The following is a 143169-nucleotide window of genomic DNA, read 5'->3' as shown; positions in this document are numbered from 1 at the left end:
TGGAAGTTGTACATAAGCATCGTGACTAGTAGCCACTGATAACTTGAATCTTCACAAATATGTGTAACCACCTTCTAAATCTAAAGCCATCTGGATTGATGGCTATCATTATATCCTGCGATAGTGAAATCTGAAGTTCTATTATGCTTTGTGTAGATAAAATTTGGAGAAAAGTCTGCAAAGTGGCCCTTAGAGCGGGGAGTGGTAAAGAAATAAAAATATCAGACTTTTTCTCAGAAAAATGTCTTTGAGAAATTTCAGCCCAGCTCAAGTTTGTAGCATGGGAGGGTGAAACACAGAGCAATCGCAGTGCTGTATTGCCTGATTCTGTGATGATCTTTGCCTTGAACAGACATAACTGAGAAAACAATGCCCTGTGGCCAAGATCAATAGCTTATATTTATTATTGAGAAGGAGGGCCAATAATCCCATGTTTATTAATGAGGAGGAGGTGCTTACAGGCATTTCAACATCAGTCAAGGGGCCTATATTTTGGTGCGCTCACTGGGTTTGCTTGCATTCAATATAAATTCTGTATTTTGAATCCTGTCTGTTAACTTCATGCATTTATTTTATGCTGCAATGCTAGGGAGCCAATGAAACCTAGCAACGGTAATGTAAATTGGAAAAAGCTGCAGCCCCCTACACTACCAAAATCTCTTAAGACTTGAATTATTCATCATTAGCAGAACTTGCATAATTATAGGTTATAATATCACTTAGGGGCTTAATATTCATCTTCTCCAGCGCCACGCTTTATCTCATCAACTGTATTTGGAGCTCCAGTCTGCTAAATTAAAGGATAGCACCTCCGATTAGCCAAAATTTAACATTTAAGAAATATGTCTTTAGCCGAAACTCCTGTGGGTCCACAAGCTGGCAGCTAATTTCAATCATGCATCTGAAACAGCAGTAAAATGATAGTGTGAAATTTGATTATTTTTTCATCATGGGGAATAAAACAGAAAGACAACACTACTGTGGAGCAGGAGATAAATAATTTTGCAAGTGAACATCCTGGCTGACTATTTCACTCCAAACTACAGTCACACAGGGCCAACATAATCATAGTTCCTGGCTCTCAAACTTGTAGGCACAGAACTCAGACACTTGGCTCAATTATTACCGAAGGGTTTATTCAAAAAATCCCTATGCAGCATAAACATAGATTAGGTTACAGGTTACACCAGGGGTCAGCAACCTTTTTCAGCCGTGGGCCGGTCCACCGTCCCTCAGACCATGTGGTGGGCCAGACTATATTATTTTTTTGGGGGGGAGGAATGAACGAATTCCTATGCCCCACAAATAACCCAGAAATTCATTTTATATAAAAGCACACCTTCTACTCATGTAAAAAAACCCAGGCAGGCCCCACAAATAACCCAGAGATGCATTTTAAATAAAAGGACACATTCAACTCACGTAAAAACACACTGATTCCCAGACCGTCCACGGGCCAGATTTAGAAGGCGATTGGGCCAGATCCGGCCCCCGGGCCTTAGTTTGCCTACACCTGGGTTACATGTTTCAGTGGTTCAAAGCAGAGCTCTGGGAGACATGGCTAGGCACAAACCAAGAAGTCTTCTCTACACCTGACATGCCCACTTTGCCTTCCTCTTGAAGAGCGAGGCAGGCATAGTCATTTGCATGATTTGGTTCATCAGTGACAGAACTCAGCAAGCAAATGGATGCAACCTTGGAAACAGGGGCAGGGTCTGCCCAACCAGTTCATTATCCAGTCCAGGTCCTGGCGCCTCCCCAATTGCTGGTTGTTCTGATGCATTGACCAAAAGAGGAAGCTCTGAGTCACGTGCATGGGCATATATAGGTCCCTTGATCGGTTTGGCTAGCGTTCCATTGGCCTGATTCAACCCAGCATCAAGGGACCTACCAATTGTGGTTATCCAATCGTACCCACCCACAACACAGGGTTCGGTTGCCAGGTTGCACCGCAACACGTGCCCTCATTGAGGGAGAACACGATTTCCTGGAAATCCAATAATGTCCTTGACTGGGGTTTCCTGTTAAGTGCAGAAGGCAGGAATGTTCCCTACAGTGTGCATGGGCTTGTTAAATTAATGTATTTTTATTTTTAAAGAAATCAATACAATTTTTTTAAAAGGTAAAAAGCAAGACTTCCCTCAAAAACAAAATCAGCAAGCACACCAATATCAGGCAATTAGTAGCCACCTTCCCTGGCTTCCTACATTTAATTAAAACCTTGGAGAAGGTATCATGATGTAGCTCCTGCCATGGGACTTTTTAAGATCAGGAAGTGCAAGCAGCTCAGGAGGTTGCAGAGCAGTGAATAAATGACTTTTAAGGGGGGAAATGTGAAAATGCGCCCTCGCAGTGATAAAGAAAGCTCAGTCTTGCACCTACTGAAATTCTAAAGGATCTTGCAAGAAAAACACAAGGAAACTTTTGAGAAATTGGAGGGCAGTTTTCCACACAGCGCTAGTCCGAACTGTTCTTGGTTCTGCGTGTCTATCAATAGCTATCTCAACTGCACTAGAGTTACCCCGAAGAACAAAAAACAAGCTTAAAATGAAGCTTGCTGTATTATGATCAGTGGTACCAAATACATAGTGAAGCTAAAATTGGCATAGTTAAGGTACTCTAGTAATAACAGAAATCCAAGCATCTGTTAAGTGGGCTCTGAGTCACAATTAGCGGAAGTGTCAACAGATGAAATGTACAAGTCAAGCTATAATCTCTAAGCTATCAGATAAGAATGCAAGCCTAATCAGAAAAAAAAAAGTTGGTTCCACAATGGTGACTTAGTGAGAAAGTAGTGACACAAGAAGTTTTTGGGCAGCAGGGGAGGGGGAGTTGAGTGGTGTTAGTAGCCTGCATTTCCTTATTTGGAACTGAGGGCCCTAAGAATGATGATCCTCCCCATCCCTGTGGGATAAGAAGCATCATATAACCAACATGCTTAAATCTAGTTACAGGTAGGTAGCCGTGTTGGTCTGAGTCGAAGCAAAATAAAAAAATTCCTTCAGTAGCACCTTAAAGACCAACTAAGTTTATATTTTGGTATGAGCTTTCGTGTGCATGCACACTTCTTCAGATACACTAGAAACAGAAGTGTCAGACCCTATATATATATACAGAGGGTGGAGGGTGCTACTCAAACATCTTATCGGCGTTCTTTATTCAAAACAGAAGCTTATAAAGGAGGAACTCTCTGCACTGGACAACTCTATCAGGAATCACCCAGCCTGGCAGGAGTTCCACAAGGAAAAACAAACCATTTACCACTCTCGACTGGAGTTACTGAAGAACCGGAAAAATAAAAAACTCTGCAACCTTTCCAACCTACAAGCCACTAATCAAAACAAGATCAACAACATTGTCAATCTTTCACAGCAAACACTCAGCCCAGCTGAGGAATCCGTCCTCTCACGGGGTCTATCATTCTGCCCTGCTAAATCCCCACACATGATTTAGCAACACAACACCTCTCAACTTACTGGGGAACAACCATCACCCTCCAAACGCATTAATGAACAGAACATCGACCACCAACCACCACCGAAAAGATGTTACACAAAAAGGGACTCCACGTGGACCCCTCCTGATGGACGCAATACCACACTAGATTTGTACATCGACTGCTTCCGCCACAGAATCCAAACGGATGTGACCAGAAAACACCATCACTTACAACAAAATCTAAACCATGCTGAAAGGAGAGCCATAGAAAATCTCAGGAACAACCCAGACATTATAATTAAAGAGGCAGACAAGGGTGGAGCTGTCGTCATCATGAACAAAACTGATTACATCCAAGAGGCCCACAGACAACTTTCCAATACTGCCTTTTACATGAAATTGGACTCAGACCCCACACAAGCATACAAAAAAGAACTGAACAAGATTGTCAAGGAGCTACCCCTACACATCCAAGAACAGATCCTCACAAACACACCAGCGGAACCTCGACCAGGAACTTTCTACCTTCTACCTAAAATACACAAACCAGGAAATCCAGGACGCCCCATCATCTCAGGTATTGGCACCATTACAGTGGGTGTTTCCGGCTATATGGACTCTGTTCTGAAACCATATGCTATCAGTGCTCCCAGCTACGTACGTGACACCACAGATTTTCTGAGGAAAATACAATCTTTGAACAATCTTCCTAACAATACTATACTAGCCACTATGGATGTGGAATCTCTATATACCAACATCCCACACAATGATGGTTTACAAGCCATAAGGAACACCATTTCAGATAAAACCACAGCGGACTTTGCTACCAAACTCTGCCACTTTGTCCTTACCCACAACCACTTCAAATTTGGTGATGACCTGTTCCTCCAGATCAGCGGCACAGCCATGGGCACCCGCATGGCCCCACAGTATGCCAACATCTTCATGGCAGATTTAGAACATCGTTTCCTAGACTCCTACCCACTCAAACCTCTCTTGTACCTACGATACATTGACGATATTTTTATTATCTGGACACATGGACAACAGACCCTGGAAACCTTCCACCAGACATTCAATGACTTTCACCCCACCATCAACCTAACAATGAACCAATCTATGCAAGAAATACATTTTTTGGACACTACTATAAAAATACAGGATGGACGTATAGACACCACCTTATACAGAAAACCAACTGACCGACAAACATATCTACATGCTTCTAGCTACCATCCCAAACATACCAAACAATCCATCGTATACAGCCAGGCCCTACGTTACAACCGTATCTGTTCCAACTCTACAGACAGAGAATCTCACCTAAGAGATCTACAGCAAACCTTTTTAGAACTAAAATATCCACCTGATGAAGTTAAACAACAGATCAACAGAGCCAGACTGATACCTAGGGAGAACCTGCTGCAAGACAGACCCAAAAAAGAAAATAACAGAACACCACTAGTCATCACATACAGCTCCCAAGTTAAAACAGTACAACGCATCATCAGAGATCTACAGCCTCTCCTGGACAATGACAGCTCCCTTTCTCAAGCTCTGGGAGGAAGACCTTTCATTGCCTACAGACAGCCACCCAATCTTAAACAACTCCTCACCCACAATAATACAACCACCAGACTTAACATGGACACTGGTACCAGAGCCTGCAATAAACCCAGATGCCAACTTTGCTGCCACATACACCCGGACAACATCATTACTGGCCCCAACAACATCCAACATACCATCTCAGGACTATTTAATTGCTCATCTTCTAACATTGTGTATGCCATCAAATGCCAACGGTGCCCTTCAGCTCTCTATATTGGACAAACAGGCCAAACCCTACGCCAAAGGATAAATGGACATAAATCTGACATCAGGAACCATAAGACTGAAAAACCAGTAGGAGAACACTTCAATCTCCCAGGACATTCTATACAAGATCTCAAAGCAGCTGTTTTATTACAGAGAAATTTCAGGAACAGACTGGAAAGGGAAGTTGCTGAATTGGAAATCATTACCAAGCTTAAAACCATGGAAGCACCTGGGATGAATAGAGACATCGGATTCTTATCTCATTATGCATGATCAAGCTTTCTTTAGCACCTCAGCCCAGGACTAATTGCAGCCATCAGCAGCCATTAACATCCATCTACAGGTTTACCACTCCCATCAGCCCATCTCCCATTCCCACCCACCCCCACCACCCTCTGTATATATATAGGGTCTGACACTTCTGTCTCTAGTGTATCTGAAGAAGTGTGCATGCACACGAAAGCTCATACCAAAATATAAACTTAGTTGGTCTTTAAGGTGCTACTGAAGGAATTTTTTTATTATGCTTAAATCTAATTAATGCATGAAGGGGTTAATGTCATAGAGTAAGCTGTCCTGCCAGGCTTAGCTAAGTCATTCCTTGTCAGCTTGGGAGGAAGGGTCAAGCCTTAGTTCTCCTATTCCACCATGTGAACCCTATCAGTAAGGAGGTGGGAGCTGCATGGCTTAGACTGCATGGCTTAAGCAAGCCATCTTTGTTTGTATACAAATAATGCTCCAGAGAAGCGGACACGGAGCAATGGATTCAAACTACAAGAAAGAAGATTCCACCTAAACATTAGGAAGAACTTCCTGATAGTAAGAGCTGTTCGGCAGTGGAATTTGCTACCAAGGAGTGTGGTGGAGTCTCCTTCTTTGGAGGTCTTTAAGCAAAGGCTTGACAGGCATATGTCAAGAATGCTTTGATGGTGTTTCCTGCTTGGCAGGGGGTTGGACTGGATGGCTCTTGTGGTCTCTTCCAACTCTATGATTCTATGATTCTAATTTAGAAACATTTACCACTTTGAAACCTAGGTTTTACTGCCTGTGTTTTCTTACCGCTGTGTGGAAATGCACATGAATTTGACCTTTGAAGAGTTTGTAAGTAAACCATTTTAACTTACCAAACATAAAGTCTCTTTCTGTGCTAAGGGAGGAGGGGAACTTTGGAAGCAACTGAGAATGGGATGTTTTAAATGGCTAACAGCCTGTATTTCCATGCTTTACTTTGCTGCATACAGTGGTACCTCGGGTTAAGAACTTAATTCGTTCTGGAGGTCTGTTCTTAACCTGAAACTGTTTTTAGCCTGAGGTACCACTTTAGCTAATGGGGCCTCCCGCTGCCGCTGCACCGCCACTGTGCAATTTCTGTTCTCATCCTGAAGCAAAGTTCTTAACACAAGGTACTATTTCTGGGTTAGCGGAGTCTGTAACCTGAAGTGTCTGTAACCTGAAGCGTCTGTAACCCGAGGTACCACTGTATTTTGTTGTTTTAAATCTCTGCTGAAGCTCTCTAATCAAAGAGTACTTGCCCCAAACCTGGATCTTGCCATCCAGAGAATTCTCTTTTTTATCACATACCAGTGTATTTTTTCTTTAACCAAAAATACAAAAACCAACAACCTCCACTTCTTAACATTTTATCCCCAGCATCATATTAAAATGTTTTAGGCACAAGCAGATGCAAGGAAGAAAAAGCTGATTATGTGAAGAGTATTATTATTTTTTGCATTTGTAATATGCTCTGTTTTGTGTGCAGTAGAAAAGAAAGGCATTATCCCTGTAATCCCCTGTTTCTCTTTGTCTTCACTAAAATCTAGGCTTTGCATGAAGCTCTGCCCTAGGAAAGCCATGAGCAAGCATGGAACAATTTGTGTTTCTTTGTTAGCCTTTCAATAACCCATTTCCATTTAGTGCCTGCCTGCCTCTCTCGCTCTCTCTGATACAAAACCATTCTAAATAGCATAATGAAACCCATCAACCCACTGCCAAAGGCTTTCCTAGGGAGATTAATAGTAATATTATAATTGTTGTTAATTGTATTATTTATAAAACTATTTCAACAGCAAGGGCATAGTGTGTATCTCCTTTTCTTAAAAAAAAAATTAAGTGACAAAGCTTATTTAAATTTTACTGGATTCTTTTTACACTATTGATAACACACTGTAGGGTTTTTCTTTAATTGCAATACATAAATTATGACTCTGGGTAGTATGACAAAGTTAAGTACCTTGAGTTCCACTGAAATCAATGAGATTCATAAACAAGATATACCTTTGAGTTCAGTAGGGCTCAATCCCAGAAATGTGCAGCCTTAGAACAGCACCATAAATAAATCCCACCAGTTTCAATGATAAGGTTAAACTCGCATTTGAACAGCTCACACTCAAATCATAGGGACTTAAAGGGGTTTAACTTTAGCCAGGTTATATTTAAAATTATTTGGCCCAGGACAGAACAAAACAAATGGCATTCTAAACACAGGCAACTGTTTCACACCAAATCAGGCAATTGGACAATCTAGCTCTGTTTCCAGCACATCGTGTCCTCCCTCAAAGAAGGCATGTGTTGCGGTGCGACCTGGCAACCAAACCCTGTGTTGTGGGTGGGCACGATTGGATAGCCACAACACCCTATTGCTAGGTCCCTTGATGCTGGGTTGAATCAGGCCAACGGGACGCTAGCCAAACCAATCAAGGGACCTATATATGCCCATGCACGTGGCTCAGAGCTTCCTCTTCTGGTCAGTGCATCGGAACACCCGCCCACCTCTCCCTGCTTTTAAGGCTTGTGTGCTTGACCTTGCTATGCCATCGTGTGTCGTCTGTCATTGGGACAGGGGCATGGCAGGAATTTCCCCCACTTGGCTAATTGGCTGGTGCCACTTGGGTTTCGCCTGCCGCGTAGCAAATCATCACAACTTGTAAGGTTGCAGATAGGCTCTGGTTCAGGTGATAGGAATGGGGGAACGCTCCATCCCTATGTGAAGGGTATTCCGTTAAAGAAATTCAGGGACTCAATGGTTTGGTCAACCCTGAGAGGGGTTGTGCCCGTGCCTGAGTCCAGGGGGACACCTGGGTGGTGGACATAGCATGTCCCCGGCTTTCCGCCATTCCAGATGTTCACCCTTGGCTGACCTATGTTGGTGCCCTGGGTCAGCGCTACCTGCAATGATGCAGGGAGCTAGTCAAACCAGAGCCTATGCAACCACTCACTTGATGTAATCAATAAAGTTGTGGCCTAAATTCTGCCAAAAACCAAACCAAAATTTGAGTCTTGTCTGAATTTATTCATAGGGGGAGGTTTAAAGGTCTAAACACGCAAGCATCAGTTTCTGAAAATGCTAAGGAGTGCAGACTACTGGAGACATTGTTATTTGGATTTATTCGTAACTTGTTACCTGAAAGGTATTCAAGTGACTTACAATTAAAAACATAAGCATATACCCATTATACAATGGGGGGGGCAGTAACCATATAAATTATAAACATTTTCATACAAAACCTACAATTCATATATATGCACATAAATCTTCTTCTTTGGCGATCACTCGTAGCCGAGTAAGATTGTCTTCCATGAACACAGTCTTAACAGTGAGTCCGTAAGTGACTGTGGAGGCCAATTCTGGATCCACACGTCCTTCCACAGTGAGGACATAGATTTCTGGGCGGGAGTTGATCACGGTGAGCGTTTGCCAAGTGTGCCTTCCTCTTAGCACGTTTCTCCCTTTTGTCCTGAGTTCTAGTATCTTCAAAGCCCACGACACCTTGGGTAAAGGCTGTTCTCCAATTGGAGTGCTCTCAGGCAAGTGTTTCCCAGTTGTCTTATATTTTGGAAATGTACATCTAGTTTTTTTTCCTTTTACATTTTTTTGCCCCCCCCCCCCGAGAGTGGGGCCCTAAACTATAGCTTGTTTAGCTTATACATAAATCTGGCACTGCCCCGGGAGACTGTCCCAAGTGTCATAGGATACATCAGATCTCTCTCTGCCTCTCTGACATTGAAGAGGGAGCTCCTGGGTTGGATCCCACCTCCCTATCACTGACTCAGACCTCAGATCCTACCAAGAGTGCAGTGCCAATTATCTTCAGAGGGGGCCTTGATGGCCGTATAAGCAGGTGGCAGATTATCGCCTCCTGATACCACAAAAAGCAGGTCTTATCTGTGGTGGCACTACGACTCATGAAAGGTTGCTTGTTCTGCCAAGCTCTTAATTTTCTGATCAAATGTTCCGTATTTCTGCTTTAATGTTTTGTTGCATTTTGATATCTTGCAGTTAGTTTTTGGCTTGTGATTTTATTACAGCAGTTTGTGTCAGCTGCCTAGGAACACTGTTACCAAACCACTGCCACCCAGGTCAGAAAAGAATGGCGGTATGTAAGAGCTGTGTGTACTTGAAATGTATGGTTTTGTGTCTATCTTCCTGAAGCGATTAAAATATTTACTTTACTTAAGAAAACTGCTTTCTCCATTAGGATTGCCACCGCTTTCTTCTGGCATTCAACATCCTAATGGCAAGCTGAAACTGAACAAGTACAGCTTTTCCAGCATGTTTGGACATTCTGTCCCTCACACAATTATTAAATTACCCAGGATATCTACCGGAAGGAAAGGAGTAAAGACCCTTTTCAGAAAAGAAAGTTGGAATTTTAATTATTTTAACAACACGCATGTGCAGCTTCCTACCTGCCTGCATGGAGTCACCCGCTTTTCAGATTAAAAATAAAATAAAATCTATCACATTGTTAGTTCTGCAATCTGCATGCATTGCTTATTTAAAGTCCATTTTGCTAGGCTACTGTGGGACAAAGCAACATATATCAATCGGTATTACAGTGGGACAATTCCCTCCTTTTTTGTGCCCATGAGTTCTTGCCACCATAGCAGAAATACTTTTCTCTCTCCCTCCCTCTCCTACCCGTCTCATAAAGAGACAGAGGGATATGTTTTGTAATTTTCAATAATACATCTTTTTCATAATAACCTATTTCTCTGGATTTCACTGCAACAGAAGCTTCTAAAACAGCAACCACACAAGATTAGAGCAACAGCTATTTGAGAACAGCTTGAATCTTATAAAAAAAAAGGTTTATAAAGGCACAGGGCACTAACAGTGCATATCAACCCACAGCATTCATTTCCACTAGTCGAATATTTGTCCATCCAACCAACAAAGGATGCATACACTGACCCCTTAGATAATAGTCATTTAATGGTGCTTGTTTCATTATTTTTTCTTGCTTTTCTTCCTGGAAACCACATTTTGATTATATTAGCATTAACATTTGGAAATGTTAGTTGCCAAGATCAAAGGTGTATAATATATAGATAGATAGATAGATAGATAGATATTGTTGATTTACATTTCATTTGGGTTTAATTTTAATTGGGCATCCATTAATTTTTGCTATTGTGTAAAACAGGAAAAACTGCTCCCTATTTTCTTTTCTTTTCGGATTATAAGCCTGACGAACCTGCACAATATAATACATCTGAAGTGTGATAATTACTGTAATTAGAATATGAAACTCAGGGTGTATGACACAGATAATAATTATAGTAATGATCATTATTACTACTTTTGTCATGAATACCCTTAGTCCCATGTTCTATGGTCTCTGAATCTTTTCAGCTTACCGATATTTGAGTACAGTAGGCATTGTCTGTATACCACATTATTTTTAATAATTCATAGTTTTTATCTTTGGAAATGAAAGTGTATTCCCACATCTATAATTGTCACACTTTTTGCTCTTTGGTAGATCAGAACATAATTAATTGTAATGTCGAAAGTATTCTTATTTAACTGTATGCATACCACCATTAGACTTGAAAAGCCTTATTATATTATGGAATGAATTTTTATATAAATGTTTGATTTTATAATCCAATGGAGATGTTGTTTATAGAAACTGTGGTGTTCAATAAATCATCCCTATCCCCAATAAGGAGCTGTATATGTCATTAAAATATTTCTGGTATAATTCCTCTGTGTATTCTTGCCACCTCTTCTTGATATCTTCTGCTTCTGTTAGGTCCTTTTCACTTTTGTCCTTTGTTATGGTAATCTTTGTACGAAATGTTCCTTTCATATCTCTAATTTTCTTGAACAGATCTCTGGTTTTTCCCATTCTGTTGTTTTCCTCTATTTCTTTGCATCTCTCCCTCGCTATTTGTAAGGCCTCATTGGACAGCCACTTTGCTTTCTTGCATTTCCTTTTCATTGGGAACGTTTTCATTGCTGCCTCCTGTATAATGTTACGAGCCTCCATCCATAGTTCTTCAGGCACTCTGTCCACCAAATCTAAATCCTTAAACCTCTTCCTCACTTCCACTGTGTATTCATAAGGGATTTGATTTGGATTGTGTCTTACTAGCATCATATAACTAGCACAATAACTAGGTTGTTGGTTCCTTCAGTAGCACCTTAAAGACCAACTAAGTTTATATTTTGGTATGAGCTTTCGTGTGCGTGCACACTTCTTCAGATACACACATTTTTTAATTTTGCTTCGACTCAGACCAACACGGCTACCTACCTGTAACTAGGTTGTTGGTGAAAGAGGAGAGAACATTAAGCGTTCTCCAATATCACTTTGACACGTTGCTAATCACAGCAGTATTTTTTCCTTTTCATTCTGCATAGCAGTGGAAATTGCTGCAATTAATTAAATGCAATTAAAAGTTAGAATGTATAGGTGATTTAGTAAAGGCATGATCCGATAGTCTTTGGATCGCTACACTCATTCAAAATATGCAAATATAAAAAGCAGCGGACAGTGGAGGCCATGACCGCAGCACACATTGATGGCAAGGGGGCAGGGCTGTGGTGGCGGGGGAAAACGTAGCCCTGCCAGCCCCCGCTGTCCTAAAAATTTGTCCAACACACAGAGGGGTGTCTGTGAGAATCTCACTAATGCTGATATTGAAAGGCCTTCCTCAGTAGAATAAATAGGAAAGCATAGGGGAAATTAGGTGAAATTAGCCTGTATGCAGTATGTTGAAATGTTTTATTATTCGTTTATTCCTATACCGCCTACTACCTTTGTCCTGAGATGGTGTGCAAAAATTTAAACAACACCAATATTAAAACCACCACACTGAATAAAATACAGCTAATAACCCGATCAGAGTTAAAAGGAAAGGAAATGTTTCTTTATGAAATGGTGCAAACATCATTCAGTTCTCCATATGGCACATATCTATCTATATATTACATTTATCAGTTTATTAATACCCCGCCTTTCTCTTCAAGGCCGGATACATGGTTCTCCCTGTCCCACAAACTTTTATCTTCACAACAGTCCTGTGGCGGTGGTTAGCCTAAGAAGATATGACTAGCCACCCAGTGAGCAACATGGCTGAACTTAGATCTGAACATGGGCCTCCCCAGTCTATGTATTGCTGAATGTCAAGAGGCAGGAAAAGGAAAGGTCAACTTAGCCTTTTGTACATGATTATGCTACATTATAGATAAGGCAAAGATCCATTCAAAGTGAGGGAAATGTTATAACTGTTGATCATTAATTTCATATCCTGTAACAATGAAACTTGCAGCTGAAGATAACCACATGCCTGAGTAAGAAAATAAAGTATTTGTTTATCTAAAGGTAAAGGGACCCTGACCATTAGGTCCAGTCGCGGATGACTCTGGGGTTGTGTTCAAACAAAATAAAATTGTTTTGTTCCATCAGGCTAAGCCCTGCATAGTCTTGAATTGTCAGGGGAAAGCATAATTGTTGGAAAGGTGTATCTCTGAGTTAAAATAGAGTTCATAATGGGAAGAAGCATATAAGTGAGTTCCTGTAACAATGCAACATCTCCAGGACTAAGTCAGAAAACACTCCATGAGAACTAGGAAAAGGAAGCTGCAGTATACTGTTTATATTTATTTTATTCTCCAACCTTTCCAACAACACATATATGCACAGTTGTCCTCACAGCACCCCTGTAAATTGGAAACAAATTATTCCCATTTTACAGGTGAGGAACATGACACCTGAGACCACCCTGTTAACAGGTGGCCCACTGGACTACACTACGTTCCTGGGGATATCACCTTTTGACCCAGAATGAAACTCCCTCATTTCAACTTCAGATTTAGTTACATTGTGAAATGGTAAATCAAAGGTTGCAGCCTCCTTGCCGTATGTCATTGGGTCAGGTTGCCCAACCTGCCAGCATTCTGACACAATTTTGAGGTGGTATTATTGTCTTGATGAAATAGTAGGCCACACATTGTAGTCAAGCTCCGTTGAGAGGAAGAGCAGGATTTGAGTTGTTGAAAAATACATATTCCAGAAGAACTGGATTTAATCTTACCCAATCAACACAGCGGGGTGAGGTTGCTAGAGATTCAGGGAAGGGAATGAATGTCAGGTAACCTATTAAGATCAAAATTATGTAACCTTGACAGTGTTGCATCAATTATTGAAGGAAAAATGTTGGGCTGGTTCAAACTCAAATTTTACTGTTGACCTCTGCTTCCTGAGCTGAATTTTAGTATGGCTCCTCTTTCTCATTTCACTGCTGTGAAAATTTGCAGGGAAAGATGACCAGTCCTCAGAAAAACAGATTTTTACCAAGGAAAGATCTGTGAATACAAAGCCACCAACTGTCCCACCAGATAATTATCTCAAGTTGGGGTCATATCAGAAGAAATGGCATGAGATACATGGTAGCAACTGGATCCTGAAAGTCTGAAGTCCTATTTGGATATTATAATGCCCCATATTGTTAGAAGTGCATGAGGATGAATATGCTAGCTTCACCCCTCCAGAGCCAGCTCAAGACATTTTACAGCCTGAGTTGAAGGACAATATGGCTTCCCACCATATGGATGGCAACCCTACCTGTATTGCTAAGCTAGCCTCCATTATTTCCCCACCAGCACAATGCGCCAGTGCAGGGTTTCTCAGAAGTCATTCTGTTCCACCTAACTAGTGTGACTTGAGGATGGGATCACTATGTTAATTGTTTGTTTATCTGCCCAAGAAAGAAAAGAAAACTGCGGGAGCATCACTCATTTTGAGAGGAACATTGACATTCTAAGTCTCAGATTTGCATCTACCGACCACTTCCCTACATGTGTGTTGGGAGAATGAGTGGTAGAAGTGACTTTTATCTTCAATTAGTATCCAGCTTCTTTCAAATATTACAGGCAGTACCTAGATTAGATGAAAAAGAGAAACAGAACTGACTTTTGTAAGTGTACATATCCTGGTTGCACAGAAAGAAATGTGCTTTCCTGTTATAGTGGGTGGCAAGCTTAGCTTTCCCCCCCCCCCCCAATGCTTTTCAGTGCCCACAGAAAATAATAACAAAACCTTGCTTGTTCCAGTTCCCAAAGGTGGGTTAAAATTAGACTCTGGCCAAACTGAGCTCTGAAGAACGTTAGCTTCTTGTGAGTACAGGATTTGCTGCTGATACAAAGCCATACCACTGAGTAAAATCAATAGTTTGTTCCTAGAAGAAACAGTGATCTCCAAAAGCACATCACAGTCTTTACTGTCTTGGAGAGTAAAGACAGTGAAACAAAAATCTCACAGTGTCTTAGCTTTTTCACTGCAGAATAGTGTGCCAAGCAGCATTTGACATATTTCTTTTAATAAACTAGTTGGCTCAATTATGCAGAACTTGGAATGGGTGAATCTGTCAATTTTGGTTTCTGTGCATTTCTCATTCTTCCAATCTTAAGTTCAGTTCCACATCACTGTGCAATATCATTTCATTTTTATAAAAAGAAAACTCACCAGCATTTTTGTGTGAATTTCTGCAAGTACCTATACACTTCTGCAAGTATATATTTTGCATAATATGCCCATGTTTGAAAAACAAATTTCCCCTAAGATGATGAAGTTTGGTATGTTATCTTCACTGTTATGTGCATTTTTATACACACTTTGGTCCAGTGCATGCATTTCTATACAAACTACTTAGCTGGAGAACAGCACTGCAAAATTCAGAGCAGTGAAATGTCAAAGGATGGCTGTGTTTCGGCTCACGTATAGTTTAACAAAATGCAAATTAGTTAGGGCTGCCTTTGAATGTGAACTGAATTTAATTTCTCCCCCTTCCTTCTGCACAATCAGTTCTCTTTTGCACCTTTCAGTGAGGCATTGAGCTCTCTACAGCAGAGTTCTGGGCAAATAAGCTGTCCTAAATTTGTGTGAAATATCCATCTTCATGCCACTCTTCTGATGCTAAATGAATATGCCTACCCAACACTGAAAGTGAATCATATGCTAAGACTTTGGCTTGCTGCTCCCATTCTGACTGTAGGAGGGTGGCTGGCTGCATGTCTGAATGCTCTAACGTTTGTGGCGGGCAGAGAGGAGCACACACACCATCTTTGTAAAGGCTGCTTCTGGCTGCGAGGTTCCTAGTGCTAATGATAATTGCTCTTCCACAAGTGGAATTGCAAAGGACTTTCTACACTGTTGGAGATACTGTACTTTTTCCATATGTAAGTTCCCACTACGTTTAACCCAGTGGGTGTGACATATATAGCCACTGTCCTTGGGGAAGGAGAAGCTCCATTTCACTTAAGCCGTCTGAAGCTCAACATGCATGTATGGTGGGGACCATTTCATCACGTGCGCCCCCCACTTACTTTTAAACAAATTTATACTTAAAGTCAGGGGTAGTTAATCTGTGACCCTCCAGATGTTTCTGAATGACAGCTCTCATCCTCCTCTCATCATTCCTGACTTGGGCCATGCTGACTGGAACTGATGGAAGCCCAACGGCACCTGCAGGGTGTGTCACATTTTAGGTAGTGCTAAAATGTGCTTCTGGCAATAATATTTAAAATAAAAGAATGTTGTAGCACTATAACCGTATGTGTTAATTTTTTTTGGGGGGGGGGACTGTTGGAAGCAAACCCATCCCAGTCATGGCCCTTAACCACATTGTTAAAATGACAGTGATCAAAATGATTTGAGTGTGATGTCATCCCTACTCTTTCTGTGGTATGGGAAAAGAGGAGAACCACAGAGAAAATACAAATGACAGTAACTCGATGACAGTGTCATGCAGATGATCCATGAAACGTGAAGGAATGGAACAATTCACAATCCAACTGAAATATACTCAGAGTCGAGAGTGAATTTCATGCTGTTTATTTAGCTTGTAGTAGCCTTGTCGCAATAGAGGAAGAAGAGAAGAACCGCTCTTTCCCGAAAAACGTCTGCTTATATACATTATTTACACAATGGGCCTTGCGTGATTGGCTACTCCAACCTGTGGGCCAATCAGGTTGCGGATTGACTTCTGCCAGCAGCCTGATTGGCTGCTCCTGTAGGCCAATCAGGTTGCGGATTGACTTCTGCCAGCAGCCTGATTGGTTGCTCCTGCATTGGCTCAGACTGCTGCATTCTGGATCCTATTGTTCTAGGATTCAGCTCAGTACATAACACCAACACGTTTCATCTGGGAGCACCTTCAAGTTCTTTTCTTGGTTTTTTTAAATGTGCAGTAAAGTGGGGTTTGTTTCTTTGTTTTTGTATGGGGAAGCACCCAAGTCTTGAACCCCCAGCATTAGCAGCCTAAACCAGAGATGGAATTTGGGCTCTCAAATTTCTGTGGCTTCCTATGTGATGCTAAAATTTGGTGCCCCCCCAACCTCTCGTGCTCTGTTCTTCAGCTTTGTTTTGGCTCCCCAAACCGCTACCCTAAAACCGCCCCTGACTAAACCTCTGCAGTTCAAGAACATAGGGAGCTGCCTGGCTCAGTAGCGCCTACAATGACCGACAGCACTTTTCCAGCTTGGAGATTCTGGCAATTGAACCTGAGACCTTTTGCATGCAAAGCAACATATCTACCTACATGCAATTATCTATCTACATGTAATTTGCATTTCATTTAAACTAGCTGTATTTCTTGCAGGCACTCATTGTGTTGAATGCAGTACTAGCCCTTAGCACAAAATTATACAAAGCAATCTCTATTAGTAAAACAACAGGAACAATAAAATCTGGTTCGGTTGCCTGTTTTCCTTTGTCCCTTGCCTGTTTTCCAGCCTTGATGAATGCTTCTCATGTCCTCAATAAATGTTCCCAGCAACATTTTCTGAAACGGTCTTGAGTATAGCGTTTCTCCTTTTCTGGAATGTTTATCTTGGGTAACCAGGCTGGGGTGATTTTCACAGATGCCAAGTATTCTTAACTCCGTCGAATGAGACAAATGCATTTATTAAGTTCTGAGGCAGAGTGCCAGGCAAAAGGAAGCTGGGGAAGATGCTAAGGCAAGGACGGTCTACCCTGCACTGAAGCAGAAAGAAATAATAAATAGGAGAATGGAGAGAGGCCGTATACCAAGCCATGTTTGGTAGAGACTGTTGTAACTTGATGCGAGTTGCTCCTGTTCATGCACTGTTTACATGAGCATTTGCTGGTCACAATTATAAAATGGTACTTGTTACTGATGTTAAGTATGTGCTGAGATTCCATACCATGTTGCATTGCAAATGCGGTCTCTTCAGAAGACACCTTTTTCTTGACAGACCCCTACAACCCTTTGCATTTCGTGGTCTTTTGGCCTTACTGCTCAGAAACCCTTCCCCTTCCCTCTCCCAGGGAAGGGTGTATAAAAGGAGTGGGGGGACCATTTTCAGTTGGAGGACTGAGTCTCCTTCCTTGCAACCTTCAGAGGACCACATGCCCCGGGTGGGTGGGTTGTAAGGCCAGAGGCAAAAGAGCAAAGACCGTAAAGCAAGCCATATAAAGCAATGGCCTTCAAGTTTAGGGTAATGTGTACAACGTTTACAATGTATAGCCCTATATATTTACTAGAGAAGCTTTAAAAATGTTTAATCCATTAAGCGGCTTTCCTGTGGCCCACATTTAGAGGTCACATATTACAGCCTACAATATGATCAGGGGTCCTCTGCATTTTTCAGAAGCAGCACACAGCTCTTCTCCATACCTGAAGTTGCACACTCTCCTGTGAAAGGTTCCAGAAGCAGAATCTGGGTAAGGATTCCTTCAGATGAGAGAACAACATGGAATATTTATACTATTTCTTTTATTTGCATCGTTAAGAGGCTAACAGCCACTCCTACAAAGCAGGATCCTTCAGAGAACAACTTTAGCCAGGCTGTAGCCCAGTTTTAGCTAGTTTCAACTAGAAGGATCTGCTTTCTCACATCTGTCTGCCTGTGTCGCTTTCAAAAGTGTTAAGCCCTCTCTCTTTCTTCTGCCCCAACCTCTTTTACACACATGCTTGCCTTCTTCCGTCCCTTTAGCAGAGAGTTACTACTTTCATTGAACTCTGACGAGTAGCTCATTTTAAAAACACAGAAAGATTCTCCACAACCAGGAGATCTCTGCTACCAGGAATTAAGTATTAGCATCTATCAACGAAGGACAGCCAGCCATTAATTTGGGATAATTACCCAGCGATCTGCCTCACAAATAAATAGTCACTCAGCTCCCACAAAATTATAGAGCTTTTTGACCCTAGAGCAAAGTATAGCTCCTGTTGAACTCAGAAAAGCAATACACTGTACCACAGGTATCAAAACTCAAAAACATTGCTCCAAACGGTTGTAGCTCAGCACCTGAGACTGATCTTAATCAGAAGCAGCCCAATACATTTTGCTGCCTGAGATGAAGGACAAGTTCATGCCTCTCTATTCCATGTACAGTAGCTAACCAGACTGGCTGTGGAACCTTCCTTAAATGTTGGGGAAGAGTTCACACCACTACACCTGGGGGAAGTAGGATCTCTTAAGGGCTGGTCATCAAACACAGAGATCTTTCCTCCTCCACCATGCTACTGCCTCAACCTCCTTTTACCTAATGCCCGAGGCTACTGCCAGATTATAGGGCAGGCCTTGAAATAGTTCCCTTTTTATAGGGCAATTCAGTTTTGCTCAGGAAGGAGAGCTGCCTACTCTTGTCCTTGAGCCCTTCTGATCTAAAGGGCAGGAACTAATTCTGTATGGAAGTGAGAGCTGGACCATAAAGAAGGCTGATCACCGAAGAATTGATGCTTTTGAATTATGGTGCTGGAGGAGACTCTTGAGAGTCCCATGGACTGCTAGAAGATCAAACCTATCCATTCTTAAGGAAATCAGCCCTGAGTGCTCCCTGGAAGGACAGATCGTGAAGCTGAGGCTCCAATACTTTGGCCACCTCATGAGAAGAGAAGAATCCTTGGAAAAGACCCTGATGTTGGGAAAGATTGAGGGCACTAGGAGAAGGGGACGACAGAGGACAAGATGGTTGGACAGTGTTCTCGAAGCTACGAACATGAGTTTGACCAAACTGCGGGAGGCAGTGCAAGACAGGAGTGCCTGGCGTGCTATGGTCCATGGGGTCACGAAGAGTCGGACATGACTAAACGACTAAACAACAACAACAAATAACCAAGGCTGAAATTGCCAGGTTTTTGTGGGAGAGGGCTTAGTGATGGCATGGCTGGAAGATGGCAGCACACCATAGAAACTAAGAGAATATCTCAGAGAAAACCATACTGGGTTTTCTGACACCTGTGGCACAAAAGGGGTTCAACATATCAGAAACTGTTCACCTGGCCTCTTACTAGACAAGGGCCTGTGTCAAATACAAAACAAAATGGAGGCACTAGTTCTCATCAACAGGACCCGGCAGCTGATCTGGGCCCCGACATGTGCATGAGATTACCTGAAATTTTCAGCCAAGTTCTATGCTATACTTGGGTAGCAAACCCCCAAATATGCAGAGCTCAAACAAGCATGGGCATAAGGACTCCTGCCTAACAGGGGCTTCCAACCTTAATGTTATATTATCCAGCCAATGATACAACATATTTGTTCTTTTCATGCTGCCGGCAGATCCATGCAATATCATATTGCTATCAATCTCCATTGTGCAGTCTGACAAAAAAACAGAGCAGGTTCCAAAGCCAACCTGTATTTCTTTTTTTCATAGCATCTGCAGCTTGTTCATATGCCTCAGGGTTATATCGTGCTACCATTTCTCACAATGAGTAATAACTGACTTCATATATTGTGCCACTGAAATCAATAAGCATAGTAAGGTAGGAAATTAATGGTAGGAGAATCTGAGCATTAACACTCAGGCCTTTATTTATTGTTGGCATCCTGCACATTGCAAAACAGGGTTGTAATGGCATGTGCTGCTTCGTGAGAAAAGCAAGGCTAGATTTTGTAGGGAGTGGGTAAGTGGTGAGAGACTGGGGAGAGTCAAATAGGGGTACCCTTGAGTAGGAGTGAGTAAACCTTTCAATGTCAGTTTCTCTCGGTTTCTCATTTTTCCAAATTTAAGTTCAGTTCTCCACCTTTCCACAGCAGTTTGAGATGAACTTTTATGAAGTCTTTTAATTAATTAATACATCAGTTCATCAGCAATTTTTTCCTAATATATCGAGACAATTTTGCACAATATACACATTTTAAGCTATTTCCCTAATACGGTGTATTTTAATGTTGTTTTTATTAATATATTATGAACAGCTTACCTTAGTATATGCATGTTTATACAGACTGGCTGGAGAACTGCATTGCAAAATTCAAAGAAGTGTGAATTTTGATGGATAGATGTCTTTTGGTTCATGCATTATTTCAGAAAGTGGAAATTGGACTGGTTCACCTTTAAAGGTGAACTGAATCAAATTTCTCCCCTATCCTGAAGCTTGAGGCATGAACCAGCATCATTCAGCATTTAGCCCATACAGATAATGTTGCCTCCAAACTGACTCAGAAGTCAGTTAACCTGGGTGAGCCACAGGGCCAGCCCAAAACATTTTTCTGTCTGAGGCAAAGCATAAGATGCCCCCTGCCCCCTCATTCCACACACTGTATCCAACCGGAGTGGATCCAACTGGCAATGGACAACATCTGCCACTGCACCTGAGTCAACAAGGTAGCTTAGGAGGAGCAGGGCAGTGTAGCTTGGGTGGGAAAGATTGAGGGACTGTAGCTGTTATCCGCCTCCCCACCCCCAAACATCTTCAGTCTGAGGCAGCTGCCTCACTCTGTCTAATAGTAGGGCCAGCCCTGGTGAACTATAGGCATTAAGATCACACTAATTTTGAAGTGTAATTTTGATTGTAATTATTCCGGAACCTAAGTGCTTGAATCAGAAAAGCTGTCCAACTGGTTCCTCATTGTGAGTGCAGGGATTTCCTGGGAGTGGCGGGAGCATCCCTACATATTTTTCCCTTTCCAATTTGTCATCTCCTCCCACCATGGTAGCTGAATGGCAGTGCGGAAAAACCTTTAGGCGTGCCCCATTCCATAGTACGGTTCTATAGCAAGCAAAGGATCCTGTTGCAAACCGAGAGCAGCCAGACCAAAGTTGCAGCTGTTTGAAAGCAACTTATATCTTTGGATAGGGTGACTTGGGGTTAGAGGATGCCATCGGATGAGCCACTAGCTCCACTTTTCTTAGAGGTGATAACAGTGAGGCTGTTGGGGAAGGCCTTTGGGGCAGGAGGCCCATTCAGCAGATTGAGCAGGAAGGCTGCCAAATGCAGTAGGGGATACACATTACCATCTAAAAGCTGCCCTGCCAAGCCAGAGTCTAAAATTGCCTCATTGCGCAAATGGGTCGTGCAGGTTGTCATGAGCATGACCATGCTGGATATTATTGTTATTCTGCTAGCCTACAGGTCTCTTAAAGATAAGCAGTGGATTTCTATGCATCTGCATGCAGCAGCCACTCAACGGCTCCTGGTCTGAATGCTGAATGTACTCAGCAAGAAATTGTTTTTTCAAAGTTGATGGCAAGTTGAAAGTCATGTATGTTTTCCATCTAACCTTTTGAAGTGATTCATTCTCTGGTCCATTTGATCCCAATGAGAAAATATAATCCTTAGGGGTTTTTTCTTTTTTCTTTTGTTACGCTGTTCAGATTTTGGGGAGCTGGACCTTGGATGATTGATTTTATTAGAACAATAAATGAAGAGAAAGCACCAAGTCATTTCTCTTTCAGCAATGTTTCTTCTTGAGGTGACAGGACAGCAGATTACAGGCATATGGTAAATTCCTAAACGCAACCAGCCAGCTTCGTATACTTGGAACATAGCACTGTTTCAGAGGTTGCTAATAAACTAAAGGCATACTTGCTTGGAAGAAAGCTTCGTGAAAATCACCCCAAAATGTCTTAAGTTCAAGGTGGTAATCAATGAAGGTGTGTGTATGTGGAAAGTTTAGCTATTCCTGATACAGTGGGCGCAGATCCATTAACACAAATGGAACACTATTCCAATTTCAGGCAGCCTTTAACCAGAAGCATGCACACAAAAAGCTGCCCTTCTTGCTCACAACCAGTTTAGGGGGTGCCATTGGTTGCAATCTTCCTACTCCTTAGCCTCGGTAGAACTTCAACAGGGAGGAGGATGGAGACAAAATGAGAACTGGTTGGTTCTACTTGCCATTCCCACTGGCTCCGCCTACCATTTGTCTCCTGCCTTCTGCCCAATGAGTACCGGCCACCCCTGTCCTGATACCAGAATTGTTGTTGTTTAGTCGTTTAGTCGTGTCCAACTAAACCATAGCTTTAACTATACGGACCTTTGTCGGCAAGGTGATGTCTCTGCTTTTTAAGATGCTGTCTAGGTTTGTCATTGCTTTTCTCCCAAGAAGCAGGCGTCTTTTAATTTCGTGACTGATGTCACCATCTGCAGTGATCAAGGAGCCCAAGAAAGTAAAATCTCTCACTGCCTCCATTTCTTCCCCTTCTATTTGCCAGGAGGTGATGGGACCAGTGGCCATGATCTTGGTTTTTTTGATGTTGAGCTTCAGACCATATTTTGCGCTCTCCTCTTTCACCCTCATTAAAAGGTTCTTTAATTCCTCCTCACTTTCTGCCATCAAGGTTGTGTCATCTGCATATCTGAGGTTGTTGATATTTCTTCCGGCAATCTTAATTCCAGTTTGGGATTCATCTAGTCCAGCCTTTCGCATGATGAATTCTGCATATAAGTTAAATAAGCAGGGAGACAATATACAACCTTGTCGTACTTGTCGTACTCCTTATTTAGTGTCGTACTCCTTATTTAACTCCTTATTTAGTGTCGTACTCCTTATTTAGTGAAGGCTCAAAAACTGGACATGGGGATTTTTTGGGGCATATGATAGCTGTGATGATCCTGCTATACTGGTAGATCCTGCCCTAAAATTTGGATCAGCACTGGCAACCTCCAGGTGGCTTTCAAATTTGACAGTGTTTCCCGATAGGTGTTTATTATGGGATGGGTACACTTCATGCATGCCAGCTTTTTTTCAGCATCCATGATGTCCTTCTGGATCTTTGAGTAGCATCCACGAGATGTCAAAATGACAGCCCATATTTCCCCCATCCTGGCTCTCCGCATCTGGTGAGGAATGGAACTCACAACTCAGCTTCTGGCAGAAGCTTTTGTTTTAAGATTAGTGTGGTATATAAGACAAGTCAGAGGTTGCAAGGTTCAGAGGCTACATGAGCTAAGCATGAGCTAAGACATAGCAACATGCTCCCTGCACGTTCCTTTTGAAGGATGGGAGTAGGCACACTATTAAGCATGGCAAATGGCTGGAGTCCTGAGACTGGGCATGCAAACAAGCACTCCTTCTGGTGGGCTGGCTGTCCACTAGTGCTGGTGTCCACATGGCTTAGGAGGTAGGACTCAGCATCACATCTACTCCCAGCTGCCTCCCCTGAACAGGGAGGATATTGTGCAGCAAGGGAGGGCACCAGAGGTACCTCCTAGATTGGAGATGAAGAGAGTACCATGTCTGGAAGGGAGGTAGCAGGAGGCACATCTTAGAGTTTTCCTGAGCATGAAGCTGCTTTAATGGAAGGGAGAAGAATACAAAGAGCAACGTAACAGCTGCTCACTTTGCCCTCCAAGTAAAGAAAAGCCTAGAAAGCTATTTCAAAGTTTGAAGGCATATTGAAACTCTAAATATTGCTGGTTATTAACAGGTGCCACTTATTCTTTTCTCAGCCAGCGCTGGAACAAAGAGTGCTTTTCTTTAATCCCCTGACAAATATTTAGATTCATGCTCGATATGTTTGAGAACTTCCTCATTTGTCTCAGCTGAAGTGTTTCCTGGAGAACTCAGCTTTGGCATTCAAATTAACACCACGTTTATAGCAAACCAAAATGGGGGCCTCCAGATAAGCACTTTACATTGTAGGCTGCTCATGGGCTACAGTTTTCTTTTCAGTTCATCAGATTTCCCCTGGGTCATGTAAATCCAGATTAAATGGTGCTGGGGGATGGAATACAGGCTGACATTTTGATGTCGGTGTTGTTGCATGTATGCTGCAGAAATCTTGGATGCATCTAGAGCCCCAATCCCACAGCACACACCAACCTGGGAAACATACAGTGATGATTCATTTTTTGTTTATGGTAGAGGCCTCTGTACAGCTGCAGGACAGGCAGGTATTCAGTAAGGGCAGACACTTCTCAGCATTTATTGTTTATTATATCTATATCTGTCTGTCTATCTATCTTCATATATAAATTTGCCTTGTTTGGATATTACTCTTGCAAGGCACCTTACAGCAATGAATAAATGCAATATACAAAAACAACAAAAACTTCAAAATCAAGCCAGTAAACCAAACAACTTTTATTTATTTAATTTAATTTAATGTAATTATTACATTTCTAAGCTGCTCATCCTCCAAGCAGCTCAGGGTGGGTAACATGGCCCTCCCCATGACAGAGACCCTGTAAAGTAGGCTGAGCAACAGTGACGGGCCCAAGGTCACCCAGTTTTGTCTGAGAAGGGAACTAAAATAGTAGTGACTCAAACATGAAGCCAGCATAAAACCACCAATACAATGGAAAGAGGAAGAAAAAAAGTTTTCGAAAGCTACCAATGGGGTGTGTGTGTTTGTGTGTGTGTGTGTGTGTGTGTGTGTGAATACTTATTTCCTGAGGAAGCAAATTTAAAATATGTGGGACTACTACTGACAAGGTGTGGAACCTGTCTGCATTTCTCAGCGAAAACCTGTTGGAGTTTTCGCTGCCCATCATTCCATTTATCTCTTCCCCTTCAAGTCTTCCCCACTTTTTTACTTTCTCCCCTTCCCTGCCTTTTTATACTACCTTCCTCCTTCTCCCCCCACCCCCAGTTGAACTTCCAGTGCCTAGTGAAGACCTTTTCATTTCAACAGGCATTTTAAGGCATTTCTGATTTTTTCGTTGATTTAACCTCTATTGTATTTATTAAGCTCATTGTGCACTGCTTAGAGACAATTTGACAACATGAATTGCCAAAATAACAAATGAATGAGCAAAAAACTGCTTGACTGTAGTTTCTCCCACCTATGAGTTTGCAACCCGGTCTTATGAGTGATGATCCTGATGTCATCACGGTTTCCCACTTCCTTTGGAAATGGTAAGGATTTGTCAAGCACCGAAACCATCGGCCTTTGCTTGAGCTGTGTCTTTCTGGTGCCCTGTGGCTGTCCACAAGCTGCTGTGTTACTTGAGGTTCAATGTCTCATGGAACGAGCAATGAATTATTAAGCATTTCTGTACCACTGTCTCCCAAGACAATAGGTAAAGTAATCTCGGGTGTTTATCTCGGTCACAGAGCACTGCCCCTCCCAACACAACAGCAGCAGAACCACTGGAGCACAGCGTTTCCCTGTAGTATCATGCCAGCTGTGCCATAGCAGCACTTAACTTGGGATTGAGACATTGCATATCAAGGACCTATGAGCAATGCACTGTTTTCTACTATGGAAGGCTGGGTCAACTCAAGGCAAAAGGGAAGAAGGCACAGACCTCGCCCATCCCCATTCCACATACCAAAGCCGACCAAACAGGAAGTTAAACTTCCTTCAACACTGATAGCATCTTCCTACTGAATCTGTGGCTAACAGACTAGCTTAGGGGGGCAGGTCAGGACAGGGATGGTGAACTTTTCTCAGCCCGAGGGCCATCTTCCCTAAACGTCTTCAATTAAACATCAGGAAGAACTTTATGATGGTAAGAGCTGTTCAACAGTGGAACAGACTCCCTCAGGACTCTCCTTCAATGGAGGGATTTAAGCAGAGGTTGGATGACCATCTGTCACGGGTGTTTTAGTTGAGGTTCCTGCACTGCAGGGGGTTGGACCAGTTGATCCTCAGGATCCCTTCCAACTCTACGATTCTGTGATTCTATGATTCCATTCTGGAGATCCTTACAAAGGCCAGAGGTGTGCAGGACCAGAAGCGAAAGTGGGCAGATCAATAACTGTGAATTTTCTGGTTGCAGAATCTGTGCTAAATTTTCTGCAGAATTCTTGACCAACTGATGTATAAACGGTGTAATTAACTGACCAACACCAGCATATATAACATTCTATCTATTACACCCTCTCCCATATTCCACCCCTCATCTGTCTTATTTCAGGTCAATAAATAAAAAAAAAGGAGCTCAGCTTTCATATTGGCTTATTGGCATATTGGCTTGCTCCCAAGACTTTTCTGTTGAGACAAAAGATAAGAAGTGTAAATTTGGATTATGACAAAGGTGTGATCCACTGAACAAGCAACAAGGGCCCTGCAGTCCATTTTCCTCCCTGTGCGACAACCTTGTCTCAGAGCAAAGAGAGAACATTTTGTTCTTGCTTTTCATGATGGAAATAGAACATTAACGAGCTGGAGGCAAGCTGCCATGGATGAGCGCTTGAGTTCTAATTGTTTCTGTGTCCATCTTTGAAGGACCATTTCCATTTTACTCCCCTTACATCAACCTTATGAACCATTTGATGTATTCTATCCCATTAGCATTATAAAGAGCCATCAGATCAATCCCAGAGTGCCAGAAGTACTAAGGGATTTAGAATGCTGGAGACATGCAAGTTTCTCCAGGTTCTTGCAGATGTTGACTACTTGTGATGTTTCCAGATGTGAGTGATTTAGCTGCAACTCTTGCAAACTTACCTTCCAAGTTCCGGACTGCAGAATCCGGGACCGGCAGCCATTTGACACCGGAAGTTGCGTCGATGTAACTTCCGGTGTCGCTTTGCCCTTCTATGGGCACCCAAAATGGCCGCCGCCAGCTTCGAAAATCGCTTGTGTGCATGTCAGGAAGTGCTCCAACGCAACTTCCGGTGTCGCTCCGCCCATCTATGGGCACCAAAATGGCCGCCGCCAACACCAGAAGTGATGTCTATGCACTTCCGGACATGCGTAGATGCGGCTTTTGAAGTTGGCGGTGGCCATTTTGGGTGCCCATAGAAGGGCAAATCGGGGGGGAAAAATGGCCGCCAGCAGGAGAAAATAACGGAGAAAAACGGGAGACGAATTGATACGGGGGACCACCGGGAAAAGGTAAGTAAAAAAGGGGTTTTCCCGGGGAAAACGGGAGACTTGGCAGCTATGCTTGCAAATCAAGTTGCCTTGCACCCACAGCTGGCCAACCTTTATCTCCTTAGGAGTAAAAATGCAACAAGAATGCATTTAAAATAACACATTAACACTTTGCTAACCTTTCATGACGCCATTAACCAACTGCCTGAACAGCCACCTCACTTTAACTCATGGGTTGGGAACCCCTGGCTAGCAGGCAACATCCTCAGGGAAGCAAAAGGTTTTGGATATTGTGAAATATGTTCAGTTTCAGAACTTTTCTTTGCCAGATGGATCTCTTGGAAGAAGATTAGAGCCGAGGGGGAAATGTCTCGGTAGAGTTGTGTTCCTTGCAAATATGCAACAAATACTTAGTCTGCATTTTTGCAGAGGTGTGCATGAAACTTTCGGGATGCTTTGCGTTTTGAAGCTTTAAATAGTTTGTAAAGCAAGGTTTGCAGTTCCAACTGTGCATTGATCTCATTTGCATTCTTCTGCTGGGATCACTCGGTTCTTTTTGCCTGTTGCACAGTCAAGACAGATAAAGGATGTAGGAGAGGATTATTATTATTATTATTATTATTAGTAGTAGTAGTAGTAGTACCGGTAATTGTCCAGTTTTTCACATCAATCAGTGTCACAAAATAGGTACTGGTGCTGCAGTTTAGGTAATTTTAGACTCTGGACTTAATGGTATTAAGTGGGTGGGAGCATCAAGGTAATGTAAATTCCCTTCAGCTATTTTAAAATGTGGTAAGCCAGCCCTGCTGTGCTGTGGGCCATTCTGCTTATTTTGCTATGTGGGCCACTGGACATTTGTCCTAAAGTCTTGCCCTGATGACATAGCTGAACTAGAGTGGTCATATGCCACTCTAGGAAATGTATAACCATGAAAGCAAACACTAGGTAGTATGCAACTAAGTTTTACACAGAATGCACCCACTGAAATCAATAAACATGACTAAGTTATGTTTATCCTTTTTACTGCATTTATAAATTTGTAAAACTGCAAATTTAGACATACTATAATTCAAATAAATGTCTGCAGACCACAAGGAAAGAGCTGAACCCAGAGCTGAAGACAACTGTCTCAATTCATGCTAAAAGCATTTCAGTTGAGTATATTTTATATGAAATATAACCATATCACTTGTAATTTTTGCCACATGCTTTCCTTAAGTTCTCTCTGCTTTATAGCAGCAAGGAGCAACCAATGGCCCTTCAAATAGTGTTGGATTACAACTCCCATTGGGACCCAGGTGGTGCTGTGGTTAAACCACTGAGCCTAGGGCTTGCTGATCAGAAGGTCGGGGGTTCGAATCCCTGTGACGGGGTGAGCTCCCGTTGCTTGGTCCCAGCTCCTGCCAACCTAGCAGTTCAAAAGCACGTCAAAATGCAAGTAGATAAATAGGAACCGCTACAGCGGGAAGGTAAACGGCGTTTCCATGTGCTGCTCTGGTTTGCCAGAAGCGGCTTTGTCATGCTGGCCACATGACCTGGAAGCTATATGCCGGCTCCCTCGGCCAATAATGCGAGATGAGCGCGCAACCCCAGAGTCGGTCACGACTGGACCTAATGGTCAGGGGTCCCTTTACCTTTACCTTTACAACTCCCATCATCCCTCACTGTTGGCCATTATGACCAGGGCTGTTGGGAGTCCAATAACAGCTGGAGGTCATCACATGTTCCCCATCTCTTTTCACAAGTAAGTTTACTGCAGTAATCCTCTGCACACTTGACTGAGAGAATAAGCCCCATTGAACATGGTGAGAATTAATTCACAGTTAACACAGAAAGTTTGTGCTGTTAGTATCTCTTGGCTGCCATCAAACCCAGGGCCACTCCAGTTGTATATTGAGATCAGGTGGCTGCCCAAGGCCTCACAGTTTCAGAACTGCCTTCTCCTTCCCCTCTCACAAATTACCCAGCAGACAAAGCTTTCAGGACCAATTCTAGGGCCTTTGTATTTATTTAGTCTATTTGGGGCATCTGGAGCACCATATTGTAGATCAGCTAACATTAATTAGACGCCTTTCTGAAGCCTGCAAAAAGGTGTGCACTCAATAATTCACCCAGGGCAGCAAAATCAGAAAACCTTGAGCTGACCCTGATTAAACCAAATCTTTCTCTCCCCACTGACCAGTGGATCACTCACAAAATATCTAGCCCTAGTCAGCTCAGTGCCTTTTAAATTTGATCCAATTAGAAGAGATCACCAGAAAGGAATTAACACTTTAAAGCTTTGCAGAGAAGCTCAGATAGTAATTAGTTTTCCATTCTTCTTGCTTTTCTTTAGCAGCAAGAGATGTAGAGGCTGGTGGTCCCTGGAGAATGAATGAATGATTCCCCATTTCTGTGGAAGAGGTGAATCACTGTGTGTTCTCCCTCCTTCATATTGATAGGGCAGGTGCTTTAGGTTCACTGACTAAGCAAGGTGTCCCAGGCTTTGCGGATGAGCAAAACCTGCAATTTATGTTGGGGAGTGCACAGTTTTGTAAGCATTTAAATTGAAATGTTGCATGTGGGGGGTGCACTAAGGGAAGGATAGGGAAGCTGTGGCCCTTCAGATGCTGTTGGACTCCAACTCTGATCAGTCCCAGGAAGCACTGTGATGGTCTTCATGGGACATAGCTACAAATTATCATTGCTCTATGCAGCATTCCTAAGAATTAGTGTTTGAGGGGGAGACTTGGAATCCTCTGTTAAAAGGCCCCAAACACCCCTTATTATTATTATTATTATTATTATTATTATTATTATTATTATTGGTGTACACAGGGAGGGGCAGGGGGGGCAGCTGCCCCCCAGAAGCAAATAATAATAATACTGTATTTTACGTACCATAACCCACACTTTTCCCCTCCAAAAACTGAAGGGGGAAAGTAGCTGTGGGTTATGGAAATTGGGCTGTTTCCGCCCCCTCCGCGGCTGCAGCCAGAGACAAGAATGTGGGAGGGGGGAGGAGCAGCCTGAGCTGGGGGGGGGGCGGCGGACGGGAGCTCCATCCTTCCATCCATCCTTCCTTCCACCCTCTTTCTTTCTTCCTTTTTCTCTCTCCCTTCCCCTCCCTTCTCTCTCTCTCTCTCTCCCCCTCCCTCCCTCCCTTCTCTCTCTCTCTCACCCCTTCCTTCCCTCTCTCTTGCCTCCCCCTAGTTTTGATGCTGGGTTTGATGCTGATTATTAATAATAATAATAATAATAATAATAATAATAATAATAATAATAATTTTATTGGCCAAGTACCAACATACTTGGAATATTGCTGCGGCTACATTGCAATGGAAATGTACCTTATACAAACACTTTCCCACATACAATACAATAGCACAGCAAAGGAACCCGCCCATAACTGGCTTACCCTTCTGCTACACAACTACAAATCTAATAATTTGAAGGCACAAGGGAAAAAACTGTTCCTGTGCCTAGCCGTTTTTGTGTATAGAGTCCTATAGCAACATTCAGATGGAAGTAAATCAAACAGATGATGACCGGGATGCAAAGGATCTGCGACAATTCGCTCTGCTCTCTTTCTAGCTCGGATAGCATAAAGTGTCTCTATGGAATGCAAACTAGCACCAGTTACCCTTTCTGCAATTCTTACTGCTCATTGGAGCCTTTTCTTGTCCATCTTTGAGGCTGTGCCATACCAGGCAGTAATAGAATTACAGAGAACAGTTTCAATGATACTTCTATAAAATTGAATCAACATTTCCTGGGGCAAATTAAATTTTCTTAGTTGATGCAAGAAATACAACCTCTGGTGGGCCTTTTTAATAATACTATTGATGTTGCCTGACTAATTTAAGTTTAGAGAATATAGTTTTCAAGGTTCCCTTGGGGGAGGGAATTACTCTTAAGCCGGTTTCAGATCAGAGTGGAAAAAGATGAGCAAAAGATATGGCTGGCCCTATCATTAGAAAGCATGAGGTGGTTGACCCCAGTAGGAAATGGATAGTTCATTTTGTTGTTGTTGTCATCATTTTATCTTCTCTCTCAAGGAGAGGCACTGTGAGCATTTTTGCCACATGTGGCTACTCTTAGATACTATGTGCCTTCTAACACCTATCAGACACAGGAATTTAGGGGAATCTGGCACTCACAACTCATAATATTTTTTGGTTGGAGTTACCGCACCACAAAACTCAGAGAAGTGCTGATTTCAAAAAAACTGTGTTCCAGTTCATGTGGAGTTTTTTTGTTTCCTCCCAGAGGTGCAAATTTCTTCCTCGGTCTCCTTTGGGAGGTTATGGACTCTCCTTCCTTGGAGGTATTTAAGCAGAGGTTGGATGGCCATTTGAAATTCCTGCATTGTGGGGGGTTGGACTAGGTGACCCTTGGGATCCCTTCTACGGTTTTCTCCTATCCCAAGCAATAGAAGCAACTACAAAGAAGGGACGAATATGAAACTGTGGTGAATCTGCTTTGTAATCCTTCTTTAATTACACCACCTGCCACAAAGAAGGCATGAATGCTGACATAGTTCTTTGTTGCGATCTGCCTCAGCCCCCTCTGTGAGGGAAATGGCAGCAACTGATGATGAAATGGCAGTGTACTGTGGTCCAGGGAAAACATTATGCTGAGGTAGCAGTAGAGGAGGCACTTCCATTTTGTACGCCAAGCTCCCTTACCAGAGCAGCTGTCAGGTTCAACTGACAGCATTTACATCAGCTGTAGTCCGCTTGTAATTACTATCATTTTTATTATTGATTTCCCTGTCTTCTCTCTCCCTGGTGCGCTTCGGAGTGTGTGCAGCGAGGCAATCTCTTGGCACTGTAGAGAATTAAATTCATCTTTCACTTGCTCCACCAAGTCCTAGCCTCAGAGTCTGCCCATTCTGTAGCCATCGCACTCAGCCGCACACAATTGCTTTTTTCTTTTTTTTAACCCAAGGGCACAGCCATTGCACACAGCCTGAGAGCGTTCCTCATATGTTCCTTTTTTTAAAAAAGAGGGAAATGGAAAAACAAACAAACAATGTGGCAAGGGATTAAATCTGAAAGAGAACTGCCTGACCCAACTCGCAATAGTTCCTGGTTATTTCTGCGTTACCTTTTAAAGCTGAAAACAATAACTTTCGAAAGGAATCCATAACTCCCTGAAAAGCATTTGGCGGATAAAAATTGTGCAAGTGAGCAAATTCAGATTTTTATTTTTAAACTAGCTGACCCGGCCACGCGTTGCTGTGGTTCTTTTCTGTGATCCCCCCCACCCTGTCCCGATCATAGCTGCCAAGTTTTCCCTTTTCTCGTGAGGAAGCCTATTCAGCATAAGGGAAAATCCCTTTAAAAAAGGGATAACTTGGCAGCTATGGTCCCGATCCATGATGTATCCTGCCCCTCCTCCCTCCACCCCGGCTCATCCCTGTGTTTCGGTAGGATACCCTTTCCTCTGTTGTCCCTGGGGAGTGTTGGCCCCTCCCCCCTGTATCTCCATACCTTGGCCCCCACCCTTCGAGAAGGAACTGTCAGATTCTAGGTTCTATTTCTCAGCATGCACTTTTGTCTGAGCCTTCTGTTGTCCCTGGGGAGTGTTGGCCCCTCCCCCATGTATCTCCATACCTTGGCCCCCACCCTTGGAGAAGGAACTGTTAGGTTCTGGGTTCTATTTCCCAGCATGCACTTTTGTCTGAGCCCTCTGTTGTCCCTGGGGAGTGTTGGCTCCTACCCCTGGCAGATCATTAAGCAAACAGTCTGTGAGCACCTAGAAAGAAACTCTGTGATCACTAAAAGTCAGCATGGGTTCCTGAAAAATAAGTCATGTCAGACTAATCTGATCTCATTTTTTGACAGAATTACAAGCCTGGTAGATGAAGGGAACGCTGTGGATGTAGCCTATCTTGATTTCAGCAAGGCCTTTGACAAGGTGCCCCATGATATTCTTGTAAAGAAGCTGGTAAAATGTGGGCTAGACAATGCTACCATTCAGTGGATTTGTAGCTGGATTACTGACCGAACCCAAAGGGTGCTCATCAATGGCTCCTCCTCATCCTGGAGAGTAGTGACTAGTGGGGTGCCACAGGGTTCTGTCTTGGGCCCAGTCTTGTTCAACATCTTTATCAATGACTTGGATGATGGGCTTGAGGGAATCCTGAGCAAGTTTGCAGATGACACCAAGTTGGGAGGGGTGGCTAACACCCCAGAGGACAGGATCACACTTCAGAATGACCTTAACAGATTAGACAACTGGGCCAAAGCAAACAAGATGAATTTTAACAAGGAGAAATGTAAAGTACTACATTTGGGCAAAAAAAATGAAAGGCACAAATACAGGATGGGAGACACCTGGCTTGAGAGTAGTACATGTGAAAAGGATCTAGGAGTTTTGGTTGACCACAAACTTGACATGAGTCAGCAGTGTGATGCAGCAGCTAAAAAAGCCAATGCAATTCTGGGCTGCATCAATAGGAGTATAGCATCTAGATCAAGGGAAGTAATAGTACCACTGTATTCTGCTCTGGTCAGACCTCACCTGGAGTATTGTGTCCAGTTCTGGGCACCACAGTTCAAGAAGGATACTGATAAGCTGGAACGTGTCCAGAAGAGGGCAACCAAAATGGTCAAAGGCCTGGAAACGATGCCTTATGAGGAACGGCTTAGGGAGCTGGGTATGTTTAGCCTGGAGAAGAGAAGGTTAAGGGGTGATATGATAACCATGTTCAAATATATAAAAGGATGTCATATAAAGGAGGGAGAAAGGTTGTTTTCTGCTGCTCCAGAGAAGCGGACACGGAGCAACGGATTCAAACTACAAGAAAGAAGATTCCACCTAAACATTAGGAAGAACTTCCTGACAGTAAGAGCTGTTCGGCAGTGGAATTTGCTGCCAAGGAGTGTGGTGGAGTCTCCTTCTTTGGAGGTCTTTAAGCAGAAGCTTGACAGCCATCTGTCAGGAATGCTTTGATGGTGTTTCCTGCTTGGCAGGGGGTTGGACTGGATGGCCCTTGTGGTCTCTTCCAACTCTATGATTCTATGATTCTATGATTCTATGATCTTCCTACATTGGCCCCCATCCTTGGAGAAGGAGCTGTCAGTTTCTGGGTTCCATTTCCCAGTATTTACTTTTGTCTGAGCCCTCTGTTGTCCCCTCTCCCCTGTATCTCCATTCATTGGCCCCTGCGCATGCATCGTGAACATTTCTATATATTTAGATTAAGGATCGGGGGTGATGATGTGCCCTGGGACCCAGAGAACTAGTTAAAGAATCCCAACCCGGGGAGGGGGGGGGTCAAATAGCGAAGCCCCGTAGCAACAGACAGGCCCAGACAGAAGGAGGGGGGTCATATGGGGCACTTGGCGCGGGCCTCCGAATCTAAAGGGGGCCTCGGTCAGCATATTCACAATCATGAAAATGAAAAAAAGTAGCAAAAGGGTTAAAAACAGGGCCACATTATCTACCTGGCCCGGGCCCTGTAAGGGCCTGGCAACAGAAGGCGCATTCTGAAGTACCTGAGTTGTTCAGTTCCATAAAAAACCCAGGAAGTGGCAAGGGGAAGGTAGGGAATTGTAATTGGGGTGGGGGGTGTGCACTGCAAATATCTGAGGACTTAAACTGGGGAGAGAAAGTGAATGGTTGTTGTTTTTTATAAAAAAAAAGACACAGAGGCTTACAATCAGTTGTTTCTCCTAAAATAAGACATACCCATAAAATAAGACATATTTATTTTTGTCTTGTGGATTTTTTGGGGGTAGTGGTGCTAAATTGTAAAGTAAAAACCCCTTGCAGTGTAGGGGCCTACATAAATCAATGGCCGTGCTGTGTCCTGTGGCACCCCCCCCCCCCCGGGGCAGGCCCCGACCTCCACTTGGCAATGTTGGTTTTTTGGTGGGGGTTTTTTTGGGTAGGGGTAGTGTTGCTAAATGGTAAAGTAAAACCCCTTGCCGTGCAGGGGCCTACATAAATCAAAGGCTGTGCTGCGGCCTGTGGCAACCCCCCCCCCAGGCAGGTCCCAACCTCCACTTGGCAATGTTGGTTCTTTGGTGGGGTTTTTTTTGGGGGTAGTGGTGCTAAATGGTAAAGTAAAAACCCCTTGCCGTGCCCCAAGTGCGTTGCTGTGGGTCGTCCCCCCCCCCGGGGCTGTCAGGAGCCTAAAACAAAGGCCTAGAACATGGCCGCCTTGGTGTGTTTAAGTTGCTTGGTTGATGATGATGTCATTTGGTTTGTGGGTGTGGCTTAGATTTCACAGGAAGGGATGGGGTGTACTGTGGGAGGAATTCCACTTGAGGGCGCTGTTTGAGTTGGTGGAAAACCAGGTCTGTACCTGCGCAGGTGTGCGATTTGAGGGATTTTTGCCCCCAACAACGCACGGGGAATGGCCTGGATCGTTGTGTCAAAATTTCAGGACGATCGGTCAAGCGGTTATGGAGAAAAGTGGAACCTGGATTTTCACGATTTTTACATTTTTATATATATAGATGGTTTAAGTGATTTGCCTAAGGCCATGTCTCCAAAATGGTGTCTGTGAGCACAACAGATCCCTCAGGTGCTTACATAAGCAAGGAAATGTCCAGAGATTCCTCCTGGAATGGAGCATGTTTTGATTCCCGGCAGATTATGTCATCCAACTGTGTTTGTGATTGCTCTCAGAAAGAAAATCTGAGGGTGTTTCCCAAGAAATATATTGGGAAGTAAACAAATATGGGGTACCTGTTGGAGCTAACCTGCCCTTTCATCTGTGCTCAATCTGAATCCCATCAAACCACTTTAGCAGGATTTGAAAGATGGCATCACATAAACCAGGTGGAGCACACCACCAGCGTCTTGCCCCTGATATTGGGGTGGAGAGACTGCCTGCATGATCCTGCTGGTGACATGTGTTTTCATCCCTCTGCCAGACTTTATTGGAACAGCATGAAATCCAGCCTCAGGGAAGTCACATGGCAGTCATGCCACTCGTAGGGCACGTGTTTTGAACGCAGAAGGGCATAGGTTCAATCCTTGGCAAGGCTGGGATTCAGGAAAGACCCATGCTTGGAATCTTGAAGAGCTGCTGCCTGTCAGTGTGGACAAAAGCGACCTAGGGGGGGGGGGCTGATTCGGTTTCAGCTGTGTTTTAAAATGTGCATGTCTGAATGGTTTAGAAAGGACTCTTGTGTCTTTAAGTGCAGCTTTGCCAGCTAGCAGGTGCTAATGCTTATCTCCATGTCATGAAAAGCAACACTGCTTTTGTGGATCAGACTTTTGCTGAGGGCGCAGAAGGTTAGGAGAGGCTGGTGTATTGTCATCCCCCCTGGTCTCCCCTGGGCAATTTCTATCCTTAGCCATGGCCACTTCTTCAGAATTTTGTCAATTTGTAACCGAACAGCACAGTCCTAACCATGTCTATTCAGATCAGAGGAAAATCCTATTGGATTCAATGGGACTTATTCACAGGTAAGTGGGGTTAAGATTGCAGCCTCATTCAGGGCCCCTCCTTTCCCCTTTGGGGGTCAGCTTGTGACCACAGTTAGCTGCGCCCATAAACACAGGATGAACCTTTTAAGGCTGATCTGCCAGCAAGACTGCGCATTTCAAGAGAACACAGGTTACTATTGCAGTTTTGATGAAAAAGGCATTAAAACCGCAACTAGCTCGTCTGTTTTCTCTCCCATGAACTCTAACACTGGAGTACCGAAAATGTCTAAGTAAGGGTAGAGGGCTGAAAAATCTTTGTGCGATGATTAAAGTGCTGGTTCATAGAAGCTGACGTCAGCACATGCTCCTAGGGTGACAGAAGGCTTCATCCATCCTCTCCTTCTTTGTGTTCCATCTGGATGTATTCCAGGCAGGAGGGAGGGAGGGAGGGAGGAGAGGAGAGGAGCTAATGCCTTTCCAATAGCTTTTGGACACCCCTGGCTTTATGCAAGCAAACAGTCCAGAGTGACCTAACTTTCAATTACCCGGTTCAATTTTGAAAAGGGAACTAAAGGCAGCCTGCGCTTGCAGTCAAGCTAAACTATAATTAGAATCTCATAATGAATGGGAATAGTGGTACAGCTCCAGAAAATGACTGCATGAAAGGACTCTGGCTCATAAGGGAAGCGTGACGATTTAATAATTTACACAAGTAGCGATGGCTCCGGTGATCTAGATCCCACGTGACCAATGAAGCACAGCAGGTGACTCTTCCCCTCCAGAAGAGTATTTTCTGTTAAGTATTTGGTTTCTACAAGTAGGGGCCTGCAACAAAATGTTGCAGTGTGATTTGCAGCCATTCAAGGTTCCAGGAAACTACGGTCCATTCTCCCTGCCCCACAACAGTTTTCGAGATCTCCCCATACCCCTCAATTTATTCATTTTAAACTTGCTAAAGGGTTCCCTCCCCCCTGTATATTTGTAAAAGTTGCAGCTTGCCAATTCTGATGGGTGATGCTGTTTTGGCCCCATAAGGACCCACTTGGAGAATGAGTTCACTGTCAGTATATAGACTGAAGCATACTGCTGGCGGGATATTAGAGGATGCAGAGGCAGGAGTCCTAACTAAATCTCAGCCAGAGGTCAAAGGACACCTTGGGTCAGCAATGATAGGAAGTGACTTTTCCCCAATGCAGCAAGTAGTTAAAGTTTCTGGCATCCTTGCAGGATGAGGGATTATCTTCCGGTGACACCTCTAAGTAGGTCATCTCAAGCAGCTTTTCAGTAGAGCTCAGAGTGCCTAATAAGATACGGATAGGCTGGATGTGGGACATGTAGGGCTATAATTCTATACACATTTGCCCCTGAGAAAGTCCCGCTGAACTTGGTGAAACTTACTTTTGAGTAGACATGTATAGGATTACGCTCTTCAGTGTCCTTTGGTGCTGCTGAGAAATCCAAATTTTCCAGCATTATAGGTACACCCTTCCAGTCTCTCTGTTCATGGCAGATTAGAAGTGTCAATTCCATGGTACACTTCCACTAGGATGGCAACTCAGTTATTCAAATATTAATCCATCCATCATTCAAGGTTTAATCAATTAATATTGTGATTAAATTTGCATCAACGTGTATAAAAACAATGTTTCTGAAGCAAGATAATGCACACATATGTCATAGCAGGCATCTTTTGAATTGGTGCGCCGTCTTTGTATTTTAGACACGGTAATGCTGCTATAAGAATTTGCATTTCATTATGTATTCCCTATAATTACTGAATTTATATAATTGTTTTGATTTTTTAAATATTGTATAGATGTATCACGTCACAACCTTTGTATTGTATGTTGCAAACTGCTCTGTGGTCTTCTGGTGAAGGGATGTCATATAAATTTAATAAATCACCGTTTTCTTCTTAGAAGAGGCATTCCAGAGAGAGAGAGAGGAAGGGAGGGAAGACAGAATCCCAAAATAAACTGGAAGTCAGGGACGAAAACCGCCAACAGCCACCTGCAGTTTTTATAAGTGCAATCACAATGCATTCAAACAGCAACTTTATATATATATATAAAACCTTCACTACACCTTTTTAATTGATGAAAAGTGTAAAATTAATTAACTGAACTGAGTAATTGATTAAACATTGTAGCCCTGATTTCCACAAGTGATGCTAGCAATTTAACGTCTGAAGTGGCAACACGTCTTGGTTTCACGGCGTTTCTTACACTTGGTGAGAAGACTGAAGCCATGACTAGCAGCAGCGTCCTGGAGGGCAAGTTGCTTGCAGTGAAGCAGATGTTTGTGCAACTCTGACGTCGCATGTACCGTGCACACAATACTCAAGCATTTGATCAAATCCCCTCTGTTCTGCCGCACTGTGAGGCTGCTGCGTTGAGAGTCTCTCAAGGCTTTGAGAGCTTTGATGGCTTGGCGAGGGAAATGGTACTGGCAAAGGAACTGCTTGGATGTGTGTGTGTGTGTGTGTGTGTGTGTGTGTGTGTGTGTGTGATACAATTGAGGCTGTCAACAGGTGGCTGCTATCCCCTCACCCTGCTTAGTGATCATTGCAGTGGATCTGGATCCAAACCAGACCATGATCAGATGACAAGTTTCTGGCAGTGTGGCAGGAACATTAGCAGCAGCAGGAGGTTCTGTGGGCAGTATGGTTGACTACACTGGGGTCACCCCCAAAGGATGTCATCACTTTGAGTTGTCGCTTGGGCAGAGGTACCTCTCACTCAATATATGGAATTGTAGGCCAGGCACTGTGGAAGACAGGCCTGTGACCTTCACCTGGGGGGAAAGCCTGGTAGAGGGGAAATTTGGTTTGTGGGGTCCCCCCTAAGTGAGTGGCAGGGAAGAGAAGAGTTTAAGTGGACTCACCATCTTTCTCATGACATGTGAGATGTCCCTACCACTGGGCATTAGCATATTATCTCTGGCCCTAATCCCCTCGCTGTATATGGTGATACCGGGTATTGTTGCTAAAATGTGTCTGGCTGGGCAGATAGCACGGATTTGCAAAGGGTCTGTCCCAATTTCATTTGTGGTGGGCAGGGGAAGTTACTGTTGTTGACCACCATCTGAAGCGGAGGCCTAGATGTTTGATCTCTGTTCCTTGTTCCAGTCGTTCCATTTCTCTAGAAGGAACCAGTAGCAATTCTTCCCTATCCTCTCGTTTGGTGGCACTGTTATTGAAGGCATCTGTCCATAATAAGACCATGCTTATCCATGACTTATCCATGACTTGATCATGGGTGAACAAGCTGATCCGGCTTTCATTACTGAGACCTGCAAGAACCAAAACCTATGCCATAGGCCTTGCCAGTGCAGTTTGGCCATTTAGCTGTTCTCCCAGCCATCTGAGATTTACTCAGGCAAACACCACCTCATGGCTGAGAGAAAGGACACTTCACACACAAAACAAAAGCAGCCATGGTCTGCTATACTCTGTGGATGTTGATAGGAACATTGCTCTTTCCTTGCCATCTAAGCTTGGCATTAGCATTTAGAAAGGTGGCCAGTTCAATTCAGTAGCAGAAATGTCAATAGGGACTTCATTGGGACTGTATTTCCTTGGGTGTCTCTGTCCTGCTCAACGCAGAAGGAATTCATTCATCTTTAGAGCAGAGGAGGACTGTGGTATATCATCTCATGATTAAGTAGGGTATGTGTTCTAGCCACATAAACAGTCCGTGAACTATAAAGGAGTGAAGCATGTCCACCCAAACATTCCCTTTCCTTCTGAAGAGTATTGTGCCATTTGTTTTGCTTAGGTTAGGGATCATCAACATGGTGCCCACTGGCACCAGTGCACCCACAAATACCTTCTATGACACCCATGGAAAGTCTCCATAACAAAGAGCCACAATACCCGAGAGATTGTTTACTCTTCCTGCGCAGTTCCTGTTGTACTGGCTCGGCTTCTCCTAAATCAAACACACACCCTTAAACACGCCTAGATCTCATTGAATGTCAGGGGTAGACACCTGCCCTCTGTTCCATTCTGGACAGATGGAAGGTAGAAATAGTTTCTTCTCTGTACAATGGTGGCTTATGTGGGCGCCTTTTTTCCATTGATGAGGGGCATGCTTGCACCGTGTTGTGTTCCTATCTCTTTTTCTACTCTTTTAGATGCGACAGCCATTTTTGGTTTTGCCACCCTCCCGCGGCAGCCATTTTGTGTTCTGGCAACCATTTTGTGGTGCCCCCACAGCATTTCCTCAAAACTCCAAGTGTGCTTACTGGCCCGTAATGGTTTGCGACACTGGGCTTAGGAGAACTTAGCTTCTGTATTAGAGTAAATTCCATAGTGATTCCACAGCAGGCAGTAAGGGTTTTAAACTGCCACAGATTCCTCAGCGCATCCCTTTGCCTTTGTTTGAATGCAACAGACAATGCCAATCCACTCTGTAGGGTGTTGAGAAATGTCAGGGAAATGTCAACAACATTTGCAAAGTGTTTTTGAGATTCTCTCGACAAAGGCTGGAAAGAAGAGCAAAGTGTTATTACATTGTTAATTGTTTAATGTAAACAAGAGGCAGCCTAAGGAATGTGGCTCAGCTACACAGCCTAATTGCCAGGCTGACTCATTTCATTATTTTGCAAGAACGATTACTGCCAGCCTCACAGAGGGAGGGTATCGCACGTGGCTTTGAACTAATAGGGGAAAGCAGCTCGGTGGCCACAGTAGGGAGAGCAGCAACAATTCAGCTCGTGCCACAGAGGTTGGGAAAATTGGATGTTAACTGGATCTTGCTAGAGGCTGATAGGCTCCTGGAGGAGAGCCATATGGTATGGCCTGGCTGGACAGCTGAGCCTGTCGCCTGAGGAGAGCATCACTAGCGGCCCTTGTGATCAGCTGAATTGTGCGTTCTGCTGTCTCACACTAAACCAAAAGACAAAGGAAAATATCAACGGCACTGTTTTTAACTCGTGCCATTTGAGGGCAATCGTGGGGTTTGAACATTCATCCTTTTGTGCTAGAGCTGTCAACCAGGCATAATTTTATAGGCCTGGTCAGAGTCAGGGCTTCCTGGATGGTTGGACAGAGTTGGAGACTGCAGAACCAGTGGTGTGTGGAATCCCAATGGACTGTTTTTGTTGCTATTGCTCAGGCATGAATGCATACGGATGGCATCACACTGGAGAACTGCATTTGTAATGTAGCGCACATATCTATGCTACGAATGAAAAGGGCCGGCATTCTTGTACAGCACATTTGCATGCAAAATGTACCAAGTTCTTCCATTGCTAGTACCACCAGGTAGGAAAGTTGGGAAAGGTTATTGTCTGTAGCCTTGGAGAGCTGCAGGGGTGGGGAACCTCTTTGCCCTGCTGGGCCAGATCTTCATCTCCCCCACCCCAGGAAACCAACCATGACAGGTGGGCAGGAACACCTGCTAGCCATCTGACATCATAATGGCCATCTTCAGAAATCTGATCTGTAGGTTCCCCGCCAGTTCCCTGTACTAAGCAGGACTGAACTCCCTGCACACCGGCAGATGCATTGAGAGTTCAACTCTGCTTCCTGCAGCTCTCTATCTGCTCAACGTCCTTTTGGTGCCAGTGTGCACATTTGGAATTTGAGAAAGTGCAATGGGAGCCAGTCACAAAATGGCTGCCATGGAGTGTGTGTAAGAGAAGGTGACCCAGTGCAAAGAACTGAGTAGTGAGAGCAGAGAGTCTTTTGGGCTTTGTGGATTTTTGAGGGGTTATTTACTGAGATCTTTTGCCAGCACCATAGCAAGGTACTGGTGGGTGGACTGTTGCCCATTGGAATCATGGTGGCAACTGCTGATTGGTTGGATTCAGGCCTTGACACGGTCCCCTCTAGGGGCTCTCTCCTGTCCCCCTCCCCATGGTGCTACTTGGAACATGCTAGGTAACTGCCCCTCCTGTTGGCTCCAGGTAGCCACCATTTAAAAATCCCTTCAGAGCCCTTGTTGCTGCAGAGCATTGTGGGAAATTGTAAACATGGTTTGCAGCTGCCTGCGAAAGGGAACCAAGGGTGGGTCCACTACCAATGGGTCCACTACCAATGGGTCCTGCTGGACTACTAAGGCCCAAGCGGCTGCTTGAGGGTGTCTGCTGCTGATCCTGGTACTGATATAGGCTGCGTACAAACCACATTTTATTTAAAAAGCAATGAAGTTTTTCCCCCCTCTGTAGTTCACACACAATCTAGAACAGGCATCCCCAAACTGCAGCCCTCCAGATGTTTTGGCCTACAACTCCCATGATCCCTAGCTAACAGGACCAGTGGTCAGGGATGATGGGAATTGTAGGCCAAAACATCTGGAGGGCCGAAGTTTGGGGATGCCTGATCTAGAACTATTGCAGTTTTTTTTTGCCCCTAAAAAGCCCTTCTTAAGAAACTGGTTTCATTTCAAGAATAAAAGTTCATTGCAGATTGATTCTGCATTATGCCACAGTGTATTCATCTGAAAACAAATGTAGGTAGTCCTAGCTATTGTGTGTGTGTGCACCTGCCCATTGATGTTGTGGGTGGGCATACAGCAAGATTGCAATCACCATTTCTTTCTCCATTCATGGGGTGGGGAGTCTGTGCAGAGAACAAAAACCTAATTAAGGGGAGGGTTTTCAAATGTGTAACAAGTAACCACACACACCTTCATGGATGGCAGGATCTAGAATCATTCTGGATTAAAAAGCAGCATGTTGAGGACAAGCATGAATAATTCTGGGTTGATGAAACTACATTTTTGTGTGATAGAAGCAGATTACTGCACATGCAGCCTTAGAGCCTCAAGCTGGGCATGTGCTGATGCAATCCCGTGTCTATGCTGAACACTGCACATATCAATTCAATCCATTCTCTCATCATATCAAAACAGACATATTAATTGGCTTAACCTTTTTATCTTCCTCTTGGAAGCTAGCTCTCCTATATATTTTCCTGTGAGAATTTTAACCTAAGACATTCTATCTCCGCCTATACAAATAAACAGGCAAAAGTTGGCTTCTTGAAAGGCTTTTATTTGGCTCACTCTTCAGCCAGGATGGCAGCTCTAGAATTGATAGCTCTTCATTTGTAACACTGTTGATTATTGTATTCACTAAATGCTCCCAGATGCCATTTAAGAGGCCAGGATTAAGAGAGCAAACCTGACATTTGCGGATGAATCTTCAGTGGGAATGCAAAATGCACCGTATAGAAGCATTCTTTATCTTGGCGTTTCCATTACAATAACAAATATCCTATTTAAAATCAGGGAAGGCTGATATATTTGGGATGCATTTGCTTTAATAAGCTCTCCCTATGTATCTCATCTTCTAAGCCCTGGTCTGCAAACAGTTACCATGATGTCTGAGCCGGTATTTCTTCTCCCACTTTTAGATGGAAATTTTTTTGGTTTAAAAATAGTATGTGAAAAGCTGCTGCTAAGCTCCCATACTGCTTTCCTCATGTTACTGGAGGTAGATGTTGTGTTAGATCTCCTTGGTGCAGGTGCAAATTCAAAATGTTGTTACTTTCTCTCCAGTCACTGTGTTTCCTGAACATGGGCGTTTGCTGGCTCTCTGAGTGGTGATCAGCCAGGCAATGAGGGATCCTGCCAAGATTCCAGCTGTTGCTGCCACAATCGCAGCCCAGTAGGGCACCTTGCCTCCATTGTTCTCTGCATCGATCTCTGAACTCTGCGCTTTGCTGTTGCTTGAGGTGAAAATAAAGGGATTTTCCTGCAGCAGAAAGGCACAGTTTACAGAACAGTAGTCAGTCCTTACACCACCTAAAGATGTGGTGTAAGGACCGCCCATGAAATACAGAAGCAACAAAATAATATTTTCTCATCTGCTATAGCAGAAAGATTTACCATCTTAACCTTTTCCTGAACTATAAACTAACATGTTCTCTTGAAGCCTCTGCATTGGGCCTCCGGTGGATCAACACTGCTTTTAGCACATTTATTTTAAACCTCCAGCTGGGGATATGCAACTCTAACAAACCCTGGTGAAATAAAACTTCTTCTTATTTTTAATGAAGAGGCTGAAAAGTTTAGGGATTAAATCCAGGTTAACATATTTTTTCCTAAATGCACCTACTATTTCAGTTTAATAAACCCATTTAGGAACAAGAGCTCTATTTGTCACCTGTCTTATAAATAACAGCAGCAGGTTTCAGGGCTTGTCACACACTTAAAAAGCATGGGTCCAAGTGGTTTCCCACTTGTTCTGCAACTTCTAGGCTTGGGTCTGAGTAGTTTTGCCCTTGTCCCACCACTTTCTCCCTAGGGAAGGGGCTCTTTTGCAATAAAGCGGAACAAATGTTTGTCTGGAGAAAGCCCGACTGATGTTTGCTCCGATTCAGCAGGAAAGATTGAGTTTCCCCAAGGGAAAGTAGCAGGGCAAAAGCAAGTCCTCCCTCTTTCTTTTCACCCATCTGGCCTGATTTGTGTTCTGCTTACAAGCAAAATCCACCGCAAGCTCTAATTGCCAGGCTCTTTAATCCTTGGTATAGCTGGGAAAGAGCTGGGTCTTGCTTCCGACCAGTGTTAACAAGACTGAGTTAGAAGGACCAGTGGCACAATGAGGTAGCTTCCTAAATTCCTCCACACTTGCCCAGGGGTGGGTTAACCATTAAGCAAAAAAGCATGGGCTTAGGGCATCAAGGGAAGAGGGGCACCACAGAATGTTTCATTGCCAGATTTACCATGGACCATATGGCGCTGGCTCCCACAATAAAAGAAAAAAAATACATGGATATATATGTAATAATAATAATAATAATAATAATAATAATAATAATAATTGTAATAATAACATAGTAATAATAGAGATTAATAATACACAGTTAATCATTGTTTATATTTTGAATTAGATATATATGAGGGCACCAAAACACTTAGGGCCTCTAAAAGTCTTAATCTAGCCATTAGCATCCTTAGCAGCAGCATCAGGACTGGTGCAATTCTGAATCCCAAAGAATCTCACTTCACTCTTGCCTGAATCCCAAAGAATCTCACTTCACTCTTGCCTCTTTTACTATCTAGTTCTGTTTGGGCAACCAGATTGCTTTCATGCTCCATAAAGCCTGTACCTTTCCACAAGGTTACCTTTCCACAATCGTCTTCCAAAGCAACTACTCTATTCCGAACTTAAAAATGGAAAGCGTAATGCTGGTGGTCAACAAAAGAGGTTTAAAGACTGTCTCGAGGCAAATCTTTAAAAATGTAGTATAAACACTGACAACTGGGAAACCCTGGCCTGCGAGTGCTCCAGTTGGAGAACAGCCCTTACCAAAGGTGTCATGGGCTTTGAAGACACTCAATCTCAGGACGGAAGGGAGAAACGTGCTAAGAGGAAGGCACGCTTGGCAAATCCACACCGTGATCAACTCCCGCCCGGAAACCAATGTCCCCACTGTGGAAGCATGTGTGGATCCAGAATTGGCCTCCACAGTCACTTACGGACCCATTGTTAAAACAGTGTTTATGGATGACAATCTTACTCGGCTACGAGTGATCGCCAAAGAAGAAGAAAAGCCTGTAAAGGGGGAAGGCACATTTAAAGCCATTTTAAAGTTATTTCAGAAGGAGTGCAATGAATCAAAAGTGAGAAGAGCTTATTTTGTTGTGGGGAAACCAGATGTGGGATTGCATAGGCCTTGTCTCTTCCTATGTCAGTGCTATGGGGCTAGGTGTTTCTGCAGACCTTTGTTACTTACCGAGGTTGGGCACTTGAGTTTCAGCCTTTCATATGTGAAGTTATTGTATGACTGTTTATGACCAACTGGCTCCAGCTGAAAGAATGGAGGACAAATAACTCGCCCTTGAATCGTAATTCTATATTTTCATGGAACTGGGTATGTTATAATACACCACAAAAACCACACTAATAAAATATCACCATTAAATTGCAGTGCTCAATCATTATACCTACTTCATTATTATAGTATTGTATATATTACTGCTCTGTATTCTGCTATATTATACAATTATAGCTTGGAAAGTGTCAGCTTCTTTCTACAGGTACAGAATAAGATTTTTTTTAATGTTAAGCATTCTGTCTTAAGGTCATGACAGCAGGCTATAAAAACCCTGTGGAAATGTAATCTATGTCTTACGTTCCAATGCATAAAAGCAGCCTTTTATAGCTTCTATAGAGTTCAAGGGAAGTGGCAAATTAATAGGATGAAATATCAAATGTATAGTGAAGGGCCTCAATATGTGGAGTCCTCTGGAAGGGAATTTTATGCAGGTGAAACCTAATGGACTCCAGAGGGATGAGAACAGATTAGATCTGTGCAACCTGATTCTCATTTCAATGGGATTTGCTTCCAGGCAAGGATTGTAGTGTTATTCCTAGCCTTTCAGAGCTGACTAGAAATGTGTGTGGGGGTGTGCTGGCTGTTATCCAGAAGGTTATTCTGGATAGATCTGTGATCCAGAAGTTACACACTTATGCTGTGTGCAAGCCATAATGTTTGGATAGCCTGTCCAACAGGGTTGCAGTGTAAATGGGAGATTAAATTAACCATGCCAAGCAGGCGATATAGCCAGCTTTATCTGCCCTTTTTAGGGTGCAGTTCTAGTTGCCTGAACACACAGAGTACTCCCAGGCACATAGGAAATGCATTGCAAGAACCCTAGTCGGGAGGCCAGCTTCCCACCCACCTATTTGCTTCTTCCTCTCCAAGAACCATTTAGCACGTTTTCATTGGAGCCCTGTGGACTTGACTTGAAGCCTGGCTGCACTGTACTATAAGAAGTTGCACAGCAGGGTAGAGTTTTTGCTCCTCTTCCAAGTTGCTCTACCTCTGGGATGGACAACCAGTGGTCCCTAAGATATTGTTGGACTCCAACTCCCATCAGCCCTATCTAGCCCCGTGAGTCAGAGATGATGATAGTTGTAGTCCAGCAATGCCTGGAGGGCCCACTCAAGTTGCCCACCCTTGCTCTAGACCAATAGGTCTAGACTACTCAGTGATTTCTTAGGTGAACAGAGACTTGGTCACTTACAGGCAACACACATCCGTACTGATTTCTTTGGAGGATTTATTGCACAGCATTGCATCAAGCAATTGTTGTCACTCATTTCCCTATCGCTTTCCATATTTAAAAAACCCACTTTTTTAAAAAGCAGCTTTGTCAAGTGAGAGTGCCAAATCCACATTAATTGCACAACCTGAATTTTCCAGTATGTGATTTGATCCCACCTGCAAAATAGTGGCAGTTTGAAAGTGCCTTAGCTCAATAGTTCAGTACAGTTGTACCTTGGAAGTCGAACGGAATCCATTCCAAAAGTCTGTTCGACATCCAAAATGTTCAAAAACCAAAATGCGGCTTCTGATTGGCTGCAGGAAGCTCCTGCAGCCAACCAGAAGCTGCTGAAGCCCCATCAGATGTTTGGCTTCCAAAAATAGTTCGCAAACCAGAACACTCACTTCTGGGTTTGCGACATTCAGGAGCCAGAACGTTCGGGAACTAAGCTGTTCAACTTCCAAGGTATGACTATATAGAATTCATGCTTTGCACGGGAAAATGTCCATGGCCAATCTACGAGATCTCCAGGCAGAACTAGGATGATGCCCGTTTGAAACTCCGGAGAGCTGCTTCCAGTCACTGTATAAAATACTGAGCTAATATATTGAAACAAATGGACCAATATCCTGACTCAATATAAAGTAGCTTCCTACTTCAGATTTCCCTGCCTCTGCATCCATTAGATCACAGTAGGTCTCATCTTTATTTTGAACGTTGCTGAGCAAAACAGACTGGCATGCACACCCTGTGTTTTTTTGGCATAGAGGACTCCTGCAGGCACAAACCCTTCCCAGGAGAGACGACGTGGTACATTGACAGAGAACAGAACAGCTTAAAAATCCTGGGAAGGCCAGAAAAGTGGCTGGCTGGAGCAGCTGAGAATGCGCTGATTTGGCACTCTCCCTTTGCAGCCTTTGCTGGCAGGGCGATGGCAAGAATTCCACTGGAGACTCCAACATTCTCTGACCCAGAAAAACCTCAGGCGAGAAGGCCGATAAATTAAAAACGCTCTGAGCTCTCATTCCTCTACTCCATCAAAGAAAAAGGTCGTCGCTAGTCTAGGAAAGTGAACCACGCTGGTAAATCAAGAAAGTTAAAAAACAAGAACCCTGAAACAGGAAGGAGATCAGCACAACTCTTCTGACCTAAGGTCAGAACTTTATGAGATTGCTAGGCGTGAGGCAATTCTAAAACCCAGGAACTAGGAATATGACTTTGCTATTCCACATCTGGTTGGAAAACACACTCCGTTTCTGGTAGGCGGCTTCCTCAAAAAGCAAATAAAAAAATTCTGCTTATAGATCTTTTTTACAGCAGGGGTGGGGAACCTGCGGTCATCCAGAAGGTGTTGGATCCCAGCTTCCACCCGCCCCAGCCAGCATGGCCAAAAGGCAGGGATGGTGGGAGTTGTAGTCCAACAACATCTGGAAGGAACAAGTTTGGCAAAGGCCGAGGTGACATAACAACCAGATTTGCTTGAGGGGCAATTTGTCCTCAAGTGCTGGTTAAAGGGGCCACTCACCATTCTCCTCCTGTTCAAGGTAACACTTTCCACTAGTCATGCTTGGAATGAAGCTTGCTGGAGAGTCATGACATTGCTCTTGCTATGGTCTTCTGCTAGGCCATCTCTTAATTTAAAAAAATGAGGGTAACGCTCTGGCCGCTTCTTTATAGGCAATGGAGGAAATAACTTGCCAGGGGCTATCGCTCTGTCATATGACATTCCTAGACTAAGGTACTCTGGTCCCAAGTTGTTTGGGGTTTGTAGGAGAAAAACAGCACCGTTACCTCATCCCTAAGGACCATTTATAGGGATTTGTAACTGCAAAACCATTGCAAGCGTTCGGTTTAGCCTTACTGCATTTTGCCACCTAGTGGCAGGTAAGGAGAATGGGTGTCTTTCCTGGGACCACCTTCATCTCCAAAGCCCCACCTCCTAAGCTGAATAAGTATTTTGGATATTATGGGTGGTGGGGAGCTGTTCACGAGTACCAGAAGAAACTGCAGCAAAAACCTCCAGGAAGTCATGGAGCAGGCTGGGTTATGATGTTGGATGTGAGTTTGGGCTGATCTCTCTCTCTCTCTCTGTCTCGGGTTCAGCATTGTAGAGCAGGCTTTCCCTAACTCGGTTCTCCAGTTGGATTACAACTCCCATCACCCCTGACCACTGGGTCCTGCTAGCTAGGGATGATGGGAGTTGTAGTCCAAAACCAGTTGGGGAGCCAAGTTTGGGAAACCCTGTTCTAGAGTAACGTTTGTTATTGCTGCTATTGTTGTTGTAGTGGAGTAAGTGCCAAGGAGGGTGTAAGTGTTGGGAATTAGACTCCTCCCACGCTGCAGATATGTGGGATTGCTACATGTCACATGTCTGTTTACATTCCAGCACAGATTGCTGGAGTCCTGTGAGCGGAACATCCGCTCTGTATTGCTTTTGTCTTTCTCTCTCTCTGAGAAGGAGAGAGACCATGTTTTTCTTTGTCCTGATCTATGTATAATAAATGTGCAGCTTAGTATAGTATCCACGCCTTGAGCCTGATCTGTTGTGTGTTTACACTGCTGAAGAAAGGTGTGCTCCTGCTAAATCGCTAAATAGCAGATGCAAGTCGGAGGAGGATGACTGATAGATCTCTGCAGCGGCAAGTCTGAGAAGGGAGATGCTCCGGCTGGGGCCAGGCCAGCTGGCTTTCCATCTGACAGCAAGGTGTTGCCACCTCCTGGAGAGGCTGAGGGTCAAACCATACCTGCTCCCCCTCCAACCTGAAATAGGCCATGTTGGCTGGAGCTGGTGGCAGTAGCAGTTCAAAACATCTGGAGGCACCAGGCTGGGGAAGCCTCAGCTACACACTGTGCTTATTGTATAGTGTGCAGCTCCATCTATACAGCTGCTGTTACTGGGATCGCAGCAAGCACAGAAACAACAAACCAACCCTGGGATGGAACTGCTTCAGGTTCTAGTAGGCTAGAACTCATAGGGAAACATGAAGAGGACTTCTAAACATTACATCACCTCAGCAAGAAGGCATCAACATTCTATTTCCAGGATTATGAATGGTGCCTTGAGACAAATCACACAGGAAAGTGGGTGCTTGTTGACGAAGCAACAGTGATAAGTGTTTTATAAATGTTAAAGGATGAATGTGAGCTGAACAGCAGCCACTGAACTTGTTCCGAATAATAAACTTGATTATAAAATCATAATAATCTTTAAACTCTGCACAATCCTGCAAGCATGTGCAGAATGTATTCTGTTATCAGTCAGTAACTACAGCTAATTGCCATCTCTAGGATAGAGGAGAAATTAATCCAGACTGCTTTTTAAAGCAAACTGCTGCCCTTGGAGGTTCTGGGACCTTTTTGGTTCCACAAAACGTGGACAAAAAATTGCATTGTAAGGGAAAATGCATTGAGGAAAATACACAAATGTGTATTTTAGGAAGGAAAATGCTTGCAAGTGTGGCTGGGGCAACTCAGCCAGATGGGCGTGGTATAAATAATAAAATTATTATTGTTGTTATTACAAAATCTGCATAATTTACATGCAGTTTTTCCCATGTGTGTTTTTAAATCTTTAGTAAAACAGGACAGAATGGTCCTATGACTATGAGCCCGTGTGAAACTGATTGGGAAAGGAAATAGGCTGTTCGTCCATCCACACCCCCATATATGAGGTTTCTGTACCATCTAGTATGTTTGAATTTACACAGCCACCCTCTTACCATATTATTCCAGAGTGCTATGGCCATCTCTGCATGGCCTCTCTCCGAGAAATGAAAGCAATCCACTGCAAAGAAACTCAGGTCTGGCTTCCCATCCTGTGATTTAGTACAAAATACAATTATTAATCTTCAGAATAGATTTTATCGCTCACTAGTTAGGCTCTGGCATTTCATATGTATTTTTTGGCCCATTGTCTCCTGGCGCTGAGCCAATCAACAGTCAAATCCTGCCTCTCAAAAGAAGTCACATGGTTTGTTTTTGTGTTTAATACACTCCTGCAGCAACCACCAGCTAGGTATAGATTATTATTATTTTTGGCATAATGTGTAAAAATCGACTAAGTCAACTATCAACAGGGATGTTGGTGCATGCTTTCTACAACTTTAAATGCTGTTAGATTGAAAGGGCAGTATAATAAGCCTTTTCCCAAGTGGTATTTATGATAAATGGTTACTTTTATTCCTCATATAAGCAGCAATCAGCAATATCAACGGAGCATCTCGCCTCCAGGTCCCTTCAACATACTGATGCCCTTGGGAGGAGGACACAGTGACTCTGATGCAAGGACATAATTCTCCAACCTGCAAATAAGCTATTTGTTTTAGTGAATGGGCATAATCCTTTGCTGCAAACAGAGAGGCGTGCAAAAGCAGTAATTACAGTACATGGACTGAGCGCACTGTGACATACACAAGAGTTCTAGACTGGAGAGTGAAGGAGCCTCTTCCTTAGAATGGGAAACATTATCAAATGATGTTATAGATTTTTTGGAAGCACAAGCCATAACGGTTAGTTCACACGTACATGTGACCAAAGAAGAGATGGAGGAAAGGCACCTATACAGAAATGAAAAGATGGAGAGACTTCAGGGGTGTACATATAGAAACCAGTTAAGCAGCGCTCAATGCTTTTCAAGCCCATGGTTTCTTCTGCAGGAGAAGCTAAACCAGTTTCTTCAGACAAACTGCTTAGTCTTATATGCTTCTTCAGAAGTGGACTCTGATGGTGGACTCCAGTCTACAGAAGCTTATACAGTAAATATAGTAATATTTATTGGGCCACACGACTCTTCATTGTTTTATCTGGTTAAGTATCCTCGGGCCCCAATAAACTGGTGCGTGTGCACTTTTGAAATCTCCTTTCCCCCTTCATCTCTCAATGCTTGCAGCCTCGAGCGAAGACTAGCATGCAAAATGGTGTGCGGAATCACAGATTAATCACCAAAGCAGAGCTTTCATAACATTTGCTGTCTCCTCAAATTTTAGAGGCTGTTCACATTTTCAGCTCTGATTCATCGGTTGATAGATTATGCGGCAAGGAGATGTGGAGATAGAGATGCATATAGGAAGCAGTCCTAAGACAATGTCAGTGCTGCAACAATTTCAAAAGGTTACTTTAGGTACGTGCCCACCTATCATTTCTCTGGACTTGGCACCAACCTTTTACACAGGTCTCCTTTCCCTTTCCCCCTAAAGGCCTTTTCTGTTTTGAACAATTAGAGCAGGGGTCAGCAAACATTTTCAGCAGGGGGCTGGTCCACTGTCCCTCAGACCTTATGGGGGCCTGGACTATATTTTTGGGGGGAAGGAATAAATGAATTCCTATGCCCCACAAATAACCCAGAGATGCATTTTGAGTATAAGGACACATTCTACTCATGAAAAACACTCTGACTCCCTGACCGTCTCCAGGCCGGATTTAGAAGGCAATTGGGTTGGATCTGGCCCGTGGGCCTTGATTTGCCTACCCATGAATTAGAGGAAAGGTTTATTTGTTTCTGCTTGCCTGCCTGATTTGTATGAATAGTCAGATGTGGACGTGTGGCATGTATCATATCAGTTACCTGTATATGGGAGTGACAAATGTCCTTTAGACACCCGGGGGCCTGGATCTGGTGCCAGTTCTTGTATGCATTTTGAAAACCAGAAGTGGTCCAATTCATTTATTGATATATGTTCTGGGGGCCTGTAATCCTATCAACAGCATTGGCTCCCAGTTGCCTCTAGGATCATACACAGAGCCAGAACGGTGGGAACTGACTGTTCTATCTCTCTGTCTATTTTTCAGTTTCCCTTGCAACGCTACATGGTTGTAAGGATGATGTAATCCTCAGCCTGTATATCTTGTCATCTAGAAGAAATCCTGGAACATTGCTTTGAATGCTTCAGGTAGCAAGCAGTGACTCACACTGTCTAGTGGCATGATGGTGTTTCGGAAAAACGGCTGCACAACGACGGCAAAATCCTCCCGCTCTGCATAGCGACCGCAGTTGACCATCCTTGCGCTTCTCTCCTGTTTGGGAAGTACACAACGGCAAGGTCAGCAATGACACGGGGACTCCCTTAGCTCTTTCCCCTCCAGTTTACAAGTACTGACTCAGACCAGATGGACTAAAAGGGACGAGTGCCAAGTGCAGGGGTGGTGTCATAGGAGAAGAAGTGACAAACTACAGTAAGGGCAAGACAGCGACCCCATTAAAGGTCATTGTGGAAGTCACACTAGCTGAGCTTATGTCCCGAGACAGTCAGATGGCAGGAATACCCACTTCATGGAGCTCTTGCAAGGATAAAGAAGAAAAGGAGATAGATCCTTACAAATCATAGGGTAGGCTTAGAAACCCAACTTGCTATTATCGCCACCATTCCTCAAATCTCTATACAGTACTGGTTCCCAGCAAGCCTCCTGATAGAAATTAAAGCTATCAATGGCTATCAGCCACAATGGCTATGTACTACCCCCCCAAAAAACCCACATTATGAGTATGAGTCTGAAATACTCCTGGGAATTACAAGTGAGGGGAGTGATGTTGCACTCAGGTCCTGTTTTCAGGCTTCCCACAGGCCACTGTAAGAACAGGATACTGGACCAGATAGGCCTTTTTGATTGAGCAGACTCTGTTATGTTCTTAATTTACAACAACAAAAACCATTAAAAATAATAAAGCCATGCTTATAAAACTACATAACCGCAGCACTGTCAACGAGTAAAACAATCAAGAGAAATAAGTTGGCAGGGAGTAAAGCAGCTCCAGTTCAGCTCAGGAGCCGTCTCCAGCTGTAACCAGGAATGCCAGATGGCTCCCGAGAAAGAACTGCCCAGAAAAGAACTCCTAAAAATGGAAAAGCAGAGAGGCCGAGGCTGAGTTTCCCTGAGCAGGGATTCCTATTAGGAGGGTGCGAGCATCAAGAAGGCTAAAAGACTTCACTGCTTCCCACTGTGCCTCAGACAGTGGGGGGGGGGAACACATAGCAGATAAACACACAACACAAATAAATACATAAGACAGAAGAGGTGAAGAAGAGGCAAGCATGAGTCACCGAGCTCCAGGCACAACGTGAAATGCAAGAGAGTGGATTTATGTGGGAAAACAGATGACATCACCAACGCCAGCTGAAACAAGAAATCGCTCTCAAGTACTCTCAGCACCAAATCAAGCCAACAAAATGTGGCAGCGCAGAGCCTTCCTCTTCGGGGTTCCAGTCAGCTTTGCCATTTTCTCAGGGGAGGCTGGTCTGTTAGGCCCCACCAACTCTCAGCCTGCCTTCAGGCAGCTCTCCACCTGCCCTGCCTTCTGCCTTGCATCTAGTCCAGGGAGTGGCATTTCCTGTCAGCTCCCTCCTCCTTCGTCTTTGTGTTGCCCTTGTAAAAAAAAACTCTGCAGGGAGGAGGACGGGACAAAACTAGACCTAGCTGGCTTGGCCTGTTGTTGACCCTGGCTCCACCTACTGATGGTCTCCCTCCTTTCTGCCCTACTAATTCAAATGGGCATCAGTCAACCACTGCATTTTCCGCTCCACCCAACCTCAAATAGCCAGCCAACGTTCTGTAGCATCTGAACACACTTGGTCCTCATTGGGCTGTTTCAGGTTCCTTCCCTTGGAGTGTTTGTGTGTGTGATAGTTCTGCCGACCTTGGGGTTTCTCCAAGCCTGCTGACACCTTTTTCTTACTTGTGTGTGATGCTGATTTAGCTACATATGGATCCACACCCAGAGAATGAGTTCGCTATTAATATATAGGCTTGACTTCTACAGGAGGGGTGCAAGGATCTCGAGTGGGATTGAGCTAAGGAGTCTTGTCAGTGGAAGCCCTGCACGGAGATTGCTACTTGTGCACTGGTGCTTCCCTTGCTCTCCCAAAATTGGGTTGGGGTGGGTTGGGAGAAACCCTTGGAAAAGTGGGGGGGGGAGGGAGAGGAGGGATCATTCTGTCCGGCAAGCCAAAATGCTTGCAAGGGCTGGCAGAATGATTGGAAGAGAGCATGATGTTAAATTCCTCCCCTTGAAATCAGTAAGAAAGGAAGTGCTTGCTTTACCTGAAAATCTCTGTTAATTCTTTTCATTTCCTGTAGTTCAGGGGAGTTTTCCTGGGGGTTTAGAAAACACGGGCAAAGGCTCCTGAAAGAGAGGGATGCTAAAATAAACACAGATCCTACCGTAGATAGCACAGGTCCTAGTCCAACCCCCTGCAATAGTGCAGGCAACAAGATGGTTTGATTTAAAATAGCTTAAGAAAGAATGTAAAGTATTAGATTAGGTCTTGGGAAATTCCAAATGTTGTTGGACTATGATTCCCATCATCCTTGACCATTGGCCATACTGGCTGTGGGTACAAGAAGGAACTGGAGTCCAAAAACATCTGGATTGATGGGTGATTATGTTTGTGGAACCACAGAATACAAAAGCCTATGCGTTGGATTTAAAAAATACATTTCTTCCATGAACTAATAATGGACACATCAGAATAATGTGTTTAAGCCTGTGGTCCTATATACGTGCATACACACAGGTGCACATGGCTTACCCAAAATAATTATGGGAGCTGTAGTTTGCTAAGGGTGCTGGGAATTGTAGCTCTCTTAGGCATAAGCTACAGTTTCCAGGATTCTTTCTCAAAGGCTGTTAAGGTGTCGTATAAATGTCCTTTATATGTATGATGTCAATGTGGCCTTACGTTCTAATCCCACTGCTGCTCAGGACTTTTGCCTCACTTGTTGGTTTACAGAAACCTCCCCCAGCCTGGAGCCCTCCAGAATTTTTAGACTGCAGCCCTAGCCAGCATTGGCCATGATGGCAGGGGCTGATGGAAACTGTAGCCCAAAACATCTGGAGGGCACCAAGTTGGGGAAGGCTGGCCTAGAGGCATGATTCTTATTTGGGATATAAGAGCTCCTGGATTCAACAGTTTGGACCTTTGGATTCTGGCGTTCCAAACCCTCTTTATAGTTGGGTAGACAATGACACTGGCCAGATGGGAAAGACACCCACACTTCCATACAGTGGAAAGGGATGAGCTTTTTTTTTTAGCACACACAAATTTTTGAAGAAATGGAAGATAGCTTAGCTAGGTCTCCAGGTTAACACACGTCTCAAATAGGCTTAACACCAGAGATCCAGGCATCAGCCAGACTTTGTGAATCATTGTCTACCTTGTTATAAATATCTGTGCAGAAAACAAGAAGCCCAAAGCTACTATCTTAAATGGCTGCAGCTCTAATGGAAATCAATGAAGATTGCTCTCATGTGAGTAAAGGGAAAAACCAGCCCAAATATCCTCATTATAATTAGAGCATCTGCTGCCTCACAGCTCCCAGGTCCAATAGCATCTTGCAGGGCACAGGTTTTTTAAGCTCTTTGCGGTTGCTTTATGAATAACAAAAGTATAGATCGGCCCTAAAAATAGCATACAATACAGATTGCTGTGCAATCCGCTCACTTACGCCCCTGAAAGAACACATCCGGATGCTTCCCTTTCAATCTGACGCAGTCCAGCGAGTTCCATTATCTCCACCATGTTGACAAAAGCCCGAGGGAGCTGCAGGGATTACAGTAACCAGGTATATTGATGCACAGAGCACAAGGCAGAGCCAAACAGCAACACAAAGAGGTTATGCACAGATCAGTAGTCGTGAGAGCATCTGGTTTTCATGCAATAGGAAAGGAAATGTACAGAGGGACAGTGGCAATGAACCAAAATTATAATGTCGGTGCGATAAACTTTATAGCTACAGTGGTACCTCGGTTTGCGAACGCAATCTGTTCCACAGAAGCATTTGCTCGCCGAGGCATTCGCTCGCCGAAGGCACGCTTCTGCGCACGTGCACGCTGCGCCGATCACTTCTGCGCATACGCAAGCTGCGCAGATCGCGCCTGCGCATCCCACGCTGTGGAACCTGGATGTAAACACTTCCTGGTCCGCGGCGTTCATAAACGGAGGTTTTCGTAAACGGAGGTAGGTGTAAACCGAGGTTCCACTGTAAAACTGCAGGCTGGCACCATTAGCCAGCTTGATGCAACGTCTAGCTAGATGCAATGGTGTTTGTGCAGTAATTGTTTATGGCAAGCAAAGAAATGTGCATGACTTTGCCACAAGCCTCTACCACAGGTGGGAAATCAACAGCCTGCAGACCACAGAAGTTCTGTGTGGTCCACCGGAGTGCTGTCACCTCTGCCACTACTAAAATCACCTTGTGTCTTGTGCTTCCTTCAGACCACCAGACAGCTGTTTGGGAGGCTGCAGGGGGCACAATTTACAAGAAGTGGGGGTTTGGAGATGATGGGTTTGGTACACCTTCCCTCCCCCCATGTAAATTATGCCATCCTCAGCCCACTTAACAGCTGCTTGGCAGGTGATAGTCTGCACCATCCTGCTTCCAATGGGCCTTTTATCCCCCTAAAAGTTAAGCTCTTGAGGGCTCTTCTGAGAGCAAGAACCACACTGGTGACAGCCACCTTGCCCTGATTTCAAAGGGTGGGTTTGCATATATTTGTTTGCATATATATGTGTATGCCCAGACCGCTGGCATGCGGCCCACAAGCACTTACCCACTGCTCCTTGTGGGCCTCAGGGGCAAAAACAGTTGCTCACCTTTGCTCCAGAGCAGCCTTATCTAACCTTGAACCCCTCCAGATGCTTTGGACTACAGCTCCCATGAGCCTTTGCCAGCTGCTGTGGAACTAACCCTCAAGTGCGCTTCTTGAAGCGAGATTAGGTCGGCAGGCCTGAGAGACAGCGGTGGCACTCCTCCTGTTGCGAAATAGGATTGGCGCCCTTCTTGTTCTCTTAAAACAATATTTCTGAAGGTGTAGATTAGGTGTCTGCTTTACTCTCTGTTGGGTGGCTGAAGTGTACGTCACCATTTAATTCTTCCTGCTTATCACAGCATAGTGTTTTATTGTATGGCTTTAGCTTCTTTGATAAGACTTGCATGCCCCCTTCGGAAACTGCTTCATTTTGACAGGCAGCAAACCGATTTATTAAATAAAAAATGAATAAAATGCCCAGGAGACTCTGGGCCACCAATTTCAATAACTAGCTGAGGTTACTTAACAGCGCAGACCAGTGGAGGCTTTTTCATTTGGGCAATGGGGCACTGCTGTGTCAACTTCAGCCTGCCCTCAGCCAGCCCCCACATGCCCCCTGCCTGCTTACTCACAACTAGTTCAGGGGGTGGGACTGCCTGCCACCTTCCTTCCCCTTAGCCTCAGTGTTGCCCTTGTAGAACTCAGCAGAAAGGAGGGTGGGAGGACAAAAGTAGAATTAGTTGCCTCTGCTTGCATTGGTTCCACCTGCTGCCTTCTGCCCTCCCAGCCCCCACGGGTGCAAATGGTCTTGTTTCTTTTATTCTTCCTTTCCCCTTTCATTTATTTTATCTTCATCCTCCATCTCAAGAAAGCTTCATAATTTGAGAGCCAGGGTTTGACTGCATACTTGTGGCAACCCGTGGATCTTTATTCCAAACTTTGACGCTACACACTGTGCCCGAGGCAATGTAAGGGGAAACAGAGCAAATTCACTCTGTAGCAACTCACGGTTAAGCTGGGAGTTGCCCCTCCCAGACTGAAAATCTGTGATTTTGCTCAGCATGAACCAACCCGGACCGTGCAATCATCACCTGAAGCTCTTTTTCATGTGCCCCTTCCATGAAAAGTCCAGAGGGCGCCATGGAGCAGCTCCCCATTTGTGGAATGCTCTACCCAGGGAGGCCCGCCTGGCACCTTCATTGCCTATCTTTAGGTGCCAGGCAAAAAGTTTCCCCTATAACCAGTCTTTTAGCCATTAACTACATGTTGCTTTTTAGAAGTGGGTGAGATGTTTTTAATGTGTTGCTTTTCCTCCTTGGTATTAATGTATCTACATGCGGGGGTGTGTGTGGTTTGTTTGTAAGTTGCTTTGGGTTGTCCTGGGCAAAATAAAGTGACTAACAAATTTAAGAAAGAAAGAAAGAAAGAAGTTGGGAGTGTTGCAGCACCAGGCAAACTTGTTATCATGTTTCTCCACCCATCTCCTTTCCTCCTCTGCTGCACAAATATCCCTAAGTCAGGGCGAATAAAGAATTGGGGAGGCTGGACAGTACATCCATCAGCATGGTAGACAAAGCTGCTGCCTGCTGTTGAGGGCTTTAGGGGCCAGCTCCACATTGAGAAAAGTGAAGGAAACCTTATAAAATGCAACCACATTCACCATAGTAGAATCTCACTGCTTTCCTGGCCATTAGCTATCAAGGTCATTGGATTACCCTTCAACTATGACTGTACCAGCTATCTGAAAGAAGGTCCTGAATGAAACATGATCATGGAAACTCTGCGAGGGGTGAGAAATGTTTAAGTGCAGTTGCCAAGAACTCAGCCTTCTAGAGTGTCTTAAGGTCTTACCTCCTTGTAAAGGATATCAAGGGTGTCCTGGAGGTGTTCTACATATTTGTCCACTGAATAGGTCTCCTGAAGAAAATGAAACACTCAGTTATCCATTTTCAGTATTACATTAAAAGGTGCAGATAAATCCATCCCCACACACCCAAAACCAGAAAGGTCTATGGAATAGCTTGACTTGCAGGAGACTGGTACGAGGATATAATTTGTGCTAGCAAAGTCTTGATATATTTAGAAGGAAGTATTGCAGAATTGTTTCCCAGTTGCAACACGCATTGGACAATCACCAGCTTTGAGGACTGGGGCTGCAATAAGGACAAAAATGCTCATTTCAAACAAAAAGTGACAGGAAATACTATCGTTTTCAAACCAGGCCAGCTGCAGCTTTCATACCTTGTCTAAGCAATAGTTACAAAGGTCATTGCCTCCAATGAAAATGGTGACTAGCTTCCAGTCCTCCTTATAGTTGATGCTCTGGTGAGAAACAAAAACACCACAATATTAGAGTAGTCCACGGATGCTCGGAGGAGCAAAGAGAGTAATGAGTGATGTGACTTGCTCAGGATCCCGTCGATTCCACTCTCCGGAACTGCTGGAATCGTCTGCCTGCTCACCTGCTGCGAATTGTTACAGACATTCCTTGGGGTTGCAGAAAGCCAGGCCAAAGCACGTACACACTCAGTCCATCTCCACGGGAAAAGGCCATTTGAGAGTAAATTCACAATCCCATATTTCTCATGTCACACATAGCAATTGCAGTGGCATGCTATCCTCATTGTTTGAAATGCCACCATGCCTATGCTGTCGTTGTGACAGCTTTTATCAAGGACATGAAAGTATTGCATGCCCAACGGCATAATAGGTATTTGAGCTGAACTTGTTGCATTATCATTGCCACATGAAAGGGTTTGTCTAATAGGACAGATACTAGAGAATAGCAGCAATCTCCCCCCCCCCCACAGTCCCCCTTTTCTGCTTTCATTCGTGGGTCAGACTGAATAACAGGGAGAGTAGCGAGGGGGGGGGGAGAGAAAAAAGCCAGGGGAGAAATTGAGGGGAGAAATTGGCAGCTCCCCTGGAGTGTGATCATCTAAGCTGCATCTGGGCTTCTTTGACACAGGAGGCTTTCTATTCCTAATGGACTTTGGAGGTGAGGGGTGTAACCGGCACCACAAGCCTTTGGCACTTGTACAGAGGCAAGCATGAGAGAGAAAGACCATTTCCCACAATGATGCACCGAATGCTAGTTGTCAGTAGCTGGAGACACTGAGAATCCCTGACAGCGACACGTTACCAGGCATGCTGAGGAAGGGAATGCCCAGAAGAGTGGACATTTGGATAGAGAGAAGGAGCCCTCAGATAGGTGACTTCGCTGTGCTTAGCCAAGGCCGGCAGCTGCTTCAACCTACGTCATTGCCAGCCAACAATAGGGGCTGCTGAGAGCTGTAACTCAGTGGAAAACATTCTGTAACATGCAGTACAAAGAAAGGAATGGATGGTGGCTATTTTTAGAGCAGCACGTTTACATAACAAGCATTGGTGAATGTGTCCTAAGGAAACCAAAGGCCTGGGAATCACTAGCAGGGCTGAATTCTCTTCATTAATAGGATTTGTTTTCCTGGCCCTTGACTTCAGTTCACGTTTGCTTCAAAGAGGTGCCCAGGGGTGTTCGACTCGACATCATTCCCTCTCTGATTTCAGAAGGCCAGGATCACGGTCTCTGAAGCCTAGGAGCTGCTCTGACTTTTGCCTTTGCTTAAACGCCAGCGCTTCCACTCTGGTGTGTGTTTGTGATGTGTAAGAAAGAGAGAGAGAGAGCAGGAAAAATGCAGAAAAGCAGAGAGGAAATGGATTCTCCTTTCTGTTTATCACAGTATGCAGCTAATAAGAACATGCAACTAAATGCAACTAATAAGAACAGAAAAACTGACAGAAAAGTCAGCTCTCACTCAGCACCTGTCACACAGGCCTAGGTTTGGGAAAGCAGTGGTTTTTGTTTGTCTTCCAGCCCACACAAAACGATCCATCAATAGTTTGATGGCAATGGCTCCTCTCCCAAAGCCAAAGGACTCAGGTTGGTAATAACACAGTTAATACACCCTGGTTGCATTTTCCCTCTGCTTCTGAGCTCAGCCATCAAAAGCTAACTTCAATAACATAAAAAGGTTTTGCAATGCTTCCAAAAGACACTCGGGAAGACCTACAGGGAGAACAAGTTCCAGAAATGTGGGGCAGCCACCGAGAACACCTGTCTTCACATGCATTTCATGCCCTTCCTTGGCGCACAGATCATACCGGTATTAAGAAGGTGTTTTTTTGTCTGTCCAAGAAGGTTTAATGCCACATAAGGACAAAGGCAACCTCACAGGTATATTAAGCCCCTAACCAGAAAGGGCTTGCCTGGTCATATCCACTTAACTTGAATTGCACCCAGATGAGGCACAAAGGCACTTGGTAAAAACATTTCCTCAATGTGCTCTTGGAAGCCGACTCTCCTCCAGAGGGGAGCCATCTCATTTTGCATGTCTTGAAGCTACTGAATACTCATCACAGTACAGGTCTGCATTCTCTGCTCCACTCAAGGGCGTACCCACCATGCGGCAAGTTAGGGCAGCTGCCCTACTCTAGAAGCAGGGCTGGTGGGCAGAGGCGGAGCACAGCCCGGCGGAGCGCGAGTTCGCCATTCCCGCCGCACCGCGCCGCACCCTCCCTCCAGCTCCCCGGCGCGCCCTCAGGCAAGGCCAAGCGCGGCGGGGAACCAGGGAGCGCGGCGCGGTGGGCGGGAACGCCGAACTCGCGCTCCGCTGGGCTGGGCTCCGCCTCCGCCCACCAGCCCTGCTGCTAGGGAGGGGCACAGCCCGGCGGAGCGCGAGTTCGCCGTTCCCGCCCGCCGCGCTGCGCCCTCCCTCCAGCTCCCCGCCGCGCCCTCTGGCAAGGCCAAGCGCGGTGGGGAACCAGAGAGCGCGGCGCGGCGGGCGGGAACGCTGAACTCGCGCTCCGCTGGGCTGGGCTCCGCCTCCGCCCACCAGCCCTGCTTCTAGGGAGGGGCACAGCCCGGCGGAGCGCGAGTTCGCTGTTCCCGCCCACTTTGTGGCCCCTCCCCTTCCGTGCCTTGGCCCCTCCCCTTGCCCCCCCTAGTTTTGATCCTGGGTACGCCCATGGCTCCACTGTTATTCTATTTACTTATTTAGCAAAAATGCATATACTGCTGGATTGAAAACAAGCAAACAACCCAAAGCTCTTTGCAACAATATAAAACAAAATATTAACATTACATAGAGAGAGAGAGTTAAAACGGGTATTAAGATATTGTAAAAGATTAAAATCAACACTAGCTGTCTCAGGAGGTTTGCCTAAGCAAAATTGTTTTAAGCAGGCACCAAGAGGAAGACAGTGAAGGTTCCTGCCTGCCTGATGTCAACAGGCAAGGAGTTCCAAAGCACAGTTTGCTGCTGCACTGAAAGATGGATTTCTTACAAATGTGGAAACGGTGTTATGCGGTACCTGCAAAGGTGGCAGTTCCACAGATTGAAGCTGTCAAGTGGGTATATATGGGGTAAAGCGAACCCCCCCCCAAAAAAAACTGGTCCCAAGTTGTTAAGGGCTTTATATACTAATAAGCAACAGCTTGAACATGGGCTGGTAGCAAATAGGCAACCAGTGTAGATAGCTGAGCAAAGGTGGCTTTAAAAAAATTAATAAATTAAAAAGTCCACATGAAAATTCATCAGCATTTTGGTGCAAAGTTCTCCTCCTAGACACATTTTTGTATGCCACTATGCCTAAAATACAGATTTCCCAAAGCTATTTCCCCTAATATACTGGACATTTGTACACATTACTTGTCTGAAGAACAAGATTGCAAAATGTGGGAAAGTGTGAATTTTGAAGGACGGATGCATTTTGGTTCATTCTTTGGAAAGCATGACTTAGGTAAGTTTGCCTGATGCCAACGCAATCAGATTTCCCTCCCATCCCTAGCTGCAGAAGGTATGAGTGCCTTCCATTCATGTGGCAGGATGCCTGGATCCAGCCCCTGGCACTGCACTGAAGGCATAATGGATGGGCTCAGAGGTGCCAACTTGAATAAAATATTGGGGGCAGGATGGCGCAGGTAAGTCCCATCCTGCGAAATCAATCACATGGCATGGTGCATGCACACCATTTGAATGGCAACGCCCATCAATTTGGAGGGGGGCAGCCTCCTCAAATATTTTATTGGGGGGGGGGGCAAAGCCCTCTTGGCCCCTAGGAGTTGGCTCCTATGAATGGGCTTTACTCTCATTCAGAGACTGCTTGATCTTGGCATTTTGTATCTGAAACAAGGAATAAGGAATAATTTATTGGCCAAGTACCAAACATACTTGGAATTTTGCTTCGACTACATTGCAATGGAAACGTACCTTATACAAACACTGTTCCACTCACAATACAATAGCACAGCAAAGGAACCCCAGCCACAACTGGCCTCCCCTTCCGCCACACAACTACGAATTTAACAATTTGATGGCACAAGGAAAAAAAAACTGTTCCTGTGCCTAGCCGTTTTTGTGTACAGTCCTGTAGCGACGTCCAGATGGAAGTAAATCAAACAGATGATGACCAGGATGCAAAGGATCTGCGACAATTCCCTCTGCTCTCTTCCTAGCTCAGACAGCATAGAGTGTCTCTATTGAAGGCAAACTAAAACCAATTACCCTTTCTGCAATTCTTACTGCTCATTGGAGCCTTTTCTTGTCCATCTTGGAGGCTGTGCCATACCAGGCAGTAATAGAATTACAGAGAACAGTTTCAATGGTACCTCTGTAAAATTGGATCAACACTTCTTGGGGCAAATTAAATTTTCTTAGTTGACGCAAGAAATACAACCTCTGGTAGGACTTTTTAATAATACTATTGATGTTTGCATAGAAACTTCCCTTGTGTCACACCAGGAAGAAGAAGAAGAAGAAGAAGAAGAAGAAGAAGAAGAAGAAGAAGAAGAAGAAGAAGAAGAAGAAGAAGAAGAAGAAGAAGAAGAAGAGAGGAGGAGTAGTAGTAGTTTGGATTTGATATCCCGCTTTATCACTACCCAAAGGAGTCTCAAAGCGGCTAACATTCTCCTTTCCCTTCCTCTCCCACAACAAACACTCTGTGAGGTGAGTGGGGCTGAGAGACTTCAAAGAAGTGTGACTAGCCCAAGGTCATCCAGCAGCTGCATGTGGAGGAGCGGAGACGCGATCCTGGATCACCAGATTACGAGACTACCGCTCTTAACCACTATACCACACTGGCTCCCAATCAGGGGATGGCTTTGCATGACCTGCTATCATGCAACTTGGATCATTTTGCTGGACTCGGCATGAGCTACTTGCTCTGTGGGCATTTTGCAGCAGTGCTATAATCTCTGATTGTGGTACCATTGCATGGGTTGTATACAATGTCTTGTGATGGGAAGATTTGGCTCCCTGTCCTTGGGCATGGTGGGGGCAGTTCACAAGGCTAAATAATTTTAGCAAGAAGATGAAACCTATCCATTCTTAAGGAAATCAACCCTGAGTGCTCACTGGAAGGACAGATCCTGAAGCTGAGACTCCAATACATTGGCCACCTCATGAGAAGAGAAGACTCCCTGGAAAAGAAAAGACCCTGAAGTTGGGAAAGATGGAGGGCACAAGGAGAAGGGGACAACAGAGGACAAGATGGTTGGACAGTGTTCTTGAAACCACCAACATGAGTCTGACCAAACTGCGGGAGGCAGTGGAAGACAGGAGTGCCTGGCGTGCTCTGGTCCATGGGGTCACGAAGAGTTGGACACGACTAAACGACTAAACAACAACATTTTAAAATAGCACAAATAGCATAAGTTGGTTTAGGTGGCTAGAGGATGAAATTTATTCATGCCTACCCCCACTGCTTAAACACATATATTGCAATACATTAACAAAGAGAGGATGGCTGGTTTTTTATATATATATAATGATCCAACATCTTAAACACAACTATTGCATTATTGCATTCAGCAATATTATGGGTATCTTCCTTACCCAGCGGTTTCTACGAGCTGCCAGATTTTTCATTCATTTTCTGTAATGCAGATACTTACTGGGCTGTTTTTCATTCGTGCTAGCAATTCTCTTGCTTGGGCTGGAAGATTCCTATGGAAAGAGAAAAGGAGAGCATTCAAACATGGCAAGCTCAGTGGAGTCAACGAACAGAAGGAGCATCATTGCGGGACGTAACTAAGATTTGAGAGTCCTTGGTTGATGTTCACTCTGTGACCTAGAGAGTTATTTCTGATCAGTCACCAGTTGCCAGGTAGGACGAAACAACTGAGCAAAAAACACCCTCTCATGCAACCCATTTACTCTCATGAGCCACGTAGCTGAGGAACCACAAATATTGTGTCAGCTCTTCCATGAAACGAAACACTGCAGGTCGCTATTTTTCTTTCAGAAAAATATGAGCTGTGATTTTGCAAGAGTTCTCCATTTTAACATTGCACTCTTCATGTAAGCAGACCACTTGCGTGAGTCTTTTTCATTGCACTTGTCCATTAAGGTAAAGGTAAAGGGACCCCTGACCATTAGGTCCAGTTGTGACCGACTCTGGGGTTGCACGCTCATCTCGCATTATTGGCCGAGGGAGCCGGCGTATAGCTTCCAGGTCATGTGGCCAGCATGACAAAGCCGCTTCTGGCAAACCAGAGCAGCACATGGAAACGCCGTTTACCTTCCCACTGTAGCGGTTCCTATTTATCTACTTGCATTTTGACGTGCTTTCGAACTGCTAGGTTGGCAGGAGCTGGGACCAAGCAACAGGAGCTCACCCCGTCACAGGGATTCGAACCGCTGACCTTCTGATCAGCAAGCCCTAGGCTCAGTGGTTTAACCACAGCACCACCTGGGTCCATTGCCAGCATGCAATCAAAACTTACTCTGAGCTCTTATGCAAAATTCAGGTAAGCTCTCAGATTCCCTACTGTTAAGTATACATATGTGTCACAGTGGCCGGAGCGGACTACTTCAGAGTAACGACACTACGCAGCTCTGCATTTTTATTCTTTTATTGGTGCTGCGTATTTACAGTGCTGAAGTCATTGCTATTTACACGGAGTGATGTGGTCAGTCGGTTTCAGAACCTCCGAATGACTTTTGGCGCGTCTTTCTCCAACACAAAAGCTTTGGCAGACCCATCCTCTTGCCCCTCCTCTTCCTGCATAATTCTGGAGTTGGGGGGATGGGTCTTCCCCCCTTACTTGCCCCTTCCTGTCCCACCTGGGACCCTGGCTCCTCTACCTTGCCTGAGCCTCGGACACGACTTCCTGCTTCCCCACTGGAATCGGAACTCTCCCTGCTTTCCCCTTTGCTCGGGGATGGGCTTGAACTCAGGAGGGGAGGGACTTCGCGATATCCCCTGTCCCTCACATCCACCCCCCTCCCAAGCTCTCCTTCACCCCTCCCCAGGCCCCCCCCATGTGTCGGTGACGACTGGAAGCCTAAGAACTCAGTGCTCTCCGAGCCCGTTGGTGTGAACACCTCCCCCCAGTCCTGCGAGCCCCCCCCTTCCGCCTGGGAGGACGGGAATCCCAAAAAGTCCGTGGCGTCAGAGCTGGTGGGGGTGAAAATGTTCTGCCAATCTGCTCCTTCCTCTGACTGGGTGGATCTCGGTGACACCCATACCTCATCCTCTGGTTCCTCAAACTCCGCTTCCCAGCGCCATGGTGAGCTGCTCTCCCGTGCCTCCTCCTCCTCCCCCTCCCTTTCCATGTGCCAGGGCTTGGGTCTGTGGGGAAAGAGGGCGTGAAATTCTTCCACCAAGAATTCCTCCTGTATCTGAGTGGCCGGGACCCATTCATTCTGGGACAGTGGAGCATCCTCCCATGCCATGAGGTACTCCAGGCCCCCCACCCCTCTCCGTGAATCAAGGATGGCCGTGGCCTCATTGAGTTGCTCCCTGCCTCCCCTCTCCCCCCCTCCCTCGGGGGTTTGTTCGCTGTCTCGGAGCCTGCTGCTTTCCCTGTACGGCGACAGCAGCGATCTATGAAACACTGGATGCACCCTCATGTCCTCTGGCAGTGCCAGCCTGTATGCCACCGGGTTGACCTGTTGCGTGACCGTGAAGGGGCCCAGCCTTTTGGGTGCCAGCTTTTTGCACCTCCCTCTGGTGGGAAGGCCCTCCGAGGACAACCACACCTTGTCCCCCACCCTGATGACCTCCCCTTGTCGCCTGTGGCGATCTGCCCCCTTTTTGTACGCTTCCTTGGCCCTCTCCAAGTGTTCTCTGAGCTGCTGGTGCACCGTCTCCAGCTCCTCTGCCCAATCCTCAGCCTGTGGGCCCTCCTCCTCCTCCTCCCCCTCCCTCTCTGGGAAAGATCTGAGGTCGCGCCCGTAATTGGCCTTAAAGGGCGACACCCCTGTGGAGACGTGCACTGCATTGTTGTAGGCAAATTCTGCTAGTGGCAGGCGATCCACCCAGTCCGTTTGCCGCTGGCTGACGTAGCATCTCAGGTACTGCTGCAGAATGGCGTTGACCCTCTCCGCTTGTCCGTTGGTCTGCGGGTGTCTAGCCGTCGATAAGCTGACCTCCACCTGCAGGAGGTTCATGAGCCGCCGCCAGAACCTGGAAACAAATTGGCGGCCACGATCCGAAATAACCCTTAAAGGTAATCCATGCAGTCTGAAAACGTGATCAACAAACAGTTTGGCTGTCTCTTCTGCAGAGACTGCCCTGGCACACGGTATAAAGTGGCACATTTTGGACATGAGGTCCACCACCACCAACACTGCGGTCTTACCCCTGGAAGAAGGCAGATCTGTGATGAAGTCCATGGACACCACTTCCCACGGCCTGTGTGGCGTGGCTAAGGGCTCCAGCAACCCTGGTGGTGCTGCTCTGACCACCTTTGCCCGCTGGCAGGTGTCACAGCCCCGTACATAGTCTCGAACATCTTCCCTCACCCCTGGCCACCAGAAGTGTCTCATGACTAGTTGAGTGGTCTTGTCCCTTCCAAAATGCCCCGCCGTTGGGTTGTCGTGCATCTGCTTGAGGACCGTACGTCTAAGCTGGGTGGTGGGCAGGTACAGTGCACCCTTGTAGAAAAGCAGCCCTCTGCGTTCTGCAAAGTCTTTTGCCTGCTCCCTCCCCCCTCTCAGTTCTCTGAAGATGCGGTTGGCAAATTCATCCGCTGCCGTCAGTGCTGTGAGTTCTGCCTCGCTCACCACTGCTGCTCCGCAGGACCATGCTGACGGGGGGGAAATGTGCCTTGGGGCTGGTGGCGCCTCCTCCTCCATGTACTCTGGCTTGCGGGAGAGGGCATCCGCCCTGACATTCTGCTCCCCCGGGATGTAGTGGATGGAGAAGTTGAAGTTTGAGAAGAACTCTGCCCACCGTATCTGCCGCTGGTTGAGCACCCTGGCAGTTCTCCAGAACTCCAGGTTCTTGTGGTCTGTGCACACCTGGATGGGGTGCTTGGCGTCCACCAGGAAGTGTCTCCAGTGCTGGAACGCCGCGTGGATCGCAAGAAGTTCCCGATCAAAAACCGTGTAGTTTCGCTCTGGCTGGGTCAACTTCCTGGAGAAGAAGGCACAGGGTCTCCACTCCCTGTTGGCGTCCAGTTGCAACAAAATGGCGCCCACAGCTTTATCAGAAGCATCTGTCTCAATGCGTAGGGGCGCGTCCTGAACCACGTGGAACAGGTTCTGGTCTGAGGCGAACACCCTCTTGAGGCTTTCGAACGCTGCTTGCGCCTCTGGTGTCCACCTGAACTTCTGCTTGCCTCTCAGGCAGTCAGTGATGGGAGCCGTAACTCGAGAGAAGTTCTTGATGAACTTCCTGTAGAAGTTGGCGAAGCCTAGTAGGCGTTGGGCATCCTTGCGCGTCCTGGGGCTGTGCCAGTCCAGGATGGCCTGCACCTTGTCTTTGTCCATCGCCAGCCCCTTGTCTGACAGCTTGTAGCCCAGGAAGTCCACCTCCTTGGTGTGAAACTTGCACTTCTCCAGCTTCACATACAGGTGGTTCTCCTTCAGGCGCTGCAACACTTCCCTGACATCTTTCACATGCTGCACTGGGTCATCGGAATAGATAAGGATGTCATCCAGGAAGACCAAGCATTTCCTGAAGAGGAGGGACCCCAGGACGTGGTGCATGAAGGCCTGGAAGCATGCTGAGCCCCCTTGCAACCCGAATGGCATCACCAGATATTCAAAAGAGCCCAGAGGCGTGAACATCGTGGTTTTCCATTCATCGCCTTCCCGGATCCTGATCAAGTTGTACGCCCCCCTCAGGTCTAGCTTGGTGAAAATCTTGCCCCTGCGTGCCGCTGTCAGGAGGTCATCCACTCTGGGCATGGGGAAAGCCACTGGCTCCGTCACCGAATTCAGCCGTCTGAAATCCACCACCAGACGGCGCTGTTGCGTGTCTTTCTTGTCCACCCAGAAGACCGGGCTGCCCCCTGCTGCCTTGCTTTCTCTGATGAACCCTCGCTTGAGGTTCTTGTCGATGAAAGCGCGCAGATCCTCCAGTTCCTGGTCTGACATGGCGTACAGCTTGGCTGGGGGTATAGTTGCCCCTGGCACCAGGTTGATCTGGCAGTCAAAAGGCCTGTGTGGGGGTAGGTGGTCGGACTCCGCTTCGCTGAAGACCTCCTGCAGGTCCCAGTACGGCTTGGGTATCGCCTCACTCCCTTTGACGTGCATGGTGGCCACCGTGGCTATCGGAGGCCCCTCCCCTGGTTGGTGCTGCATGCAATGTTCCAGGCAAAAGTCCGATCCAAACGTGATGCATCTCTGGTGCCAACTGATGGAGGGGTCGTGGCGCGCCAGCCAGCTCATGCCCAAGACGATGGGGGGGTCTGAGATGGTGGTGACGTTGAATGCCAGTGTCTCTGAGTGCCTTCCCACCGTCATTCTCATGGGGGGGGGTTTGATGAGTGATGGCCCCTCCCAGCAGCTCTCTGCCGTCAATGGTTGCCACATGCAGAGGAAAATCCAGCTGCAGCAGCTGGATCTGGTGCTCTTCTGCAAAGTTCCTCGAGAAGAAGTTTGCGGACGCCCCACTGTCAATTAGGGCGAGGACTGTCAGGGGATAGCCATTTGGGAGCGTTAGCGTCACTTCTAGAACCACTCCTGCTCTGGGAGGGGTGGGCTGGCTCTGCTCCTCTCTGTGCGGGTGGGCGGGCTGGGGCTGTTGTCTGCTGACTGTGCCTGGCTGCTGCCCCTTGTCTCCTGCAGCCAGGCTTTCCCGTTTCCCTGCTGTGGTGCTGCGTCAGTGGGGGAGGGCACAACCGTTCCCGCCTTTCCTTGCCACTCCCTGCGATGTGGGCAGTCTCTGACGAGATGCTGGGGGGAGTTGCAGAGAAAGCAATTCCCACCCCTTCCCTCCTTGCGTCTTGGCGCCGCTGGGGTTTGAAAAGCCCGCGCGCGCGCGCTGTCAATCTGCATGGGTTCCTGGTCTTGGCTGGCCCCAGGCGTGGCTTGGAAGGGCTGTTGGGGGAGTGGCTTCTCCTGCGACCGTGGGAACCAAGCCCGCTTTGCGCGCGTTGCTTGTTTGTCGCTCCACCGGGATTCCTGTCTCACCCCCACCGCCAGAGCCGCTTTGCTCAGCTGATCCATATTACTGGGCTTTGGACCTCTCGAGAGCTCATCCTTCACGTCCTCATGCAACCCCAAGTAGAACGCCGCTTGCATTGGGGGTGACTCTAATTCCCACCCCAATCTGTGCACCAGCATGGTGAATTTCGCCCAGTACGCGCGAACTGTCATATTTCCTTGGCGTAAATTATGAAGTTCCTCCTTAGTCTGGTCCATATGACTATCGGACGAATACATCGTTTTCAAACCTTCTAGAAATAGTTTGACATTCTTCATGCAAGGATTCTTTGTTGCGATTAACGGTCTTAGCCACTCCCTGGCTGCCCCGGTAAGGTGCTCCACAATAAACGCTACTCTGTGCTCATCATCAGGGAACTCAGCGTGGTGTAGCTCAAGAGCATACACAATCTCAGTCTCAAAGCCCTGATATTCCCTCGGGTCTCCATTGAACTTGCTCACTAGGGTCCCGGCTCTCCTTCCTGGCAGCACTTGGACTTGGGGTGCCCCTCCCGCCTTGTTTTTCTCTGCATCCAGCTTGTTTTGGAGGTCTACCGCCACCGCCCTTAATTCCTGCTCTCTTTCCTGTAGCGCTCTCACCTTTTCCGCCAGTTGTAGCCGGTCGTCCTGGACCTTCTTAGTCTCTTCTTTAGCTGCCTTCAATTCCCCCTGCGCCTGCAGCGACAGCTGCTGCAGTTCTTGCTGGGCTTGCTCCGCGATCTGCCGCCATCTCTCCGCCTCTGACACGCTCATCCCGGCAACTCCAAAGTAGCCCAAAAAAAGATTCGGAGGTTGCTGTCACAGTGGCCGGAGCGGACTACTTCAGAGTAACGACGCTACGCAGCTCTGCATTTTTATTCTTTTATTGGTGCTGCGTATTTACAGTGCTGAAGTCATTGCTATTTACACGGAGTGATGTGGTCAGTCGGTTTCAGAACCTCCGAATGACTTTTGGCGCGTCTTTCTCCAACACAAAAGCTTTGGCAGACCCATCCTCTTGCCCCTCCTCTTCCTGCGTAATTCTGGAGTTGGGGGGATGGGTCTTCCCCCCTTACTTGCCCCTTCCTGTCCCACCTGGGACCCTGGCTCCTCTACCTTGCCTGAGCCTCGGACACGACTTCCTGCTTCCCCACTGGAATCGGAACTCTCCCTGCTTTCCCCTTTGCTCGGGGATGGGCTTGAACTCAGGAGGGGAGGGACTTCGCGATATCCCCTGTCCCTCACAATATGTATTTATTTATCCTGCACTTCCTCAAGGACCCCAGGGTGGTGGGTATGCTTTATTTAACCCTGACTTATCTTCACAGAAGCTCCAGGAAGTAGACTAGGCTGAGAGATACTGTAATGACTGGCCCTCCACTGAACTTAATGCCTGAGTGGTGATTTGAACCTAGGGCAACTGCACTGCCCTGGCTCTCGGTTTGAAAAGGAGCATCAGTAATAGCTGTACTCCTAAAGGTAGCACCCTAGCCCACTAGGCAATTGTGCCATTGTATTTGGAAGTCGAGGGTTAGATATGCAAGACAGATCTGAGTCATTTCCATGTGGTTTTTATGCTACGTACATAAAGCTGCAATGTTTACGAATAAATTTTCCCTAAACATACATTTGCAATTATCTGTATTAATACATGTTTAAATGTGCAGTTTCTCCCAAAATACATATTTGAATGAATGTTTTGATATCTTTAAGCTGCTGAGAACTCTATCACAGCATCTGGGGAAGGGCAAAAATCTAGTGGATAGCTAGATCAGGTAATGTCATCTCGGAATTTGCAAAGTCTGATTTCCTCAAGCATCCTTAACTTAAGACTTGGAATTGGGAGGCGTCTCTCCCTATCTCACTTTATAAAATGCTACTTCATGACCAATAAGAGCTGCACAAGGAAAGGAATAATCAAGAACAGCAAATGCAGTATAACACTGAGTCCACAGTGTGCATTTAAAGCTATCCCCCCAGGAATCCTGGGAACTGTAGTTGACTTCTCACTGGAGCCACAATTTCTAGCACTCTTAACAAACTACAGTTCCCAGGATTATTGGAGGGGGACGATGCGCTTTAATTGTATGGTGTGTACACAGCCTAAGTTCCCTTAAAAAATGTCTGCACAGGTGACTACCACAAACTTCAAGACACTACCAGCCAACTTGCCTGCCAACCAGTTAGCATGCGAGCCAAACAGCAGAGAAGTTCAGATCAATTATTTTTGTTGAAGGATTGGCTCTGACAGAGTGCATTCGGAGCTAAAGCTCTAAATTTTCAAGGCTGCGCTTGGAGCTCTGCACTTTTTCACAGCCACGCCACCTGACCTCTAACTCCCTCTGCAGTTAATTTAGTGCTTGGCGAAAGGTGATTGATTGAGGACCTCAGAGGCTAGAGTTGCTAAATGTATTTAGACACATACAATATTGCAAAAAGATTTTTATAGCAAGACTTTATCCTTGGATTCGCCAGCGCCGATCGGCGGGGTTTCGTCTCGTCTCCGAGACGGCCCGTCCCTGCTAGGAGTGGGGAGGGCAGCGAGAGCGACGCTGCGCCCCTTAGAACCTCGGGAAGGGCGTCCCGGGGGCAAATTTGCTCGGCACAGCCCCAATCCGGACTCCCCAACTCTTCGGCTAGCTCTAATAAGAGCTCCGGAGCGAGGAGGGTAGAAGTCGCGGGGGCCATTTTGAGCGGCAACGTTATTCTAGCAGGGAGAAGCTTCAAGCCGAAGGCGGAGAGCGCTGGATTCTTCCGAAAATAAAACGATTGGAAAAGACTGTAAGTAACCTCACGATTTGGATTATAAAACAATTTGGATCTGGGAGAGAGGGGAGAAAAGAGGAAGCCACCCCCCCCCACGGCAACAAAAGAGACAGTAAATAGAAACCCGAAGCCGTAAACAGAAGATTTGCAATTCAAAAGGATCCCTCAAAGGCATCAAAGAGAATCTCCCCTTTGATGCAGGGTGAAAGGGGAGAGAGACTGTGGTTTATGACTGCCCTGCAGCAAGAGGTAAAGACTAAGAAAAACCTTTCTTTTCCTCGGGAGCCGGCAGCCCAGACAACCCAGTGAGTTGATCAGGATTTATAAGTCAATTTTTATTTCACTTTGTATTTCTGGACTTTGTGGAATTTCTTTTTTGGTTTAAATGTTTGTGAAATGTGAGTTCGAACTTTATTGTTAATAAGACTTGAAGAATGCAGCCAGCTTGTTAAAATGGAGTCGAGAAAATAAACTGTGATCATATTCCACCCCACGTGACAAGTTTTGACCTTGGCAGGATTGAATTATGTCAACAAAAAAGTGTTCCCCTGAGTTCCAGCGGTCTGTTTTGACCTTAATGTGGGAAACAAGAATAGAGCTATGTCAAGAGGAGACACGACGGCAAGAGTTACGGCAAAAATTTCAGATGGTGATGGCAGAATATGATTTTTTAGAAGATGAAGCTTTTGACACTGAAAAAGATGAATGTGAGAATGACAATGATGGTGACTGTGATTTGGAAGGAAAAGATGAAGATGAGGACTGTGATGATTCAACACAAAATGAAGCACACCACGAAAAAAATGATGACTTTACTCTACAAAAAGTTGGATGGAGTGCCCTGCCTTTGAGGGGGGCACGATTGGTATTATTGGAACTCCAGAACGCCCACAGGGAAGAAGGAAAAAATATGCAGAGAAGAGAAGAAATTCAGGGGTCCTGTATGGTGGCGTGGATGGCAAAAGACTGTAAACAGGGGGTGGGGTGAAGGGAAAGTGATGTTGTGATTATAAGGATGGATTAACAGGTGTATAACTGGTCTGCTGATTATGGAATTTGCTGGATTGGGGGGGTGGAGCCGGTAATCGGGGATGTAAGGTTAAATTGAGAATAGTTATAGTTTTAAAAGTGAATGGATTTTGGAAAATGTGAAAATATGGAGGCTTATAGAGGGAGAAAAAATTAGGCACGGGAAGATAAAATGGGAGTTTGATTTTTCAGTGATTTGAATATTAGATGAAAATGTTAACAATTGATTTATAAGTTGTATAAGATATAAAGGTGTATTTTTATAAAGTAAGAAACTGTTGCAGATGATAAAAAAGGGATGAAAACCGGGGAAGGGGGGGGAGGGGAAGCCCACAAAATATGGTTTTACAATTATGAATGTAAGAAAAAAAATTTTGTTTTGTATTTTTTTTTTCTCTTTTTTTGCCCTTTCTTTTTTCTCTTTTTTCCTATTTCTATTTTTCTCTTTTTTTGGTATGACAATAGATGGTTGGATGGATGGCCTCCTGCGTACTGCCCTGGTTTGCTGGAGCTCCCTGGTGGCAGGGGGGGGGGCTTTGGGGTCAGGGGAGGGGGGGGAGGACAGAAATCCAAGCATAAAATGGACCATCTCTGACTGTTCACATACATGGGATACTTCTGTGGCAGGGGAGGACCCATGTGGGTGGGTAGGAAGGAGGTGGAAAAGGTGTTTATGTATGTACCGTTTTTTTTTGTTTTTTTGTACTTTGTAAAATTAATAAAAAGTATGTTTAAAAAAAAAAGACTTTATCCTTGGATTCTTAACCAGATTTAAACCCCAGAAGAGGATGAGGTGAAAAGCAGGCAAAACCCCTACGCTTTGGGGCAAAAGTTCAGGCTTAACGCAGAGGTTTTTCCTTGTCCCAGTGTCTTACTGTGCGGTGGCTCCTCCTACTGCTACGTTGAATCCGGCCGCTTCATTCTGGGTGCCAGTAGAGAAGCCAGAGAGGTTTGGATTGAACATTTTCAAAATATCTGGCAGAGAAGGAAAAAAATGCAAGGTTTGGTGAGCAAGAGCCACTGCTGACTCCCAAATGCCATGCTGCGGTTGGGCTAAATCGGTAAGAACCACCCCACATTTCATGAATGCTCCCGAAATTACAACCGGCTAACTAGCATAGGGGAAACTGTAGGAAAGAGAGCCAAGTCTTCCCCATCAAGTTTTTTGGCTCTATTACCCCCAACAGAGCTGTTGTTGCCGTTCTAAATGTCTGTGCTGAACACTGGAAGTACTTTATGCAGAGTGAGACCAGAGGCTCATCTGGCTCAGGTGTGGGGGCCAAGCGAAGACTCTCCCCCAGCCCACACCCCCTCACCAGGGGGCTCTTTAGGTCTACCCTGAGTTAAACTGAGTCGAAACCACCCCAGTAGTTTAGCTATCACCCTATCATTCTCTATATGAGTAGATCAGCCTGCCAATTTACTGGACATCATCACTAACCGATTAGTATCTCTGTTTCGCTTTAAGTCATGTACTGGGAAAGTGGAAATTTCAGGGTGTACAGGCAAGGACTCTTTCTCAAAGCTATTTACACAATTAAGGCACACAGCCCTGGGATTTTTAGACCCAGGTGGCTGCCTGGTTTTCCTCTGTCGCTGTTCTTGCTCTGTTCAGTGTGTGATTTCTTAATCACTTCGATACAAGATCAGACAGGCTTTGACTGCGTTTGTATTTTGAGCAAGCGCTGTGCCTGTGTGCCTCCTCTCCTCTCATGTAGGGCTTCATTCATTGCATTCTGTTGGCATCAAACCAGTTTGCCCTGACATCCAAGCTGGCAAACGGTGGCTTAAGTCATCTCTCCAAATCAGGATTGCAACACAGGATGAAAACATGGGGGGGGGGGGAGCGGTTGGCGGGATCACTCAAACAATGGTTTGCCAATCTGGACATCATCACAAACTATGGTTTCATTCAAGCGGCAAGTGAGGAATTAAGGCCCACATGTAAGAGGGGAAAGTATGTAAACACAGTGCTTGTTCACAAACCTTCAAATTATGGCTTTGAGAGGATTAATATCATTATGAACATTCCTCTTTCATGCCATGGTATGTCAAAAGACACTCACTAGATAAGGTTGTGTGAGTCTCCAAGGTTTCATCACCTCCAGCACTAGAAAAAAGGATAATAACAAATCAGTCACTGGCATTAACAGTGCCAAAGGGCATCTACCATCTGTCCTAGAAACACAGCTGTATTAGCAAGGAGTAGGGTAGAAATGAATTAGGAACAAAAGTCCCTCAAAATGCCACAAAACTTTAGGGGGGGAGGGAGCCATCCAGCCTTTAAGGATAAAAGGATAGGAACAAGTGTGAAGGAAGGGGAAGTTTTCAAATCAAGTAAAATAGGTCTGCAGCTAAAACAGATGTAAGTCTCTAGCAAGAACACACAGCTAAGAATTTAGAAATGCTCCCCTTTATGTTGATATATTTAGTACATATTGAGATCTGACCTCCTTTAATCTGATCTTGCTGATAATAAACTAGATTTGTTAACATTTGTTCACTGAGAGACCAGACTGTGTTGATGCCCAATAGATATCTGGGGTTCTAAAGTTTTAGGAGAATGTGTTAAATGTCAGGGCACACTTGCTCATTAAACCTTTTAGTGCACTTCAGTGCACTACTGTACCGTGTTTCTCATATTTTAAGGCATCCCCAAAAAATAAGCCATGACAGGATTTCAAAGGGTTGGTGAAAAATAAGACATACCCCGAAAATAAGCACTATCGCAAAGCCCCGACCGAGCGAGAGGCGAAGGCGCGGGACCCAGCAGGAGCTCCCTGCCTGCTTCCCCGAGCCGTAGCGCATCGGGGGACAGAGCCGAAGATCGGCGGGCGCTCCTTGCTGGGCTTGACAAGCCCGGGAAACAGCGCCCGCCGATCTTCGGCCCTGTGCTGTGTGACAGGCGGGGGTGGGGGGGGAAGCGGAGATCGTTCTCCGCTCTCCCCCCTCCCCCGCCTGTCACCGAAGATCGGCGGGCGCTCCTTGCTGGGCTTGACAAGCCCGGCAAACAGCGCCCGCCGATCTTCGGACCTGTGCTGTGTGACAGGCGGGGGTGGGGGGGAAGCGGAGATCGTTCTCCGCTCTCCCCCCACCCCCGCCTGTCACCGAAGATCGGCAGGCGCTGTTTGCTGGGCTTGACAAGCCCAGCAAACAGCGCCCGCCGATCTTCGGACCTGTGCTGTGTGACAGGCGGGGGTGGGGGGGAAGCGGAGATCGTTCTCCGCTCTCCCCCCACCCCCGCCTGTCACCAAAGATCAGCGGGCCCTCCTTGCTGGGCTTGACAAGCCCGGCAAACAGCGCCCGCCGATCTTCGGCCCTGTGCTGTGTGACGGGCGGGGGTGGGGGGGAAGCGGAGATCGTTCTCCGCTCTCCGCCCACCCCCGCCTGTCACCGAAGATCGGCGGGCGCTGTTTGCTGGGCTTGACAAGCCCGGCAAACAGCGCCCGCGTGCACTTTATTAAAAAATAAGACATCCCTTGAAAATAAGCCATGTCGTGTTTTTTTGAGGAAAAAATTAATATAAGGCATGTCTTATAATATGAGAAACACGGTATGTGGTTGCACACACATTTAGTTTTCCTTTCTATATACCGGTAATCCCATATTGATCCAAGATCTAATAGAAGCAGATTACCCTGATTTCTGGAAAAGCAAGGTAGCCTCAAAATTCACCTTTCAGACATGTTCATTTCTGTGCATTCATTGCATACAGGGCAAGATGACAACTGAGCAATTGTCAGAAGTTTCCAGATAATGTGTGATAATTGCCATCTTATTCTTCTTCCACATTTTTGTGCAAGAACGACCACTGTCTTTTTTTTTAGTAAAATGTCCATTCTTGCACAAAAATCTGTGTAAGGAAGGAAATCTGCACCAGGTGACTGAGTTGAACAGATCCAAATCAATGTACATAAGCATGAAGCAAGCTGTGTGTTGCTTTTTCATAACCTCCCACTCCATTGTGCCACTCCTAGTGGAAGCTTGTTCACTTGGGAGTAATCTCAAACCTTGATCAGTTCAGAAATTATTTGTTGAAGTACAGCTTGGGAAGAAGTGCAATATGCAGCCTGCAAGATTGCTTGATGGCAGCGTATTGTTATAAGGCTTCTGGTTATTGGGAAAAGAATAGACTGCATGTCTGGGCATGAGGATATGCTCAGACATGTAACTGTCACATACACTTTCTTTTCTCATTTTCATCTACCAGTATATAATGGCGCTCTTCAAAAAGGTGCATGAAATTCTTTACTCCAGCAGAATTTGGGATAAATTCTAGCAAATGTTCTACCTCCAAGAAAGCCCTCTCCAAGCTGTGGTTACATCATCCAAACCAGTTGATTTGGCTCCTACAGCAGCCTGAAAATGAAATATATATAAATTATATACATCGCAAGGGATGATATGATGAGAAAGGAGTGGAGTAGGAAAATCTCTGTTGTCTCCCCGAAAAGGTTGACTGTTTTAAAGATTGCTGCTGGTTTATGAGGCCATGAATAATGTTAAGCAGAATTAGCCAAGGGGTTCATGCAATCTGAAATATGAATCTCTCTCTCTCTCTCTCTCTCTCTCTCTCTGGAAATTGTAGCTCTCTGGGGGAAACTACAGTTTCCATGTTTCTAGCGAAAGCCCATGCAAAGACTTCTGCTAGCACATTGGGGCTTCCCCTTTCTCCCACCCTCTGCAGCCACCCCCCCCCAAATTGGCTCAGTGGGTGGGGATAACCCCCAGAACAATGTGCAGGAGAGGAGAGAGGGAATCGTTCTGTCTGGCAAGCTGATGGAACAACTGTCATGGCGTTCGGTTGAATGCACCCAACGTGCTTTAAATGTATGGTACAGGTATGATCTTTATGACTTGCATCAGACTTCCACAATGGCTAAACCCACTCCCAGAGTTCTTTTCATAATAGGAACCCTGCTGCAGCCTGAAATGTCAGGCTAAGCATACAATATTCCAAAGCGTTTAGATGATACCTTTTATTGGACCAAGTGTGCTGGGCATGAATTCTCCTTTGCTAAGTTTAACCTTATTGCTGGGTGTCGATTGATACCACAGCATCCTTGTGGAGAGCAGAATTTCCCCATGTGCTGCATCCCGTAGACCTACCGTCAAAGAATCACCGAGGGCAGCTATCACTTTGATGTCAGAAGGTTGTAGCCTGTGGACTAGATAAGGGGGTGGTGGAAGGAGGAAATCATAGGGGAAGGGTATCACTGGTATGGTTTTGTTTGTTTGTTAAGATATTCATGAACCGCTTGATACAAATACAATTAAACTAAGTCCAATCAAGCAATCAGTAAGGATACTTAAAATTCTACATGGACCAGAAATGATATGCTGAATGGGCTGAACTTGGAATCTAAAGAGATGGAAGCTACTTTTAAGTTGCAATCCTATGTACGCTTACCTGGGAACAAGCTTTATTAAACCCATTTGGGGCTTTCTTCTAAGTAAACATGCATAGGATTGTAACAAGCAGATCAACAATGCTAAACATTAAGAAATTCTCACTAAGCAATGGCACAAATATTCCTTATGGGACACATTTTCCAAATCCTGAATTATCTTGGTTGCCATATTCTGAGTTTAATTCTCTCTTTGGGGGGCAATCCTGCAAGCAGTTAGGAAGCTTAAATTCCACTGAAGTGAACAGAATATTCATTGCGTACAGCATTTCCATCCTTATCTATACCCACAGCAGCCCTAAAGGTACTTATGGTTGTGATAAGAGAGTCTTTTCGGAGCTCTGAGAATACTGGTTTTAATTTCAAAACAAGTCTACAGCCTTCACAGATGCAGAATTTGCAAGTGCAGAAAAGTGCAATGGACCAAAATGCTAGAATCTTAGAAATAAATAAAAATGAAAAAGAAGACCACATTTATCTACCAGTTTTCCCCTCCCCCCAGGTAATGTCGCAGTAACACCCCCCTGAGACTTTAAAAAATGCAAAAGAAAGAGATAGCAAAACTCTGCATTATGTGTTCTTTCTGTATCTCCTTATTTCTCACCTGATGTTGGGGCTTTTTGGGATGCAGCCTGTCCAGGGCATGACAGATCACTACCCCAGCTCTTGAAGACAAATGCAGTGAACACATCATTAGAAGCTTTTCAAATGAAATGAAAATATATAGAACATGCAAGAATTTCAAGTCATGGTTCAGAAGCCCAAGAAAGCCCCACTTCCAAGCTTTGGGGGTCTATACTAATCAGCCTCCATTTATTGCCCTCATCCTCAGGCTTCATTCTAGAGACAGCATGCTATTATGTACCGGTAGTTCTAGGTTTACATCGCTTTTTGGGCGACCAGTCAACTCTTTGCGCCATTTCTTTAATTTTATTATGTTTTACAAGCTCACTAAATAATAGAACACACACAAAAAAACCAACCAACTTGATAGCAGTCACATAACGCACTGACAGATGTTCTCTCAGCTCCAATACATAACATCAATAGCTGAATCCTACTGCGACCTGATTGGATCATTGCCAAAACAAGATGACACCTAATTGGCTCTCCAAACACTCACACTCATTGGCTACATTCAAATGAAGGAAAGCTACTGCATATCAACCTAAGTAATGTGTGCTTCCCTTTTCTGGTTATTTGGCTATAACTTTTGACAAAATACAGAAAATTGAAAAAAACTTTGTTGCTTTACAGTCTTCATTCAATTATCATTCCATTGATATATAATTTTATGGTATTACTCCAAATAAAAGTGGTGTTATGAGCCATCAAACTTTTTCCAAAAGGTTTCCACAATTTTGGCCACTAAGTGTACTGTTACTTATAATTTATATCACACCTTTAGCATCTGCACATAGATTTACAATCTTCATTTTGTTTGGTCTTCAAACAGCTCATTGCAGGAGATGCTGGCTGCATTTGCGTGTTGAGGTACCAAGACATCCCCCCAATAATTCACACTTCACACAGAATTTAAGTTTAAGGTTTTTGGCATTAATTTGGCCACAACTTTATTTAAATACATTTAATGTGAGTGGTTGCTTAGGCATTGGTTCCCAGCCATCTGTCCCCCGCCTGGGACAGAACCAACTGACTCCCGCTTGTGTACTAGGGAAGCCAGTATAGGTGAGCACCCTCTGAGAGAGGACAGGGCAGGGGACCAAGCCCTTCACCTCTTCCTCAGATGCTCCCCGAGGCTCATGCATGGTCTTAGCCCCTACCGGGGATATGGACAAACATATGGAGCCCCAAGATTCCTTTAACGGAATACCCCTAAAGGCAGCAGCCATTTTGAGGGGCAGGCCCAGCCAAATCCTTACCCCTCCACCATCCAATTTTAACCAATGCCTAACCGCAACCTTACAAGTTGTGACAATTTGCTATGCGGTAGGCAAAAACCACCTGGCACCAGCCAATCAGCCAAGTGGACAAAATTCGTACCAGGTCCCTGATCCAAAACAGGCAACCCCATGACAGGCATAGCAATGTCAAGCGCAAAGAACCCCTAAAAATAGGGAGGGCGGGTGGGAGATCTGTTGCAAGCAGCAAAAGTGAAACTGCAAGCTGCTTGCTATGCCTATATAAGGCTGTGGCTGTCAATCAAATCACTTGCAACATACCAATTTCCCCAGCAACAGCAAACCATCAATCACTCATGTGGCCATCCAAACTGACCCACCCAACAGACCCGGGAGTGTCTTGTTAACCCTTCCGCAACATGAGCTCTCCTTAAGGGGAGAACTTGCTTTTCACAATCAAATCCATAAGGCAGGATTCAAAAGTCAAGTTTATCTCTTGCAGGTGCATCCTTCTAAAGAGAGCTCACCTCCCTTAACAGTCACTGCAGGGTGCTTAAGTGAAGTGTGAAAAGATCTTGTAGACCAGGCATCCCCTCCAGATGTTTTGGACTACAATTCCCATCTTCCCCGACCACTGGTCCTGTTAGCTAGGGATCATGGGAGTTGTAGGCCAAAACTTCTGGAGGGCCACAGTTTGGGGATGCCTGCTGTAGACAATAGAAGTTCAGTACTATGTATGCTCACATGTATAAGGCACAGTAAATGAGAAAGGAATCACCTGGCTTGGTTTCTGTGTGGGCTCCAGAGGCGAATGTGTACCATTGCTGTTCTTGTAGGTTCCCAGGAATGGTTGTTGCTAAAAGAAAGGAAGTACATTTCAAGCTCCAAATGCTGCAGAATTTATGCCAGCGTCAGAAGGATGCATTTATTAGAGTTGAGGTCTGTGAGGCTTGCCAATATGAATTCAATTTAGTTCTGCAATCATGATTCTCACAAAGAAAGAAGAGTTTGGCTTCAGGAACTCATTAGAGAGAGAAGAGTAGACCAGGAAGTGGACCTAGCCCAGAATTTAAGCATGGAAAACCTTTACTCTGGAGGTAAACAAGGACATCAAATCAGGGTAGTATCACAGTTACTTTGGAAAACTGTTTCTATCTCTCCTATTAATTGAAATTTTATTGTTGCATTCTGCCATGTAGCATTCTGTACGTTTTTCAAATAAATACTAAAATATAATAAAATGTAAAAATCTAACTTTTGCACACAAGTGGGATGGACTTCTGCATAAATGTGCATATGCTTGTAAATAGACCTGCAAGTTTATGGAAGTGAGCCAAGTGAAATGTACTACTTCTGCTTGGAGAGATGAGAAGCACAAGGAACTGACAAGGCCAATAAGAAAACTGGAGGCATATAGTGAAAAGGTGAAGCTTTCTATTTGTTTTCTCTGCTATGTGGTTTAGTAACACCTGGGCCATAACAAATGTACATACTGTATAGATACATAGATGAACTCAGTGTTGTAGACTGGGACAGAAAGCTTCCATCTCTGACAGAGAAAGCTTATGTGTGTACAAGGGGAGGGGGGTAGTTTCTATGAAACTCCATACAGGTATACCCCCCCCCCACTTAGGCAGGGGTTGCATCCTGGGCCCCTGCACATGTAAGTGAAATCACGTAAAGTGGGGAGCATCCCCTAAACACCCTTTAAACACCCTCTCTGCTGCTGTCTCACCAATCCAACTAAAAATACTGCATCCAAAAATATCCAACAACTAGAACTGAAGCTCTGGGGCCAGCAGGAGGCTGGAGGAGGTGCAGGGAAACGGCCGCTGCTGCTGCGCTACTCCGCAAACCAGCTGTTAGGCAGGGAGGCTTAGCAGCATAAACAAAGCTGCACCTCTGGTCTCTTTAGGGTTTCTTCCACCCTCACTGATGTCCTCTTTAGGCTCTGGGGAGGGGTTTCTCGTGAGCCACGAAGACTCTCCAGCTCTCTCCTGCCATTTCTTGGTTTGAATTGAATCATTTAATTATTTCCCAGCACCGCGCACATAGAGTTGTGTGTGAGTCGGTTGTGCGTCGGTAGGGGGACACCTGTATTCTAAAAAGAGGGCTTCGTGGAAAAATAACTGATCACATAAGACAGTGGCTTATCCTTGGAGTGTTAGATTGCTGACACCCACATTTGACACCTTTTGCCCTGAAAGATGATGCTATATTTACCAGAGTTGGACAGCTCAGGGTCACATTATCTGTAAAGTTGAAGGAAATGGATTTCTTCCCTAAAGGTTGAAGCTGCAAAACAAAACACATGGTTATGTCACAGTGTTTCTTCTTTTCCCCCTAATAATTGTCTTTCAAAATAAAAACTAATAAATACTATAATGCATTTGTTCCATAATTTGATCCCCGAGGCACTTTGCCAACTCATTTTCTCAAGGGTTCTCGGTTTTATTGCCACTGAAATTTAACTAAAATTCTAAGTGAGTGATGCAGCAACTGTCTACAAGACAGGATATTTTCACAGCAGTGAGAGCAAGTATTATCTCACCTTTTCCTGGAAGCCTTTGGATCAGCCACCTAGTCCCTATGCTCTAATGGTAACTTATCCAAAACACATGCAATTGAAATAATCATATATTCTTCTCCTGCCTACCCTTATTTCCATATACACCTTCCTGTTGTTTCCTTGTGTCTCTTAAGTCTGTAAGCCCCCTGGGAATAATTGTTATGCCTGCTCCTTGGAAGGCCTCATGTACATAGCTGTTACTATATCTACTTTCTCTCTCTATATATATTAGAAGTTGTTTGTTCACTATGAATTTGAACACCCCTTAAAAAATTGCAACCAATTTTTATATGATGGTTCAGTGAACTTTGTCTATGTCTGGAAACGTTTGGCTACCATCTTGAATCAAAATGGTGGCCTAAACCTTTCAAAACTTCACTAGTTTTAAGTAATGTTTTCACAGTAGCACAGTTTTTGTTTAGCCTCTTAGAATTCCCGAGCAATGCCAGGTATGAGGCTGCTAGTAAACAAATAAATACATAATGTGAAGACAACAGGAGAAAATCTGAATATGCAAAATATACTTTAATGGCATAAAAGTCTTTGCTACCCAGGAGATATACACTGTCCAAATAAGAGTACATTAGCATAGTTATCAAATCCCATGCCCTACCATATTTTTCCAGAGGGCCCGAGAAAGCTGGGAATGCGACTTTTGACTGAGATGAAAACAATCAGGTGCAAAGAATGAGATGTCTGGACGCCCATCCTGAAAAGGTTGAAAACATTAGAGTTTTGAGAGGGGGTCAGGTTTAAAGAGACAATCCCAAAAATTCAATCCAGTGAAAAGGTTTGAGTGTTCGGGTTCTTTAGCGTCTAGTCTGAAACTATCAGAGACTGCCTGAATTCTCTAGTATCTAATACTCCATTCAAGTCAATAGCAGGGGGTGGAGGCATTACATTGTATGTGTCAATTGTGTAAGATTTAATGTGAGCTCTTTCAGGTCAATAACGCTCTTGCATTGCCAGAACAGATTTTCTTAACTTTTCTTGCAGCATGAGCTGCTTTTTAAAAATTTACTTCAAGCCTGAAAGAACTATGAAACATGAATTAAAAGGATGCACAACAGAATACAAAATGATAGGTCACGTTTATAAATTGCAAAATAGCAATTTATGAAAACTGACAAATTACAACTTGCTGCAACAAAAAAAAAGTAAAATGTTGAAATCAGTCAACATTTTCAAAGCTGATGTAACCTTGTTGGTGTTTCTTTAAGAGTGACAAATAAACCAACTGTCAGTCACAGTGGATACCATAGCTGTCAAGTTCTCCTTTTTTGAGGGAAATTCCCTTATGCTGAATAGGCTTCCTTGTGAGAAAAGGGAAAACTTGACAGCTATGGCGAATACTCAGCCTTCATCTATAGTTTTAACAAGCCCTGGTCATTTCAGTTCCACTTTCGAAAACAGTTGCACAGGATCTCAGTCTGCAAGGTTCTTTTATGGCAGGACAGGTTTTGTCCTTGCTGACAAAGCTTCTTATTTTTGCTTTGTATTGCGCTTTATATTTTGGTACAGGTATATACATTCCCAATTCCAGAGAAAATTAAGAATAGGTGATGCAGGTCTAAACTAAAGGGTACTGGGTCTTCATACTAATAACCTTAGCGCACAAACACTGCAAAGGAGCAGAAATGGAACTTATTACATATTTTAACTTCTGTGCGCAGTCTAATATGGAATACTAGGCCACTAGTCTGAGTGTTCTGTGAACCCACATGGAAGTGCTGGCTGCTGTGCAGGAAGTCCTTCTCATCACCTCCATATAGGTCAGTGTTCACAGACCACATGCTATGCTTAGTAAGGATCAGACACAGTCTAACTACTGCATGAGCAAGGCAGGATGAATGCCGAATAATCAAGCCGCCCCCAGAGTCCAAGACTCAATCCAAATTGCATCATAACACCCTTATGTCAAGATTTCAAGATCCCAAAGAATGTCCTGAAAGCTCTGCAGGCTTTCTTATAAGGTAAGCAACATCCACATCCACGTTCAATCCAGCCAAGACACACCTGTAGAAGAGGAAGTACGATGCTTTGGAGGAAAGGCTGCAGTACTACTGTAAAATCTTCTTGGGTGTCATACTTGCCAGTCTGCACTAGACTTTGCAGACTGCTCTGTGGAATAAAAATAAAAGGAGTTCCTCAAAAACAAACCATGGTTTCATATTATGATTTGCAAGATGTAAACAAACCACAGTTCAAGGCACACTAAACTATGGTATAATGTTGAACCATGATTTAGCAGAAAGTGTGGGCCAGGGTACTGTTAGGAAACTAATTTCTGTGCCAAAAGCAGCACAGAAACAGCACACATAATATACACGGTCCAGATTATAACAAATCATAAAATGTTGGCGGGGTTCTCTTGAGGCAGTTATCCAATTTTTGTCTGTAGAGTGGGGTAGTTTTAAATCATGTCGCAGGATGTTCCAGAAGAGCAATATATGGTTGCTCTTGGGTATAATGCAGCAACATTCATACAACGACAGTGGGTGACATGCAAAATGGCAATATTGATTCTTTGCAGATATACCTGATAGGTTTGGACTGCTTCCTTCATCCTCACCAGTTCTGGTGAGCCTTCTTGAACGGTGAGAACACACTCACAATTCTCTCTGCGTATGAAATTAAAGGGAGTGCAGGACAAAAACAACATATATAGATAATGCAGGAATGCCATATTTTGGAACTACGAGTAGTTATCATGGTCACTACCTGTTGGCTGTTTCAGGTTTTACTGATGTTTAAGAGGATAGATTATCTCATTGTTATCTGTGCTATAAAGTACACAATTTTCCCGTATTTTTGGGTTTCCCTTTTATTTTTTTTATTTTTAGGATGTTGTAAACTGCTTAGAGGTTGTATTTGAAATAAGAAGATTTATAATTACCCAAGATAGATAGATAGATAGATAGATAAAAAGATAGATAGATGATCGATAGATAGATAGATAGATAGATAGATAGGTGATAGATAGATAAGGAAATGTAGAAAGTAGAAAGTCACTGAAAATCAGAATGGTAAACGTAAAAGAAATCAGAATTATAGAAGTGATGGTGGGTGATTATACTGGATCTAAGGACTCAAATACAATTTTAATGTTTCACTTTTGCCATCGCAAGAAACCAAGGATTTCCAGAGAGATGACTACTACTCTTATTTGGCAAAAAAAAAAAAAGCAACCGAGAAACTTGTAGGACCTTAAAGACTAATTTAACATAGAATAAGATTTTTGAGGACTGCAGTCCACTTCATCAGATGCTAAGGAACGAAGGCAGGCTAAATATAATCTATTTATTCTACATCTGTGTTTTGTTTCCCAAGGAAATCTGCTAAATCGTGACTTGGTAGGGAAAACAGAACCTGCGCAATATGACATATTGAGGCTACCACACATGGCTTGTTATGACAGATCCTGCTGGCTTGTAATTAGCTATCTCAAAATGTCTAACACAAAGGCATTTCAGAAAGTTTTCTTATATTTGTTCCATCATGGGCTTTTGTCTCATTTTAGCCAATTAAGAATTTGCAGTCCAAGAGATGCTCCCATTCCAAGCCCTTCCTCTGTGCTAGAGTTAAGCCATCCCTAGACATACCATTATACTGGGATCTCACCTAACATCCAGTGAGCAGATCACTTGCTCACCATCCACCACTGTACTTATTTAAAGCACATGGCTTCTCCCAAAGAACGCTGGGAATTGCAGTTCTGTGAGGGGTAAACTACAGCTCCTAGGATTCACTGGGGGAAGCCATGTGTTTTAAGTACCTGGTGGTGTGGATGCCATGTAGAATGGCCCTAATATACTTGGATGGCATGGATACAAGAAGAGACCAAAGCTGGCTTACACTGCTAGATGGGCAGGGCAGGGCAATCTGCTATCCAGAAACAGTTGTCTCAGAGGAAGAAGGTCCATTGCATTCACCAGATTCACCAAAGCTTTAGGCACCTGGTGGGAAAGGAAGCACTAAGTTATAAGAGACAACAGCGTATGAAACACAGGGCTTGCGTCCTTTCTGACTCTATGCCAAAGCAGCTATTGAGCCTGATTCATTGCTCATCTTGTTTGACCCAGTTTCCCCCATATCCCTACCCCTCCACATGGAAGCTTTCCAGGAAGATGGTGAATAATGTTAATGTGAGTGTATCATGGTCACCTACAGAATATATTTGGTGACAGTAATTAGTGATATAGTGGCACAAGTCCACCCCCCCCCCAGTCACATTATATTACTCATTCAGGCACTTGGCTCCCTAGTGGCTTTGCGATAATGCTTGTAGGATGTCATTCTATAGTCACTGAAACATCCCTTTGGAGAGTTTCATACTAAAGGCTTCCCTACACAATCAAGCAAAGAACACTCCAAGTGCATATTATCCCTGCTAGGATATTCACACATTTTCTAAATAAATCATGTGAAGACCTATGACCTTATTATTATCATTGCTACAGTGGTACCTCTATTTACGAATAACTCTACTTACGAATGTTTCTACTTACGAATGGAGCTCTGTCCGCCATCTTGGATGCGGTTTAGATAGGATCTTTTCTACTTACGAATTTTTAGATAGGGTTAGATAGACTTACGAATTTTTTCTCCCATTGCATTCCTATGGGATTTGACTTACAATTTTTTTCGACTTACGAATGTGCGTTCGGAACGCTTTAAATTCGTAAGTAGAGGTACCACTGTATTTGAATTTATATACCCCCCCATACCCAGGGGTCTCAGGGCAGTTCACAGAATAAATTCAATATATTCTGTGAATACAGAATACACAATAAAAATAAAAACATCAACCCAATAGCACCCCCCCAAGAGCACATTTTTAAAGGGCATATGATTTTAATCAGATCAACTAAAGGCATGCTTAAAAAGGAATGTATTTGCCTGATACCTAAAGGTGTATAATGAAGGCAGCAGGTGAACTTCCCTGGGGAGAGCATTCCACAGACGGGGAGCCACTACAGAGAAGGCCCATTCTTGTATTGCCACCCTCTGGACCTCTCGAGGAGGAGGCACATGAAGAAGGGCCTCAGAAGATTATCTCAGGGTCCTGGTAGGCAGTGGCGTAGCAAGGTCAGGTGGTACCCGGTGCGGAAAATTTCTTGTCACCCCCCATTGAATTATTATTATTATTATTTTTTTACCCGCAAAAGTGGTTTGACTGTTGAGCTTTTTTTGTGGAGATTGCATGCCTTGCGATGAGGCGTCTGAGGGAGAGCCGGTGGGCGGACCATTTTGGCACCTCGGAGGCAACACCCGGGGCAGACCGCACCTACCGCACCCACCCTTGCTCTGTCCCTGCTTGTAGGTTCATATGGAAAAAATGGGATAACATGGAATAGGCAGGGAGAAGAGGGAGGACTTTGCCACATATTACTAGACATATTCTATGTGCTATTTGAAGGGATCCCGTGACACCTATTTAACTGAATCCCACATACCAATAGTAGATTTGTATGTGCATCATTTCAGTCCATGTGTAGGAAGGGGAGAATTGCATTTCTCCGGCAACCAAGTAATACCACTTTAGTATTGAGAAATTGTATGGATGTGGTAGAATGTGACCTCACTTGAGGTTGGGTGGGCAGTATGAAATTGTAGTCAGCCTCAGACCATTTCACGTGATTGCTCTGAAAATCTCCTTTAAAAACAAACAACTGTGCGATTATGCAGCAACATCCTAAAATAAAATGAAAAGATGCTCTCCAGGCAGCAGCCACCTACCTCTGCATGAAGAAGGTCAAGTGCTTTTTGAACACGGCTTGAAAAGTTTACAGCTGAATAGTGATCCTGATACAAGCAGGAGACAGAAAGAGAGAGTTACTAGTCCTTAAAAAAAAAGGTAAAAGTGACCTTTGCACATCTTATGATTTATAAAGACACGAGATTAATCATGCAAGTTACTCCTTAACTAGGAAACATAACATGGAATTCAGGATGTAGCTAAACCAGAAAAACACACACACATGGATGCTAGTGAATTTGTGCATCCTAATTAAGAGTTACAATGAATGAATAAAACCTTCCAAAAATTATATTATTAATTAATTAATTAATTAATTAAATGTGTACGCCACTCTTCATCCATAGATCTCAGGGTGGTTCACAACATAAAAATACAAGATAAAAAACCACAAAATACAAGATGCTCTGAACCTGGCTGTCTTGATCATTGTGGACAGGACAATAATTATAGTATTTTTGCATAATCTGACATCTGCACAATCTTGGACCCCTGATGACTAGATGTTACATCTGGTATGTCACATCCTTCAGCTCTTGGGAGAGGGATAGAAATAACATACTGAATATTCTTAAGACAGCGAAGGAGTCAGAAAGTAGAGAATGAAATGGATGTTCAGTGGTCTACAAATTTCCAACATGATCTGTTTGTATAGCAAATGTACCATTAGGTCTTCAACGCTTTCTTTCATCTCAAAGAAACAAACCCTACAGGAAGGTCACATTTGGAACATCTTGTGGCTTGGGAAGTGAGGCAGACTGCCCTCTTTTCATAACCATCTTTAACCAAAACCAGCATCCCAAGAGTTGATTTGATACCTGAACTACACCTTCAACTTCAAAAAAGCTATGGGGACTCCCTAAAATTTGAACTTCCCTGGTCTAATAGTTCTGACACTTAGGTTGTGGGCAGTATTAGGCTGCTAAGGCTGTTCAGATATTTCCCCCCTGTGTGGTTAGTGTAGGGCTTTTGTAATATTAAGCAGCCAAAATGAACCACACAAAAGTGTGGAGTTTATCAACTTGTGTGCTTAGAAAACACTGCAAACCATGGCCAGAGCAAATAAGAGAGTCAATCTCCTTCCAGCTTCCACATAAAATCATGTTTTTAACCCAGAATGATCCTTTAGGCAGCACAACTACCTTTGCTCTGGTGCTACTAATAGCTAGAGCCTCCACCCAAGCAATCTAGGCTGCATTAGGGTCTCCAAGCCATGGGTTTTCGTCTTTTACTATCACAAAGGAAAGCCTTTACTGATTCCCTGCAAACCACCGTTTTGGCTTTCATCCAGCATCTCAGAGCTTTGAGAACATCCCCATAACTCACCATGTCTTTGCAATAGTTGCACAGATCATGGACTCCAATGAATACAGTTATGACCTTCCAGTCTGTGTCAAAATTGATTCTCTAAGCAAAGAAAAAGAATGCACGTGTTACCATTGCTGGCTTATTCACACAGGTATATAATGCATGGTTGCCAACCGAAATGAAGCAATTATCGGTGACCCTTCATATAATGCGACAAGTAAGCAAGTTTCTTGAATGTTGTCAACCTACCGAGTCGTTTTTCATTAATTTCACAAGGTGCTTTACTTGGTCTGGTAATTTCCTAGGAAAGAGGGGACACGGTAAAATGACACGGGGCACATATTTGATGCTTGACTATATCTGTAGACTCATCCTTAAAAACAGGTATGTACAATGAGAAGTGGCTATTCCCATTTTACCAAGAGAGGACTGCAGTCCCAGAAAGGGACACGACGTGCCCAATCTAACCTAGTAAACCAGGCATCCCCAAACTGCGGTCCTCCAGATGTTTTGGCCTACAACTCCCATGATCCTTAGCTAACAGGACCAGTGGTTGGGGAAGATGAGAAATGTAGTTCAAAACATCTGGACGGCCGAAGTTTGGGGATGCCTGTAGTAAACCATTGGCTAAAATGGAATTTGGGTTTCCTGAGACCTGGGGGGGGGTACTTTAAGACTATATTGTCTTTGTTTACAACTGGATTGGGAAAACAGGACCAAGGAAAAATGAGTCATCCGTGAAAATGCCTGATGACTCATTTCTAACAGCAAGAAATTAGGCCTCTTGCAGTCCTGGAAGAGGAAGAAGGGAGAGCAGGAGCCTTGAAGGTGCTCATCAAGAGTTCTTTCTTTGCCCTCTTTTTTGTGCTATCTTTCCACCCTTTTGGTCCCCATAAGCAGAGATTCTGACTTCCGCTGGGGTACTTTAGTGAAAACACACAAAAGCAGAAAGAACATTTGAAATTCCCTTTCAAAACCTTAATCAAGACCAGGAATGAACTAGCGATGGTGGCCTCCAAGCGAAAACTGCTCCTTCTTTGAGTTACTTTTTTTCAACTCCTAGTTTTGCTCTATAGTCCCCGACTGAAACAAGTGCACGAAGAAGTAGTTTGCAAAAAACAACAACCCAGAAGACTAATGGAAACGTTAGGCTTTTAAGGAAGCTCCAGGGCTCGGAATGAGCTGAAACGCATTTCATTTCTTTCCCATGATTAGGATTGTGTGACATTTCAAATGCTACTTTAGGTTCTTGGTTTTGATTTACATTCTTCGACAATGAAAATGAAAATAAAAAATGGTTTCATATCAGCAGAGAGGAATAGTCGGATTAGGTAAGGTAATTCCTTTCTTTCTTTTGTTCTTGTATGGAAATCCAGGAACCATATCAAGTTTACTTTATCTCTGCCAGATAAGGCTGTAAATACTATGTGGTAGAAATGACTTCTAATATGTGTGTCTTTGACAGTTCAGGGACATCACCATAGTATCTGAGCACATAAAGACAACAAAAGAGACCATGGGAAAGGGGAGCACCTGCCTTCTCTCACTGTACTAAATATGAACCATATGGATAAATATCTATGAAAGCAACTTCCTTCATGTTTTCACAGAATGATTGCAAGTCAAAAAAGCTGGGTAATACTTAGGACCCACCTCCTTTCTATCAAGGCCTAGTTAGGCTGGGGTCACATCCACACTACATATTTAAAGCCACTTTAATTGGTACCACTTTAACAGATATGGTTTCCCTTGAGAGTCCTCATGGCGCTACAGTTCAAAAGCACGCCAGTGCAAGTAGATAAATAGGTACCTCTGCGGCGGGAAGCGTTTCTGTGTGCTCTGGCTCCCATCGTGGTGTTCCATTGTGCCATAATTGGTTTAGTCATGCTGGCCACATGACCCGGAAAGCCATCTGTGGACAAATGCTGGCTCCCTCAGCCTGAAAGCGAGATGAGCGCCGCAACCCCAGAGTCGCCTTTGACTGGACTTAACCGTCCAGGGGTACTTTACTTTTTTTACCTTTACAGTTCCCTTAGCAAATTATAGTACCCAGGATTCTGCAGAGGAAGCCATGGCTGTCAAAGTGATCTAAGTGAGTTAAACATGGGGTGTGGATGTGACCGGGGGGGCAGAGGGGCGGTAGCCCCAGGCACATTTGGGGGGGGGGTGCGTGCTGCTCCTTGCCGCTCTGCGAGCCCTGTGCTGCTGCTCCGCTGCCCACCCACAGCCCTTGGCAGACACAACAAGCATGCCCTGCTAGCCCAGTGCCACTTTGCAATGCTGCAGGGGCTGCGTGAGGATGATGCGACGGGCATGCGCCACACTGCCCCTGCAAGCCAAACAATTTCCACATGACACTATGCCATGGATAGACATACTCAGCTGGTGCTCTTGGAACTGCTTGGTTGAGAAAGGCACTTGGCTTTCTTAAGTCTCCTGTGCCAGTCGAATATCCCGTGAGGTTAGCACTGAACTCACGGAGGATGTCTGAAAGAAAGAAAATAATAACTTTGGTGGTTTAAAAAACCCCTCTTGTTTTCTTGTTGTTCAAATTGTGTACTGGTTATCGTTTTACTGTTGTTTTAATGTTGTTACCACTTTGAGCACTACTCTCGTAAGCAGAAAGCGGGACATGTATTATTCTAGGAAATGAGCAAGTAACTTGGAAGTATATAGGTGAAATAATTGATGGGGAGTCAGGAACCTGAGAAGACCTTGGCTGGGTGGCTGGAGAAGACAATAGGATGACAAAGTAGGGGAAATGTTGGAGGATGTCAAGCCCTGGGGGAATGGCAGGATGGCACCAGGCAGAATGGATTTAGGCTGGAGCCTAACTCCATTCAGCTTAGTCATGTGACCTGGAAACCTGGTGGAACGTATGCCGGCAAAAAGGGAGATGTAAGTAAACTGCATTTTAAAAGCTTGTTTTCCCTCTGCCAGGCTTAGGCCAGGTCAGACACAGCAGTCCCACTCCTGAAAGGAGTTTGGAATAGGGGTAATTTGTGCATGTTTAATTTAAGACACCATAAATTCCACCAGCTTCCTGTTCTTTGGATTGCTTTGTAAATCTGGATCCAACCCCTTCCTTGACTTTTACTTACTGGGCAAAGTTGTTACATTCCTTAATGAAGCATCTCCTCCAATGCTGCAATAAGAGTCAGAGAGAGAGAGAGAGAGAGAGAGAGAGAGAGAGAGAGAGAGAGAGAGAGAGAGAGAGAAAGAGCCTCTTAGTCAAGTTTTAGCCAGTAAGAGGAACAATGACAAACACCAAAAGGTACATTTCATGCTTTTGCAAAGGAGATAATGTAGAGAGGTGCCTGTGGGATTTTCTGCTTCAAGGGCCAAAATATCTTGACTAACCTTGGCACTGAAGATTTTCAAAATTCAGCATTCACAAGCTAGTCTCCCTATTAGAATAATTGTAGAGTTTCCTTTTGTTTACTTCCTACCCCTTTAATTTAGGTGGGAGGCAGACTTCGGTCTTTCAAATTTCAGTGGCGCCCTGTGTGAGGCCCAAATTCGACACCCTCCCCACCTCTCGCCTTCCGTTCTGCTCAATTCACTACATCATAGATGTGCCGCCTTGCAGTGCCCCCTAGGCTCAGTGCCCAGTGTGGTGAAACCAGATACGATGCTCTAAAGCATATCCACAAATGCAAGTCAGTGGCTATTTGTGGAGCAAAATCACAAGGATAGTTACCTACCTCCAAGCCAGCCCCCAATACTGCGTATTCATATCCATCAGGTCATTTGGTTTTGATCCAATGCCATTACCAGCCTGCCTCAGAGAGACCAAAGAGATAGATGAAGTTGGCAACTCACGTATTTTGTTTTGTTGTTGTTCATAATGAAATGTGTACTTTTAAGGCTTTGGGCTCCTAGAACAAGGGCAGCTAACCCTTTTTGTCAGATCCTCCATGGCATTTTGAAAGCTCTAAAGCAGTTGCTATGTACACTGTGTTCCATCCACAGGATTTATGGCTGCATGAAGCAGGGTTTAGAAACATTATCAGCATGACTCGAGATAATTGGACAATAAATGGGGCAATTAATCGAGAAGTGGCACCAAATCAGGCCAATGAACTTTTACAACACCCTGTCCCATATTCACTCTGTACAGGATAATACAGAGTATATGAAATGGAGTTGGTGCATGTGCACAAATGACTAGCTGGATTAGATGATAATTTGGCATATGGGAGAAGAGTTTTGGCTATTTTTAGGTTTTTTTTGTCCTGCCTAATGATAATCAGAATATTATAGAACACATAATAAAATACAATAAAACAGCAATGATATCAAAGAACCCCCGGAAAATATCAGGTAGGAAAAACTTCAATAAGATCAATAAAAACACCAGCTAAAACTTATTTCAACACATTTACAACATAGGGGAATGGCCTATCTAAATAAAACTTTATTGGCCGGACAGTGAAAGGTCTTTAAAGATGAGACCAACTGGGTGCAGTCAGCCTTCATCTCCATCCTGGCTCCACCCCTCAGCTTGTGCCTGATAGGGCAATTTCAAAGTTTGTGATGGCGGCTGGCCAAAGAGGCGTTCCAATGGCTGGTCACCATGGTGAAGTCATTTCGCCCTCTGGAGTGTGAGGGGGTTCTGCACTGGGCTGCAACTGCTGCCCTTGATTGGTCTGCCAGAAAAAGGTATGTGAAGCTGGACCTCAATTGCCAAGGAGTTCTAGAGCCTTGGAACCAGGGCCGGATTTAGGTTTGATGAGGCCCTAAGCTACTGAAGGAAATGGGGCCTTTTATATGCCCAGCTGTCCTTTGTCAACAACAAATTGTCGCTGTTTTTTGTGTTGAATATATGCTATATGGTACCCTATATATAGAAATGAGCAAACCAGTGATATTTTAGGGAGCAGGCTAGCAGGCGGGGTCCATTACTTACATCATAGGAGCCTACACAACACAAAACACTGTTGCTGTATGTAGGTTTTATTTTATTTGTTTTTTATCTTATATTTTGGAAATGTACACCCACTTTTCTTTTCCTTTAAATTTTTGGGGGCCCCCAAGAGAGTGAGGCCCTAAGCTATAGCTTGTTTAGCTTATACATAAATCTGGCACTGCTTGGGAACCATCACCAAGAACTCTGGCTAGCTACGTGGATGATTGGGAATAAGGAAATCTATGTGTGGAGCAGTGCGTGCAGCCATCTTACGTATAATGTGGTGGCCACTATCTCCCGTCAGTGAGGACACACACCCTGGTTGCAGCAAATGTTCCACCTGCTTGGCATGCTAAAGTATTCTGCATGCCACAAGCCAGTATGTAAGCCAAATACCCTCTCCATCTAAGCAAGCAAACTGTGATGCAGCTCGCTTTGGGGGATGGCAAAAGGAGCAATGTTTCTTACAGTCAAGGAATCCCCCAGGGCAGCAATTACTTGCACGTCAGCTGGTTTCAAGCTATGCACTATAAGGAAAAAGAAAGAAAGAAAGAAAAAGATGTAGTTAATTTTGCAAAAGGAAGGAGAATTGTGTTAATCATAGGATGTGAATTAGTGAATGTTTATACTCCAGTGCTGAGAGACAACAAACGTGCTCCGATTCACAAAATTTAGCAGTTTTGTATAAAATAAAACAACGGCCGTGTAGGGCAAGATAGAAACATACTGATCAATCTATCAGTGAAGAGGCTGAATGCCTAAGCTCCCATTAAGGATTTTGATTATCAAAAGATCCAAAGGATAGGATCAGGCCGTTTAATTCTGTTTGGTACTGAATCTTTGCACAACAAAAGGAGTTGGTGTTCCATATATATCTGGCATCCCTGTGCATTGTTATATACCAGCTCTATTATACCAGCTCTATAAGTGGAATGATGTTAAAAATACTGCAGCACTGTAATATAATTCCAAAATGGTTAAGGATGCACCAAAGGGTTATTATGTTGATAGGGGTGCTCCAAACTTTTTCAAGTTGGTGAGAGGTTTAAGGGATATCCATTTAAAGTAGTGCTGGGACAGAGTATTCAGCCCATATGGATTTTAATTCTTTTGTGGGTGGGGTAACCAGAGCACCAAGACTGATATCACCCCCTGGTATAGGATAGGCAACTTGTTGCCCTCCAGATGTTGTGGAGTACAACTTCCACCAGAGCCAGCCAGCTCGGCCTATGGTCAGGAATGGTGGAAGTTCTCATCTTAAGGGTGCCATCTTGGCTAACTCTGAACTGCACTTATTCTTAATAATGATTTAGATTGAGGAGAGAAGTCTGAAGTGTTAACATCTGAAGGTACACAGATTTCTAGGAAAGAGTGGAAATGGGTTGGGTTTATTTTGCATCTGGTGCTCAAAACACAAGACTGGAAGTTTACCTCACAGGAGACCCATATTCCAACACAAAGAAAGCTAAGCTTCAAGATGATTGAACATATTTTAATTAGATTACTGTCATACCTCGGTTTAAGTACGCCTCGGTTTGAGTATTTTCAGTTTAAGTACTCCGCGGACCTGTCTGGAACGGATTACTCCACTTTCCATTACTTTCAATGGGAAAGTTCGCTTCAGGTTAAGTACGCTTCAGGTTAAGTACGGACTTCCGGAATCAATTACACTCATACCTTGGGTTAAGTACGCTTCAGGTTGAGTACTCCGCGGACCCGTCTGGAACAGATTAATCCACTTTCCATTACTTTCAATGGGAAAGTTCGCTTCAGGTTAAGTACACTTCAGGTTAAGTACTCCACGGACCGTCTGGAACAGATTAATCCACTTTCCATTACTTTCAATGGGAAAGTTTGCTTCCGGTTAAGTACGCTTCAGGTTAAGTATGGACTTCCGGAACCAATTGTGTTTGTAAACTGAGGCACCACTGTATTGTATTTTAATATTCTGTTGGAAGCCACCCAGAGTGGCTGGGGAAACCCAGCCAGATGGGCAGGGTATTAATAATTTATTATTATTATTATTATTATTATTATTATTATTATTATTATTATTATTATTATTATGTAGGATGAAACATTGGTTGTGAAACCCACTAACTCTTCCCAACATCAACCACACTGTGAGCTGGAGAGGATGCAACTTCTAATAGCATTTAAGGGGATGTCAAGCTTCATTTACTACCAGCAGCATTATAAAAGTATAGCCAAGTTCTGAAATGTATATGAGGCCTTGAAGTTGCAACGAATTATTTACAGCATGTCAGCCTGCAAATTACCTGAAAGGATGATTCCTTCTAACTAGCTGAGCAAGCATGCTGATGAACTAGCTGAGCAAGCGTCACATCATCATATTTCGGCAAGTTATGCAAACAAATTGCAGAAAGAGAAGAGCTGTTCTAACACACCGCAGGGTTAGAAAGACAAAGAGACCTGTGGCACCTTAAAGGTTAACGCAGGGATCACCACCGTAGGGCTCTTGTGGACTGTAAATCCCATCAGCTCTAGCCAGGTTGGCCAATGGTCAGGGATGGTAGGAATTGTAGTCCAAAACATCTGGAAGTTACAACACTGGCTACCCATCTGAACGCAGCCCTGTTTAGGGAGGCTTTTAATGTTTAATCAATTATTTTATTTTTCTGTTGGAAGCCGCCCAGAGTGGCTGGGGAAACCCAGCCAGATGGGCGGGGTATAAATAATAAATTATTATTATTATTATTATTATTATTATTATTATTATTATTATTATTACCCCTGTGCGGCAAATACCCTCATTGCAACAAATGCTTTTTTAGATAAGAACCTACTTCAGCAGCTGTGCAAATGAATGAAGTAGGATTTTTTAAAAAACTAATTTTTATTGGTTTTTAAACCAATATAAATACAATAACCATTAAACACTTATCCAGCAGTACAGCTAATGATGTTTGTTTTATCCGCTGTCTCGAGTCTAGACATACACTTACACATTCAACATTCAAACATATTACTTGACGTAACCCCTCCAGCTCTTGATTTGAGCTATTAACATAATTAAAAAATGGGGCCCACATTTCTTGGAAGGTGTCTCTATTCATTATGCCTTTAATTGCCCTCCTGTGTCTGGTGAGATGCTCAGACTTTGCTGTATCCCAGATATTACCTTCCTATAAGTTCAGGGGTATTTCAGTCTGGTTCTTCCATTGCTGAGCTATTTGCTAATCATTTTGCTTTCAAAAGCAAATAAATTAAGACTGCAATCCTATATGCACTTCTCTGGGAGCAAGTCCTATGGAACTTAGTGAAAGTTACTTCCACATAAGCACACAAAGATCAGGCTGGTTACTTTTAAGGCACAATTTTAGCCCTATTCACTATTCATATGAAGGGTACTCACTTGTAACTGGAGAAGTAGGGCCTGGGCTTCTAGCCCTGCCCATGACATTGCAGCTTCATCTCTATGTGTTGAGCACAGACCTGGAAAAGTAGCCCCTTGAACAAGCAGCTGCTCGCCTGTAGGGCTCCATTCAAGGAAGACACCCACAAATTTGGGTGTCCTGCTTATGTGGAGCCCCTGTGTGTGAGCAGCTGCTTGAGCGAAGGAAACCCTTTTCAGATCCATGTGCTCAACTCGCAAAGCTTGAGAGAGGCACGGCAAGAGAGATGTAACACCGGGGACAGAGTAGAAGCACAGTCCTACTCCTGGTGTAAATGCTTAAACAGGGCTCCTATCTTTTGTGCAAACCAAGTATTTCTCCTCGCCTTAAAGAACGCCATCCCACTGAACTCACGACAGTGATGGACTTTCCCTTGGCTGGCTTTGATGTCAAGCATCTTAGATTACCTGAAGTAGGGAAGTTGATGGAAGGAGCTCTATCCTCACACAGCATCTGGCTTCCATAATCTGCAGTGGTCTCACTGGTGTAGGTATAGTTGCTGTTTCGGTATGTCATTAAGTATGGCTGGGCCTATGAAACCGGGATAACGCAAGACAAAATAAAGACATTGCCTTAGAGAAGAACTGTGAAGGCAGCTCTTCCTGGACTCAAAATATTTTGGTCGCAGCTGTTGCAGCGAAGTGTGTGGCGTGGAAACCGATGCCCAGCTGCCACTGAGCGGACCAGGAGGCGCGTCCAGAGCGCAGTGGCCAAGAAGGTTCTGGCTTTGGGTGGGATGGTGATCCATTACCCGGGCATTACCTTCCGTGATGCGTCCCTTTACAGGCTTGATGGGGTTCATCTGTCTGTGATTGGGAATTATTTGTGGCTGACCGCCATGTCAGCGGGATTAAGGGATTGGTTACAGGTGTGAGTGGTTGGCAGCGAGCGCAGGTGCTCGTGTGGCGGATAGGCACTGGTCAGGTGATAGGGATGGGAGAATACTCTCGCCATCCCTAAGTGAAGGGTATTCTGTTAAAGGAATCCAGGGACTCAAATGGTCCCTGTGAAGGGGTTGTGCCCGTGCCTAAGTCCAGGGAGACATCTGGGTGGTGGACATAGCCTGTTCCCAGCTTTTCACCTATCCAGGTGTTTACCCTTGGCTGACCTATGCTGGTACCCTGGGTCAGCGCTTCCTGCAAGGGTGCCGGGAGCTAGTTGAACCAGAGCCTATGCAACCACTCACTTTCTGTAATCAATAAAGTTGTGGCCTAAATTCTGCCAAAACCAAACCAAAAATTTGAGTTAAGTGTGGATTTATTTAGGGGGTGTCTCTGGATCTGAACACGCAAATATTCCTGAGAAGATTCGCTTTACCTGATCTGGACATTTGAGGGTTATCACCATTTCAAGCACTTGCAGTTTTGACTTCTCCCCAAGGGGTTCCAGCTGTATCAAAGAAGAAGAAGAGTCAGCATGGTGTGAGGAATAAAACATGCAGGGAGTGGGGAGTCAGTCACTACAAGCTGCATAACCTTCAGGGGAATGAAGAAGCTGATGCATAATTGCAGATTCATTGTTACATTGCCTTCCGAACTAAAACACCATTTGATCCTGCTGCATCTTTCACTTTAGGATGCAAAAGATGCAAATTACAAGGGAGAGAAGAATGCAATAGACAGGACTTTGGCAAAGAGTCAACACACACACACACACAGAGAGAGAGAGAGAGAGACAGAGAGACACAGAGAGAGACAGACAGACAGAGAGAGACAGAGAGAGGCCATGTATCCTGCAGGTCAATTTGCTCGTTCATCAAATTCATCACATTTATAGAGCAGATTTGTTTCCAAGGCCCCACCTGCACCATATATTTCAAGCAGTATTATACCATGTTAAACACCTGCAGCTTACTGCCCCCCCCCAAAAAAATAATCCTTGGAAATGTAGTTTGTTACGGGTGCTGAGAGATATCAGGAGACCCCCTACCCTTCACAGAGTTACACTTTTCAGAGTTCCTTGCAATTACAGTGGTATCTCTGGTTACGAACGCTTCAGGTTATGAACCCTTTGGGTTACGAACTCTGCTAACCCAGAAGTAGCTGCTCCTGGTTGCGAACTTTGCCCCAGGATGTGAACGGAAATCACGTGCTGGAGGCATGCGCGCAGCAGGAAGCCCCATTAGCGAAAGCGCCTCAAGATAAGAACAGTTTCAGCTTCAGTTCATAACCAGAGGTACCACTGTATGTAATTTCCCCCCTCCAAGTTGTAAGCTGCCTTGAGCATGGTTTTTAACTATGGAAAGGCAGCATACAAATAAAATGATGAAGGAAGGAAGGAAGACTGATTGGCTGTTAAACCATCCTGAGAATTATTGCTCTGTGAGGGCAACAAGGGTCTCCTAACAACCCTTAACAAAAAATAAAGTTCCCAGGTTTCTTTGGGGGAAGCCATGGGTGTTTAAAGTGGTATAATGCTGCTTTAAATGTATAGTACGGATGAGGCCTATGGTAGGTGTCTGCTTCTCTACCAGGTGAGTATAGCACCTTTTCCCCACATGCATTTGGATTATTATGAAGAAACTTGGTTCTCTTTGGGAATGTGTGACTGGATTACAGTCGAGAATGAGGAAATAAAAACTCAAGCAAATCTGATCTTTTGATTTAGAAGTAATGGAGTGAATACAAGTGGTAGAACCAATGCCATATTTGCGAGGTTTTTGCCTGTAGATATTCTAGCCCAGTGGTTCTCTGATGGCAGGAGAGGATGGCAAATGTGGCAAGAAGATTCCAGGACAACTAAAGAAATATTTAAACATTTCAGCCCTATTCTGCCAGGAGCGCCATTGAAGTTCATCCAAGTTGATGCAATTCTTGGGGTGTTCTTTTGGTGCAAATCACATTCACTGGAAGATTTTAGAGGTCTGATGATTGCATTGAGAGAGGTTTTTCTTACCATGTTATTCCACAGAGCCCGAGCACCTTGGGAATGACCCTTCTGGCTGAAGTGGAAGCAGTCTGGGGCAAAATAGGAGGAATCGGGCAACCCTTCCTAAGGAAAGAGACAACTACTTTATGATGGGGCTTTCAGAAGGTGACAGGAAGGTGGGAGAAACGAAGAGCCTTGTAGTACCTTAAAGACTAAAATTTCTGGTGGGTTAAGCTTTGGGTGATCAGAGTCCATGATGCATGAAGACCAAATGGCCAAGATGCACAATTCTGTGTAAAGCTTAGAGAATGGTCCAGCGGCCATTCACACCGGTTATAGTTTGAATAATATCAGAGATGCATGAATATACGGCATCATCCCACTGCTGTTCTCTATATACTTCCATTGTAGCAAGATGTGGGACAAGAACAATGATTGCCCATATGCAGGAATACAATGTTACCCTCACTCCATTTTCCAGATAAGTTCTAGGGGTGCAGCACTTATCCAGGCTTGTTTGTTTTTCCTTTGGAAGAAAACAGCTTAAACACTGCAATGGAAAGCCAATTGCAGTGCAGTCCAATGTGCAGAGAGAGGCAGCAGGTACCTGAAAATGCTATTAGCTTATGGCTCTGAATTCAGCTTTCTGTCTCTGTTGTGTCTCTGGTCCTTTCTTAGTCTTTGACTCAAATGGCAGTCCACTGTTCTTTACTCACAGCTAGCTAGCTGGCTCCCTTGCCCTGACTAGAGTGGGAAGTCAGAATGACTCATCTCCTCCGAAATAGTTTTATTGGGCCATCCAGTACAAAGGATGTGCCTCTGTTAGGAAACATTTGTAGGCATCCTGGGACCATTAACTTGGTCTTGTCCAAACCCCTCCCCATTTCACACAGGAGTGTGTGCGTGCGCGCCCAAATTCACCAAGCTAGTGTGAATACAAACAGTTCACAGACCAATGTTATGTGGTTAAAGGGTCCTATGACGCGTAGTCATGTGGAAATATGTACCCTGGCAACTTACCGGTATTCCTATTTAAATAAGCTATAAATGTTGGGAATGTGGACAGTAAATTAACAGTTTAAAGCAAAACACATGCATACATGCAATTTTGTACTTTACCGGCGTCTCAGGCATTCTCACTTCTTCAAAAAACGGTTGCACAACCACTGTGAAATCTTCCCTCGTGTCATATCTTCCACTCTCAACTAAGCCATGAATTCCCTCCTAGCAAAGCAAAACCCACAGTCATTGCACCACAGTAGGACTGCTAAACCAGAAATGGAAGTCAGACACCCCAATGAAGAAATACTGGGTAGAGAAAGGGTTTGTTGTACTGAGCCTCCATGTGGTGAGAAAACTCTGGGTGGCTACAGCAGCCAACATTCTGGCAGCTGCTAAAGCCACCATTGGACAGAGAGCCTCCTTCCAAGCCTCTCTGAGCAGTGCTTGGTTGTTTATTCTCTCTGAAGCAGAGCCTAGCTTCTTCTTAGATGCAGAGCAACAGGGAAGAACATCACAGCAGGAAGTAGAACTAGCTCCTAACCTTCACTCAGGGCCTTATTGAGATGTAAGCCTAATACACAGACTAGTGTGTGACAAAGACACGGCTTTAAAGATGGGATATAGCCAACGCAGGTGGGGATGGGGAACTCTGAGTGTATATATACTTTGTTGGTGAACTCAGTTCTTCAGACTTAGGGAGATACCAGTGTTTGCAGAAAGATACCCCCACCCCAAAGAAAAATATCTAGACACTGGTCAAGGAATGCATTCAGGGGCCAAGGAATGTTGGCTGACTGTTGCAGGGTGGGGAATGAAAAAACAGAGTGGCGTTCTGCACTAGCTGTGGCTTCTGGACCATCTTCAAGGGCAATCCCAGGTACAGCATATTACAGTAGTCCCCCCCCCCAAGAGCAGAGAGAGAGAGAGAGAGAGAGAGAGAGAGAGAGAGAGAGAGAGAGAGAGAGAGAGAGAGAGAGAGAAGGGACGTGGATGCTCTGGGGGGGCGGGAGCCAGGCCACCATAGGTGACTTTTAGCTCATAACCAAGGTGGAAGATCTAATTACAGATTTCCTATACAGATTTCCTCAGGCTCACAGTTCACACTCTCAGCTACTGCACTATAGCAGCTCTCACTTATGGTATCAGAGTTCTCCCATTGAAATCCCTGCTAAAAAAAAGATTCCCTTTTCTTAATTGCAGACTGTTCCAATCCATTTTCTATTCTCCTGCGGCTACCCTCCCTTCCTCCACACTGCCTTTGTTCACTGTCCTACTAAACCACATTTCAAAGCCCCAAAACACATGTCCTTCCTGAATCCTTTGCTTAATCTTCATTTGCCTCTAACCAGGTCACCTAATACTTATTTGAGCACACAGCAGCTCCTCTGTCTTTTCAAGTCTATTTTTCCTTTCCACAGTATTTAGTAGAGAAGGTGACATATAATTCTTTTCAATATTATACCAGAGATTTTGTATTATGGGCACCCCAAGCTTAAGGTTTAGGAAGACTGTGGTAAGCAGCAAGATAACATGACAAAATATGGCAATAAGATGGCCTTAGAACATGGCTTGTGACTAAATATGTTGGGTTAACCTTCTAAAGAGGGGACGCAGGTGGCACTGTGGGTTAAACCACAGAGCCTAGGGCTTGCCGATCAAAAGGCCAGCGGTTTGAATCCCCGCAATGGGGTGAGCTCCCGTTGCTTGGTCCCAGCTCCTGCCAACCTAGCAGTTCGAAAGCACGTCAAAATGCAAGTAGATAAATAGGAACTGCTACAGCGGGAAGGTAAACGGCGTTTCCATGTGCTGCTCTGGTTTGCCAGAAGCAGCTTTGTCATGCTGGCCACATGACCCGGAAGCTGTACACCGGCTCCCTTGGCCAATAATGCGAGATGAGCGCGCAACCCCAGAGTCGTCCGCGACTGGACCTAATGGTCAGGGGTCCCTTTACCTTTACCTTTAATCTTCTAAAGATAGTTCTGTTGTGTTGTGAAAGATCTGATCACACCTGATAAAGAGGCAATAGACTTCCTTTCTCTAGTAGAGGTTGATTGGAACATGTGACACATCAGGGACGGATACTCAGCGAAGACTATGGGGTCAGTAACTGGGGCAAGTGTCAACCCAGAAAAGCTTACAAACCAAAAATTGATAAGGATCCTGCTGAAATATACCAACATGGTCAATATTCTATAGGCCTTAGTTACGATTCCACATGCTCGGTGGAAACTGATGCAAGACATTAAATGCTAGATCCTTTCTTACGTCTTGCTGTTGTTGTTATTTTCTATTGTAGTGCAACTGATAAGTCTCATTCATTGCCAAGTAACCAAACTTCCCTCAGCTGCTGCCACAAAGCTCTGTGATTGTATGCCCAATACTGCTGGGAAACACTAAAGTGAGGGAGAGGAAAGGAAAAGTGACATTTTAAAAATATTAAAATTGGGCAGGCAAGCATGCCTCATCTAGTTTCCACTGAAAAAGAAGGGGGGGAAGAATGCAACATAAAATTCAGGTATAAATTTATTCAGCAAATGTCACTGCATGGATAAATAATTCAGAACTCAGAAACTTCCACCGAGCAGAACTTTATGAAGGTCATTTACCTGCTGCTGCTATTCTACCTCGCTTAGATGTTTCTATAAAACCTGCTGTCAAAAGGTTATACAGAGTAGGTAAAACAACAACGATTGGCCCAAGTTTGAGTATTTGTACTACCATTGCCTATTGGGGCAGGAGCAGTTGGTGTGACCCGCCCCTGTCCTCCATACTGTCACTGATATCGCTACCAATTGCCTGCACAGTGGGGGCGGGGGGCAGAAAATGCTGTGGCCATGAGCTAAGATTGAATTGTGCGTAAGAGGTAACCTATTATGAAAGTTTCATCTATTTGATGCTTGCTTGCAACTATTACTTGAGGAGTTGGGTCTGGCAACCTGTTTCTAAATGTGATGAAAGGGGAGATTATTAAGTTTCCTTACCTGATATCTTTTGTTAAACAACTCCAGCATCTCAATTTCAGTAGAGTTATCACTGGGGTTCAAAACACAGGTACACAGAGATCTAGAAAGGAGGAAAATGGTACATGGCTCTTCAAACAGTAACACATCCCCTAAATATCTTAAGGGAAGTTGGAGCAAGCTTGTTTTCGCCTGCTCTGGAGGGTAGGAATCGAACCAATGGCTTCAAGTTACAAGAAAGGAGATTCCGACTAAACATCAGGAAAAGCCTTTTGACAGTAAGAGCAGCTCAGCAGTGAAACAGTGTGTTTGGGGAGGTTGTGGACTCTCCTTCCTTGGAGGTTTTCAAGCAGAGGTTAAATGACCATCTATCATGGATGCTTTAGCTGAGATTCCTGCATTGTAGGGGGTTGGATTAGATGACCCTTGGGGTCCCTTCCAACTCCACAATTCTGTGATTCTAAGTCAGAAGGCGTTATGTCCAGGAAAACCTGAGCAGCAGAACCTGTCATTTTAGAAAATTCATCCCTGAACTTGCTTCAGAGTTGCAGATTTCCAAACAACAGAGTGGTACCTCTACTTACGAATTTAATGCGTTCCAAACACACATTCATAAGTCAAAAAAAATTGTAAGTTGAATCCCATAGGAATGCATTGGGAGAAAAAAATCGTAAGTCGAAGCAACCCTATCTAAAAATTCATAAATAGAAAAAATCCTATTTAAACCACATCCAAGATGGCGGCCGGAGCTCCATTCATAAGTAGAAACATTCATAAGTAGAGTTATTCGTAAGTAGAGGTACCACTGTAGTCCTTTCCATATGGTAAGGTCCACAAAGCCTGAACATATAGAGTGGGAACAGGATTGTGTTGCTTGTTGCTACTCCTGATCTCCGTGTGTTGGCTCTGTGTACACATATGCCATGTATGTGGACACAGTGCTGATCAACACACGGAGGCTGAGAGTAGGGTTGGAGGCATGGGCATAGCCAAGGGGGGGGACAGGGAGGGGCAGCTGCTCCCCCTAAATCAATAAAAATCAATATAAATACATAGCTAACTGAGGTTCTCCCCCCCCCCAAAAAGGCCAACCCTCCCACAAAAATCCTGGCTATGCCCATGGGAGGGAGTGAACCCACTCACTTTCCACCGCTTCAGCCTACCTGGGCTTCTGATCATGTAAAAAGGAATTATAGTTTAAGTCAATCAGGGCATTTATTTGTCTCTCCACAAACACTGATCTCCCCTGTCTTTTCTGCAACTTTCACATCGGAGTGCTATCTGCATTCCCTTTTGATGAATGCAGGGCATTTCCTTGTTTCAGAAAGGCTGGATGCAATCTGTACTGCCTTTGTGTGTTTCCTTTACAGCTTCTCTTTAACAAATGTCATTTGCTGCAAGCACAGGCTTATCGCAAGATTCTAATAACTAGACAAGGACTGGGATGAGAGCCTAAGAGATTAAAGATGAGTTCCTCTGATCCCTTAGAAAAACGATTATCTGAAGATATCTGTGACCTTTTCTATCCTTCCCAAATGCCCTGATTCATTATGTGCAAGAATGCAGGGGTTAGGAAGGCAAGAAGAGTAATCAGGTTGGCTTCAAGCCAAGCACAAAGTGATTTATGTAGACTCCTTCTCGGTGGATACTAGCTTCACTGCCATTGCAATGCATTTCAATTTGCAAGGCAATAAAATTTCACATGTTTCTCAAACACTCTGAGCTGCAGAACTGTATTTGGCACTAACTACTTTCTCTGTACAGTGGTTGCTATTCATTATGAACAGTAATCTAGGATGTAAACTGATGGGCACGGTTCTTTATATCTGGAAGTCAAGATAATATTTTATATCTGTGTGTCTTTATATCTATAGTAGTAATTCCATGACTGCCAGTAACTCTAGAATATAGAACACACACCGATAGATAGACAGATAGATAGACAGATAGATAGACAGATAGACAGACACCACAGTTTCATGGATTTCAGTGTGGGATACACAAAAAATTTAAAATCTATAAAACAATATTAAAATAAGATAAAACATTAAGCAGCACTACGTTGACAATGGCCATCCAACCAAACTTGAAGGAAAATAATTAAAAGTGCCCCAAGAAGTAAAATAATAGTGTCGATTTACACATGTGTAATGCAGTTTGCCCACAGATGGAACGTGGAAACTAGGTGCTTCCATCAGATATATTGCAGGGTTTCCTGAACTGTAGGAAAATGAGAAGTCAATTCCCTACCTCATGAGGAGTCTCGGGCAGTAAACTCTCTTGTCTTGATACAATTTCCTCAAAGTTGTTATGTGAAGGATGGAGACCAGGTTCACAAATGTACGAGGGACCTGCCAAAAGGTAGGTGCAAAATGCAATATGTAGTACCAGCTTCTTAGTACATTTGGCCTTGTGATCAATAGAACACATTCATCGTCCACTGACCCAGTCTGCACAGTACACACTGAACTGATGAAATTATTGGCAGAACAGCTGCCCCCCCTGCCCCCATTCATTCAGGGATCCCTAATTCAGGCTGAAGAGCTCTTCCTTGGTATGTTAGTTCTTAAAAGCTTAAGTGCCACTGAAGTCATAGGGAGGAAGATTGTCAAAGCTAGGACCTTATCTGTAACGGAAGGGGCTGTACTATGCAATTCATAGACAACGGTCCTGCAGAGAGCAGTTTCCAAGCCAAGAATGAGAAGAGCTTCATTTCAGTGGTTTGAGGTTATTGTGTGTTACCAAGAATTAGATGGGCGCCTGGATGCATAAAACTGAGGTGTCATACACCACACTCTTGCAGTGGAGAAACATCCTTTACATGGTGTGTTCACAATGCACAATCACCTGGGTATCATTCAGCCTGTGGCAAAATGTCATTGCTTTAAGTAAGTTCTCTAACAATGTGTGACCCCCCCCCTAAAGCCAAATATAGCCCAACAGTCAAATTTGGCAGCCTCCTGGGGTCTTGAGAATCCTCCAGTTTTGAATTCCCATAGTAAATAAATAAAATAATTATAATTATTATAATTATGCCATTATAATTGCATATTCTAGAGTAACCTATTCAACTACTAGTAAATTAACTTCTCATTACTTCCCCCTGCCAGCCCCATTGGCAAAGCATCCTTTCATACCTCTTTATGGAGTATGTCCAAAGCAGCCTGTATATTGCTTACAAAATTTTCAGGGGAATAAAGTACCTATAGTGTGAAAGAAAAGGGGGGGGTAGAGGTGAGCTGTGTCATAGCCTGCTTCAGTTCTTTCCCAGTAACTTCACTATTCATTCATATTTGAAGGGGAAATGTATATGAGAGTGCCCACCTTTTAAAACTGAATTTTGAGAACAGGAACTTGAGGACAAAGCATCACGTGAGAAGCAGATGTAAGATTTGCTGCGCCGGCAAACTGAGCACGGGGCTGTTCAGGGCAAAGCAACCAAGGCATCAGCGCAACACTTGTGTTGCATTGCAAACATTTAGGATAAGGGTTCCAGGTAGGCATTTAGAACTAAACTTCAATCCACTCAGTCCTAAAGGTGGATAATGATTGGTTAATGGCAAACAGGCACGCAGAGCTCCATTTGCCAACTTTGCCACTTACTTTGCATGAACAATTGAATGAACAATGGAACATGTGTATGATGGAGCTGCCTTGGCCACAGAAATGAACAAGGAAGTTGCTGCTGCACATGTAGAGACTGGGTGCCCCAAGTCCGCATAGCAGCTCTTTCACGTGTAAATAGTCTGATAAGGTTGCAAATAACCTGCTTGCACTGATTATTCTTAAGGTGCCATCCACAGATGCAGCCCAAGCCGCCCTGAATATTTTGACAATATTTCTAAAGGTTGAGGTGCCCATAAGAGGGACGAGAGTTTCACAGCTGTGGAACAGCCACCCTCTTTCTCCCTGTGCTAACCTGGTATGCTAATCTGCCGCTCTTGGTTGACCTGAAAGATTGCAGCAGGGCTTAGAGGAGGTGGCAGATTTTCAGATTTGCTGGATCCATGGCATGATAAGTGTTCTATTATTAAATATCTATATATCTGTTATCTAAACCTTTTACTTTATCAAGAGAAGGTTATCCTTAAGATGAAGGCACAGCAATAAAGTTCTCAAAGATATGCTTTTGTGTGATATCATCTTCAGGTTGAATGACCTCTGGATCACATCACAGAGAAGGTGACATGACTAGATGCTTAAACCCATCTGACATTAACTCCACTATCACACGATGATAAGCCACACCAGCTCACAGTGTCCAATTGCTCCTCTTCAGTTAGCCACGAAGCTTTGGTTTGTCATGGCATCCCAACCTTGATCGTGTTTTGTTCTCCCTAACAAATCGTGATCAGCAAGTCAGCAACAAAATATGATTTCCCGTTGGCTAGTGATTGTAATTTGTTCGGGAGAAACAATCCCAGTTCACATGGCTTGTTGCTCTCACCTGCGCTGCGGAGGAAGCAAACCAGGAATGTTTGGGCAGAAGCTGAATAGACTAGCAAGTGGCAATCTTATTTCATTACTAGTTGTTGTTGTTTAGTCGTGTCCGACTCTTCGTGACCCCATGGACCATAGCACGCCAGACACTCCTGTCTTGCACTGCCTCCCGCAGTTTGGTCAAACTCATGTTCGTAGCTTCGAGAACACTGTCCAACCATCTCGTCCTCTGTCATCCCCTTCTCGTAGTGCCCTCCATCTTTCCCAACATCAGGGTCTTTTCCAGGGAGTCTTCTCTTCTCATGAGGTGGCCAAATATTGGAGCCTCAGCTTCACGATCTGTCCTTCCAGTGAGCACACAGGGCTGATTTCCTTCAGAATTCATTACTAGTACTGTAACTGAATAGAGTCCTCCACCCAACCTGACACAGTAGGCTCTTAGAGGTGTAGTACAAGCCATGTGGCATAACACAGCTCTGTCCTCAAACAGGGAGAAAGACCTGGGGAGCTCAGAAGGAGCAGCCAGAGGAGCTGCCACCACTTGCACCTAAACATCTGCCACCTGAGATGATAGCCTCACTCTGCCTAATGGTTGGACCGGACCTAAACCTGAACATTACTCAGTGGGACAGAGGATGTTGGGAGATTCATTCCCCATCTGCAGTCATAGGTTTATTGTCTGACATGCCGACAGAGACATCATGGAGTCATTCCAATATTATATTAAATAATGTGAAGGACAGATCCTGTGTAGATGTCCCTATATGTATCCCCAGGGCATCTGCACCATTACCACTTAGGAATATTTATGGATGAGCACTCAGATACACAAGTAAGATTTTCTTGCTGGGTGTTGTATGGGGTGAACAGAGAAAAACACTTTTAAAATAATGTCTTGGAAACTTACAGGATCTTTGCAATGGTCACACAAGTCATTCCCTCCTATGAAAAGTGTTACAAGTTTCCAGTCTTCTTGGAAATTTATTTTCTACATTGAAGACAAAGAAGATGAAACATAATGAAAAGCAAGAAGGAAAAATACTTGCGTCAACAGCCTAGAAAGGATTAATTAAATTGCTCTTTTAGGGGCACAGTCAGCTTATTCCTTTGGACTTTTACAGAACCTAGGAAACCAGGGCAGCAATCTTAAATTAGGTCTTTATGCGCCACACGGTTATATAAAACAAAAAAAATAAATCACAGGTTCACTATGCAGTGGCCTATTTCAAATCACTAATGCTACTATAGTGTCACCTACATGCCTAGTTGTATACTGTCACATTAGGAACTGGGCTCCAGATCTCCATTTTTAAGAAGCACAATTGCTCTTAGGGCAGAAGCATAGTAGGCACACCACTGACAAAGGGCTGCAAGCTCAGTAACAAGGGATATTGTCTGCATGTATAAAGTTTTAGGATCAATCTCCAGGGCTGCCAGCTAAAGGATCACAGGTTGCAAGGCCTTTGGAGAGCTACTAGTCACCAGGCTGACCTCCTGGGGCAACGGCATCATTGGTTACGCTTCAGTACCTTGTACTGTAGAAACAGAACATTGGAACAAAAAGAGAAATCTGTCCGCCCAATTTCTCTGCAGTGATTTAATGCAACCTCAGAAGGTTCAGGGGAGTTTGATGGGTTGCTTTTAAATTTTCCCATATATCTTATTAAATGCACAAATGATTTGCAGGCACACACCTGGCAGCTGCAACGCTGGACCGCAGTGATGCTTGGTCCTTCTTGAGCGGCCCAAACTGGCAACTATGTGAGTTACTTAACACATATAGTGAGATGAGCACAGCACCCCATAGTTGCCTTTGACTGGACTTAACCATCCAGGGGTCCTATATAGTACATATTTACATAATTAGTTTAGCGGCACTCCTTTTTTCCTGGGAGCTGTATGAATTCTAAGCTTCAGAACCAAGCTAAAATTCCCAGGGTTCTTTGCAGGATACTAGAATGGTTAAACTGGTACATAACTAATCTAAGTTTATATTTCTTGTTATATAGTTACATGTTGAAGCATCTGGCCTCCCATCTGTTTTAATAGCTGGTGTACTGTTTTTCCTGATGTGTACTGCTGAGCCACTAGGGACTCCACCAGACATCCTGTTTATCGAGCATTTATCCTGATTTGCATACACAACACTTAGGTGGCAGTTAGATTATGCCCTGTCTTCTTTTTATTTAGCAATCATTCTGATTTCTTTGTGGGGCAGTTATACAACAATGAGCATTCAGCCTGAACTGCTTGCAGGGTGTTTCCTGTTTACTGTTAATCATTTGCTCATCCCACATGCTTAAGGGCATTTCCCTGTCACTTTCCTAACTGCAAAAAGTCCCCTCTTTTTTGGTTTCTGATTTAAAACCCAAATTTGTCATGCTCGGGCAACAGAATGCTTTATTCACTGCAATAAACTATAGTTCTGGTATGCTCCTGAATTTCTCCCGCAAAATAGTGACATTCTGGGCATCCTCTTGAAGCAGTACTGTAGCAGCCCAAAGGCTGCTAATTCAGATATGTAAATCCGAAGATCCATATTCAAAAAGGGTTCAGAAATCTGACCACCACCAGCTCTTATCAGTCGTACCTGTCAAAGCTCTTCTCTCACTCCTGCCTGTCAGCCCACACCTTTGCCACTGCAGCTTCTGGCATTTTTGAACGACCAGCAGTATTAATGAACTGCATCTGCATTGGCAGACTTTTTTTTTAAGTCTACTCTATTTGGAAGACATTGTGGTGCTGCAGCAATGCGTGGCAGGCAGGCACAAAAAATAGCAAACCCTTCCTAGATTATATTTTCATACATCATATCTTAATGACTAAAATAATAGTTTTATTACTTTATGGAAATTTTACAATGAATGACAATAATTTTAAAGGGGTGGGGAAGCATATTTTCTATGTTTTTAAATCAGGGATAGAGATTCTGTGGCCCTCCAGATTTCCCATCATTCTTGACCATCACCCACGCCAAATAGAGATAATGGGTGTTCGAGTTCAATCATGTCTGGAAGACCATAGGTTTGCCATCCCAGTTTTAGATGGTGGCTGCATATATCACAGCAGGCACCATAGGTGTTTTAAAAAAATAAAAATTAAAATTAAAAAAGCATTCTCTTTTGTGTGAGAGTGGGAGGGGGTGCCTCTTCTATGAATATAGCTTTTATCTGCAGTTTTTCTGGGTATTTATATTCAAATCAGCTTCTTTTAAAAAACAAGGAAAGAAATGTCTTACACAATTAGTCAAGGATCCCTTGTGAGCCATTTCTATGTGTTGTTCATTTCTCTTTGATTAAAAATTGAACCCTTCATTCCATCCTTAAGACCTTTGTTACCTTAAACTCCCCTTCCCATCCCCTGCGAAATTGCGTAAGATAATGCAACCCATTAAGAAAAGAAAAGAAAAGAAAAGAAAAGAAAAGAAAAGAAAAGAAAAGAAAAGAAAGGCTCGCATTAACAGAAACTCACAGAATCAGTCTTCATCAAGTCTATTAGCTTTCTAGCTTGAGATGGGAGGCCTCTAAATATAAAGAACATAAGGCAAGTGATTAGAATTTTGTGATCAGTACAGCCATTGGGAGTGTCGTTCCAAGGAATATGGTACCAGGAAAACTAATTCAAATGGTACTGGCCTATGTCCATAAATTCCCCCCACAAAAAGAGCCACTTCATTCAACAGACAGTGCACAAAGAACTCTGATACAAAAACATCTTTAAACTTGCTTTAATGTTCAAATAGCCAGTCTCCGGCAGACAGGTCATGACTACTATACCCATTTCTGCATATGGAACTCCTTGCACAGGCAAGATCGCATCAACAGCTCTGGCCTGTCGATTTGTGCAATGCTAATCTTTCTGAGAATGACCCCACATGTGTTGGCACACAAGGAATGCCGAGCCGTGGAACTGCTCTGCTTTTCTGTGTGCAGTAGGAGTCCCACAATGGGATATGCCCATGGAATAGCAGCTCTATCCGTGCATGCAATTCCCTGCCATATCAAAAGTGGATCGGTGGCCTGGGGCCAGGAACAGAAAACAGACGTCTCTAACCCAAGCATCAGCTTCTATCAGGATGAATTCAGCGTTTCATGATATCAGCTGTAGGCATGAAATATTATCCCCAGCTATTATCATCTAACTGAGCTGGGAGAGATGATAACGGTAATCTAACGGCACAATTAAATCCACTGTCTTGCCCGCAACACTTCCGTTCGTGCTGTCAAAAATGGCCTTTGCCTCGCTTACAGCAATGCTGCACTGATGACTCAGAGTTGATTTTTGCAGCCACCACTGGCATGAACCACTCCTGCAGCTGACCTCCAGCTGAAATAGCCATTGCTATGCACAGAGGCCGTCCTGGGTGGGCTGACACAACCCACAGAGCTTTGGATCACTCCATGTCGAGCTGTTCTGAGCATGCAAAAAGTAAATGTGACCCTATGCATTGTGTTACTGGCTCAGATGTGGGAATCTGCCCAGCATAGCCTCACTGTGCTTCTCAGCAGCATTAGAGGCTAACCCAGGGGTACCTAACCTTTGACCTTCCCACTGTTGGGCTACAGTTCCCATCATCCTCACCATTGGCCATGCTGGCTGAGGCTGATGGGAGCTGGAGATCAACAATACCTAGAGGACATCATGTTTCATGCTCCCTGTCCTAGCCAACCCACTTTGACCATGCCCATTTTAAATTTATGCATTTGGTTAGTTTTCCCTAATTTGCAATACATCACACTTTTGGAAAAAGAAACAGGTTAAATCTTATGTGTACTTTTGCAAACAACTAGTGCTCCAATTTATCAAGGACATTTTGAATTTTCATCCTGTCCCCTGTGGTATTTGGAGACCTAGTTTTCTCTAATGTGCAAATCTAATGATCTTTATACCAACTCCTTCCTCCTTCTTGTCAGAGGGAGCAGCAGCTAAGCTAAGCTTGTAGCATCCCGAGATACTGTGCCTCTTTCAATAACAGTTCTGGGGTAGCAGCAGCCACACAGGGAATGCTTCTTCCGGCAGAGTTTCAAGAAGGCATGCAGGTCACTAACTCTGTGGTACAAGTCAGTTTTGCCTGGTTCTCAAACTAGCATCCTGTTTGCTACCCTGTTTCTCATATTTTAAGACATACCCATAAAATAAACCATAGCAGGATTTTTAAGCATTCAAGGAATATAAGCCATACCCCGAAAATAAGACATAGTGATAGGCGCAGCAGCAATGCCGGCCGCGGCAGGAGGAGGAGGGAAAAAATAAGACACCCCCTGAAAATAAGCCATAGTGTTTTGTTTTTTTGAAGAAAAATAAATATAAGACGGTGTCTTATTTTTGGAGAAACGCGGTAATCTTTGAAATATGTGGCATACTCACCATGTTGTGGGGGTTGAACATCTAAACATTTTTGTTTAGACAAGTCCTCCCAGATATGCAGAAAGATGGTGTGTGTTTTAAACTGCTTTCAGTTTATCACTGGTTTTATTTTATTTTTGAATGTTTCAAATAACTTTTAACGGTTTTCACCAATAATTCTATGATTTAATTCTTTTTGTAAACTGCTTTGGTGTGTGTATTATTATTATTATTATTAAAAGCAATTGAGTGGTGCCTAAATTTTATGAAATAAATGAAGAATTTTGTCCCAGGGTCCTGATCTCCAGCTGGCACAAAGCCAGCCAAGACAGTCCTTGTTTGGACTGTTGCCTCTTCTCCAGGATACAGATCACTATGCTTCAGGACAGCTGCCAAGGCTGCAGCTCCATGAAAGGAGCCACTGGTGACCTGCTGCTGCTAGGGAGGAAAAGTGGCAGCCCCATCCACCTGCCCTCTCACGGGGCATCAAGCTTAACCACTCACAGGAGGACTGGGTCCTTTCTGCAGCACTGGGCCAGTTGCAGCAGTATCTGTTCGTGGGTTTCTTTGGGCACCATCTTACCAAGGGCTCTCCCCCGAACCTGGAGCTGGCCCTTGTAATGGATAACCCATTAGCAAGTTGTCAGTTTTTGCTATGTTTGCCACAGTGCAAAGTTGCACTGGATGCCTTAGTTGAGATTCCTGCGTCGCAGGTGGTTGGATTAGATGACCCTTGGAGTCCCTTCCGACTCTATGATTCTATCCTGAAGGGTTGCAATGAAGCAGGTCAAGGGAAGGGAGTGTGCAGCCTGTTGAGGACGAACAGCTTTGTTACTTAATAATCTCCCTTCACAGGGAGGGAGGGAGGGAGGGAGCTAAACCTTTGATGCCTGAATGATATTGTGTGCCAGTGGAACAGATAACTGCAAGGATTCTGCCGGCAGAGATAATGACTTTCAAAAAGCAACGGTGGTGGTGATAACTGCTGGAGTGATCAGCTCTGCGCTCTGTTATTGTGTGCTATCACCTCGGTGAAATTACTATTATCAATGCATATGGTACAAACTGTGACTGACACACAAGGAATCACTGTTTCTCCAAGGTGGGAGGGGGCTCTTATTTCTCATGGATGGAAGTACTAGAGAAGAGCCAAGCACCTTGTCAGAAAGAAACCAAACTGTGCATGAGTACATACATTTAGAAACACTCGAGGCAAATCAACCTAGGGCTAGTTCAAATGCTGCCACCCCTAGATAATATTTAAATGTGCAGAAAAAAGAGCATCTCTGTGCAGAAGGTGCAAGTGGCTGCGGGGAGGGGGGGAATTAGCAGAAGTGGGGAGGTCCACTTCTGACATGAAGGGCCACATTCATGCAGGTGATGTGCAAATCTACAAGCAGGGGCCTTTTCCCCCCTAAGGCTAATTGATATGGGGATGAGTCAGAGCTGCCGGTGCCCCAGAAATCACACACTCCCAATGATTTTTAACCCATTAATATTAATTAATATCTATTAAATTAAGATCTATTAATTAAATCTGCAGATGAGGAAAATATCATTGTTCGAAAGTGGGGAAAGCATGTATCCCTTGTTTTTGATGATATGCACGTGTGTTACTGCAGTTGTCCTGCAGGAGGAAATAAGTAGATGCACTAGTGATGCACTAGTGCAAGGGTTTCCGTTTGCACAACAGAACTTCCCCTTCCTCTCCTTTCCCCCCCCATGCCCCTCCCCAAATCAACTCAGAAGGGTTGGGGGGCGGGGAACCCACAACAGATTTAGGAAGGCGTGAGGAGGGCAGATTCACTCCATTGGGTATCACCAAAATGCTTCTTCTAAAGTGCTACTTGCCATTGCAGTTTTTTAAAGCACTTGAATTGAATGTAAGATGTGCTTTACAATCTGCTGTCTGGTTAAATCCGGGCAACTTTTTTTTGATGGGGAGGATAAAATTAAAATGTTTTCATCAGTTGCTCTCACCAATTAATCAGCTAAGCACTGCAGCTCTAAGAGAAACACGTCACATTTTCATTTCCAGTTGGATATCTACTCAACAAACATTGTTGAAGATGCAACTTTCAGTGAGAAAACTGAAACAGAATACTTCAGCTCAGCCAGAGTTTTTCAGCTGTTCATTCCCATTTGCGAGTGTTTTGTGCACAGCTGAGGTCCTGAAGGGGAAAACTCTTTGATAGAGCTTCTGTTTCTGTTCACACTGGAGTTGGGATGTGGTCAAAGAGCCTTTGCCAGCATCCTGGGGAAAGTGCCTAAATGATGTGTGATTATTTGCTCCATTTACTCCAGTCACCCAATAACCAAGGAGGACAACCTTGCTGAAACCTCTTCCCCCTTTTTTTTTTGACAGGAGGAGGACAAGATAAATAATCAGAGACTTGTGGAGAAGTGAGGGTTCACCCACACTGTCATTTTGTTTTCTTTATTTCTTTGATGTATTTATAGCCCACCTTTCTCCCAAGTTGGGATTCAAGGCAGTTTAATATGGATAGTAAGCTTCTTGTATAAGCTTCTTGAAATCACGTTGGTGGCGCTGTGGGTTAAACCACAGAGCCTAGGGCTTGCTGTTCAGAAGGTCGGCGGTTCAAATCCCCACGACGGGGTGAGCTGCTGTTGCTCCTGCCAACCTAGCAGTTCGAAAGCACATCAAAGTGCAAGTAGATAAATAGGTAGCGCTACAGCGGGAAGGTCTTTGTCATGCTGGCCACATGACCTGGAAGCTGTACGCCGGCTCCCTTGGTCAATAATGCGAGATGAGCACCGCAAACCCAGAGTCGGTCACGATTGGACCTAATGGTCAGCGGTCCCTTTACCTTTAAGCTTCTTGTACCACACCCATTTCTCTGTTGTCCATATGACATTCTCTAAATCACTGCCTTCCCATACTTTGCCCTCCCTCAATCTGGATTTCCTCATACCCTCTCCTTTCCTGAGAAACCCTGGTGTGTGAAAACCTGGACTGAAGGAGGGAAACACGTGAGAAAGGAGCAATTTATAGGATAATACCATATGGACAATAGAGAATCAGTGGAGGTGCAGGAAGCTGTACCACGTTAAATGACAGGATGGATGAGGCCTTAGAATGTGGAGGCAATGCTCTTTCAGTCATTGATCAACTTCTCTCAAAACAGGACTTAACATCTCAGAGTAAAAGGATAGTGCATTTTTCTTTCTTTCTTCCCAATTCTGATACTGCAACAGTACCATTACAGAGAAATGCCAAAAAGGCTTAACACATCTGCAACAAACAGGTCTGCACAGACAAACAAACATGCCAACATCTGTTCTTACTCTGCACGGGCTCCTGCCACAGCCTGGTTCAGGTAGGCATTAGATGTGCTCTGGCTTCCTTTGCCACTGGAATAGCCTAACAGAGAAGGATTGAACTCACGAAGAATATCTGAAAAATAAAAGTGGGATATCATAGAGAAGGATGAATGAATAGCATAGATATTTCTGTTTTCTAATATTGGTCCCCTTCTAGAACCAAGAGTTAGCAATGAAATGGATTGGCAGCTGGTTCAAGACAAACCAAAGGCAACACCTTTTCACCTGACAGCATTGATTTAGGGTGACCTTAGATGGTCATAAAAGGGATGAGACAAATACATAGCATAGCCATTAGCCACGACAGCAAAATGGAACACCTGTGGCTCTGTGGATGAATTTAGACATCCAAGCAACGTGTTGGGAAAGGTACATGTTGGAGGAATGAGGTTTCATGTATGAATAGATGAATGGATGGATGGATGTAATAACAACAACTATAAACTTCACCCTCAATGTCTCTTTTGCACTGCCCTGAACTTCCCTTCTAAGCATGTTTGGACGAACACTGTTGTAAGTCTCTACACCTTTAAAACTTTAATACCCAATCAGATGGGAAGGGGTATTAGTAAATGGTAGTAGTAGTAGTAGTAGTAGTAGTAGTAGTAGTAGTAGTGATAGTTAATGCAGGACTACTGATCTTGTGGAGGCTTCTAACAGCTGAACATGGTTTGAAGCCCCATTGCAGGCTTCCCAGAGGCACCTGGTGTGAGAACGGAGACTGGACTAAAAGGTAAAGGGGCCCCTGACCATCAGGTCCAGTCGTGTCCGACTGGGGTTGCGGTGCTCATCTTGCTCTATAGGCCGAGGGAGCCGGCGTTTGTCCGCAGACAGCTTCCGGGTCATGTGGCCAGCATGACAAAGCTGCTTCTGGCGAACCAGAGCAGCGCGCAGAAACGCCGTTTACCTTCCCGCCAGAGCGGTCCCTATTTATCTACTTGCACTTTGATGTGCTTTCGAATTGCTAGGTGGGCAGGAGCTGGGACCGAGCAACGGGAGCTCACCCCATTGCAGGGATTCGAACCGCCGACCTTCTGATCAGCAAGCCCTAGACTCTGCTTTAACCCACAGCGCCACCTGGGTCCCATAAAAGGGGCCTTTTATGTTCTTTTACGTTTTATGTCTCCTCTTATGTTCTTAACATTAAAAAAATATGTTTAAAAGCAATGTGAATGTCAGGTGTTGGGGTAAACAATGGGAGATGGCTGTCATCATAGCACCCTGTTTTAGTTTCCAGAGGCATCTGCATCTCCACTGTCAAAAGCATCAGTGAGATTCGGAAAAAGGCCATTGTGGAGGGAGGGGGAGTATGGGTGCCCCCTGCCTTTCATTCTCTTCTCTAAGTGCCCCCCCCCAACTAAAGTAGCTGCTTGGTTCCATGAGCTGCCTGTGGCTTGGGTGTCTGCTGGTTGCCTGTAAAAGAGTTCCAAGACACCTTTCTTTTCCCCATAAAAACTTGCACAAGGAGCCTTGCTTATTTGCTTAATGCATTCCAAGATCGTATGGAGCTGAATAATAATTATGCTTTTTAAAAATAAAATTAAAAAGTCACAGAGACTTTCAAAGCAACTAAGACCCTGGGAAATTATAAAACACACACTGTTAAGTCATGCACAGCAAATTACAGTGTTGGCTGTGAGAAGGCTTTCCCCTCCCCTCCTCCACCCCCATCAGTCTGGGATGCTGAATACAAAGAGGTTTAAGTCTGTCAAGCCTGCTGAAGCTTTCCTCAAGTTTGCTCCATAAATTATGAAAGGGCTTCACAAATGCACTAACCTTAGGGAAATGGGCACTTACTTGCTAATGTTGTGACTGTGCTTATGTTTTCATTTCCACCAACACTGCAGAATTTGGAGGGGAGGGAGGAGAAAGCAAATAAAAGTTAGAGAAGATTTGCTTGGAACAAGTCACAGAGTGCCCCCTGGTGATGTTTCCGATCCTCAGATATCCCTTACTTCAACTGCTGGTTTGAATGCTTGTTCCCTCGCTGCGAGAAGCCAAGTTACAGGGAACCAGGCAGAGGGCCTTCTCGGTAGTGGCACCCGCCCTGTGGAACGCCCTCCCACCAGATGTCAAAAAGAAAAATAACTACTAGACTTTTAGAGGACATCTGAAGGCATCCCTGTTTAGGGAGGCTTTTAATGTTTAATCGATTATTTTATTTTATTTTTCTGTTGGAAGCCACCCAGAGTGGCTGGGGAAACCCAGCCAGATGGTCAGGGGTATAAATAAATTATTATTAGACGCTAATAATACATTTGCTCTGTAGCACTTTGAATACTCCTCTGGTGGTTCCCTCACTATGAGAAGCCAAGTTACAGGGAACCAGGCAGAGGGCCTTCTCGGTAGTGGCACCCACCCTGTGGAATGCCCTCCCACCAGAGGTCAAAGAGAACAACAATTACCAGACCTTTAGAAGGCATTTCAAGGCAGCCTTGTTTAGGGAAGCTTTTAATGTTTGATGGATTTCAGTATTTTAATATTTTGTTGGAAGCCGCCCAGAGTGGCTGGGGGAAACCGGCCAGATGGGCGAGGTATAAATAATAAATTATTATTATTATTATTATTTATTTAACTTGTATCATGCATTGAAATGGGGCTCCCAATGGTATTATATGGGGCTATCTATCTATCTATCTATCTAAGGCAGTAATCACTAGCTGTCTACCTTCCAAGTCTTAGTAATGCTTCCACTCCATTCACAGGATCCTTCTCAAGGCTATGGTTAATAACTCAGGTTGCAGAGCCTATGATATGGTAGAGGCTTCATTGCTAATGACATGCCCACACACCACACTGTTGCCTTTGTTCATAGGAATTGTGGGGTTTTTATAACAGCTCCATATGCCTGTGAAACTTGTGTTAACTATATAATGAGCAGAGTCCTTATGATAGTACAGTGGTGCCTCGCTAGACGAATTTAATTCGTTCCACGGGTCTTTTCTTATAACGAAAAATTCGTCTAGCGAATCACATAGGAATGCATTGAATTTTTTTGATATTTTTTTTTTTGCCCATAGGAACACATTAATTGAATTTCAATGCATTCCTATGGGAAACCGCAATTCGCTAGATGAATTTTTCATAAAACAAATTCGTCTAGCGAGGCAACCTCCGCTCGAAAAATCCTCTCGTTAAGCGGAAATTTCATTAAGCAGGGCATTCGTTAAGCGAGGCACCACTGTACATGTCCTGGTTTTGCGGCCAGCCTAGAACTGCAAAATGCCAACAGGGGTATCAAGCAGCTCAAAAACAACAACACATGGTTGATGTGCTATGTTTCGATTTCTGTTATAGACTTGCAATTTAATAAATGGGGAGGGGGTAGTTTCCCTAGAGTGAGTTATAATTTGGCCTGTGAATATTCCTCTTGAAGACTCTATGCATTAGTTTCATTTACGTACATGCACCAGTAAGCAATAATCAAATATATCCATATATGTCTGAATCCAATTGAAGTCAGAAGCTTTCACTGTAACAGTGACAAATGAGCAGGACTGCCCTTAGTCTGTCATTTCTGATTTTTGACTGTATGATATATATTAGTATAGGGTTGCCATATTTCAAAAAGTAAAAACCAGGACACCCCGAAAGATCCAAGACAAAGTGCCGCCTTTCAGAAATTCCTCCCGGATGTCAATTCCACCTCTGAAATCACAGTAATGTCCAGGAAAATCCAGACATATAGCAAACCTATATTAGTATATGTTACAAATGTTGGCGCCTACTGATTTAGCAGCAGTTAAAAGCAACACTAGGAGAATAAAATTATATATGCAGCAAAAATAGCAAAATAAAACATGAGCAAAAGAGAAAAATAATAACTCTTCACAACTCATTTAAAAGTCATCAGTGGAGGAACCTTATGCACTGATCTAGGAAAAGAGTTCTATAGGCATGGGGCCACCACTAAAAAGGCCCTGTTTCTTGTGCTTGCCAGTCAAATACTTATTGGTAGTAGGTAATGCATGCTACAGGCAAATTGAGCTAGCATGTTTAATAGAACCAGTAAATTGATTCTTACTTTCACCATTCACTGAAATGCCCCAGTTTTGGACAGGGGAGAAAGGAACTGCTATCTGCTTGTGATTGATATCATGTAAGAACACAGAAAATCTAGAGACACAAGCTTTATCATGCTTATATCCTATTTCCAGTCCCCCTCATCGCACTCCATTTGAACGCTGCTTTCAAGTACTTGCCCTCATCGTAGCGAAAAATGAATGAGGTGGGAATATGAAAAGTCAGAACGTTTGTAGAAAATGGTACTTTTGTTAATTTGAAGAAATAGATAAGTCAATCCACAGGAACTTGAAAAAGGACGAAGCCATGCGTAAACAAGAGTATGGCTCCTACATCATCAGAGAAGCCTGAGGCCACATCTGCCAGAGCCATGAATCTAGTTACAGCTTGTGCAAGTTTTAAGAGTGCCAACCTCAAGATGGCTCTGAAGTAGCAATTGAGGTCAGCAAGGAGGAGACTGGAATTGGTTTCAAAAGCCAGCAAGAAGAAAAGAATAAGAACAGACTGCAGAATATCTAAAGATTTTGATTTGTGGCACTCACCTCCATGAAAGGCCTCGATACTGTGTCAGAACATCTAGGACATTGTTTGGTGAAGAACCCGCTCCATTTCCTGCCTGATATCAAAGAGGACACAGGGGTTTGGGAAAGTCCTTTTAGAATAAGTTGCTCGCCTATTTTGGAATGGGATGGTTGGAAAGAGGCCACTTTAGATGACTCCCCCTGGAAATATCCCCCACTCTTGCTCTGAGGAACCTGGAGCGTATTTTAGTTCTGCCTAAAAATAGCATTGGCATCCTGTCTTACCTTATCATGGGGATTAGCAAGCAGTGGAGGAATGTCATTGGCCAGGGCTAAATTTACAAGCCTACTTAGAATAAAATCCATAAACTGATGGTTGCTGATCAAAGAATAATAAACCGATAATTGCCCTTCCATTAATACCGTACTTGTTTCAAGAATACCGATGGGTACAGAAGCATTAAATAACAAAGCATATTGCAACAAAGCAACATAGGGTTATGAAGGGGGGATATAAATAACATTATTTTCTTATTGCTGTTGACTGAGTTATACATTGCTAGCACGTAGGCACTGCAAATGTGGTAAGATCCCCCTCCCCCCCAAAAAATTATAGCCCCTTCATATAGCTTCCACAAGCAAGGGATTTTCAGGTTAGAAGTGGCATGTTTAAACTGGCCTTTAGTCAAGTTCTCCTCTGCAAAGAAATGTCTACATGTGGTAGGAAAATGTTTGAAATATATATACACATTTGTATTGATTAGCATTTGCAAATGCACTATGGCTCAAGGAGGTGGCATTCCCAGCCTGAAGCAGATTAAGACTGCAGCATAATGGGAACAAAGCAGAAGAAAGCATGGGAAATTCAGTTTGCCATGAAGATCCATCCTTTTTCAGATCAGAATTCGGAAACACTCATTTTAATGGAGCACATTTTGGTGATCTGCACTTACAGTTATTGAGTCCCCAAGGGCGCCTATAACTTTAATGTCTGCTGGCCTCAAGTTATGAACTATAAAAAAAGAAAGAGAGAGAGTGTGTGTGATGGGACTCTTAAGAAGATCTTTGACATTCGGAACATATTTCTTCAGAAGAAGTTGAAAGAACTTGAGATCTTATTTAAAACTCATATTCTGCCAAATTGCCGTAACTCTCGTTAGTCCCCGGAGGCAAATACATGATACTTACCAGAATACCTAATTCCCCTGCAACTGTTCTCCCTAGAAGCTAGGATTTTTCTCCCACAAAATTATTATGCTGAAATAAAATCCAAGGAACTAGTATCTGACAATCTTCAGTCGGCGGTGGGAAATCATTTTCACCCAGAGAGGGCCACATTTCTTTCTGAGCAAGCTTCTGAGGGCCACATGCCGGTGGTGGGTGGAGCGAGAGGCAACAACAGTCAGAGACTGTTTTTTTCCCTTTGTACAGTGTGCTGTTTCTACATACACTCACACAGCCCTCTCTGTTCTCCATCCAGACAAGCTTTAGAAGAATTCAAGGCCACATTTCAGCCAGGCAAAAATGTTTGGGGTGCAATGCAGGGCTAGTAAGCAGCCTGGCCTGAAGAGAATTTCAAAGGCCAGATAGAGAGGTCTGGGGGCTTAGAAAGGGTTAAGTTGACAGGGAGGGAAACGGCCAATGGGAGCTCTCCAGGCAGAAGCAGGGATATATAAGGGGAAGCAGGCAGACAGGAGGGTGAGAGAAAAGGGGAGTTGGAGATAAGAGGAGTTGAAGGGAGTGGTGTTGAGTTAGGAGTTGGTGGGTTATTTGCAGAGAGAGTGCTGGTTTTAATATATTGAGGAGGAAAATAGGTGGTGATTTTAGTCAGACAGGATACAGAGTTGAGAGATTATTTACAAATATTTATTTAGTTGACTTTAGCGGTAATAGGCCGGTAATTTATAATTAGAGGTAATAGGCCGGTATAGGAACCATCTGAAATTTGGAACAACCTAAGATTTGTACTGCAACCATTAAGCTTATGAACACACAATAAAGCAACTTCATTTTATTTTACCTTATCCTGGTCTGTGGTGTTTTGAGGAGGTATTTATTTTGTCGTTGGCACATCACCAATAGACCGTCAAACGTCCGGGGGTGATGTGCAGGTCAGAGTGACCGCAACACCCACATTTGGCCCACAGGCCTAAGGGTTCCCATTCCCAACCGTGGTCTAATATTGTTTGCAGAATGCCTTGAGCACCTGCATTCCTATGTGCTTGTCATCCTTTCTTTGGTTAGCAATACTCATCTGAAGCATTGCGAAAGAACTTGTTGGGGTTTTTTTTAAGTCAGCTATGCTAGTGCTTTGATGTTACAAGAAGGAAACTTTTATTCCCCCAAAGATGCACACTTTGTAGTTTTGAAAAACTGGGCTTTAGCTAAATTGGGTTTGTATGTGGGCAGGGAGAAAACTCTTAATACCAAGCCAATAATTCACACTGAAAAGCACTTAAGTCAACTGGAGAATGAATGGAGGAGCACATACCAGTGTCCCTGGAATCACCATTGTACAGCTTTTAGACTATTCAGAAATTAGATTGCAGATTCTATACTGGCTGTGGATTATCTCTGAACAGGACTGTAAGCAAGGTTATTTGAGGAAGGGCTATAGTTCATTGGCTGCATGCAGAAGGTTCCTCCAGGTAAGGTTGGGAAATGCACCTGCTTGAAATCCCAGCGAGCCACAGCCAAGCAGTTTAGATAATACTGAACTAGAGTACCACAGCTTCCTAAATTCACATGCCCACATGTTCCCAGTCCCTAGCCATGATGGAGGAGCCATTAATCAGTGACAGACCACCAGGTTTTCATGTAGAAGGTCCAGTGGGTTCAATCCCCGATATCTAAGGTAGCTTCTGCCTGGAATCTTGCAGAATATACCTCCCAAGGCTTACTACGCCATCATTTTCTCCCACTCATCCCAGAGGTGTTCCCACTTCTAAATGAAATTAACAACCTTGACTAATTAAAAATGAATAAATCACAGTCATCTTCCACTTTCCCCAATGAGTGTAAGGCAGGCATTGGAGGGGTGTTATCATATTATCTCCTTGCAACAGTCATCTGAAGTAACTAGGAGGGCCCAATATATTTTGCTGCCTGAGGCAAAAGACAAGCCAGCAGAATCGAACCAAACTACGAGCTGAATCTTATTCCAACATTGGCAATGAACCAGCTATTAGCTACGTAAGACAGGACCTGTGATGACTGAGCAAATCCAGAGATAAAAATCTGTACCTGAGGCAGGAATTGTATCTGAGGGGTTGCGGTCAGTACATGGAATGTCCGTCCCAAAGCTCCTTTGCTGACAAAAGACAGAGAACAAGGCATTACAAATGGCCTTTAGCAGTTCCAGTAGAAAGAAATGCATACTTCTTCAACAGACTAGAGGAAGATCATGGCCCCCTAGAAAATAACCGCAAGGGATATACAATGTTCTTATGTCAAATACCCATTCTTCTCTACCCAAAGGCAAGCAATAATAAAATATTATGCAGTTGGAGCTTTCCCTACTTGAGACATTGTTTTGGTTCGTGACTCCACAGGAAAAGATGAGTAGTTGCTGTTCTTGAACGTGAAGAAGTATGGGTTCTCCTGCAGAGACAAGGTAATGAAAGCAATTAGGGCAGGGAGGAGAAGCATCTTTTCGCACCATGGTTGAAGTCAGAAGGGCAGATTCAGCAACCAGAGTTAATCATTTCAAATTCTGGATTTAAAGGGACCATTCTAATCTCCAGAGGCCATGGCCTGCTTATGGACTGCCAGACTCTAAGACAGGTAGGGTGAACCTTTGGCCCTCCAGTTGTTGCTGAACCTCAGCTCCCATGATTCCTGGCCATTGGGACTTATATAATTCAGCAACATCTAGAGAACCAAAAGTTCCCCACACCTGCCCTATGAAGAAGGGCACATGTGCTTTAGCATGCCCAAGACAGATAGAAACTTTCACCAACCTGGTGCCTTCCAGATGTTTTGGACTACAGCTGGCTGAGGCTGATAGTTGCTGTACAAAACATCTGGAGAGCACCTGGATGGTGAAGGCTTGTCTAATATTTTATTTTGTTTGTTTGTTTTATATACTGACCTTCATCTGAAGATCTCAGGGCAATTCACAAGATAAAAATACAAGATAGAATCACAAAATAAATAGTTAAAACAAAAACAAAACAGCCCCCCAAAAGACATTTAAAAGGCCATAGAACATTAAATAGCAAAACAAAAACAAAAACCTTTCTCTGTGTGTATCTATCTATCTATCTATCTAGGAAAAAGAAATTATTTTAGCAGATAAAACTCAGGTAAAGCCATCTTACCCACACAATAAATTCCCCACCCACCCCTTATGAGTGAAACTGGATGAAATTTCTTTGCCATAACTTGGTTAAAATTCAGAAGTGTCAGCACTAATTTTTAATAAATATCACATTGATTTGTGTGCTGCCAGATGATCTAAACAACAGGGGGTTTGTTTGTTTGTTTGTTTGTTTGTAAATGATCATTGTGCAGGTTTGATATCCTGCAACATTCCCTTTGTCTTCTCCAATTTCACCCAGTCCAGACAAGTTTAGCCAGAATTCTCTTGAGTACCCACACAATGATAAAGGCAGATATCAAGGGCAATTTTCAACTAAATAATTTGCCTCTCCAAATTTGCTCTGAAGAGTTGGGGGGAACCCAGAACAGAGTTAAAGAATGTAGGGATTGAGTGGGGGGGGGATGTTCCATGCACAGGGAGAAATCCTTGCACTGATGGAATAATTATTTAGTTAACACTGCTTTGAATACAACACTATGTGTGAATGGGTGGTCACTGATAAATTGCCATGATGTCTGGTAATTCTCTGAGTGGGAAGGCCTCTTGCGAGCTCGTGCCTTCCCTTCTATGTCTTGCATCTTGATTTATGTATAGCACATTGTTAGAGCAGGCATTCTAGAAATAAATCATAAAGAGCAATAATTATAAATGCAAATGAGCAATGATGGCATTTTTCTTTTCTGGGAGAAATGGCATCTCTAAAGCCATTTTGACAAATGACCTTTGAATCTCTTTTTTCATTTCCCCTTTCTGAACAACATTAAATGAAAAATTTACATTGGCTGAAAAGTACATTTGATTTCGAAATGTCTCTCTCTTCTCGTTACCAGTACAGCATGAACATGATTCAGGATTGATGCAGTGCAGACAAGCAAAATGTCTTGAGTACTACTAATGTGAAGGCACTCAGGCTACTCTTGAGGAATGCCTTTAACAGCCCTGTTCATCTCCTGTAAAGGTGCTCATAAAGGAAGCTTTTTTTAATGAACTAAAATTATCTCCAGCTAGGCAACTGAAGTTTCTGCCCTTGCAATACTAACCATTTGTCCAAGGTTCAATGCTCTCATCTCGCAGAACTAAGTTTCCTGTCCCTCTCCTGAGTCATTCGGTTCCACAACACACAGAATGGTCAGAACTTCAAACCTCAAAGCATTGAGCCATTTCATATTGTATTGTTTAATTAATGTTTTGTAGTTATTTTAAATTTATGTGGAGTGCCTTATCTGAGTGGATGGAGCAGCCGAGTAATTTCGTTGTTCCCGCAGGGGGGCAATGACAATAAAGATTATCTATCTTATTGTGGCATAGTCTTCTCGCCAGGTTCAGAAAAACATCAGAAGAACTTCGCTGGATCAGATCAAAGTGTCATGAAATTCTACTCAATATTGATCCAGAGCAGATTCCAATATACAGTTAGCAGAGTAAAAACTTAAAACATGTTGCAGGATTCCCAAAAAAATAGACCAGAGGCAATTGTATTTCATCCAGCAGAGCTTTACTGCTACTGAAGGCAAAGGAGCATAATGGTCACAAATCCAATACATTCAGAATTGGCACTGTCCATAAGAAATCCAGTTGCAGCAGACTTAACTTAAACTTACAATACTTATAACAAGTCTAAACCTTAACACTATATACAGAACACTACACCAGAAGGAAAAGAGATAGAAAGAGAGAGTGAAACCCAGGCTCCTTCTAGCCTATTTTTATAGTCAGCATGACCTTGAGAGAAAGAGATAAGAGAAGGAATAACCCAAACATCAAGAACCTTCTGCTTGTTTCTTTTGCACAGAGAAGCTTCCAGAACCCTCTTGAATTGAATAGAATAGGAAAGATCTCTACACATCAGATCAATACTTTCTGCACTAAGAAATGCAAACTGACACAAAAGTCTGCCGATTATAGGTCCATCCTGCTCCCACAGTGGACAACCAACTGCTTCAAGAACCCACCAACCTGCAACCAGGGGATTAAGGGAATAGCGCTCTCCGGCTGTTGCCATCCAGTGATTGGCATTCCGTATTATACTGCCTCTGAAAGTGGAGTGTCATCATGCAGCCATCATGACAAATAGCCACAGTTTATTAGCTGTGCCTCTACTGCACTGATATTAAAATACGTCGGTCAAATGGGCATTTTGGAGGTAGGAAGTCTGTGATTCTGCAATATTTAGAAATGGTTGAGAAGACTTGAGAAGGGGATTGCATTTGCTTAGAGAAAAAGGTCCCTTGGGAATGGGGGGGGGGAGAGAGAGAGAAAATGCAAAACTGCATGTATAAAAGAAAGCTGCTCCTACCTGAGAAGGACATCGCACCTCGGGCATCTCTACAAGATAATAGGACTGTTTCTGTCCATCTGGTAACAGCTGGAAGACAAGATGTGAGCAATGTGAGACTCGGGTAGCAGATCAGTTCAAAGGGTGCATTTTAGCCTCTTGTAGGCTGCAAATTCTAATTCAAGGAAATTAGTACCACATCTGATGAGGAGGTAAACCTGTTGCTTGACTAAAGCCCTTGAGGCTGTCGATGACAGCTCATGCAGGCAACAAAATGTCCCTCCTTCACTAAAAAAAAAAAAACCAGCCACATCCTTGCATTTAGAAAACTAGCATGTCAGTCAGAGGGCAAAACCAGACAAAGAACAGATCATTTCCAGCAAGTGATGACCATTCGAAGTGGCCCTAAGAGTTTTGCTTGCCAACTTTTTTCAACTTTTTGTCTTTGATTGGAGGAAGCTAATGTCACGGAGCTGTGAGGAGCGTTTTAGATTTAGGCAACCGATTGGTTAACAAAGTGAAAAGGGCATGCTTGGCTGGCACACAAAATAATGATTGAGAATAGAACAGGGATATAATGAAGAAAAACTGAAAATTGAGAAATAAGACCTCCTGGGCAAATGGAAATTTCATGAAACTGGAAATGAATGGATAACCAATTAAAATAACGCATTCGCAAGCTGTTAATACTGGCCGTCGTTTCCACAGGTTTAAGATTAAAACTACTGTACTATAGACAAGCCTCAGATACTTACTGTAAATAATTAAGGAACAAAGATTCATCCACACCAGAGAAAACCTTTTTCCTTTTAAAACAAAAGCATAGGCCAGTTTTCCTGATAATTTCTAAAAGGGGCTTGCAAAAAAACAACAACCAACGAATCATGTCTTGTTGGTCACTAAAGCTTTTTCCATCTCCCTTTGAGATATGAGTAGCGCTGGGCACCATCTGGCAGGGGCGTGTTTGTAGCGTAGATGAAATCTTAACTATATTAGATGGGGGCACATCCAGAGGGAAAATGTCTTTACAGCCAGGTACAGAAAACATCTCAAAACCCTGCTGGGATGACTGGTATCTAAATTGCTTAGGCCAAGAGAAAAGCGACCACTAAGCACTTCCATACCAGCCACAACCAGCTCAAACTATAATGCTGCCCACATGCAAAAATGCATCTTGCTATTGTTGCTTGCTGGAGGGTGGTGCTATCAGCCCAGTGCTTTGCTTGATTGCAGGCCCTTCCACGTGCCCTGTAAGAGAACAAAGCCAGGGGAAGGGGCTGCGGCTGGGGAAATATGAGTTGTGGGGCACTGGTTGCCCCAATGTTCTGAAATGGAGGGTGGTACTTTGAGGATCTTCTAGAGAATAGTGCCTCCCTGGTGCCATATTGGCAGGACTATGGGGCAGATCGTGAAGCTGAGGCTCCAATACTTTGGCCACCTCATGAGAAAAGAAGATTCCCTAGAAAAGACCCTGATGTTGGGAAAGATTGAGGGCACTAGGAGAAGGGGACGTCAGAGGACAAGATGGTTGGACAGTGTTCTCGAAGCTACGAACATGAGTTTGACCAAACTGCGGGAGGCAGTGCAAGACAGGAGTGCCTGGCGTGCTATGGTCCATGGGGTCACGAAGAGTTGGACATGACTAAATGACTAAACAACATGGGGCAGGAGCCCAGGAGCCCAATGAGCAAAATGAGTGGGAAAGCTCCTGATGCAAGGGCTGTTTAATATGCATTAAATGCTATATATTTAAAATGCTATGCACAGCAGTTTGCATTAGACAGAAGGTTTAACTATAGCAAATGCAGCAAGGGGAATGTTTAAGGCTAATTGATGACTCATCCCTGGAACCCAAGCAGAGATCTCTCACAACAGGAAGATGAAACATGAAAACTCATAATCTTCTTTCTGGGACCAGAGAGAGGAAAGTTTACTGAACTGTATTAAGGACTAAAAAGAAGACTGGAACCACACTGTTTGCTGTTTAAGAGCAATGGGTTGATTTGTATTTTGTAACATTTAATTTTAACAATTTTAAGACTTTTCTGCAGCAAAGCTTTGAGACTCATTTTTATGATGGAGAGCAAATTCATTTCTACTCTGCAGATGGTACAAATCAAGGATTCAGTTTTGCAACAACCCTACCAAGGAATGGCTTACAGCATGAACTTAATAAAGTGTTCCCATCTAGAGAGGAAGGCCCCACAAAAAAATAAAATAAGCCAACTACACTGCCCAGCCACCTGCATAGCCCTTGAATATAAGCAGGCGTTCTCCCACTTACTGTTTCAGACAGTAATTCATACAGAATAGCATCAGTATGCATAGAATTCATCTTCCCAAATCACTATGACTTTCCTGTTTCTCTGATTTTCTTCTGGAGTCATATTCCCAAGATTTATAGAACAGGGATTTTTGGAGACATTTTACTTTTAACCTGAAAGAAGGTTGCCTACAAGAGAAACTCTTTCTATAAATAAAAATGAAAGATACATTTTAAGAAATAATCAGACTGTCTGCATTAAACATCCGGCAGTGATGACTGCAGTGTGCAAATAAGCTGCTGAATACATTTCTCTACAACCCTGTGCCAGGGTTTTAATAAGTCAAAGGCAGAGATCTGCTCTCTGCTGACTGCGTGGTGTCCAGGGTTGACTGGATTTGTAGTGCAACAACATTTGGAGGGTCACAGATTTCCCACCCCTGACTTAGCAGAATGACACCCAAGTCCAAGCTGCTCCAGGATCTGGCAGCTTCCCCAGGAGTAGTGTTGTTATCAGTATGGTTCATTGCCAGTCCAATAAGACAAGAGAGACCAAGACCTCAAAGATGGGAATCAGCAGTGCAGATTTGCAAAGCATTGATCAAATGGACCTTTTAAAACACAGGTAAAACACCAGTTGTGCAAACGTGAAAGGCATTCATTGCCATAAGTCACCATATTTAAAGTTATTGACCTTTATGTTACTATGCTAGTTCTCATTCTGATGGGCCGAGGTTGTTTTGCATTAGCTTGTGGGTTTTGTTGTGCTGTTCTGATGCGAGCAATAGAATCTCCTTGTCAGAGATGGCGATCAGATAAACTCGCCCTGTGCTTTTTAAATACTGACAGTATCTTGCATGTCATCTGACCTTGCACAGATTGCAGCCAACCATCCAACAGAGATTAGTGATAAAGAAATTACCCAGGGGAAATAACTTAATGCAAACCTCTGTTAACTTCTTCTGGAAGCACAAGAGCCAAGATGTTGGCAGCGAAGTGGCTCTTTGTTTCTTTAAACCAGGGGTTCCCAACAAAATTTTCTCGAGGACCCCTCATCGAGCCGCTATTGTGACAAGGACCCCCATTAATTCCTAATCCTAAATCTAATTCCTAATTCCTAATCTAATTTTTCCAGTAAGCTTAACACTGATCTTGGAAGGGTTAGGTTCAAGGGACGCTGGCAATTTAGGTTCAATGGACACTGACAAGATCGGTTCGAGAGTCACTGACTTACTTGCTTGAACATCAAATGCATTATCTTCCTCTTCATCTGTAGGCCTTTGTCGTTTTAACGAACCACTTTTTAACCAACGGTCCATTTTTAACTACGCGAACTGTAGCTTCCGCGAAAAACAACGCTTTGTTTACAAACACTACTGTTTTGCAAAGAGGCAGCACGCGCCAGGGAGGAGGGAGGGGAATGGAGAAGACAGGGTACCTGCGCAGTAGCGCACAAATGAAACCGATGCGCACAAAGCATCTTGGTGAGGTGAGCGTTAGTAGAATGCGCGCGCTGCCTCTTTGCAAAACAGTAGTGTTTGTAAAGCGCCACCTAACGGCATACAGCAGAACTACTGCCTCTATCTAATTCTAGTTTTGCACTAGACTCTGCTCATGCAGGAAGCGGCCAAAACAAAAAATCTGTTATCATACGAAATATATTTAATATATTTTTTATTCTAATAGCATATTGCGGACCCCTCTGGCATAGCTCGCGGACCCCTGGGGGTCCCCGGACCACCTGTTGGGAACCACTGCTTTAAACAAAGTGTGGGCACTAAAACTCTGTAGAAGACCCAAACTTCTCCTAAACAAGAAACCATGCTTGAGAAAATCTCTTTGGCTTGACATTACATCCCAGGCTCATGGCTTGTCTTGCTCCAGACAAACCACACACAGTAAGCAAGCATTGTTCTTGGCTTACCACTCATTGTTTGTTTGGAGGAGACAAACCATGAGTCTTGCCTTGGGCATAATGCTAAGCCAAACCATGGCTTAGGTCCCAGCAGCACAACAACAGCAGGAGTAGGGGAGGAATGAATCAATGATGATTTCCCCACCATGCAACCAGCTTGCTTGTTCACACAAAGCCATAATATGGTTTAGTGTTACATGCAAATATGAAAGGTGCCCTTCAGCCTTGGTAAAGGAAACCTTATGTTTTCATGCTAGGGTGCTACTAATATTAGTTTAATTTTCAAAAAGCATACAAAGAGATTTGCTCATGGGGCATCCAAATAATAAAGGTAGGGTAGCTTATAAGGGAGGGTTGGTTACAAAGTGGTACCTTTCCATGTAACCATCCCTTCTTAAGTCAGTCAACAGCATCAACCTGCCAAATAGTGGATTTTGGTGGTCTGTGGAAGGAGAGGGTTGCATTCATCTTCCTTGGCAAATGGCTAGATTGCCAAGTGGTCACATGAACCCTGGTGTTAAGTGACCATTTGGTAAATGGTCTTCTGTGCGCATGCACCCATTTGCAAGGCTCTTTAAGAAAAAGACAGGGGAAAGGGGACACCCACAGCATTTTTTTAAAAAAAGGCTAATCCAAGTTTCTCTGCTTAGCTGAACAGTGGCTGACATTTCAAGTCTAAAAAACAAGAGGGAAATTCAACCACTTGTTTGCCGTGTCTAGCAATCTACATGACTCACTTTAAATTAGAATTCAAGCATGAGCAGCTCACAATCCCCCGTCCTGATTAAAGAAATCAAATGCAAACCAAATAACCCAGGAGGAGAACCCACTCTTGTATCTTATCAGGGCATCCGACCTGCAATAAAAGGAGGGCTGCGACAAGAACTTTGACGTTATCCTTGCAGGTGTTTATAAACGAGAGGAAGGTCAAGATAACTGCAAGCAGTTCTTTTCACCCAAGGTTGCAACCTTGATTCCAGTCTTTATCTCTTGGCCAACCGGGCATAATGCACATGGCATTAGAGTGAACTGTATGCAAATAGGAGTTGGTGATCATCCTGGGGCTTTAGCTGTAGCTGCCGCTAATGGCTGTATCGCCTGGCAAGGGGTTTTTGCTTCCTCTTTCCAGGATAGATGCCCATGTACACCCAACACTTTCAGTTGTTTCATAACAGGGCAAATAGGACTTTCCACTGCACCAGGGGTCCTTCCAATTTAGCAAGGCTCTGACACACTGACACACACACAAACCCCAATTCATCTTTTTTTCATCTATTATTCTGTGCAGGAACCCTGGTCTTGAACAATGGGAACAGCAAGAAGGGGAGAATGTTCCCACAGTACTTTGGGATGTCTACAAGTGGGACCCACTACCATCACCACCACCACCACAATTTTATTATTTATATGCTGCCTCAGCCACACTGGGCAGCTCCCAACAAAGTATTAAAAACACAATAAAACATCAAACATTAAAAACTTCCCTATACAGGGATGCCTTAAATGTCTTCTAAAAGTCAAATAGTGGTTTATCTGTTTGACATCTGGTGGGAGGGCGTTCCACAGCGCAGTTGCCACTCCCAAGAAGGCCCTCTGCCTGGTTCCCTGTAACTTCGCTTCTCTCAGTGCCGGATCTCAGTGTCCGGGCAGAACGATGGGGGTCGAGATGCTTCTTCAGGTATCCTGGGCTGAGGCCATTTAAGGCTTTAAAAGTCAGCTCAGAAACTTACTGGGAGCCAATGAAGATCCTTTAGGACCGGTGCAGAGTGCTTCTGCTATCCTCCAGGGCACTCCATAGCTAGCAGGACCAGTGGTCAAGGATGATTGGAGTTGTAGTCCAAAAACAGTTGGAGATCCAAGTTTGGGAAACCCTACTCTATTTCATTCTTCCCTCCCAACCAGTTTTTCACACACACACACCCCAACATTCAGTCAGTATTTCATTGCCATTGAGCATACTCATTCTTCATTGGGCTTTTGGGGGGGGGCAGAGATAGGGTATCCTCTCCTTTGGTGACCTGTGCAGGACCTGAGTGCGAGAGCACTCTCCTGTCCTGCAGTCTCCAGCAACTGGTATTCAGAAGCTTTGATGCCCCCAACCATAGAGGAAGAACATAAGCTATGGCACCTTTGCCTGAACATCAGAAATGGGCAGAAATAAATGAATGGCTGTTAATGGTGATGTTGCAGATTGAACATCAGACGGGGCTGGGAGAACCTGGGCTCAAATTCCTGCTTAGTCATGAAGCTCTGTGAGTTACCTTTGCCTAATCGCTATCTCAGAGGATCATCACCATGAAGATAAGAAATGGGATACACACCCATGTGATCTCCCTTGTGCCCCTTCTGAGGAAAAGCAAGATGCAGCCATGACAGAAAGACAAACAGTCAATCTGATCACAGAGCAGATAAAGTTTTTTATAGCCTTCTGAGAAGTCCATGTCTTGGGATAGCATGCCTGACCTAGAGATTTACAGGAGTGTGGGGGGGGGGGTAAACAAAACAGCAACAAAATACCTTAAGAAGGGAAGGGCCAAACACAGAATGCTAACTGTCTGCTGAGGTGGGAAATTGGTGTGCGTGTTGGTGGTGATGTAGAGGCATGGAATATCCTGGGAAAGGAGTGTGCTAAACTCAAAACTTGCAACTGGAAAGGAGAGCGTTATTTGGCATTGGATATTTCAGCTTTACTCTTCTCGGTGAAAAAATCAGTTGCCATCTAATTTCATCCTCTCATTGTTGCCCTGATTCCTTCATGGTACTGTTAAAGTGATAATACCCTCTCCAATGGTAGACCCCCCCAATGGGCCAGTGTGGTCATGCAGCCATGCTCTGCAACCTATTAAGCAATCCCAATGTCTCTAGTGCCTCTTACCATATTGTTCCAGAGTCCAACTCCGAGAACAGCAAATTTGTTTTTCACAGAAGTCTTGTTTGCGGAATGGTCATTATCTCTCCTGCCCTGGAAGAGAAGGGGAAAAAATTATGATGAGAATATGACAGAAGAGTGTTGAATTCATTGCTCGTTCACTCTAGCTGTGGGGCCATGTGCAGTGAACCTGGGGTTACCGGGGTCGGGAAGCAGACAAAAATGACATGACGAATCTTGGGATTAAATTGGAAACATAACTTTATTGATTACAGATGTAAGTAGGTTTTGGCTTAGGCATTGTGTATGTATCCTGAATCAACCAACCCAACTACTGGTCGATCCTGGGTTAAGAATCCCACCATGGCACACCTCAAATGGAGCAATCCCTCCAGCCATTTGGGAAGTTCTATGGGCCATTAGCCCCCATCGGGGCAGTCAGACAGAATCCTTCCCCCTGGACCCCTTTACCGGGGTACCCTGATACTTGATCCTGAAGGGGGGTAGGGCTTGTTCCCACCCCACCCCCTTGTTTAGACTAAGGATCCAACCCAATGCAAGTTGTGACAGTTGCTATGAGGTAGGCAAAAACCTCAGATTGGCCCAACTGGTCTGCAGGCAAACTCCTCCCTGGTCCCAGATATGGTGACCAATTGGTTCCATAGCACATGTGCTGCCCACTTGCCATCAGGCAGGGCCAAATGTGCAGGAAGGGCGGGTGGGATGTCCGAAGACTGACTGCACTGCTGCCTCTGAGTGCAGCTGATTTAAAGGGATTGGGCGCAGAACTGACTGAAGCCAGCTGTGCCCAGGTCCAATCACCACCTTTACCTTTTAGGCTGGCCGCAATTGAATTTCAAATTTCCTGCCCCATCCGGATCCCATCGTGACCAGCTGAGGCCGATGAAGCGGTCAGCTGTTCGCACAGGAGGGTTTTGCCCACCCACCCCCGGCTTTCCTGGAGCTGCGCTGGTCTGCAAATGCCACCAAGAATGGCAATTGGTCTATGTTGTTGGACTCCATCTCCCATCAGCCTTTGTCTTCATGGCCAATAGTCACATGTCATGATTATTCACTCGCGACCCAGCAAATGTTTGACAACATGGCACCTGGGAGTTAGCGGTCTTGTTTTCAATACTTTATAAGCTCTCACAAAAAGAAGGGCTGTAGTTTAATGGTAGAGGGTGTGTTTTGCATGCAGAAGGTCCCAAGTTTAATCCCTGGCATCTCTGGATAGGGAAAGACCCCTGGCTGAAATCCTAGCCAGCCACCGGCAGTCAATGTGGATGACAGTGAGCTATACAGACCAATGAGCTATACAATACAAAACAACTTCTTGTATTCAAAGAATATCAAGGTAACAAAAAGGGGAAATAGTTTGCCGTTTTTCATGTTCCCTTTTTCATACGAAGAAAATAAAATTCATCTAGATTGCATGGATTGTCTTCCCTGACACATGGAAAACTGATTTTCCTTGCAAGCCAAAAAATCATATCATCTGATGACTCTCTTCAAGGTACAGTTATTTTTCTAGGACCACCAGGTATTACCCAGAAGGAACCCCTCAACCATAGCTCACACTCACTTTTGCAAGAGGCATATTTGCTTCTTGGAGAGAAGTCTGGAGAACCACGGCAAAATCATCCTTCTGGCCATACTTCCTTGATGCCAGCAGATTTTCCAAAGAATTCTGCATATAAGGATAAACAAACAGTTAACAGGATGAGCTCTGTCCCCGAACCACAGAGAACATAGCACAATGCACAGATTTGCCCATGGCTTAAATGAGTTTCAGAGCCATCTCTACTGCTAATAAGCCAGAATAATCAAATTATAGAGTCAAAACACAAAAGTAATTCCATGAAAAAGCATCTTATGCAACCATTAGGAAATGACCCAGCGGCTGCGAGGTGAATTGCATAAGGCCGTTTTCTTAGAAAGAGCAGAAACCTATGGTACTGTAGTAATTAGATCACGTGGTTGGCCCTCCATACCCTGCATAAAGCTCAGAAACAGGAACATCCCAGCTAGCTAACATTACAGGATATGGGCAGCTTTTGCCACCTGCTAAATATTCCAACATCCTTTTGCAGTAGAGACAACATAATTAACCAGCTTGGCAAACAGAGCTTTCATTAGCTACAGCTGGGATAGCACAGATCCTCAATTCTCCTCTCTGCAGTTGTAACATCATTTGAAAATTTTGGGATTTCAGCTGTCATGTTTCACTAGGATATGCAGGGCATTTTTAAAAGCTTTGCTCCATCACTGGCATCTCCTGTGCTGGGAGAGAACCTTTCCTGCCAGCCAGCACAGGCAATGTTGAACTAGACGGACGAACAGTTACAGTCTGTATAAGGCAGCTTCCTAAATCTATTCCCGCCTCGTCCCCCTCGGTTGCTGACACAAAATTCTTATGAAATAATGAAGGCAGCATACCTTATGCAAATGCATTATGCAAACTAGACAGCTTTACTCAGTTTGCATAACTGATAGATTTACGTTGAAAACAAAGAGGAAGGGTTGTATATTATTTGTGTTTGCAGGCCCATAATGCGCAAGAGCTGCAGGCACACTGGCATCTGCATTGAGATTCCTGAGCTGGACAGAGTTGATCCTGGGCCAACTCTGTTGCTACAAGAGGGGAAACCAAATTTATTCATCAATTCCCTGCCGCCGTAACTTCCTTGGAGGGAGAATGCAATACAAACATGAAAGGGATACATACGTGATCCTAAAAAGATTAACGTTAAAGGGATCCGAGATTCTAAAACTATTCAGATGTCATGTCAAATTATTTTTTGGACAGATATACACAAATGAATGCAAGTTCTCCCTTGCACAGGGCTCACCTGATAGGACCAGCTCCGCACAACAACCTCCAGACTGGAACAATCGTTGGGACAAAGGCATTGCTTGAGGAGAATATCCCTGGAAGTTGGCAAAAGCAAAGCAAAGCCAAAACATAAATAAATGAAATAAAAATTGCTGTAGCTTTTCGCAAACATGCAATCTTTTGAAACATAGAGAGATTTGCACTGTGATTCATATGAGTTTTAGAAATGTATATGTTTCATAGAGCTTCTCCAGACTGGTGTCTTACTGCGAGGGTATTCAGCAACATGTTGTTGACACAATAACGCTGCATGCGTGGTGGGTTTATTCTGCTAGAGTTTGCTGTGTGATTCTTCCTCAATGCTACCACATGATTAATGTCCAGAGGGGCTATAGGGCAACAAAAATGGGGAGAAGGGGGATAAAACCATAATGCTCTTTACTTTTTATTGCACAGTAGAAGAAGAAGCCTTTCTGCTGTTTGAATCAAAATAAGAATATAAGTTCAGAGTGAATATAGGACAAAATCAAATCGAAGCATTTATGGTATATAAAAAGTTACACAATATCAGCAACGATAAACATTGATTGGAAATGAAGCAGTGTTCCTGCCTCAAAACTTTTGCAGGCACAAACTCTATTGAATGTGGAAATGGGTATAACCTCCTTGCCAGCCTATTGAGCACAATAAACCATGTCCCATGCCCCAACAGATGGTACCACACTTCTAAAAGGTAAAGAAGCTATTGCCTTGTGCTGGAAAGAACATGACCAGCATCTCCTTAACTGCAACTCTGCCGTAGCTGCTGAGGTCCTCTCAAAAATTCTCTTGGAGATGCCTCTAGCTCTGTGGTTCTTATATTGATTGAGCAGGAGGACAGACTACATGACCTATAAGCCCCCATTGCAATTCCGTGGAATCTCACTCCCTCCTTCTCTAGCTTAGAATTCGACATACAAAAAACAATTTTCAGTCACCCATATCAAAACATTTCCAAATCAGACATAAGGTGACGTGTTTCCCCCAAACTATGGTGAAAAGTTCTCAGAGGTCTGCAGAAATAACTTCCAGCACTCCAAAAGGAAGACAGACCATCGCAGGTATATGCAAATAAATAACTAGAATCTGTTATTTGATGATGACATAAAATGTGGGTAGTGGAAGAAAGCTGATTCACCAAATGACTTTAAAGTTTGGCGAAATGGCCTGAGTAGGGTCAAAGGGGAAGGCTTCCCACAGTTGGACGTAATTTCCAACATAGAGAAAGCAGCCTGCTTTGGAAGTTGTGATTAGTTGAGGTGACGGATGTTTGGCAGACCAAGGTGAACCCTTTCAGAAGCGCAATCAGGATGACTATTGATTTGGTACGCGG

General features: G+C 44.2%; 2 protein-coding genes across 3 annotated transcripts in view; both read right to left on the bottom strand.

Annotated features, from left to right (window-relative positions):
• Positions 1 to 43853: 43853 nt before the first annotated feature.
• PLB1 (phospholipase B1) lies at positions 43854 to 125407 on the bottom strand. Of its 2 annotated transcripts, XM_035111500.2 has the most exons (39): positions 125340 to 125407; positions 122572 to 122615; positions 120739 to 120847; positions 115558 to 115609; positions 112994 to 113074; positions 110784 to 110849; positions 109897 to 109997; positions 107668 to 107749; positions 104804 to 104908; positions 103712 to 103807; positions 102134 to 102205; positions 101224 to 101347; positions 97869 to 97927; positions 96196 to 96269; positions 95593 to 95636; positions 94870 to 94978; positions 92741 to 92792; positions 92510 to 92590; positions 91165 to 91230; positions 89281 to 89381; positions 87965 to 88046; positions 87442 to 87546; positions 86039 to 86134; positions 85080 to 85151; positions 83635 to 83712; positions 81599 to 81659; positions 80696 to 80754; positions 79878 to 79945; positions 77653 to 77696; positions 76462 to 76561; positions 66331 to 66382; positions 60639 to 60719; positions 60249 to 60314; positions 57314 to 57408; positions 55910 to 55991; positions 53783 to 53887; positions 51595 to 51690; positions 46561 to 46635; positions 43854 to 44576 (listed from the first exon to the last, which is right to left on the bottom strand). In XM_035111500.2, the coding sequence occupies exons 4-39, from the start codon at positions 115570 to 115572 to the stop codon at positions 44355 to 44357; spliced, it is 2967 nt and encodes a 988-aa protein (XP_034967391.2). In that variant the 5' UTR covers positions 115573 to 115609; positions 120739 to 120847; positions 122572 to 122615; positions 125340 to 125407; the 3' UTR covers positions 43854 to 44354. The 2 variants fall into 2 exon arrangements, with proteins under 2 accessions (XP_034967391.2, XP_034967390.2); XM_035111499.2 differs by lacking the exons at positions 51595 to 51690; positions 107668 to 107749; positions 109897 to 109997; ... (4 more) ...; positions 122572 to 122615; positions 125340 to 125407 and having other exon boundaries at positions 104804 to 105174.
• Positions 125408 to 141623: 16216 nt separating this feature from the next.
• Positions 141624 to 143169, bottom strand: part of LOC118082692 (phospholipase B1, membrane-associated-like) — a 6898-nt gene continuing 5352 nt past the window's right edge. The window contains exons 6-7 of the mRNA XM_060273278.1: positions 141814 to 141892; positions 141624 to 141647 (exon numbers count right to left, since the gene is read on the bottom strand). Of these exons, the coding sequence (XP_060129261.1) occupies positions 141624 to 141647; positions 141814 to 141892 (103 nt within the window). The remainder of the gene's footprint in view (positions 141648 to 141813; positions 141893 to 143169) is intronic.

This window comes from Zootoca vivipara, chromosome 3 (genome assembly GCF_963506605.1).
Source record: "Zootoca vivipara chromosome 3, rZooViv1.1, whole genome shotgun sequence".
Lineage (NCBI taxonomy): Eukaryota > Metazoa > Chordata > Lepidosauria > Squamata > Lacertidae > Zootoca > Zootoca vivipara.
Note: the sequence above shows the minus strand (reverse complement) of the source record. Positions and strands in the feature narration are given on the sequence as shown.

Bases quoted from the DNA above. Each gene is read 5' to 3' on its own strand.
- PLB1 (XM_035111500.2), bottom strand. The intron at 107,750-109,896 runs GTAGGGAATTGA...CCTCCTTTCTAG, and splicing joins TGCCCGAGACTCCTCATGAG to ATCTCTGTGTACCTGTGTTT. The intron at 76,562-77,652 runs GTGAGTGTCTTT...CTTCTCTGCCAG, and splicing joins GACTCACACAACCTTATCTA to ATATTTTGAAAATGTTCAAT.